This window comes from Astyanax mexicanus, chromosome 10 (genome assembly GCF_023375975.1).
Source record: "Astyanax mexicanus isolate ESR-SI-001 chromosome 10, AstMex3_surface, whole genome shotgun sequence".
In the NCBI taxonomy this organism is placed as follows: Eukaryota; Metazoa; Chordata; class Actinopteri; order Characiformes; family Acestrorhamphidae; genus Astyanax; species Astyanax mexicanus.
In genome coordinates, this window is record NC_064417.1 from 33002132 (window position 1) to 33124027 (window position 121896).

General features: G+C 38.0%; 4 protein-coding genes across 6 annotated transcripts; 1 reads left to right on the top strand and 3 right to left on the bottom strand.

Moving 5' to 3' along the window:
- Positions 1 to 4011: 4011 nt before the first annotated feature.
- elovl6 (ELOVL fatty acid elongase 6) lies at positions 4012 to 31018 on the top strand. Its single transcript, XM_007245513.3, has 4 exons — positions 4012 to 4345; positions 22479 to 22610; positions 23155 to 23306; positions 29361 to 31018. The coding sequence occupies exons 1-4, from the start codon at positions 4263 to 4265 to the stop codon at positions 29795 to 29797; spliced, it is 804 nt and encodes a 267-aa protein (XP_007245575.1). The 5' UTR covers positions 4012 to 4262; the 3' UTR covers positions 29798 to 31018.
- Positions 31019 to 37692: 6674 nt separating this feature from the next.
- Positions 37693 to 73891, bottom strand: egf (epidermal growth factor). 3 transcript variants are annotated; one of them, XM_049484354.1, is made up of 22 exons: positions 73278 to 73891; positions 67689 to 67888; positions 67116 to 67297; positions 63269 to 63496; positions 62583 to 62788; positions 62056 to 62175; positions 61713 to 61835; positions 56596 to 56718; positions 55411 to 55536; positions 55124 to 55260; positions 53321 to 53472; positions 48283 to 48387; positions 47950 to 48173; positions 47206 to 47373; positions 46692 to 46802; positions 46366 to 46482; positions 45948 to 46073; positions 44284 to 44440; positions 43687 to 43851; positions 41340 to 41439; positions 40199 to 40301; positions 37693 to 39365 (listed from the first exon to the last, which is right to left on the bottom strand). In XM_049484354.1, the coding sequence occupies exons 1-22, from the start codon at positions 73414 to 73416 to the stop codon at positions 39193 to 39195; spliced, it is 3285 nt and encodes a 1094-aa protein (XP_049340311.1). In that variant the 5' UTR covers positions 73417 to 73891; the 3' UTR covers positions 37693 to 39192. The 3 variants fall into 3 exon arrangements, with proteins under 3 accessions (XP_049340311.1, XP_049340312.1, XP_049340309.1); XM_049484355.1 differs by having other exon boundaries at positions 44284 to 44443; positions 62056 to 62169; positions 73278 to 73890; XM_049484352.1 differs by having other exon boundaries at positions 44284 to 44443; positions 73278 to 73890.
- Positions 73892 to 76795: 2904 nt separating this feature from the next.
- On the bottom strand, positions 76796 to 93244 carry lrit3a (info leucine-rich repeat, immunoglobulin-like and transmembrane domains 3a). The gene is made up of 4 exons (XM_007245512.4): positions 90225 to 93244; positions 85977 to 86443; positions 80854 to 81159; positions 76796 to 79681 (listed from the first exon to the last, which is right to left on the bottom strand). Exons 1-4 carry the CDS (start codon positions 90341 to 90343, stop codon positions 78615 to 78617), a joined length of 1959 nt encoding a protein of 652 aa, XP_007245574.1. The 5' UTR covers positions 90344 to 93244; the 3' UTR covers positions 76796 to 78614.
- A 72-nt stretch (positions 93245 to 93316) lies between these two features.
- On the bottom strand, positions 93317 to 121623 carry gpm6aa (glycoprotein M6Aa). Its single transcript, XM_007245511.4, has 7 exons — positions 121406 to 121623; positions 103850 to 104042; positions 102015 to 102171; positions 101439 to 101592; positions 100284 to 100360; positions 100136 to 100201; positions 93317 to 96762 (listed from the first exon to the last, which is right to left on the bottom strand). The coding sequence occupies exons 1-7, from the start codon at positions 121440 to 121442 to the stop codon at positions 96610 to 96612; spliced, it is 837 nt and encodes a 278-aa protein (XP_007245573.3). The 5' UTR covers positions 121443 to 121623; the 3' UTR covers positions 93317 to 96609.
- Between the last annotated feature and the right edge of the window lie 273 nt (positions 121624 to 121896).

Consider the following 121896-nt stretch of genomic DNA (forward strand, 5'->3'; position numbering starts at 1 on the left):
TTTCTCAAACAGCCCTATATAACGAAATAGTTGTATTGCTGCAATTTGCTCAAACTGACTCAAACAGTACCACCCGATATGACCTGCTGTGCCACGCTGGCTGATGGATATTATTGGAATAAAGCTTTATCAGTAAATTGCTGCAAGCGTCTCATAACACCTTCCCCAAAAGCAAATGCAGTAAGATATGCAGGACTAAGGTCATATCTCAAACACGCCAGGCACAACGATCCTTTAGACTTTCATCATAATATTTAACAATATTTGGCAATAGAACTCTAAGTTTACTGTAGGACAGAAGTGAAGAGTTTAAAATAAAGCTATTCTGACTTAATTATATGACCGGGTGGCTACATAATTAAAAAAACTTCAGGCTAAATCTTAAAAAAATTTAAGGTTAAACCTAAAATTCAACACTGAACCTCACGTAGAATCCTGAACCTTATCCAAATTTACATTCAATATAAATCTTAAACATAACCATAAAACTACCTCAACCTGACATTAAAAAAACCTAAAACCTAAACCTGACCTTAAAATTAAACTTAAACATCAGATCTTACATCCCAAACCTAATTCCAATATAATGTTATATCTAAATCTTATGCCTAACTCTAAATCCCAACCTTTTATTTAACCTATTTATTAATTTAAACCTAATCCTACTCTTAATCCTCCTAATATTCCTAATCTTCCCAGTAAATCCTATTCTTACATTCAATTTAAATCTCAAACCTAACCCTTAAAACTACCTCTAACCCTAACTTCAAACTAACCCCATGCCTTCATCATAAAATGTAAACCTAATCCCAACTTTATAATAAATTTAAACCTTAATGTATTATTTAATATATTTAATTTCTGAAATATTCTAAATGTTGTAGAAGTTAGTCTTTTTCTCATGAAATATTTCTATCATAAAATTCACATTTATAAAATGGTATATTAAATATTCTGGGTTTAAATTCTGATCTGACTGCAACTACCCTCACAGTAAGATCATTCTGTTTGTGTTATCATAAAAAATAAGATAAGATTAGATCTTACAAAATAATTGTATTGATTTTTTCTGTCTGGCATACGTGTAATGTTTACATATGTTGTCACTCAAGTTTATCATTCTGAAGAATGCTTATCAGTTTAGTTTTTTGTTAAATTACCTGGATGACTGAAGACGTTATACTAATGATATTGATTTTTATTACATTATATTTATTATTATGTTATATCTGATCAAAATGGTTTAGACCAACGTGGCACATTCTGGAAAGCTTTCCATTAACTCAGTATGACATGTCCTTGCCACATTACCTACGCCATGCACACAGGCACTGCAGTTCACTGCATGAATGGACTTAAGACATCAGTGTGATAGCACTGCTGCTGATTGGCTGATAAAGACTAATTTAGCATTACTCACAATGTGATGTGCAGGGATGTTTGAAGGACAGGGAAAAAAGATCAAAAAGAAGGTAAATTCAGAAATGCAATAGAAAAAAATTTAAGGTGAAAGCAAGAAAAAAATGAAACTACAAATTAAAAAATGAAACTATAAATTCAAAAATGCAACAGCACATTCAGAAATGAAACAGCAACTCCAGAAATGAAACTGCAAATTAAAAAAATAAACTGTAAGTTCATTTTGTTTGTTCCAGAATTTGCTTTCTGATTTTTTTTTAAGATGTGCCTTTCAAGTACTTGCATTATTCTATTGGATACTGGATGCCCCTGGCTGGCCAAGCAGGTTACCAATAGGGAATATTAAACATTCAGCCTCTAGATACAATATCAACTATCATGACAATGTATTTTGTGTATCTAAACGCCATATAATCATGTCCACAGATAGAAGTAGGACAGGACTATGTGCAGGACAAATTTAATGAGACACTAACATATAGATGTGATAACAAACTGTATAATTCTATGGTTTTTACTACTTCTGATTTGTGGGGCGGCCATCTTGGATTCTGTACTCGGGGTTGATAAGACTTTAGGACAAAATCTTTAGGACAAAATTTGTAGGAGCATTCCCGTTAAAATGTCCTTTTTGGAACTCAAATATTCTGACAGAGTTTAAATGAAATATTGTATATGGTCCATGTGCTTGTGGCTGTTACAGAGCGTATCGTTGTGCTGCAATGCTTTTCCACAGAGCCTGAATACCTGTGTCAGCAATGGGTTCTTTATATAGACTCATTAGAAGAGCCTTAGATCTTTAAATCAGATGTAATTTGAAATGCTGTCTCATTGAGTCATTACAGTTTATGCAAACTGACAGTATGCTGAAATAACTGCTGATAGCCTTCTTTTTGGACTGACCCAGGAAAAAACATTGCTTACCAAATACATGTCTGTCTATCTTTTTAAAAATGCACTCACAAGGACTGGTCTTTTTCTTTATCGAATATAGCATTATGACCCCCTCAAGGGGTTTCTACACCCATTCATCAATTTGACGAACATGTACGGCTCCAGTGATCATATAAGATTTGGTAATTATATAATTACAGAATTAATCTGTGTATGTTTAGGTCATTAAAAAATATATCAAGAATTTGTTTGTACTGTGGAAAATCAGGCCCTGGATTCACTTTATTCACCCGAACTGACCTTGACCCATTGCCACTTTTTATCAGATAAAAGAGATAGAGAGGCTTTGGAGCCCTGGTGATTTTAATAATTTCCATCAAAATGTAACTCTCAAAGAGTTGATATCACAACTTCAAAGAAGATTGCACAATGGCCTTTAGTTCTCTAGGCCAGCGAATTGACCTTGATCTGTACTTCGTTTCGAAAAAATTATACTTTTAAATTGGTAACAATGTTGGGAAAGTACATCGCTGATAAAATATGTTAATTCTTAATTCTTACACAATTGTAGAAATTGTACCTTGGATTTATCTATTAATGTTCCTGACTTGAAACAGTGTTTATAATGTCAACAATGATCCATTCCATTTTCCTGAAAGTTTATAAAATAGAATAGAGTTCTGTGGGAAAAAAAAGATTGTGGATTTAAATTAGCATATTAAATCAGTTGCTGATTAGGCTATTCTTTAATTAAAAAAATGTTTCTGTAAAATATAAAATATTGTTATTTTCACTCTGAAAAATAATAAAATACTGCATCCAGTGTGTTTACTGACTAAGTGAACACTGCACACAATGATACTCCACTTATAAATAACTGGACAGACAGAGTGAGTATTTATCGTACTATAGGGTGCACCAGATTATAAGGCACTATTAATGAACGACTATTTTCTGGTCAGCTAGCGATAGCGACAGTCTACAGGCCTATAGTACTCACCTCTGAATGGCAAAAAAGCTAGCACTTAGCAGGTTTAGCAGCTACTGCTAATGCTACTTCAGCAGTGCTAGCTGGAGTTAGCAGCAGGCTATAGGCCAATAGTACCTACTTCTGAATGGCGGTTAGCGGCTAATGCTAATACTGCTATGGCTTGACTAACATTGCCCCCTACTAGTTTTGATGTGAATCTTTTCATGGTGAAGTATGGGATCTTTGGGGAAACTGTGGAAAGTTTGACCTTAATAATATTTCTTTCTTTTTGAAGAAGTGTATTTGGGAACGCAGCAGTGAGGCGGCATTGCTAGTAAGTAACGCTACTTCCGTGGCCCACAGCCACGTTTTGGACAGTGACATAGGTAAATAAAGCGTATAACCTAATATATGTAGGCTAGAAGTCATTAAGTTCATATTTTGGCCGTCAATTGTGGCTAAAATATACACATACAAGCATTATTAACACTGAAAAATGCATGCGATTAGCATTATTACTTAAAACTTATTTAATTCGATTTTTGTGATTATTTTTGGAAAAAAAAATAGCTAAGTATTTATCTGGGACACATGAAGTTCCCCCAATTTTAATATCACCCATAAATCTGTGCCAAAGGTCGACTCATACTAGAGGAAGGGAACCGGGCGGCGCTAGGACCCAGCAGCCCGTCTCCCAGCTCCTTCCTCCCCGCCTGAAAGCACGGAGGAGGGCGGACGAGCTGACATTCGAGAACAGCGCGAGCCAGCGAGGGAGATGCACTGTCTGTGCTGCAGCTGAGCTATAGAGATACACTCACTTTCATACACACACATACACTCATATATACAGACATTTACTCACCACGAGCCCTGAAACAAACCCGTCCACGCTGTTGCTGCTCCGCTAGTATTTTTACTCTCATCATTGCTGGTGAAGAAAGGCCTAAACCCCCTGCTGCTGCTGCTGCTGTGGATCATCATGTCTGTTCTGGCTCTGCAGGAGTATGAGTTCGAGAGGCAGTTCAATGAGGACGAGGCCATCCGATGGATGCAGGAGAACTGGTAAGAGGGATAAAGGGTGGATGGAAGAGGCTAGATAGAGGTGGGGGTCGTTCAAAGAAAGGCTAGACTGTAGCGTCCCTTTATAATATTAATTTCAAGCTGTAATTAAAATAATTCAGGTGGGGTTAGTGAGGGCTGGGTGGATGGTGCCCACTGACTGTCCTGGCTTATTTATTAAGATGTAATATTTGCTGTGATGCATGCTGCCTTCGGGCTCTAGGTAGCTACCAGTGATTAAAGATCAGAGATGGCTGCTTTACAGACTATTTTGCTGTATTTGTTGGTTGATGGTTCTTGGAAAGACAAGCTATAGGGTGCCCATATAGCTATTAGATAGCATTCATTTGGGGGTCACTTAGGGTTGCACCAAGCTAGTTGTAGGATGGTTGGATGGTGCCCAATGACATAGCTTTATTAATATAATAATAATAATAATAATAAAGTGGAATACATGTTAACCTAGAACTCTAGCTGCCAGTGGTTAGAGATCAGAGATGGCAACATTCATTATAGGCTGTTTTTGCTGCATTTGTTAGCTAGCTAACATATTTAGGTAATACATTTGAAAGTATGGTAGGCTGTGAAGATATAGAAGCAGTGTCAGGGTGGATGGAGGGGCCTACATAGAGATAAACAAGAGATGGAAGCATCATAGGCTATGTTTGCAGCATTTGTTATCCAGCTATTGAGGTGATGATGCATCTGAAAGTTTGGTTGGATGTGTAGCTGTGAAAGCAATGCCAGAGTGAATGGAAGAGCCTAGATAGAAGAATGTATGCTGCCATAGTTCTGTAGCTGCCAGTTACTAAAGATCAGAGATGGCATCAAGTGTTTTTAGGTATCAGTGGAATGCATCTGAATGTATGGTAGGTAGGTGAAGAAGCAGTGACAGGGTGAATGAAAGAGCCAACAAAAAAGATTATCTATAGCTAGATATAGATCAACTAACCCTAATTTAACAAACAAGTTAAACTCATTCAGGTAAGGGTGCGTTTAAAGTTGGACCTGTGACCAAGAAGGGTTAGATGATGCCAAGTGGATTAGCTATGCTATTTAGTGGCATTCATGTTAGCCTTAGGCTCTAGCTAACTGTGAGTCAGAGATCAGAGATGTCTGTGTGTATCACTTGGATAGGATTTGCAGTGATACACGCAAGTATCTGAAAGTATGTCAGCTAGGTATATGTTGATGCATTGTCAGGGTGGATAGAAGGTCCCAAAGACAAGATATGGGGTACCTACACACCTAGATGCAGATCAAGCAATCTAAATGTAGCTAGGTTAGTTAACCCAATAATTTCAAGCATTTAGGTGGAGTCAGTGAGGGTTGGACCAAAATGAAAGTTGGTTGGATGAATGAAGCCAACAGTGCATGTTGTCGTAAGACCCTAGCTTCCAAAGTTTGTGTATCCTATGTGTATGTGCATCCATAGGGCATCATTTTGGGCATCATATTTTGCTACATTTGTTATTTAGTCATTGATGTCATGCTCTGGATGCATAGGACGTTTTGTCCTCTTTGCTGTCCCACATGTTGTTATTGGAGGCAGCATCTGAAAGTATGGCAGCGTTAACGGTAGCTAGCTAGGTATATGTGAAAGCAGTGCTGGATTCATGACGTACATTTATGTGAAATTAAACGTTTGTAGGTGTCATTTGTAGTAGATTGTTGAGCAGTAGGTCGTTAATTCGTTCAAGCACGAGCCCACTACGTAAAAAGGTGGACTAGTTTGCTTCAAAGGCTCATTCAGAGAGAGAAACTTCAGCTTGGTTCGAAATATCCGTTCCACCTTAAATGGGGCGGCAGTTACATTCAAGCGCCGCCGGTAAAATTCTGGCGCCTGAATGGAACTGATGCTGAATTTAAGGTGGAACGGATAATTCGGAAAATTAAAGAACGAATACGAAAAACAGCCTCAATTTCGTTGATTAATTTAGCTTTAGTCAACAAATTAGGTTAATTTTAATCAATTTAAAAGCTAATCTGGCCTGATATGTAAAAATATATACACTAAAATTACTACAAATTACAGTTTAATCAGCCCAGTCTAGTAGAGCTGTGCCCTTCCAGGCATGCCTGCTTCTTTCTCATGGGTGTGTCACTTATGCGTGTGTACTCACACAAGAGAGAGGTTTATATGGAGGTTATATAGAGGTGTGTGTGTGTCTTTTTTTGGGCCACATTTCACGCTGTTGTAATTTCTGCTAGATTCAGTCAGTGAAGTCGTTGGCTACTGACCAATCAGAGGAGTCATCTGATGTCTGCTGACAGACTTCTGGCCAATCACGACTTAGCGTGGCTGCCGGCAGCTTAAGGGTGAAACCCATCACAGCTGGCCACATTCAGGAGCTTACAGTAGGGAAGCTTTGAGTCATTTACAAACAATAACATGTAGTATACTATCAGATATGGTGGGTTTAACTGGTTGCTGTAACGATTATCAATTAAATGTACTGATAAACATAGAACAATGGGTGTTACATTTGTTGTAAAAAAAAATAATCTATTCCCATTTAGTGTAGCCAATTTGTATTTTCTCATTTTTGATTTTCTATTTTTTTCTGTCTCTCACAATCAGAAAAATATCATCATGTAACAAAAGTGTGTTGGATTCTACTAACATTTTTTGTATCGATACTTATCTGAGTTTACAGTATTTTTTCATTTGATTTATATCTTATAAGATATAGTACATTTTTCAATCTATCTATCTATCTACAAGAAATAAACATTTAAAAATAAAAAAATGATAACAAAAGTGAATAAAGATTTTCTTGTTTTTCTCATTGTGAGGGGCAAAAATATATATGCAGACTAGGGGTGTGAATCACATGGCATTTCATGATATAATCTTATTATGATATCTGGTCCATGATAACAATGACATCACAATACTGTGATACTCGATATATCACAAGACAATTCTCTAAGATACTTCATGGCATCTGTGTTACTAAACAGGATGAAATGCTCATAAATAAGCAAATACCAGGTATTATGGATTTATTCACAGAATTCCACAACCAACATTCTTCACCACAAGTTTACCCTATTCATTGTATTAGTGCCGCCACATGGAGCGATGAAGCAGTAACTTTAGTAACTCAAATTGGGTGGCAGGTCTCACAGATCTTAGTGTGCATATGTCTCAATAAAAATATTTATATTTGACAACACATATCAAAACAATATTATATGTCATAATATCAATATATTGTCCCTCCGCTAGTGCAGACTATCATCTCATTAGATCTGATTTGAGAAACAAATCTGATTAAAATCAGTCTAAACTAACAAATATACAATCAGTTTAAACATAGCCAAAGTGAACATCCATCAGCCAGGAATGGCCAAGTGCAACACGTCTGCAATCACTCAGTACACAAGTGAAACAAGAGATTTATTACACAGTCAGGCCATAAAACCGCAACAGCATGTGTCCAACACAAACACACACACTCAGTGACAGTGATTTCTTAAATAGTGGGGTAAATACAGTTCAGAATGTGGAGCAGAAAGGGTGTGCCTTTGTCAATGAACAATGAATGAACAAACTAATGAATGAGTATCTGTGTTTCCACCTACTGCTTGTATTCAGTGAGTGGAGGCTGAAAATACTGATATGCTCTATAAGGGCTGCACAATATATTATTTTTAATATCATCATTGCAAATCATCAGGTGGGTCTGTGCAATAGTTACATCGCAAGCTGCACAATGTAGTGTAAGGAAAATTAAACACATCAGGTTAAAAGGATAATTAACGCTTCTTACTTCCCTTGACACAGTTACAAGAGACAGATTATATCAGGCAAATATAATTTATTTTACTTCAGTTATGTTTATATGGAGTACACAATTAATATCAAGATGCTTTGGGTAAATGACGTCTGTTAAAATCTGGTGAAAATTCCTGTATTTTTAAATATCACAATATATATCACAGACAAAAAATGTGCATCCCTATACTCTACATAATACTATTCATTTTATATCATAATATTAATATAGTACCTGCAACATGTATTCATGCATTGTTTATTCTGAAATCAAGAGTATAGGAGTAACTGTCTCTTATTTCCAGAGAATACTCTGTACAACATTATGGAACATTGCTGTGAGGATCTTATTGAAATCAGCTACAAGAGCATTACCACCCCACCTCTTCACCAATTCCCCAAATCCTAGACACTGACCACCCGTGCCAACTGTTACAGTATATGTCAGAGTTTACACAAAAAAAAAAACTATTCTTTCTCATAATGGTTTTGGTGATCTATTCTAATATTTCTACCTCATGCTAGAGTCAAGTTATCTTTTTATTGCGGAAAATATGTAATTTATTGTGTTTTCAGTTTAAAATACTCAAAAAAACAAGGTAAATACTTAGTTTCAAGCGTGTATTCTATCTGCTTAGGTGTGGCAAATGTTATTTTATATTAATTTAAGCTTATTAAGTTGGTTTATTTTACATATTTTATATAAAGTTTTTGGCATGGTTTCCCAAACAGAGTTTAAGTTTGGTCCAAGGTTATGTATCTCTTTCAATGGAGAATCTTCATTCATAGTTCTGTATAGTACACTGTTTAATCCCTGTCCATGAAACCAACCCATTAGAACTTTATTAATAATTTGAATCCAAATATACGGTAATAATAATCTATTTCTGATATGTGCATGTTTGGAAATATTGTCATTTAAATTCTAATCAGAATTGTCCAGCCCTATAACAGACTAGACAGTCCTGAAAATGTATATTGATTTAAAAAAAAATATATATATATATATATATTTATGTATATATATATATATATATATTTAAAAATGTTGCGACATAAAACGTAACATTTCTAGAACCTTTCTATGTTTCACCTAAACAAGTCTCTTTCTTGCTCCACACTCTTCAAAAGCTACTCATTGTGTAATAATTGGCAGGAAACAAACCCTACAGGTTTGTTTATTACACCACTGTAAGAGAATGAAAGCTATGCTAGTAATGGCACCGGTGACGGTACACCCAACTACAGCACTGATACTTGGAGTACCTTTAAATTTACTTATTACCTGATACCTGGCTGTATGTTTACACTACAGTACACACCTGCCAGCCCAGTTCTGAGCTGAGACTGTGAATGTTTCTTGACCTGTTATGTTAGCAGCCCTCAGAAAAAGGCTGTAGCAGCAGTAGCCTGGAGCATCCTCCATATCTGGTCTTACCTGTTGGGATTCTGTACATGACGACACACATTTTAAGCAGCCGCTGTTTTCAGAACAGTAAAATTGTTTACATATTTCTTAATATACATTAGTCACGTACACCTCCAGAAGCTGATCATAACATGCATATGTTCAGCCATAACATTAAAACCACTTGCCTTATATTGAGTAGATCCCCCTCGTTCCTTTAAAACAGCCAGAACATGTCAAACTCTGGATTCCAGAATAAATCCACGTTTATGGACGATATATTGTCCCAGAAATTATTGTGATAAACAATATTATTGTCATGTTAAGCCCATTTAAATCCCACTGACATATTGATATTAGTATAGCAAAGCGAAGCATTCATACCCTGTTAAAGGTAACACATTTGTAATTAGTCATAGTTTTGGAAAGATATCCTTTTTTTATCACCTACTGCAGTCTACACTATGTGTACGGAGTGGCAGTTATTGAAGCATTGGTCGTTGCATGACTGGCTAAAGCATTAGTTAGCAAGTTTCATTCAGGCTAACGCAGACTGTAGATGCTGGGTTTAATTCTGATTAACACAGGCTAGCCTTAGTTTCCACATGCTAACATTGATTTACAATTATTTTAAGCTAAGACAGGCTAACTGTTTCCATGTTGCTTAAAATGTCTATTCAGGCTAACCTTACCACAGGATAAGAATAGCTAACAGGTTTAATTCATCCGGGATCTGCACCCGAGTGCGATTACTGTTTTCACACCTGCTCAATCGAACCGCACTAAAGTTACAAACGGACCAGAGTTCGTTTTAACCGAACCAAATAGTGCTGGTGTGGAAACGCCCTTAGGGACCAGCTAGAGGAGGTGGTCTCGGTCCGGTACCAAACGAACTCTGGAGCGGTTCGTTTGTGGTGAGAACGTGATCCGGTCTCGATCGGATCCAGCTATTAAATATAAGCCATTTATTTGAGCTAAACTGCTGATAAAACAAGCACAGTTTAAACTGATATTTTAGCCAGATAATGCTAATTACCACAGCTGTGAACAAACACTGTGTCCATGCGCGCGCATAAACTCTGTTTATTATGTATAAATCTGCGCTGCACGTAGAAACACTGTGTTTGAAAGCAGACTTAATTCAGTAGGCTAGTATTAGTTTAGAAGCTAAATCAGGCTAACCTCAGCTAACAGGTTTAATTTCATGTGGTGCAGAAGAGTACACAGTGTCTGTCTGCAGATATTTGGGCAGAGAAATGGGTATGGGGTGTAAGGTTGGTCTTTACACCAGTAAAACTATATTTAAGAGCTGCATGTACAGTATGTACAGTCCAGAAACATTAGCAATAGAGGTATGGCAGTAATACAGATAGATGGATGCTGTTAAAGGTTGTAAGGATGCTTTGTTAGGGGAAATTAATGCCAAGTCAACAAGCATGACATTCAGTTAAAGTGAAATCTGCAGTTTTTCCCACCCTCGCTGTCTTGCAGGTCTTCCTGCAGGTCCTCCTGGGACACCCCCGTGTGCTGCATCAGGTGGGGGTATTGGTTTCAGGGCAGTTCCCAGACCCAGTTCTGTCAGCAGATTGAGAAGGATGAGGTGGCGGTTGTGTCTTTTCTCTAGAATGCTGTTTCACAACCTTTTGAAGGTTGTTGTACTCGTCTCGGTTTTCCACAGGCCGCCAGTTTGACGAGCAGGATATTAAGACACTCACTGTATCGATCTGCGCCAGTTATCAGATAACAGAGGAGGAGAAGAAGATGGCTTAGTTGGAAAAAGGAGTGATTCATGTTTATATAACCCGAGACTCTGATGATAGCATGGTTTAACATGAGGTCAGACATGTTAGACGTGTGTGTCTGTGTCATACATCAGAATAGCTTATCAGAATTGAGTGATGTCTAGGGAAGTAACAATACTAAATTTTATTTATTTATTTATTTGTTTTTTTTTGTTTTTTTACCTAATTTAGTTAAAATAATTTGGTGAAATAACAAAAAAAAACTTCATAATAATACTGAATTTTTTAAGCATATACCACAATAATTGAGTCATCCTATGGAAATGTCCATGTTTGGTCCAAAGCCTTTACAGGTACATTACATTTGAAAAAAATGTTAGAGGTTAAATTATTTATTTAAAAATAAATTATTTTAAAATTATTTTAACATTTTAACCTTTTACGAGCAGTAGATTTAGTAATATTTTTTTATTTTTTATTGTAAACAACACTGATATACCAAGCATCACAGTGCTAGCATGTAGGGTGACAATAAATTCTGCAACAATATATAATCCAATTTTTTTTTCCAAAGATTTACTTTCATTTCTTTTTAAAATTATGAAAAAACTTTGCGTACCAAAGATTTCATCATCTTTATCTTAGTTTATTTCTGCTGTACTGAACTGTTGAGATCTAATCACAGAGAGCCGTGGCATCCACAGTCACAGGCTGAAAGATATGTTATGTAGATCATGGAGATGAGAATGTTCATTGTTTGTTGGCACCGTTAGTCTAGTATGGCCCATTGTAAACTAAAAAAGCATGCATCAGATACTAGGTGTCTTGTCTTATGGTGCAGTCAACAGTTTCAGGTTAAAGATACAGATCAGTTTTATGCAGGTTTTAACACGGCTGCTGTGCTGAGCAGTATTGGGTTGGACTCTGTGTCTCAGTGTATTCTGCATTACTGAACTGACCGTTATTACCTCCAGGCTGGGTGAGAGAGAGTCTGCTTGCTCCTGTAAATCATTACTTTAGCAAACAGGAAAAAGGTATTTTTAACACCAGTATTTCCGATAAAAACATTTTTAGACCTTACAATCACTTCAGAATTAAATAGCAAGTATAATAATCTGCAGAGGGCTTTTAATTTAAAACAGTGTATATGGGTATCTAAATGATTCCTCAGAGCTCCACAGTGCCCCACTCAGCATTCTGGGTCAGTATAACATTTATCATGTAAATGTTCTGACTGTTTGATGCTAAACTTGGAAATAGAGAATTAGGCATAAAGATTGTATTATTAAATTGGGTTCCTTTTCAGATATATATATAAAAAAAAATCTTTTCATCCATTTTTCCTTTTTTTTTTTTTTTTGTAAAGAATTTCAGGAAAAATGAAAAAAAAATCTATATATATTTTTACGGCTTTCTGATTTTTTTTTTCCAAATCTAATCTCAACTTACTTTTCTAACATGATGCAACAAAAGCAGGATTAACACTTTTTTTTTTTTTTTTTTTTTAATACCCCTGATTTCAAAAGAAGCAATGGTTAAGGAGGTATCCCAATACTTTTGTCCATATCCAGGAGCTAAAAGGCAGAAACTACCTATTAATACTGCCCTCACTTTAAGCCACTTTAAGATGCTGAAACTATATCCTCCTTAACGCGGTAATCCAGACAGCAGGGAAACCCTGGGTATAAATACAGCTCACTGCCCGTTACATCACCACACGGTCATACAGACGCTCAGTGATCTGTGAGTTCTTCACTTTGTCATGACTGATGGTCAGTGCTGGACGCAGTGTGTGCCCGTGTGCCCGGCCAGGCTCCGGGCTGGTAAAAGAGAATTAGTCTCAGATGGGTGGCTGGAGGTCATTCTCTCTAATCTGGGCGTATTTATATCCTGTCCTCAGCCATCAGCACCGGCCCAAAGTTTCTGGAACGGCCAGGTCTTGACGGCACAGTGAAGCAGGCGGATCGCCCGGCCAGATCCGTTCAGACCGGGCGGCTCGGAGACAGAGAGACGTCCAGCAGCAGTTTTCTGCACTGGCAGAGCTGCTTAATAACTGAAGCCATAGCTGTGGACTGAGGCAAACACACACACACACATACACACACACACACACACATACTCTCACTGCCAGAGTTACATAACAGGTCAGCTCCCTATATCTTCTAAGAACTCGCCCTGTGGGCGCGGCGGTGTGGCCACTGGCTCTGACTGAATGGTAAAGGAATGACTGTAATACCTTGCTAATTGCTGCAATTAACTCTTTAACAGCCAACAGTTCATGCCTACCTCAGGAGGATAGTGCAGAAACCAGGGGTGGGTAGGAACCAAAAAAGATCATTTTTGTAATTATAAAAATATATAGTAAAAAAATTAAGATATTTAAAAAACATTTTTACACTATTTATTTCAATGTTTCAGCATGCAGACATAACATCAACAGGGGCTTATTCTTAAAAACCTGCTTTTCATAAACTCTCAGATACTCATGCATAGTACAGTGCTTTTCTTTTATTCAGTTTTTGATGCACATAATCTAGTTACATTATAACTATTTAGTGTTCTTTTAGCATAAATTACAAAAGAAATGTTGTCGGTAATATTGTCACTTTTAATATTACATTGGGGGGGGTGCCATATCGTTTTGTATGCAATAATATCGCCAACTTTTTTAAATATCGATATTATACCCTGAAATATTGTGTGTCATATCACCCACTCCAAAAAAATTCAGACTATTCTCATTTCCCATTATATATATATATATATATATATATATATATATATATATATATATATATACTAGAAATAGATTATATCTGTCCAGTATCATTTATTTACTTTAATCCAGGATACATGGAGATATTTGGAGTGCATTATTAGTATCATAACATTCTGGATCATTGACTTCTGTTTCAAATGTAATATAATTATTGTATGTTTTTTGTATCTCAGTTAGGGGACTCCCATATCATATCGTATGCAATAGTAAAATGAATTTATTTTTGTTCTAGCAGTGTATTCTTCAAATATTTTTTGTATTTTTTTATCAATACGAGATTGATTAACTGATGTGTTATTTTAGCATGATTATGTTTGCAGCTGCTCCCAGATTGCTGTAAGGTTTAACCGAAACCCTGTATGACATCCAAAGGAGCATTCATCTTGTTTCCTTCAGGCTCTCTCCTAGTTCAGAGGCTCAGTTTGATGAGTGTAGAAATAAAGCCGTGTAGAACAGCCGGCACCTCGGGACACGCCATTTACATCTCTCATCATAAACCATCCCATCATCTTTCTCAGCTCCGACCCTGCGTGTGCACTCCATCTCCCAAAACACCAGAATAATATTCCCGTAGATCTCAGCTTTCAGGGCCATGCCTAAGTGTGTGCCATATTGTATCATTTACACTAATTTACACTAATTTCGACATAATTCTTTCGTCTATTTTGTGTATGTTTAGCTTTTTAATGTAAAGCTTTCGTAATGTGGTAGATTTTACATTATTGGTTGTAAAAAATGTTTAGGGTTAGTACAAAATATAGCTATCGTGCTATATCGTATCATTTTAATATAATATCATATGTAATGTATATAAATGTATATATTTTTTTATTAAAACATCCTAAAGGCGCACCCAATTCTCTAAGACCCTCCCCCTGACTTGACAAAAGGCTGGTTAATACTTATACAGCTTTGAAAAAAATTAAGAGACCACTTCAGATTCTGAATCAGTTGCTGAATCAGTTTTGCTAAGTTTAGGTAAAATGAACGTTGTTGTTTTATTCTATGAACTACAAACAACATTTCTCCCAAATTCCAAATAAAAATATTATTTAGAGCATTATTTGCAGAAAATGAGAAATGGCTGAAATAACAAAAAAGATGCAGAGCTTTCAGACCTCAAATAATGCAAAAAAACAAGGCCATATTCATAAGAGTTTAAGAGTTCAGAAATCAATGTTTGGGGGAATAACCCTGGTTTTTAATCACAGTTTTCATGCATCTTGGCATGTTCTCCTCCATCAGTCTTACACACTGCTTTTAGATAACATTATGCCACTCCTGGTGAAAAAATTCAAGCAGTTCAGCTTGGTTTGATGACTTGTGATCATCCATCTTCCTCTTGATTATATTCCAGAGGTTTTCAATTTGGTAAAATCAAAGAAACTTTAAGTGGTCTCTTTTTTTTTCCATGGCTGTATATAAAAAAAAAACATTTGCTGCAGTAGTGTATTCTCAAAACTAATAACATTTATTTTTTTCAGCATTTTGTCCAATCACCAGGAATATTGTTAGTGCAAAAAATGAGATTATTTTAGAGCCATATCAGCCAACTCTAACGCTCCCTGTTAAGTGTTGAAATCCCCAGAAAACAGTGGGGTATCTGAAGGTCGATGATGGCGTGATGATCCATAACGTCATGCTCTGTAAGACAATATAGAGATTTTCAGGCCGTTCGCTTTCAGAGACGGCAAAAACACCGGAGTGCACGTTAGAGCATCCAGCTGCCCAGGTTGCAGGCTGGCAAGAAATCTGTGCTGATTGCTGCTTTTTTACCCCGAGCATTCTGGGCCGTTCTGCAGTTTTCAACGGGTTGTGCTGCGCTCAGTAAAAGCCGACGGCTGTTCGGATCCACCGCAGCAGATTCTGCTAACATTGCCAGTCTCAAACTGCAATTAGGCTGCAGGTTTTTGTTGCCTTTGTTTGTGCTCTTGGTTACTTAGGATGCAGTTGGAGTTTAGAGCGGCTTCATCCAGACGTTCTCCGTCGCAGGTAGACACGTCATTAATCTCCGTCTGCTGCAGGTTTGATAAACAGCCGGTATATAAACAGACACCAGAAGACGTGGATGGAAACTTGATGGGCTCATCATTTACAAGCTGATTATGTGTTCAATTTACTTTATCAGAACTTTACAACTATTCTCATTACTACATCCCAACCTTGGTGATATGAGAAATTCTGGAATGAATCCCAAATCTGTTAATTTTTAACAGTTATTGCTTATATAGTAAGTGTAATCAGCTTTGACACACCAAGACATGAACTCTACATGAACTCCATCTAAACTCCACCTGAACTTCATCTGAACTTCCCTTGACCTCTGAAGATGTCTTTGGTATCAGGATGACCTTCAGACGATCAAGTCATGTCAGTCTTACCCTGCGTACACACTAAGCAATAAAACCAGTTGTAATTGTCCATGTATCAGGCGATAAGCACGCTCACCTGATTTGCATTGTTAATCAAATCAGTATTACTGATTTAATTAAGAGACGATATAGGCCTTTTTATTGATAAACCGAACTTTGGCTGAAACCAAACAAAATGAAGCCTTTAGCCGAATGCCTAATGTTCCAAACACAGTTTTTCTAAGGTTTTCATTTATTCTGACACATTTTCCACCCACTAAATTAAATAAATAGAAATTGTATTTTGTTTCTCCTTTTTAAAAAAATTAAAATATGTATGGAACACTTAACCTTTTTAATAGCCCAGCACACGTACCAGCAAAGCTTGAGCATTGCTATTCCAGTCATGTATTTACTTGAGCAGTGCTATTCCAGTCCTAAATTTACCTCAGTAGTGCTTATAAAGTTGCAAGTAAAATCTACTTAGACAAATGCTGCCAGGCTAAAGCTAAGTTAGCTCAGCTAACATTACTATCATAGCCTTGTAAAGCTTATATCTTTCAGCTGGAAAGCAGCCAGTTTGTGAAAGAGTAGTAGTATACTAAGTAATCTGATACAGAGCGTATTTAATTTATTAGTGCTGGGTGTTAAAATTAAACCTAAATCGCTGTTTGTTTTTTGACATCATTAACGGAAGAGTAAACTTCTTATGCATGTCATTTTCACTGCTTTAACTTCACATCAGCTTCAATTATGACTCTTCACTCGCTGTCTGTTATGTGCATGTGCACGCCCTTTAACAGCAACCATAGGTTTTAATGTTATGGCTGCTCAGTGTAGATAGAAGAGGCTTCCGTCTGTATAAGTCTGTATGGATGCATGCTAGTGTGCTAGCTGTGTATTTAGACCGATGGTATGGGGTATGAAAATGTGATGTAAATGTAATGTAAATATGGTGGGTCAGTGCAGCGTACTGCTGAATCCTCCCACATGCTGAACCTCCTGCTCTTCTTTATGGAGATCCGAGCCGAACAGAACTGATGAGAATTCCCTCTGACTGATACGGAGCCCGCAAGCCCTGAAGGCGGTCAGAGGGCCTCGCTGACCCTCATTCGCCCTCCACAGCATCGTGTGAACTCCACCCACAGGGGCGCTCTCTGGGGAATGGCTGCAGAACAGAGACAACACCTCCGCTTTCACACTTCAGTCAAGGGTACAGAGCTCTGCAGCGCTCACAGTTACAGAAATCGTATTTTGATTTCTCTACACTGAAGTAGTTTTTTTTTTTCTTTTGTATTTGACTAATATGACCCTAAAATAATATCACAATGTTTTAGAGTATTTTTGCAGTTCTTGGCAATCAAAACTTGCTATTACAACCTAAATATTACAGTTTTATGCAGTATAAATATAACAAGTTAAATTAAATAACTTTAAATGATAATAAATAAATTTAATAGAAAACAAATCTATAAACGTTTGTCTAATTCGTTAAACACAAACAGTAACCAAGACCCTGTTTTTTAATAATATAACAATATTTATTTAACAAAATAAAAAATGTAGCAACAAAAGTCGAACACGAAAGTGAAATGCAGATTATGTATTACATGCATATAAACTGGACAATTAATTAACAGTAAATATTGTAAACAACAAAACAAATACAAATATATCTATAATCCTCATGTGGGATTTTTTTTATCATGTAAAACCAAAAGTACACAGACACAACATCCCTGCCTATAGCACAGTTGAGCTTGAGAGGGCTTTGCAGAGGCAGAAATGAAAGTAAAAGCACCCCCCCCCCCAACCCCCAAAGGTTAGGAAATGTTTCTACAAATTTAAGCAGAACTGGTATGTTTCTTTACTTCTAAGGAACACATTTCAGCTATTAATAGAAATAATATGGTTTAATAATATATCACTTCATTTTCCGTTTTACATACTGCTGTCCCATGTCTTTTGGCATTACAATATTTCCTGTTGTATGGATAATAGCAAAAATATTGCCCATGATACGTCAGCTGGTATTAACTTTTTTTTTATACATTGGCTGTGACATCACTGAGATTCAGGCTCTAAACCTGTAGTTCCCAATGGAATCCAGTACTGATCCAGCTCCCCGACCAGAACCAGAATGTTTGTAGGTGGTGCAGCATCTACTCATTAATGTTTCTGCAGACGTCTGCCATTTTAACAAAGCACAATGCTGTGACACGTCAAGGACAAAGGAGGTCATTGGTAGAGAATAGCCTCAGTGTCTGAAAGCAGAGTGAGGTCAGTGTTCTGATCTGAAATGAGTGGGCGCAGATATAGCGCGGTGTCCGGCGTGCCTTCACCATCTGTGCCCCTGAAAACCTCATGATGTCCAACAGGCCATCGGGGTCCAAGGATCAAGACCAACTGCCAGCATAACAGAACCAGGGTCCAAAAAAACTGTACAGTAAACATCCACATCAGCATCTGTTTCACAAGACTGTGTGACAGTTACAATTCTAATGCATGATCAATATTGGATTTATTTCAGAATTTAAAGGATCTAGAATGTGCTTCATATTGTTTATATTATTTATGAAGTAATATTTCCTATTCTAGTATATAGCGGTGTTTATTGAGGTGTTTATGGACTAATATCTCCCAGTCTAGTGTATTGTTGAGTTTAATGAGGATGATTATTGACTATTATGTACGAGTTCAGTGTATTTATGTGTTTATAGAGGGTGTTTCTGGACTAACATCTACTATTCTAGTGTATAGGAGTGTTTATTAAGGGTGTTTGTGGAATAATATCTCCTATTCTATTGTATAGGAGTGTTTATTGAGGATGATTATTGACTATTATCTACTAGTCCAGTGTATTTCCGTGTTTATTGAGGTGTTTATGGACTAATATGTCCTTTTCTAGTGTATATGATTTTTTAATGAAGGTATTTAAGGACTAATATGCCCTAAGAGTGTTTTTTGAAGCTTTATTGACTAATTTTCCCTATTCTACTGTATAGGGGTGTTTATTGGTGTGTTTATAGTCTAAAATGTCCTATTCTAGTGTATGAGTTAAAGTCGTTTATGGAGTAATATTGATTTAAGTGGGTCAAACTTCAAAATTATTGATGGTTTTCATGAGCCATCGTCTCTCTCATCATATAGTTTTCGCTGTAGCCTCAGAACAAAAGATGCCCCAGGGGTTCTTCTTCTCCACCTAACTCGCCGTGGTTCTTGGAAAGAGAACAAAGTGGCAAGTCCAGAACTGAACAGGACATTTGGCAGGGAGGGGTGTCCCACTCTGCTGTCCCATAATTCCTTCTGGATGCAGGCCTGTCAGGACACACGTCTGCTTAGGCTTGGCAGCGAATGAGAGAAACATGCCGATGCCAAGAGTTCGCTGATTACGCCATCGTTCTGCTTAAACTGCTTTGTTCCATCAGATACAGTCTCCCAGTTGTTTTAATGCTTCTCGCTGTCTCTTTCATGCTTAGTGAAATGAAAGTAAAGGTTTTGTTGTAATAAAAATAGCTGCACCCAGAAGGAAGTGTGGGATTATAATGCTTTTCAGAAGAAAAATAAAAGTTACCAGGAACAATAAATGATTATAAATTTAAACTGATATAAGCAATTTTTATTGAACTACACATACATATGTTGTGTGTAGCACCTGTAACTCTGCAACACAGCAACTCAGCATGAAGTTATAGAGGTTCCTAATGGAATACAGATCCAATCATCTCACAGAGTTCCTGCAGATTGTAGCGGTGGAGTGTTGATAGCACGTTCAATAGCATCCCACACATTTTCAATTAGGACTGCACGATATTGAAAATATTTTACATTACAAATGTTCTGTTTTCAACAATATATATATCGCGATGTTAAACAATACAGGGCCCATGACATCACCAGCCCCGCCCTTACCTGTGTCTCGCAGCTGGACAGATTGAGAGCTGTCAGTGCTGAGCACTCAAAACCTGAGGAAAACAGCTAAACAACAGTAATCAGCCCTTTTAATCAGGCATTTAAATGGCTTTTTAAAAGGTAAATAAGAGCGTTTTTTCTGGGATTAAAAGCATGAATTCAGTTGTAACTGGAAATATCTGCGCAAAACTGTGCTGGACTGAGGTGCACAGCTTTCAACACCTGCGTTTACAAGCATGTGCCCAACCATTGGTACGTAGGCTATGTGATTACCTTGTGTTTACTCCTGCCTCCCCCTCTCACTCCCCTTTGTGCTTCTCAGGCAGCAGCAGCCTGTCACTTACACAACACAGAGACAGTGCTGTGTAACTACTTTTTTGTTAAAGAATCAAAGCATTGCAACATGTCGTGTTTGATTTAATTGCTTTCATCACTGAAGATGACCCACTGCCATTCTGGGTCATTTCATTACAGTCTGGTACGGGTACCCTCCAAGTTTCATTCCTGTTCCTTCTGGGTGCAACGATTGTTTTTGATGATGGGTGTATTTATTACATAAACACAGTTTTAGCTTTAAGTTAACTTCAGTACTAGCCTAAATGTTAGTTGAGGTAATCTAGTTTCTAAAAGGTGAGCTTAGTCCGTTGCTTCTGTCCGGTGTTCTTTTTATAGAGGCTGTAAGTAAACATTGACTACGCCAACACTGGCATTTCCTCCTCCTAAAATACTCTAGATAATCCACTGTAACAAGCTGTGTGTTGTACAGGGTATGATTACACAGACTTAATTATGTTTACAAAGCAGAAAAAAAAATATTCAATTAAGGAACATCAGAAAAAGAATCACATTGAAAACAGTTTGTTTATGCACCAATATCTCCTCCTATACACTTACAGTGTATATGAGTGGTTATTGAGGGTGTTTATGGACTAATACTTCCTATTCTAGTGTATATGAGGATTTATTCAGGTGTTTTGGACTAGTATCTCTTATTCTAATCTACTGTGTATGAGGGGTATATAAGAAATCCCCTTTTGTGTAATATAGCAGAATGGGGTAAACATTATATTGCATCAAATTCTATGATGTATTTGAAATTTTCAAGATCAGTAACATTTAGCGTTAGTTGCTGTCATCGTTTGTCCTCCCTTCCTTGCACACCCACACTGTAATGAGTTCTGGACTCAGCACTATAGTGTGAATTATAGTCAGCAGAAAACAGCTCCATATGTCTCCGGGTTGACGGCAAAGACAAATAGGCCGTATTAATAGCAAATAAAAGCCTCTGGCCCAGAAAATAGCGGTAAACTGAGACACAACAAGGTGACACTTTCATAATTTACTTTAAACTAAATAAACGCTTTTAGAATTCCTATTAATTTTGCATTAATATGCAGTAATTTGTGGTTTTGTAGCTTATTCTTATTTTGGGATTTTTGAAACTGTTCTTATTTTGTTTACAGTTCTGTTTTGTTCAGTATAAATATTAGCACAGTGCCATGATATGCTTGCATTTTGTGTCTGTGAATTTAAATTACCTTAAATGACATCATCTGTCAAACATGGTGGTGGCAGTGTTACTGCATGGGTACAGCTGTCAGTGAAACTAGGTTACTGTTGTTTATTGATGATATTCTGCTGGTAAAAGTTGCAGGATGAGTTACGAAATGTATAGAAACATACTTTTTTTCACAGTAGAGACCACAATATAGAGCCAGAGCAGCTAAAGAAGGAGGCAAATAAGACATTTTTTGTTAATGGTATTGTTAATCACCATAACCCAAGTGCTTGATTTGATAGAATTCATATTCCAGTTCCAAAGTCAGAAGTTTGTTAATAATTAACAGTTTATTGTTTTTTTAAAGAGTGTGTTTATATTATAATGTTTATATTATATAATGTTTTATCATTATATCTGGCACTGCCATGATATATAAAACTGGCTAAAATTATAGAAAATTCTTTAAAAAGATGTCAATAATATTGTTTATCATAGTAATATTTGGGACAGTATTTCATACAAACAAATCAAGCTTTTTCTTTTTTTTTTTGAATGCACTTCTTTCTAGAACAATATATCATTGATTGTGACTATTTAAGAACCTCTCTCTCTCTTTCTTTTTCTCTCTCTCGCTTTTTCTCTCTCTCTCTCTGTCTCTGCAGGAAGAAGTCGTTTCTGTTCTCGGCGCTCTACGCTGCCTGTATACTCGGTGGGCGTCATTTGATGAAGCAGAGGGAGAAGTTTGAGCTGAGGAAACCTTTAGTGTTATGGTCATTAACCCTTGCCGTCTTCAGGTAAATATCTGCATCTCCTGCATATGAGGAAGATGAATAAACTTAAAGCTGAATTATGAAGCTTTCCTGCCTAAAATATCAGCTTCAGAATCAGGTTTGTTGTCACTGACTGTGTAATAGAGGGGAGAATAGTGTCTTTATCTGAAGTCTCGTGACACTGATAACTGCACTATGTTACTCTGGTGATACGGTGCTGGACAACACTCTCCAGAACTGTATAACACTGCGTAACCCAGTCATACTAGTGTAAAATCCTGTAATATTACTTAACCACTTAAGTACACATGCTTCTCTCTCTTTTCAGAGATTCTTCTGTATCTCTTAGCTTGTCCAGAAATGCATGTGTAAAGCAGGTCCTTTAGGGGTGGCTTAAGGTGCAAATTATACTATACTATAATTATACTATAGGGGAAACCTAGGGGGATTTTGATTCTGAAGATGATATTGTTGGGTATAATAATTTAGATTTTTTTATTTAGATTTTACACACATTTCACCCCCTCCTATGACTCACCTGTTTCTTCTTTCTGCTGTTTTGCTGCAGTATATTTGGTGCCATGCGAACTGGGAGCTATATGATGTACATCCTGATGACCAAAGGCCTGAAGCAATCAGTATGCGATCAGAGTTTCTACAATGGACCGGTCAGCAAGTTCTGGGCATACGCCTTCGTGCTGAGTAAAGCACCCGAGCTCGGTGAGGCATTCCATGTTCTACACTTTCCTTTTTTCAACCCTTTAATAAGATAATAGCCTTTAGTCTTGTCTTACGTTAAGCTAGGTTAAGTAAACAAAACATTTTCTTTTAAAGTCAAACAAGCATTGGATGTTCTTCTACACAGATGTCTCTCCTGAAAACTGTTTATATGGGTGAATAAAGAGCTTCCGTTTATTTACAGTAAGCTTAGATTTGCAGATTTTCACTAAGGCTAGCTGCGATTAGCGGCTAATGCCACCCGACAGCGCTACACTGAGGAACCCTCAGTGTTCTGGTAAGCCAGGGGGCTATCAGCTAGCGGTTCGTCCCATGTAGCTTGTTTTAACACAGTGAACAAGCAGGCTACAGGCAGATATACTCACCTCTGAATGGCAAAAGAGCTAGCACCTATCATGGTTAGCGGCTACGGCTAATGCTACTCCAACCCCGGTGCTGGAGAACTAAACTAAAACTTCAGTGGAGTGGATTTACTGTTCCTTACAACCTGACTGGTAAAATTCATAAATAAGGCACACCGGATTATAAGACGTTCAGTTAGGAGCTGTGCTGAATTTGTCAAGAATTTAATTTAATTACTTAAATTTCTTTCCCTTTAAAAATGTGTTTGAGAGCATCAGTTGTAAAGTTGTGAAGAGGTAGAGTTGGTATTAAGTGAACAGCCCTATTTGAGTAATGTTCTATTCCATATTATGACAAGAACACTGTGTTTTTTAGTTTTAGTAAAATGTAATTTAATATTTAATGAACTACTCATATGCACTACATAGCAACACGGTAAAATGTATATGATTTTTTAAATATTGTTTTTGTTATTAATATTTTATTAGGTGGACAAACATCTTAAACATCGTATAATGTTCTTGTTTAGTGACTTCATGTTTCCCACCTACGTCACTGATTTAGATTAATTTCTAGTAGCATAGCCCAGTTCCTTATGACATACAGTCACTGTTATAGCACAGCATCCAACTGTAATGACAGCCTGTACCTTTTATATTATACCTTAAGGGCACTGTTGTCATTTGTTTTGGACATTAACTGTGTCTGTACCTTTTACTGTAGTACATTTTATTCTGACTAATTTAAAAGGAATGCTCCACCCTTCACCCAAATCCAGTTTGATTGGAGGTTTGTGAGTGTTGGCCTCCTGCTGCTGCTGCTTTAGTGAATTTTCAAGAGCGTGTCTTTGAATAAACCGGATCTTCAACTCATCAGCATAAACCCAACACCAGTGTACCGCTTTAAACTTCCTTTAAGTAAACACTGAGGTTTACCCTGCACATAGTTGAGTTTAATGTGAGGCTGACATCAGCACTCAAACCTCTCAGGTGTTTAAAGCATCTAGGGTTTGAAAGGTTTCAGGGCGTTTTCACTCTTGGCCCAAATAAATAAGTCTACACCCAGGACCGATTGTGAACTCGCTATCCTTGGTTGTACAAAAAAAAACACAAGTGGGTACACAACAGTGAACATGTCCATGTCCCCCAGACCATTATGCTACTACAATCATGCTTTACAGCTGTCTTGATACTCATCACCAGGGTGCTGCTACACATGCTGGTCACCACCTGAGCCAAACAAAAAAAGTTTATCTTGGTCTCATCAAACCACAGGACATGGTTCCAGTAATCCATGCACTTGGATGGCTTTCTTGTGCATCAGCTTCAGAAGAGGCTTTCTTCTGGGACAATGGCCTTGCAGACCAAGCTGGTGCATTGTGTGTTGTATGTATGGCCTGAGCACTGCAGGCTGACCTCCCACCTCTCCAACCGCCACAGCAATTCTGAGAGTACTCATGCGTCTAGGTATGATGCTGAACACATGGACTGAACATCTTTAGTTAACCATGACGAGGTCTGTTCCGAGCAGAACCAGTTGTGGAAAACTGCTGTATGTGTGTTAGGGCTGCAGCTATCGATTATTTTTGTAATCGGGTACTCTACTGAAAAATCGATTCGATTAATCGAGTAATCGGATAAAACATTTTTTTTTGTTAAAGAGCAATTAAAAAGGCATTTTACTTAGTAATGAATGACCAATTGGTTTCCTTTTTTAGATAAGTTATATTTTTTAATTCACAACATACATTTCCAAATTGCAAATACAAATAAATAAAACACAATAAATAAATAAATACCACAATAAAAAAAATATTAGTAATTACATTACTTTCACATTAGGATTTCTTGTAAGTATCAAATATAGGGTATTAATCAATAAAAAAAGGCATAAACATCGTCTTTGTGTTGTGCATCTTAGCTTCTGAACAGCAGAGACGTTGTCAGTTCTGTTGGATCAGTGTGCTGCATTCTTTTACCACCAAGCCACTTCTCCAAAATATATCAGGACCTGTGGAATAATTGTGAAACAGAAGTATTACAAATGTGGGTTTTTTCTTTATTTATATGTTGGACTACTTGGGTCTAATTACATCACTAAGACTAATAACTCTAATAATAAGTTCATGGCCGTGCATTTATGAACACTAAGATTGAAACCTATCGCACTGGGGCACATTAGACACTAGTGGTAATTAATATTTTATCCAATAAATAAGAGACACACTTCCTTTTATGAACAACAGTGTTCATACAGTTTTTGTCTCACCGGCCAAATGTACTCTTAGATGAAGAAATTATGCATTTAGTTTTCAGCCAAATCGAAGTTACCAAATCGAATCGAAGTTTGTGAATCGAGTTACTCGATTTACTCGAGTAATCGTTTCACCCCTAATGTGTGTTATTTTCAGAGAACAGTAAATATATACTGCTATACAAGCTGTACACTGACTACTCTAATTTATATTCAAGTTTAATTTGTATAGTGTTCCATGCAAAGATACTATATAATATTTACAAAAAATGTAAGAGAGAAATATTATGTACAGGGGACATTCCAGGATTTTGGTACATTTCAGGGGTGGTCACTTCTAAAAATTTGATCTTCAATTTGATCATTTTTAGTCATATATTTATTAAATACAGGTAATAGACTATCAAAAAGTTTGATTCGTCAAGCTCCGGTATCAAAGCAGTTTTTTTAATTAGATTATGCAACATATTTGGTAACTTACAGTAACAGGGTTGCGTGTAACAGAGTTACAAATCTAGGCTAAGTTGTGGTTTACCCCAGGAACAGATGCTAACTGTAAAATTTTGCTATGTATACAAGATCAAGGGCAAACATGGTTATATAAGTATATAAAGAAAAATTTGACTCTACTCATTATTAGTCTTACAATATGAGTAACAGGGTTGCGTTCACTGAGTGACACACACAACTTGGACAAACATATTTGGGAAAAAAAAAAAACTTGAAAATTGTTAGAGCACTTACTCTTGGTCTTGCCACGCGGGCAGAAAATGTCCTTGTGATGTAAAACTTCCTTTGTGCCAGTAGACAAATATTTTTAACTCGTTCTTTGCCAGGTAAAATTCCTTATGGTAACAGGGTTGCGCGCATGTTGTGGGACACTAATTAATAGCATAAAAACTGTAACATGCAATACAATGTAGACCAAAGAAGTTGTTTTCATAAGTAAAGGAGATGCATATCAACAAAATACAAGAGGAAGGAATTTATTTAGAGCTTATTTTAATTGTTAAATTTGCTAAAGGAGTTGGTCACCCAATGTGTGGGACAAGAGAAAACGGCCATTTTTTGAGGTGGTCCAAAGGTATTTGGTCTTTTGAATAATATCTAAGGAGCTTATTTTTCCACCATATTTTACAGTTTACTATTTTTCGCAAAAAATAGTCATTTAGGTATTTTGGATACGTACATTCGAAGTTTAAGTGGTGGGACCGGAAATGTACCAAAATCCTGGAATGTCCCATAGAGAGATACGTTTTGCTTGAATTCAGTTAAATGATGCATTTTGTTTGTGTTCGATAAAGACAGTTAGATCATCATCTAGTTTAAACCTGCTTTTTTTTATGAACATAAAGATGTTTTATAAAGGATTATCAAATAACATGTTTTTTTACTTAAATGAAATCTCACAGTGAATATCAAGCACAGTGGAAGAGTGTCCTAAAACTTTGGACAGACATTGTCTTGGTTAGAGACCTCATAGAGAGTGTGTGTGAGTGTGTGATTGCTGCAGGGAGTATTTTCTGCCTCTCTGGGTCTTTTGTGAGAACTCGTCCCCAGAGAACGGGGACACACTCAAACAAACACTGGATCCTCCACGGCCTGAGTTCTGCCCGGTGAACCATAACACATATTCAGGGCCTATCAGGGATGCAGCAGAAGAACGATTGTTACACACTCTCTCACACACACACACACACACACACACACACTCAAAATCAAAATATTAAAAAAAAAAAAAAAAAACATACATTGCACACCCCTAGTGTTCAGCGCCATATCTCTCAGTACAGCACTCTCTCTCATGTATTATTGCGCAAGTCTGTAATAAAGATTAACCCGATACCGCACTGTACATATTACCAATCGCTCACATGTATAAAATACACCCAGCGACCCAGCAGTGCCCAATCTTATCACCATCCCGGCCAGCGGCTCTCCCAGATGTGTGACGCCCCAGACTGTTCAGCAGGACTGTTTCATTCTGCTGCCTCACAGAGTGGGATGGGTCGGGCTGTTAAAGTGTATCAGGAGTAAACAGTAGCCTGGCAGCGCTTCTGTTTGCTAACCTATAAAAGGTTAAAGTGTGCCAACACTAACATTCCTGCAGATAAGCTTCACAACCGGCCAAGGCGTCGGGGCTGTGCTGGGCTGTGCTGAGCTGAGCTGGGAAACATCTGCTCCGCTCCAAACAAAACCAAAGCAGAGATCCACGTAAAAAAAACGTGCTGTAAAACTAAAATATGAGGTGCTGCCGGGCAGAGTGATGCTAGATTAAAGCTTGTGTGTGTGTGTGTGTGCGTGCGTGCGTGTGTTACAGTAATGCTTTGGGACACCCCATGTAATCCTTTGTCTTTTTTTTTCTCCATATACATATTGAACAAAACACTATATGTCCAAATGTTTGTGAATTGCCAATATATTAGAACTTTTTGAGGCTGATAACCTAGCATGAAGCTATTGGCTCCATGCCTCATGCCAGGTGTGGGTTAAAGGGGTATTGGTATCGCTGCAATCAGCCAATATTACTCAGAATTAGGCGATCTTGTTTAGACTGTTTTTAGTGCTGGATAAGCAACAATTTTCTGTTTCCATATAAGCTTTACAATGCAGTTCTAAACAGGTAATCACAGTCTATCTCAGCTGGAGATGAGCCGGATTGTTAGGTTATTGTTATTATAAAATAACATTATATTTAAATAACAATATATTTAACAGTAAATAAAGGATATTTTATTCAGTAAGATGACTCCGGAAAACAGTGAGGAAAACCGGAAAACCGTTCCTACAATATAGACAATATAGTCAAAATAGACAAAAACATATTATATAAAATTATTATACATATGTATCTCATGAAATCTGTTTATTTTAGTAAGTAAAGTGCTTCTGTGTTTTTAGTCACATTAAATTTACAGTGTTTGTTTAGAGGTGGCCGTAATTAGGGGAACCTGTACCAGCTTTGGCTGGCATTACTGGGGTATCATTATTGATCAGCCGATCGAGCTGAAAGATGTTAGGCAATCCAAATCGCCCCCAAAATCACAGATTGCACTTTCTCTTCTATGAAACCCCCAGTATTGAGCAGTGTAGCAGTGGAACTGTCTTCTCTGGAATGATGAATCTTCTTCCAATTATTTTGAGTTGGATAAGTTGGGAATTGTCCAAAACCTTGTCTTTGCTGGTCATTGTTAGGCAGTAGAGACAGTTACTTCAACAAAAACAGGACAAGCTCTTTTAATATCCTTGATTTGAGAAGAAATTTTAAACATGCTTTTAAAAAAAAAATCAAGTACAAATCTACAATTTAATGATATTATTTTCAGACAAATCATCATTTTGGTTCCCAAATATTCTGTCCATTGCTTTGAGTTTTGTTTACTAACATCTATCTCTCTCTCTCCCCCTCTCTCTCTCTCTCTCTCTCTCTCTCTCTCTCAGGAGATACCCTGTTCATCGTGCTTCGTAAGCAGAAGCTGATCTTCCTGCACTGGTATCATCACATCACCGTGCTGCTGTACTCCTGGTACTCCTATAAAGACATGGTGGCCGGCGGCGGCTGGTTTATGACCATGAACTACCTGGTGCACGCCGTCATGTACTCCTACTACGCCCTGAGAGCGGCAGGGTTCAGAGTGTCCCGCAAGTTCGCCATGTTCATCACCCTCACCCAGATCACGCAGATGGTGATGGGCTGCGTGGTCAACTACCTGGTCTACTCCTGGATGCAGCAGGGCCAGGAGTGCCCGTCGCACGTCCAGAACATTGTGTGGTCGTCCCTCATGTACCTCAGCTACTTCGTGCTCTTCTGCCAGTTCTTCTTCGAGGCCTACGTCAACAAGACCAAAGGAGCCAGGGAAATGAAGAAGAGCCAGTAAAATGCACCAAAAGATAGTGAGTGAGAGAGAGTGTGAGGGAGGGCGAGCGAGAGAGAAGGTAAAATTGCACCAATGCGAGGATAATTTAACGAGAAGTCTTAATGTAGGAGTGTTTACAGGATCGGAGGGGAACAATAAATGGGAAAAAAACTGTCTGGAGGTTTCGCGGTTTAAGCTTGTGCATACTGTACTACTAATGCATAAAGATAAACCTCCCCTCCACCGGGGGGCTCTACTGAGCTGCACTGATGAATTATTACTATGATAACTGATGAAGAAGAAAAAAAATAACAACGTGTCTTTACGTGATGTTTATGTGCCCAATGCTATTCTCTATATTTAAAACAATAAATAATGTATAAATACAAAGAAGGGATACATTTTAATAAATATTCTAGCCTAGATTAAGGGAGTGTGAACGTTGTAGAAAAAACATAAATTAAACAAAGGGAATGAATGATATGATATGATTGAGCGAATAGATTGAGCGATTGATGATGGAAATTTCGTTTTTGTGGTTACGTCTACGATGTTTGTCTTTTGAATCTTTAAATCTGAAGTCAGCATTAATGTTGTCGTTACTGTTCCGTTTTAATTTTTTTATCGATTTAGAAGTTAGCGCCAGAGGTAATTTTGTACGAAAGCCATGTCGACGGACGACCGGTGAAACATTTGCTCTAAAAAAGCAACAGCGAAGATACAAAAAGCAGAAAAAGCCACTGGGTGTTTTGTATTCAGCAGCATTGCAGCGCCAAATTCTCTCAGGTTTGATGAGTTTTCCCATTTGATGTGCATATCATTTAGGAAAGAAATGATTATAAAATCTCAGTAGATGTTAAAGATAGTGAGTAGCAAGTAGCTAGTAGACTTGAAACTTCTACGCCATCGAACATTCGCTAAAAATACGACAAAAAAAAAAAAATAACCCAGCGCTGAGAGGACTATATGGGCCTGGCTGATCATCCAACCATCACGGCTCTTTACCCGAACATGATTCACTCAGCCTCTATGAGCCGATGAGTCACTGGCCGCGCTGCCCTCTATGGGGTGTGGCCTAATTCCTGAGGCTAGAGGTCGGCGTCCGTCATCATCTATTCCAAAGACCAATGCCGACAAGGGTCTAAAGCGGACCCTTTTTGAAGGAACTTTGAGTTTGAGCGTATTTAAACATGCAACATGTCTACATACACTGTAATAAAGCTGTTATTGATTGGAATTTAATGTGGTGTTTGTTTCCTTTATTTAAGTATTTTCTGAAGACCAGTGGGGTTTTACCTGATGGTCATGGCGCCCCAAGTGGAAAGTCGTAGTACTGCTAAGGCCTACTCTAGGCCTAAAATAATAGTGTGGTAGCCCTGTGATGTCCTGAGCATGGTAAAACTGAGTGAAAGGAGGATAATAATAATAATGATAATAAAATATACAGAGGTACAGGACTATATGCTCAGTGGAGCTTAAAAAACATGGATAATGAGTGTAGAAACAAGGAGGTGGTCATAATGTTATGGTTGATCAGTGTTTATATTTCTGATCTCTCTGATCTTAATGAAAGTATTACTATGAGTTAAGCAGCAGATGATTGACTGTGAGTGAACACCGCCTCTCACACATCAAATCACAATGAGTATTAATAATCCGAGCCTCAGATTAGATTGTGACGCTCCGCCGCGCTGGGTTTAATGAGGATGTGATGCGAGCTGTCTTCCTGTTTACAGTGGAGGAAATGCAGTTTGTCAGACAGACATTAATTCACAGCGCTATTTTAGCCACCGATTAGCATATTAGGTGTGTGCTAGCTGGCTGGCTAACACACACACACACACACACGTACTTACATCTGTGCAGTCTGGTTTGGACGATTTATTCATTTAAACATACGCATGTTAGAGTACAAAACATCTATCTATCTATCTATCTATCTATCTATCTATCTATCAGTCTTTGTCCATTTGTTCATTTGTATGTCTGTCTGTCTGGACTTCTCTCTTTCTGTCCGTCTATCCTTCTGTCTGTCTGTCTTTCTGCTTGTCCGTTTGTCTGTCCTATCTATGTCTGTCCATTTGTTTATCTCTGTTCTATCTATGTTTCTCCATCCCTACATCTCTCTTTCTGTATGAATGTCCATCTATTTGTCCATCCATCTCTTCATCTGTCCTTCAGATTAGCCATCCATCTATTCGTCCTTCTGTATTTCTCTCCTTCTGTCTGTCCGTCTATGCATGCGTCTGTCCATCCATTCATCTCCCGGTCCGGTCGTCTCTCCTATCTGTCTGTCCATTTGTTTATCTCTCGGTCTGTCTGTCTGTCTGTCTGTCTAATCATTTGTCCATCCATCCTTTTATCTGTCCTTCTCTTTTTTCTGCCCTTCTGTCTATGCATCTGTCTGTCCTATCTATACGTTTCTCCATCCGTTCATCTCTCTGTCTGTCTTTCTGTCTGTCTATGCATTTGTCTGTCCATCCATTCATCTCTCTTTCTGTCTGACCATCCATCCGTCTGTCCTATCTATGTTTCTCCGTTCAGCTCTCTGTTGTCTGTCTTTCTGTCTATCCATTTGTCCATCCATCTGTCCTTTTGATTGTCCATCCATCGGTCTGCTTGTCCAATTATCCTTCCATTTATCTGTCCTCTGTTGTTCTATCCTTCTGTATGTCCATCTATGCATCTCTCTCTCTGTCTGTCTGTCCTTCTTACCCATCTGTCCATCCATCTCTCTGTCTATATATCCATTTCTTCATCTGTATGTCTCTCTGTCCTTTTCTCTGTGTAGATCTGAAGCCTGTCTATACTGCTCAGGTACCGGTTAACTGTCAGGGTGACCTTCATCTCTGAGCCTCCTCTCTAAGATCCTCACTCAGAACACAGACCCAGACATGTGCTTCAGCTGCCCACTGCTGCCCCCTGCTGCACAGACCATAGCTCACACTTTAACAAGCAGAGATAGAACAGGTTACACACTGACTGCACTGAACAGATCGTTAAAGAACACACACACACACACACACACATATATACTAATATATGTAAGTACATTTAAGACAATCATATAATGTCCACAGCAGACTGGCAGGAGGAGGTCTGATCTTTAAAGTCTTCTCTAATCGTGTAAAATAATCCCCCACTTCATTCTATACCATTAATCTATAATGCGGGTCATTATCTGGAATTAGAGCACGGATTTGCTCGTATGGAACGGACAATAAGAATAAAGGCCACGGTGCATCTGCTCTGTCTTTAGGCCAGCGCTGACCTTTCTACTAAGATGCATGTCTGAACTGCACGCTTCATCTGTAGATCAGCAGATCAGCGTGATGTCAGAACATGCTGCATACTGCCAGTCTGCATTTTGGTCCCAGTTCTGAATACCAGTGGTGTTGGGGGGTAGAGTGCAGGGATTTTCCTGGGATTTATGGTGCAGGGTGGCCCATTTTTTGTATTGGGACCCAGAAAAAAAAGGTTTAAGTATTAAGGTATTTAAAAATATATATATATATAAAATTCTATGGTTAAAGAAAAACTTTAATATTCTTTGTTTACTCTTTATCATATATCCCTTGCAGCGAACACAGAGTATTGCTTGATCTGAAATGTAGATTAATCTTTACAGAAAACAAGAACAAAAGCAGATTTTTGGATATACAGATGAGCAGGAAAGTGTGTGAGAGCTCTATAAATCTAGACAGTAGAGACAGTTACTCCAACAAACTTTTTTTATGCTCCTGATTTTAGAAGAAACAATGAATCACAGATAGCAGATAAAGATGAGTAGGTCAGTGTGCCCTTCGCTGCTGCCTGTGTTTATACTTCTCTGTTCATGTGTCACACACTGGTCTAATCATCTCCAACCAAGATTATTTTTTGTTTGTTTTAGAAGCTCTGCCTACTTCTTTTTTTTTTTTTGTTCCTGTCAAATATCCCAGGGTCCATTTAGGACCTAGACTTTCTCGGAAACAGAATCTTAGGCTATGTTCACGTTACAAGCCACATTGCTCAAATCCGATTTTTTGCTCAGATCGGATTTGGTTATCTTCTTTACGGTTCACATTTACAAGTGAGCTGTATCTGTGTGAATGTGAACGAATTTGTTCCTGAAACGCCTCACATGCGCACATTGATACCTGTATAAACGTCGCTGTCTTCACCAACAGCAAAAAAAACGTCATATTTGAGAGACAACTCATAGCTTTATAAAGGGAAATGGATGTGTTAGCAGCTCATATGTGGAGCATCTTTTGCTTGAGTGGAGAGCAAACAGCTTGTCTGAAGAGGTGGAAAAAGGCCAGGCGGTTTGCTTTTGCTGTTTTTGCAGCTATAGCTGCACAGCTGCATGAAGAGATGTGTTGGTACGAGAAAGAAACACGTAGTGCATGCATAAAAGCAAAAACATGCATGAATTCCAATTTTACTGTTCACATTCATGTCGCGTGTCCATGGATTGTAAATGTATCCGATTTAGGACCACATATGAAAGTGACTTAAATCTATTTTTGAAAAAAAAAAGAAACAAACAGATTTGGCATGTTCACACAGGAATAAAAAAATCTGATCTGAGCCACATTGAGCAAAAAATCTGGTTTGAGTCACTTTAGCCTGGTGATGTGAACATAGATTTAGCTGCATTAAAACAAACAAAAAAAAAGTTTAAAACAGTTGAACTTTGTATGACCCCGCATGTCTGCTGTGACAGACAAATTTCAAGGATTTTAAGATAAAGCAACAGTTTATTTACTGATGCACAATGATATTAAGGTTCAGTCTCCCAGACAGGGATTAAGACTAGTCTTGGACTAAACAATATTTTAAATGAAAATTTGAACTAAAATGAAAATACAGTCTACATCTATTCTTAATTCCTGTCCCAGAATCTGACCTTCAGTGTACATTAATTAGCTTTGTTTGAGCTCCAGTGCTAAAACTAGTGAAGCAATCCTCAGAAACAAACATAAGCATGTCTCAGTTGATGGACTGCATTTGGTGAAAGAAGCATTTTGGGACTGGTGTTTTTGGTGCATCTGTCCGCTGGTGAACCTCAGGCTAAGAAACGGCCTCGCTCGTCCCGCAGCGCTAAAACGCGGCGTTGTTAGCAAACTCGTCGATAGCACTGAGCCTTCAGTGCCCAAATTCGTGCATTATCCCTCCCGCTAAGTGAAGGAAAAGCCAGCAGAGCCGCAGGGTCAGCGGCCGCAGGCCACGCACTGACCCCGAGGATCAGACCCAAAGCCTTTGAGTGGTGCGCTAATACCTGAATTAGCCGCCTCATCTGTGCGCCTTTTGGGCAGAGCCACCAAACACCATCTGATCAGACACCAGAGGAAGAAAGTGCTGTCTCTCTCCCTCTCTCTCTCTCTCTCTCTCTCTCTCTCTCAGGTGGATTACTTCCTTCATCCTTTGATCGCTCTGTTTTAATTCCCTACAGCTGAGAGAAGAAGTGCAACCAAATTGTGTCTCAGTGCTCAAAGCGGCGCAACGATCATGGTGTAAGCCGAGGAGATGTAATGTTTCATCTTCCTGTTTTCTTTTTTGTTATAATTTATAAATGATGTGACTTCTTTTTTGCCTTGGCTTAATAGTTTAGATCCTATTGGGCTTATACACCCTGCAAATATGTACTTTTTATGTAAACATATCTTTAAAAAAACACCCAGAGCATGAGGTAACAAAATGAGGTAAATGTTATGTCAACAGGTGATGCAGAAAAGTACATTGAGATGTTAGAGTAAAAAATGCTGCCCTCAAGATCACAATATGCATTTTTCAACAAGACAAGACAAAACCACATGCTGCACACATTATAAAGGCTGCGGAAGAACAGGGTTAAGGTACCAAATGTTCCAGTTTATTTTATTTTATGTTTCAACCATTTCTATATATATTTATAAGTATGTTTTTATTCACTACTGGACAAAAGTTTTAGAACATTTGGTTTATTTTTGCCATTTAAGCTCTACGGGTTCAGCGAATATACTGAAATGGTGCAAAACTTAACAGCTAACTGCCATGGCCTTTAAGGAAAAACTGAAATAAAACCTAAAAAAAAAGCTGAACATTTTGTATATTGTAAATAAAAAGGCGGAGGCACTTTTTAGGAAATAGGTCATTGGTTAATATTGTACAGCTGATAAGCAGCAATGGAAATATAATCACAGATTATGATAGGCTTTAAAAATTCTTAATTTCTCACATTTCTATGTCTGTAGTAAAGCAGTAGTGGAACACACTGGTTACTGGATGTTCCACTGCAGCATTTACACACTTACACACAGCACATTCACACTTTCATCATAATAACACGAAAAAGACTCAGAAAAACAGATAATGTGTTAAAAGTATAAGTCTTTTTTTAGAGAAATTACAGATAAAGCCAAAGAGCAGTAAGTATGATTTCTTACACATTCAAAAGACTCTTGGAAACTGGAGAAAACTGGTACAGGAAGAGTCAGGTCTGGCTGACCCACATGGCAATGGCTTTAGCTCAGCTTAATGAAGTCATTGCTAAGATGATTTAATAAAAAAACAGCTTCTCTGGTCTATATCATATATATATATATTTGTATATCTATATTTTAATACTGACACATTTTTGGCCTTTGACTCCCGTTGGTTTGTTGCACATGACCGGTGAGAAATTGCGAGGTCGGGGGCAAAATCTAAAAGCTTTAGAGGTTAAAGAAACTCGCCTCACTCCATTAGGCCTAAAGTGGAGTTTTATCACAGAAATTGACACACGGTTTGATTTGGGCTTTATTATCCGCCCCGTCCCCCCACCCTGCAGCCCGACCCAGACTGCACTGCTGTAATAGAGGGCAATATAGAGGTAAGTGGAGTCTCTGAGAAAATCAATAGACATATGGACCAGTGATGGCACCTGTGTGTGTGTGGGGGGGGACAGTGGAGGGGCACTGGGGTTTATGAAACAGCTTTGCTTTTTATCTCTTTTGGTGTTACACAGAAGAGACACTTTATGGACAAAAGTATTGGAACACATCTTTTAATCATGCAATCCAAGTGCTTTATAGGTTTAGAATGGGATGATATAAAAGTCATTCCTAATTGAAGGAATTCCAACATGTACTGTGACATTTTGTAGCAGAACACGATTCCCTGCCTTCGGAAACTGGAATGCACGGCAATATTCCAACATGATAAAGACCACAAACACAAGTCCAGGAAGCTGAGGGTAAAGGTAAGCACCTGTGGGGCATCCTCAAACTGAAGGTTTAGAAGAACAAGGATGTCTAACATCCACCAGCTCTGTGGTATAAAATATTGACACTTTGGGCACAATTTGGACTGTGAGGTCTACTTACTTGTGTTGCCAGATATTTAGACATTAATCGCTTCTATAGTGTTGTCCCAAGAGAAGATACAATAAAATATTTGCAGAAATGTTCAGGGAGATGTGTGTAATATATGTAATTTGTGTATTACACTATATCACATATATTACACTGCTGTGCTAAAAGTCATGAAACAGCATTATGTTGATTTATAATGAAGTGCTACATCAGGGGACTGCTTGGGAACATCCACACCTGTACAAGTTATGAGGTGTTATCTTGTAAGTGAGGTTGATTAAACAGTGGGTAGCATACTCATGAAAAGGCTAGGTGTATTATGGGGTTGGGGTGAGATCTGATAGAGGATGCTGATAGATAGATAAGACATTGCATTTCTGAAGTTAAACGGTGTGTATTTAATATTCCCCTGACCACAGTGTCACATGTGTACAGAGAATACATCAGAAAAAGCTAATATTACCCTCACAGTGGACGGTGACCACAATGTCTGTTTAGATTTGTCACGTCAAAAGTAATGGTATACAGTCCGAGTTCCTTTTCTATCACGTCAGTGTGTATATATGTAAAAAAATATATATATATCACAGTAAAGACTGCTTGGCAATGATGAAAGCCTTTATTAATCTTTTTTTCATTTACAGCACTGTCTTTATTCCTAAAGTCCACAGATAATAAAGATAATCTCTGTGTTAAACTAAGATTTAAAAGCTTTTATGATTATTTCTATTTCTGTCTTTATTCATTTATATTTATTTACTTTTGGTACTGATGTAATGACACCTTCAAACACTATACACTTATATTCAGTACAGTATATAACATCCTATATGTATAATCCTACAAGACACTCTATGCAATTCCAGCCAAAAATACTATTTACAATGTTTGTAAGCAGAGAAATCAGCCAACCAAGCACAAGAGAGCGTAATCTATCCATTAAGCACCCATCACAAATGTCTGACTTTGTTACTGTTGGTAATTCCAACAAGCTTTGGACAACCTAGCAAACCAATAATATTTTTTTTTATAAGAATTTTTTTGTCCAGCATTCTGTACAGCTCATCCAACGGTAACTGTTAAAGAACAATCATTTACGTTATAAAAACAAATCTGCTACACTTTGGAAAGCTGTTTTTGTTTTTTTATATGAAAACTGAAAACTATATTGAAATAAGTTAGCGTAAAGTACCTTATACTTTGGTTGTAATCAATGACTGTATATAAGCATATAACATCTCTCAAAAGTAAAGCCCTCTACCCATCTCCATTTGTTTTAATGACTTGTCTTTCCATCTCAGTGTCTAACAAATCCAACTGCTTTAGTTGGAGTAAGCTACACACTTTGTAGTTGAGCTGTCAGGTAACTTATTTAATTCTTCTTTTTTTATGATGTGGTGTTATTGTTATTAACACTATTAACACTCTTTGCAGGGTTTTTTTTTTTGTAAGTCTGCTATTGTGTAAAATGTCAATGTGAACTTTAATTAGTTGTCATAAGACTTGTATTAGCACTAAGTCTCAGTCTGCACTTGGTGGTCACATTTATGTACTATATGTTCTGGTTTGAACTGACAAACACAAACAATGTTTAAAACGTTATTTATGTTCTTTTAATGGTCTCTGACAACAGCTCAGGGCTAAAACTGGACTGTAGTCAGGTTTGTCTCAGCAGTGAACACAGCTGATCTCTGGTAATGTAGTTTAATTTGGACAATTTTAATGAAGGCAGTCTGAGACATTGGACATTTGAAATTTAACAACATGGTGGATATTTTTGTCTTAATATTTATAGAACTGAAAGGAATGGAAGCATGGCGTCACGTTTACATACAGCCATTGGTTGAAATCATCTCCAACACCCACACCGTTTCATGAGATTTCTTTTCTCTAAAAGTACTAAAAGTAAAACTACTGACTGAATCTTTTTTGGCACAATGATGGTTTAAACATCTAAAAAGCTCTGAGTGCTGACATCACAACACTACAAAACAGTAAACTGAATAAAAAAAGATATAAAAAAAACAAGTTAAAGCAGTGTGTTCTCAAACTTTTGACTGGAAGTGTACCCTGTGTTAAGGACAGAACCAGCAGGCGGGTTCAGAGCAGCTGAGGGGGTCTGTGGTCGGGGTCATCCAGAGAGATGAGATTATCACAGGGTTCTGAAAGAGGTTCAGGTCTGGTGAGATTGGGTGAACGTGAGCATTTCTCCAAATCCAATGCTTTATCACCTCGCTTCAGAGTTCCCGCCTCCTCTGAAACAAAACTCTCACCTACACACACACACACACACACAAATATAAACTTGTAAACCCTTTAGAAATTTAGAATTTGTATTAAAAGTCCTAAAAGTAGATAAAAAAAAACACAATAAACCAACGAGACAAAATAATTAAACTTGCTATTTTTTTATTGAGGAAAACAAAAAAATATTAAAAATCCAATATTACAAAACTGACAGTGTTAAAAGTATTTGAATCTTTAATTATAAGCAGATCATTTGTAGGTTAAATTAAAGTCTAAAGTGTAAAATGATCAATCAGGTGTGATCAGGGCTTATTTAAGTGAATCTGTTTTATTTAAAGAAAATAAATCTATCAAAACCTAATCTTCAGATCTCTGATCAAACATGTTTCTGAAAATCTAGACTCTAGACACAAGGAAATGAGATTTGATGCTTATCAGGCTGAAAAGGGTTACAAAACAGTCTCGAAAGTGTTTGGAATCCACCAATCCACAGTCAGAAAGATTATGTACAAATGGAGGAAATTTAGTATCATTATAACCCTCCCTAGGAGTGTAACAGAGACCAGTAACAAAGATCATCACTAGAGCATGGTGTGTAATAGTCTGCTAGATCACAAAGAACCCAAGGGAACGTCTAGGCAACTAAAAGCCTCATAAGAAAGTCCTGAAGAAAAATTATATATTTTTTCTACTTTTAGGACTTTAGATTAAGTTTTAGGTAAAATAAATGCAAATGTACTGTACATGGTATTAAAAGAACATACCAAAAGCCCATACATAGCTCTTTACACATTTATATTACATTTAATCAGATATAATCAGAAAATGAATGTGCATATACAGTAATGAGGTGTGTTACCTGTTTCTGAGGAGCAGGATGGACACACAGTTCTCCTCTGACAGCTCACCACATGAAGCACTTTTCCATCATTACAGCCTCCATGTTCCAGCACTACAAAGAACTACACACACACACACACACATATCCAAAAGTCATTAAAGAAGTATAGAATGATACAGAATAAAATAGCAATGGATGGAGTTACATAGTATGTGTAACTTCTTGGAATGACACAGAATAGCATATAACTACATGGTACACTATGGTATGGTACAGTATGGTAAGCTATGCTATGGTATGACAGTTTATGAGATATAAAGGTATAGCATAGCAGAGATCTAGAAGATCTAGTTCGATCTAATTCAAATCCTGTTCATGCAGCTTGCCATCAGCTGCCGGAGCCCTGAGAGAGCACAATTGGCCTTGCTCTCTCTCGGGGGGTAGATGGTGCTCTCTCTACCCACATCACTCCAAAGGGTGATGTCAATCAAGGCGCCAAAGCGCTGGCTACTTGGCAAAGCAGCGGTTAGAAAACACAAGGTGGCTAAGTTCACATGTATCGGAGGAGGCATGTACTAGTCTTTAATTTCCTGGTGTTGAAGCATCCCTAGTGATAGGGGGAGTACTAGTGAGTGGGTTGGTTAATTGGCCATGTAAATTTTGGAGAAAATAGGATAAAGAAAAAAAAAAAGAATTTTAGGGATCGGCATGCTGTGCTATGGTATAGTATAGTATAGTATATTATGACACTGGAGAGTATGGTAAAGAACAAAATGGTATAATAGGGAATTGGATGGTATATAACAGCTGCATGGTATGGTATGGAATAAAATTGTATAGTAGAGTGTATATACAGTGGCTTGCAAAAGTATTCATACCCCTTAAACCTTACAACCACAAACTTAAATGTATATTATGAGATTTTAAGTGATAGACCAAAACAAAAAAGCAGATAATTGTAAATTAACAAAAATGATTTTTTTTACATAATCAATTACAAATCTGAAAAGTGTAACATGCAAAAGTATTCAGCCCACTTTACTCTAAAACCAGAGTCCAGCTGTGTATAATTTAGTCTCAGTATAAATACCTGTTCTGCAAAGACCTTAGTGATATTAATCCCTTTAGCAAGCCACTGAATAGTATAGTATGGGTATACCTGTGGAGTGTTGGACGACGCTTCTGCCATGCTATCTTCACTGATACTCGCTTCACTCATACTGTCCACTGGGGGGCGCACTCCTATTAACCTCCTGCACCTGCAGGGCAGAACGATAGCAATGTGAGCACACATATATAATCTGAAATTTGTAAATGTTTAACTGGAACGTTGTACACTCAAGTGTGACGTCATTCTGAGTTCCTTCAGTTAGCATCATGCTAATCGTTGCTTCAGTTTTAAGGTATGCTAAAACTAGGAAATCCCAGACAATCTAGTTTAAGCAGTGACCTCTGAATGATCTTTTCGGTTTGTTCTATTTTTCATACCTTTAGGCGGAATTGAAATGTCGGCAGTGACAAAAACAAATGCATGTGAAGATCACACACACGTGCACACACACACACACACACATCCTCACATATATCCACACATATTCTCATATGTATGGAAATGCTGCTCGTGAGCATCCTCGATTTTCTCCGGGGCTTTCCACGGACCAGCAGCTAGCGCTAAGTGACATCAGTGACAAAGCCAATCTGAAGATGCTGCTGTTTTGTGCTTGAACACACACACACTAAAACATACAGACACACACACATGAAGTAAGTGGCTTTATTACTTTTTCATGTATGTTACGATAAGTGTGACCCATCCGTCCACCTGGGGCCTATAACAGGCTTTAGTATAAAGCAGCCCTTCATGCAGAACATGAATGTGTGTGTGTGTGTGTGTGTGTGTGTGAGCAGCATGTGGTGGGATAGTGGTATAGATAGAACTAGGCAAGTCTAGATTTGCCGGACTGCCATCAGCTAGAATTAGAATTGTCAATGGCATTTCAGCAATAAAGATGCTCTTTATTTTGAATAAAGTGCTGCGATTTAAAATATGATTTGTATTATATTTATATCATATTATAGTGACTCTGCATGGTAAAGGACTTAAACTGTGCAGTCAATGATGTGGTAGAGATGCTAATGTGGTTGCAATGATAACAGTGTTAGTGATGCTAACAGTGTGGTGGCCATGCTAATGGTGTGGTAGCATTACTAGCAATGTGCTAGTGCTAATGCTAATGCTGTGGTAGTGATGTTAACAATGTGGTAGCAATGTTAACAGTGTGTTAGCTATGCTAACAGTGAGGTGGTGATGCAAACGGTGTAGTAGAGACGCTGGGAAAAGTCAGTGGCCCATTGCAAATGCCACAGTAGTGGTAGCTTGTTCTGCTGTAGCTTGTTCCGGCCGACGGCAAGGTTAAAGCGATGCTGGACAAGGCTGGAGTCCAGTGGCAATTGTGGTAGCAATGTTAGTAGTGCGGTAGTGGTGCTATTGGCGAAGTAGTATTGCTTATTGGCACAATGTTGATGCTAATAGCACAGAGTATTGCTAATGGCACAACAGCATTGGTAATAAAAGCAATGCTAACAATGCAGTAGCAAAGCTGGGCCAGGCTAGGAGCCAAAGCAAACTACAGCACCATAACTGAAGGACTATTTAAGGTGGAATGACTTTAATTCCGTTAGCAAGAAAGAAGCAAGTCCTTGCTTTTTTTTTCTTTTTCTTTTTTAGAACCAAGACAAACACATTCATATCACTGTAACAATTCTTACAAATCTTCACACTGCTTTCCTTTACTACTATATTACTATAACAAACACATAAACAAACTAACATTAATACTAATAATGCTAACTCTCGTCACTGAAGCTTGGTGGAAAAAGCCAGTCCATGCACATACTCTCTTCCAAAAAGTTTGTCACTCACTCAGTCAGCGAGTCATGCCACTAGGCAACCCAGCAAAAAATGAGAAAAAATGAAAGAAATAGAGGGAGGAAAAAAAAAAGATACAAGCAGCCAAGTGCGAAAGGCAATTTGAGACAGAGAAATTGTCGGGCGTGTAGCGTTTAAATAAGGCCATAGCTCAGTGGGTCCATTCCAAGGCCTATTTTGACCCATTCTGATACGTAATTGCTGTAGTACAAGCTAAACCAAGCATGTAATTGAAAGCGTGCCGCGTTTACGCCGGGGTTAGGGGGACGCTAAACAAGCACGCTCGCTTTGAGAGTCTAAAAAGGCCACATAAACACCCGCAAAGAGAATCAGACACTTAACCTGAGCTAGACGGCAGCGCAAGTGTGTGTGTGTGTGTGTGTGTGTGTGTGTGTTTTCACTGCACTGACACTTGCTAAGGCCAAGGGAAACATCTTTAATCTTTCAGCTCTCCTAATAAACAATTTAACGCCATTGGTGTAGTCTGCATTCATTCACACACACACACCATACGAAATCTATATGCCTCCGTGCCCAACCATCTATCTATCTCTCTCTTTCTCTATCTCTCTCCCACCTGTAGCAGTAGGTGATACTAGCGGCGATGGACAGCAGGAGGATAAGTAGTGCCACACAGACAGCGATGGCTGTGTTCCTCCTCTTCTCCTGCTCGGCCTGCTGCAGCTCCCACCACTCCAAATCACTGAACTGGCAGCGCTCCCCAATGTAGCCTGGCAAACAGCTATAACACACACACACACATACACACACATACAAAAATAAATATAATACACAAACATAAAACATAGTAACCAATTATTTAATATTAATTGATATCATTTATTTTAAGTATTACTTAGTATTATTAGCTTCTCTGAGCATATACACACACACATATATATATATAAAGATTACAGTTATGTCAAAAAGTAAAAAAGTAAAATACAAACCAAATAGACATGCAAGATTTTCTTCATTGTATATGAATACTGAATACACAAAAAAACATAAACGAACACAAAATACATGACATGCAGTACAAAATATAAAAAAAAAAGTCTGAGTGCTGAACAAAGAGCTGTAACCTCTTTTATTAAGCAACACTGCCACCTACTGTGTGTGTATGTATGTGTGTGTGTGTGTGTGTGTGCGTGCGTGTGTGTGAAACACTTGCTTGCAGCCGTAAGACTCCATCTCAGGGAAGTAGAGACACACTCCATTATACAGACAGAAGGAGTCATGTGTGGATGGGCAGCTCTCCATACCACCACGCCATGGAGGTGTGACGTCCATCGGACTGCCTGTGGTCGGCCTAGACGTGACTTTAGATTCTGCTACTCACATAACACACACACACACACACACAGAAAAAACTGCATCAGCTTTCCTTACATAAGGAGGTATGATATTTTCTATAGTAACTGATAAAATAATGGGGATGTGGAATCAGGTATTAACCCTGTATGGCATGAATTATATTTTTGACGAGAAAACATTGACAAAAATATAATATAATCAGCTTAATAACAAGCTGATTATTTAAATAAGGTGTGTTTGAGCAGGAAAGCCTTTAAAACATGAGGGTAGGGCTCTCCAGATCCAGGGTTCAGTGACACTGTTTTATCATAATAGCCCAAACAAAATAATCTAACTGAATAATGTTGCCCTCAGGCAACCATGAAATACCACCATTTTATTAAATAAATGAAAAAACAAGTCACTATACTTCTTTAAATATTCTTGCACATATACATAAAAAGTTTGGGCACCCCTATTAATCTTAATCATTTTTAGTTCTAAATATTGGGGTGTTTGCAACAGCCATTTCAGTTTGATATATCTAATAACTGATGGACACAGTAATATTTCCGGATTGAAATGAGGTTTATTGTACTAACAGAAAATGTGCAATATGTATTAAACTAAATTTTAGGTTTAGAGTGACGTTCCTATAATGATGCTTCTGCGATGTAGCACTTTGGGATTTGTTTTAAATGAAAAGTGCGCTACAAATAAAATGTATCATTATTATTATTATTATTATTATTATTATTATTATTATTATTATTATTATTATTATTATAATACAAAATTTGACCGGTGCAAAAGTATGGCAACCCTTATCATTTTATTGATTTGAATACTCTACTTTTTACTGACTTACTGAAGCATAAAATTTGTTTGGTAACCTCATTGAGCTTTGAACTTCATAGCCAGGTGTATCCAATCATGAGAAAAGGTATTTAAGGTGGCCAATTGCAAGTTGTTCTCCTATTTGAATCTCCTCTGAAGAGTGGCATCATGGGCTCTTCAAAACAACTCTCTCTGCACCGGCATTCATACTGTCCCAGTGTGTTCAGACATTCAGCATTTGCAACACAGGTATGGAGTTTCAGACGACATTCATCTATGTCTGTAAACGTACACAAATTGTTTTTGTTCTTTTAACTGGCATAGATTATGATACAACACTCATACCATCACTACAGTGGAGTTTTTGTTTTATCAATTGAGTTAGCTTGTGATACACTACTTATACCATCACTATAGTGCATTTTTTGTCCTTTTAATTGAGTTAGATTGTGATACAACACTTATACCAACACTATAGTGCAGTTTTTGTTTTTCATTTTATTTGCTTTTAATAGAGTTAGATTCTGATAAAACACCTATACTGTCACTACAGTGCTGTTTTTGTTCCTTTAATTGAGTTCAATTGTAATGCTATACCCATATTTTCACTATAGTGCAGTTTTAATTCTTTTAATTGAGTTAAATTGTGATACAATATCCATAGTTTTAATTGAGTTGGACTGCATGTGTATGTTTTTCTCTCACCTTTGCACTGATGTCCATCTTCACTGAATCCAGATCTGCACCCACAGAAATATCCACCATCTGTGTTCACACACTCAGAACCAACACTCAAACACTCTGCCAGGCCCTCTGAGCATTCATCAATATCTACAAACACACACACATACACACACACACACAATCATCAATATATCAATACACCGTATGTACAATGTAGACATGTGCACATAATGAATCAACGTTTTTAGTATTTTCTCTCACAAAGTACAACATTTCCCTTAGAATTAAACTGGTATACAGTATGTAAATGAGATCTGTTTTGATTGGCAGCAGTCCAGACTGAAACTTCAGAGTTTTTTCTGTGATGTTATTATTATTTTTTTTTAATAGACAGTATAGACAGTGAAGTAAATGCTACAGTGTACATTTATATACTTACCCACACAAATCTGTCCATTTTTGGTGAATCCATTCAGACACTGACAAATAGCTCCTCCAACCCCCAGCACACACTGAGCATTCCCATCACAGCTTAACGAGAAACATTCATCCTGATCTGGAGATAAAATATAGCTTTTGTTATTTAATCAAAACTTTAATTATAATATAGCTGATTCACCAGCACATGTACCTTCTGTAATTTTACATTGAAGCCATTTTAAATTAATAAGCTTAAAATATGTATATTTAATTATAATAAAATATAACTTTTTTTTTTACATTTTTATTACACATATACACACACACACACACGTATACACATACCTGACACCATTTTCTCTGTGAAGGCCACAGTGTCTCCTGAGTCCGAAGGCAGACTTTCATCATTTGGAGTTTTGTTCTTTAAATGATCACTCCATTCCCTGTCACCTGACCCTGTCATCCAATCAGAATCACTTTATTGACCAAGTTCACCATCATATAAATCACTGTACAAAAAAACCTCTCAATTTTTCTATATTATATCAGCATTTCATAATAAATGGAACAATATAATTGCTCTACAATAACACAAAATAAAATCTTTTTACATTGAATTCCAGTATAGCACCAATATTGTGGAAAGATTTGCTGTAATGGACAGGAGCAATGAGCCAATCCCAGTCTAAGAACAGCCCCCTTTTCCATAGAGACATAAATAAGCTTCTATGACATAAACAATGTGTCCTTTGATCTCTCTTTCTCTCATTCTTTTTGCTCTCTCTCTTTTCTCTCTCTCTCTCTCTGGTAAGTGTTTGTGTGTAAGTGTGCGAGTTTGTATGTGTGTGCGGGTCCATACCGGGCTTAGTTAGGGGGTGAATGATGGTGATTGCGGCTGGTTGTACAGTCTCCATTAGGAGGCGCTGTGGATTGAGTCCAGTCTTCTTGTCCAGCCGGTAGATCTGTTTATCACCCCAATTACTGACCCACAGACTGTCCTCAAACACTGCCACTGCAAACGGACGCCCTGCAGACAGGGACACACACACACACACACACACACACACACACACACACATTTGTATCTATACAGTCCTAAAGATAAGATGCTTAAGACACATATAATGTAGGGAATACAAAAATGAAATATACATTTTAGATTTTACACTGTGGTGTAATTTCTGAGTAATTTTTTGTTAGTATGGGCAATTTTCGGCCAGAAGCCGCTGGTCACCATCATTATCACCCACTGCACTGTCTGCTGTGGGTGGTAATATTAGCCTTCTAGGGTGTATTTCCATTGGTAAGCACATGACACTGTGGAGAGAAAAATGTTAAATACCAGCACTTTAACTATCAGACCTCACACCAACTCCCATAATTCACCTGGCTTTACTGTGAGCACACTGACCAGTGTTTAATTAACCTCACTCACAAGATGAGCATTCCCAAGTTATCTAGTAATGTAACACTTTATTATTATTTTTTAATTGATGAAATCAATTCAATACATTTTAGCTGCCCTATGACTTTTGACATGTCAGTGTAACCTATCTTTTGTATCTGTGTGTGTTTAGAAGTGTGTACGGCAAAGATGCCTCACCTACTTGGTTCTGTGTGAGTGTGTGTCGATCAGATCCGTCCAGTCTAGCGGACTCTATCTGTCCGGTCGTCAGGTCAGTCCAGTAGAGCCGCTGAGAGCTTAGATCCAGGGCCAGTCCACTGGGAGTGACCAGTCCAGCACTGACCAGAACCTCACGGCCCAGACCGCCCAAACCGGACCTCTCCACCGCTGGCCGACTGCCCACATCTGTCCAGAACAACTTCCTCCACACACAGAGCAAACAGAGTCAGGCTAAAGTGGGCCAAAGTGCTACAACCCAAAACAATTTGTCCATGTCTAATACATGGCTACAATAGATAGATAGAGTCTTACTGAGCTTGTGGATGGACCAAGATCGCTTGAGGCTTCAGGAGCTTCTCAGAAATCAGAACTTCTGTGTCCTGCCCGTTCATATTGCTACAGCAAATCGAGGACGAACTGAGAAACAAAACAATATTTGATAAGACACAATTCAAACTAACACTGTAAATGCGCAGACTACAGTCCGATATACTCGCCTCTGAACAGAGAAATAGTTAGCGCTTAGCGCGGTTTGCATTGCACCTAACCGACCCCAACCCTGACAAGTCCACATTCTGTATCCATAGACCACTGAAGTCCTTTCATCATTTTGTAGTCGGCTTCATGTTGTTTATGCCCATATATGGGGTTCTGTGTCTAAGAGTTTTTTTTTTTTCATGTCTAAGAGGTCACTAACCCAGCAGCACAGAATTACCCCAGAACCAGCTTTAAACGCTATAACACGTTTTACCATTTACTGTCTTAATTATACAGTGAAATAAATTAGAGATGTTTGGTGCTTCTGGCTTGTTTTAGTACATTAGGCCACGTTAAGATTTGTCCTTATAATAGGTTTCAGTGGGGGAAAACCCCACATTAAACATTTTTACATTAAGTATTTTAGACTATGGTTTTTAAGTTAACTGTAGTAGCTAAATTACGTTAGCTCTGTGGTTCTGGAGTAAACTAACTCCATATTAATTTGAGGAATTTCAGGAATGTGTCGTTCACAGCTTAGTTGGTAGTTGGATTTATTATTTTTTAACAAGCAGATTATGCGTTTGTTTTGGACTTCCATGGACAATGGGCTATTTTGGACGTGTTTGTGGTAACTTTATTTAATAGAGCAATTGTGGTAAAGGTAATTTAAATGCTTATTAAAAACAGGAGAAAGTCGGGCTTGTGTTTTATTTATTTTTTGGTTCGCGGGCAAAGATCCAATTTTTTATGTGCACGTATTATGTAACAATACTACTGTCTCCCTCATAGGCACCTGCTTTCAGTAGAGGCCACAGCGAGCTCCTGTGGCACATGCCATTAGATCCATAGGCACCTGCCTTTCAGTAGAGGCTACAGCAAGCTCTCGTGGCACATGCCATTAGATCCATAGGCACCTGCCTTTCAGTAGAGGCTACAGCGAGCTCTCGTGGCACATGCCATTAGATCCATAGGCACCTGCCTTTCAGTAGAGGCTATAGCGAGCTCCCGTGACACATGCCATTAGATTCTTAGGCACCTGCCTTTCAGTAGAGGCCACAGCGAGCTCCCGTGACACATGCCATTAGATCCATAGGCACCTGCCTTTCAGTAGAGGCTATAGCGAGCTCCCGTGACACATGCCATTAGATCCTTAGGCACCTGCCTTTCAGTAGAGGCTATAGCGAGCACCCGTGGCACATGCCATTAGATCTATAGGCACCTGCCTTTCAGTAGAGGCTATAGCGAGCTCCCGTGGCACATGCCATTAGATCTATAGGCACCTGCCTTTCAGTAGAGGCCACAGCGATACGCATCATATCAGTAAATATTATAGTACTAAAGCACTTTACTATCTGACCACGGTCACGTAATCTGCACTTAAAAAAAGCTTGGTCGTGCTATCTACATCGATAAATGGTATGCACGTCTAATGCGTGTTTTACAGTAGCCGCGTGCACAGCGCTCTCTAAAGGGCGGAGGCTCGCGCTTCTCGTGCAGAGACTGAAAATGGAATCTAAATTAACATAGTTTAACCAGGTCTAATCAACAAATATACACAAGAAAGACTGCTGCCTGTCTGTACAACAGTGTAACGCTTTAGAAATGTTTGGAGTGCTATTAACAAAGCAAATCAAATGATTATTATATTACTGCACTTAATTCAGATCTCATTCTCATGTATGCCAGATATGTGTTTGAAGTGATGATACTACTGTATGATTTTGGAGCAATTGGATACCAAAATGTGGAATTTTGGAGTGCTATAAAACCAAAAAATATAATTGTTATCAAATCAGACAATGTAATTCTTGAAGAAGAAATTCCATACTATTATTGTCATGCATATCAAGTAATATTTTTGGAGTAATTGGACACCAAACCTAAAAAATATTAAAAAAAAGATTTCGTAGTGTTATAAAACCAAACAACCTAATTGTTATCAATCAGACCATGAAAACCTTGAAGAACCGTCCCATACTATTACACATACTAGTACATAAATGATTTATGCTAAGTGCTTGAACGTACCTAAATATTTATAAATATGATGCATAATACAAATTGCCTTACTGAAATGCAGGTGCCTAAGAATCTAATGGCATGTGTCACGGGAGCTCGCTATAGCCTCTACTGAAAGGCAGGTGCCTATGGATCTAATGGCATGTGCCACGGGAGCTCGCTATAGCCTCTACTGAAAGGCAGGTGCCTATGGATCTAATGGCATGTGCCACGGGAGCTTGCTGTGGCCTGTACTGAAAGGCAGGTGCCTATGGATCTAATGGCATGTGCCACAGGAGCTCGCTGTGGCCTCTACTGAAAGCAGGTGCCTATGAGGGAGACAGTAGTATTGTTACATAATACGTGCACATAAAAAATTGGATCTTTGCCCGCGAACCAAAAAATAAATAAAACATGGACACAAGCCCGACTTTCTCCTGTTTTTAATAAGCATTTAAATTACCTTTACCACAATTGCTCTATTAAATCAAGTTACCACAAACACGTCCAAAATAGCCCATTAGCTGTCCATGGAAGTCCAAAACAAACGTGTAATCTGCTCGTTAAAAATAATAAATCCAACTACCAACTAAGCTGTGAACGACACATTCCTGAAAATTAATATGCCCGATCGCGTATGGCTGTGTGCAAAGCCACAGGAGCTGTGGCAAGTGTCTTTGCTAAGCGGCATGTATCCGTTTCTGAATGGCAGATGCCGCTAGCGAGCGCCGCTGGCCAGTAGCGTTCGTATGGAGCTAAATTAGTGCCAAAACTACGCAAATAAAGAAAACGTATTCTGTAAATATGATACTACTTGCAAACAAACACAACGCGTTTTACAAATACAAAACTCGACTCTCTAACACACACTGTGTGTTTTACAAACACAAAACCTGATGGTTGTAAATATATATGTAAACTTCAAATAAATACACAGCTGTTTTCTAATACATTGCTCTTTACAAACAAATATAACACGTTTTACAAATGCAAAAAGTAATAAATAAAACAAGTAAAACATTATTTTCAAACATTACCGTGTCATGACTCACGAACACTCACAGCCCATTTGTAAATCACGTGACTTTTGGCACAGTTTTAGCAGAGTCGCAAACTCGTGTTGAGATTTTCTCACAAATACACCCCAACTCTACAAATGCATCGCCCCAGAACAGCAGGTGGCGCTGTGGGACACTTTACGAGAGGTGGCTGCACAGCAAAGCAAGCTCTCCTATCCAGCGCTCCACAGAGCATTAATTTACACTTATTAAGGTGTTTAATACACCTTTAATAATCACAACTCTACCATTTTATACCCGATTTACACACGGTTTGGTTTGTTACAAACAGCAGAGATGTAATTATGATATAGGACGCTGTTACACATCACAAATATGAGCTTTCATGCTGAAATACTTTGTATTATGCTCTTTAAAAAAGAAAGAAAAAAATATTAATTGATGTTTAAATTGTAATATAGATAGATAGATAGATAGATAGATAGATAGATAGATAGATAGATAGATAGATAGATAGATAGATAGATAGATAGATATGGACAAAAGGAAAGACCACCTAAAAATGGTAAAAAAAAAAAATAAAATAAAAAAAAAATTGATTTTACCAAATTGAAAACCTCTGGAAACTAATCTACAATTCTTTGCATTATTTGAGGTCTAATAGCTTTGCATCTTTTTTGTTATTTCAGCCATTTCTCATTTTCTGCAAATAAATGCTGCAAATTTACTGACAATATGCTGAAATACTTTGTATTATGCTCGCTCTATCTATCTATCTATCTATCTATCTATCTATCAATCTAGATGATTCAGTGATATTTAGGAGGTAAATGTACACAGAATAAAACATACAGGGTTCTGAACATATTTATTTACCACAGAATGTGATAGAAGCCAGTTGCATCTGCCCTCGCTGAGGCGAGCTGTGTGATACATCAGGAAAACTAGCAGGACACTGTTACTCCAGAACCACAGATTTAAATAATTGAAAAAAAAAACAGTAAGAGTCTAAATTACTTAATGTAAAAAAGCTTAATGTGTGTTTCTTCCCCACTGTAAAACCTATTAGAAGGATAAATGTGGCTTAATGTCCTAAAACAACAAGCCAGAAACACCAAACTCCTCTCATTTATTTCACTGCATAATAAACTTAATCAGAATCTTAATAAGATTAAAAAAAACCTGAACTGTAACCCAGATTACTGTCCCACTGTCAAATCCAGAGAGGCTGGGGAGTGAACAGGCTGTATGAGGAGCTCCAGTAACAGTTTAGAATGTATTTTGAGTTTGCTGGTGTAAGTTAGCTGGTCTGTCAGTATAATGAGGGTGGTTTTGGACCAGTATAATTAGAGCTCATACCGATAGAGTAGCGTGTAGAACAGCCGAACACACCACTATCACTCGTCTCAGCTACAGTGTTTAAATCTGGTTCTGGAGTAACGCTGTGCTGCATGTTTCATTAATTATCCTGCTGTGACACTCCCAGCTCTCCTTAGTGAGGTGAGGGCAGTTGGTTCATTAGTTGGATCAGCTGGCTGTAATAGACTGTAAACATGTCGCTGGAGTTCACAGGTGTTGCGCCGAAAAGAGTCCCCTGTCAGTTCACTGCGCTGTAGCATTAGCGTAAAACTAGCATTTTTCTCATTACTACCCTTCCAAACTGAACTGGCGCTGTGCCATGTGGGCGGTTACTGTCTTGTCTCTCGGGGAGAGGGTACGCTGTCAGAGGGTGGGGTTAACATGCACACACAGCCAGAGCTCTTTATATAGAAATTAGTAATTTACTGTGAAATCATTTTGTTAAATGTCATTTATAACACCTTCAAAACTGTGTGAGTGTGTTTGTATGTTACCCTCCATCAGTCCAGTAGAGTTTCCGGTTGACCCAGTCCACAGCCAGTCCCTCAGGTAAAGAGTCTGGTCCGGTGGACAGCAGCAGCTCTCTGGATCCTCCATCAACAGAAATCCTCTCAATCTGTTTCTGTCCACCACTGACAAAATAAACCTTTAAAAAAACAGACCAATCAGCTGTCAGTTACTCTACATGTCCAAGAGTATACAGGCACCCCTCCTAATAAGAGAATTCCCTATTTTAATGTGACAATGACATTATGAACTATGGAATTTTCCAGCATCAGTTCCTAAACTTACTGATGTTCAATCAAATCCTCCTCACAACAGTGTTCCACCTAGTGCAGGGGTGTCCAAACTGCGGCCCGTTTCCTTTTTTAAAGTTGGCCCGCAGGTTTTTATAACGTGAGATTCAAAGTTTAAAGGATATGTGTCAGAAAACGGGCCAATGAGTCTAAAAGCGGCGAGAATGCGCAGTTGTAGCGCGGGGAACGGACCAAAGAGTCTATATGCGGCGAGAATGCGCAGTTGTGGCGCAGAAAACAGAGAGACCAAAGAGTTTAAAAGCAGCAAGAATGCGTAGTTGTGGTGCGGAAAACGGGCCAAAGCGTCTAAAAAGCGGCGATAATGCGTATTTGTGGCGTGGAAAACGGGCCAAATAGTCTAAAAGCGGCGAGAATGCGTAGTTGTGGCGCGAAAAACGGGCCAAAGAGTCTAAAAACGGCGAGAATGCGTATTTCTGGTGCGGAAAACGGGCCAAAGAGTCTAAAAGCGGCGAGAATGCGCAGTTGTGGCGCGGGAAACGGGCCAAAGAGTCTAAAAGCGGCGAGAATGCGCAGTTGTGGCGCGGAAAACGGGCCAAAGAGTCTAAAAACGGCGAGAATGCGTATTTATTTAGTGTAAAGACTTCCCAGAACCATAGAGACTGTTACTGCAGGAAAAGAATGCACAGCATAATCATCTTAATTTCAGGAGAAATTTAGAAATGTACTTTTCGACAAACGCGCGGTGTCATAATAAAAGTCCAAATCTATAATGATTGTAAATAAAAAAAAACATGCAACTTATTCTAAAACATACATATAAAATATAAATAAATACTTTATAAGTATTTGTATCATAATAATGAGGATAAATATATAAATAATACGAATGAATAAGAGTAAAATGTCAGAATGTGTCAGAATAAAAAATCATATACTACTACTACTACTACAACTACTACTACTACTACTAATAATAATAATTATAATAATAATAATAATAATACAACAATATATAATTATATAATGTGACAATAAAAATGTATTATGCATTTATGTATGTACTGTATGTATTATTGTGCCCAGATTGATAATAAATATAAATATAAAAACGATAACAAATAATAGATAGGTGTATGTATATCTTATTTATTTTTAATTATAAATACAAATATTTTAATTCATATATATCTAATAACATATACATGAATTAGAATACATTTTTTTTATTCAGTTTGAATAAAATAGTGTTTAAATATACCAATATACATTTCTTTATTTATATTTTTCATATAATTCTGAAGGTGAATACTGTATTATATGATTTATCAGTTTAAAAAACATTCCAATATTTTATTTTAGTATTTGTTTTTATTACAAAATGGACAGATTAATTTATTATATTTATTAATGTTGCGATTACAGCCGGTGGCCACCAGATGGAGACAAGTACACAGAGATCAGCATGGCATTCACGTTTACATCATGGATGAACCTTAAAGTCAATAGTGTGTGTGTGTGTGTGTGTGTGTGTGTCATTACCATGTTCTGTACTGGATCATAGTCCAGAGCTCGGAGGGAACCTTCAGGATCCTGCAGCAGAGTCCAGCTCCCTGACCCGTCCATGCTGACCCTCCTGATGTCCACCCCGTTAGCAAACAGCAAGAATGCTGGAGGACCTGATTGAGAACAGGCAAAGACCTCTGAACAGGGTGTGTATTCAGGCTGATTCAGTAGAACAGTAATTATCTGCAATTAATTACCATAATAATGAACAATTTACAATTAATACATTGTGTGTTTCTGTGTGTTGTTGTGTTTGGCCTTGCCTGTGGCTTTGCACTGTTTGCCATCTGGCTGCAGTTGGTATCCAGGTTGGCACTCACACTCCCACCTGCCAGGTGACAGCGTCACACACACCTGACTACAGCCACCGCCATCCGCAGACAGACAGCCTGAGATGAGCAGAGACATCCGTCAACCAGTACACACATATACACAAAAATATGACCTGTTTAATTAGTGCTTTATTATAAACCCTTGAGCACTAATCACAGTTCTGATATATTATTTATTAAGCCACATATTCTGTCTAATCCTAATAAATAAAAAAATGTACTTCTATATTCTACTCTGCTTTAGAATGTGATATTTCAGTGATACCAATAAGGCAAACCCTGAAGTCAATGCTTAAAGGGCAAAGATCCTCCAGATTCATGTATCCTATATTTCCTCCCAAATCAGCTTAAGTTTAATGTTTATGTGAGTTATTTAATTGACAATAATATTCGTTTATTTTATATTACCATATTTCAATCTCTCCTTATGGTTTACAATTAAACAGACTGTTTCTTTTAATGTAGCTCATCCCTCACCAATGACTCCACTCATCCCTCACACGAACTGTTCTCCCTCCTGCCTTCGGCAAGAAGGTACCGCAGCATCCGGTCCAGCACGACCAGATTCTGCAACAGCTCCTCCCCCCAACCCATCAGACTCCTCAACTGCAGAGACTGAACTGATGGTTTTTCTGTACATGCACACACACTCTTACCCCACTTACCCCAGAAAATGGAAAGCACTAAAAACCCTACTGGACTCTATTGCACACTGTGTAATAGAGGTAATTACTACCTCACTGGTCTTTTTTGCACACTTTTTGCACACTGCATAATTTGCACACTGTCTTGTTATTTATTATTCTTTGTCTGTATTGTGTTGTATTGTCTGTCTGCACTTTTGTACTGTTGCACTATTGTTCTGTCTACACTGTGTTTATGTGCACCATGGTCCCTGGAGGAACGTTGTTTCGTTTCACTGTGTACTCTGTATATAGCTGAAATGACAATAAAAACCACTTTGACTTTGACTTTGAGCTTTAAGACTGATATACAGTGGCATGCAAAATTAAACTACAGTAAAGGTTTACAGTACAGAGATCTGTGGGTGCATTGAGTGCAAAGTACACACACACACACACACACACACACACACACACACACACACACACACACCTGTGCAGGAACGCCCATCGGGTTTTAGGGTGGATCCAACTGGACACACACAGACGTCTCCCTCCTGAGTGTGTGTGCAGGCATGATCACAGAGTGTACCATTCTCCACACAGGGCTCAATCTCTACACACACACACACACACACACACACACACACACACACAAAGACACACACAGAATACAGTTTGATTTCTAAGTTGTTGAAAGTGAGTGTTACACACCCTGCTATACAATACTATTCAATTACTATAAAACAAATTGTAATATATGACAATATGCAATGCTAACAGATATTACACAATACAATAAGGTAATACTCTATATGACACTTTACAATCCAATACTATACCTTAGTTAATATTTTATGATACTATGTGATACTGCGTGATAATATATGGTAATATAAAATACTATCAGATACTACACAATACTATAAGATTATATGTTATTATACTATACAACGCAATTCTATACTCCACGATATGATAATATATAATGACAAATACAACAATTATATCAAGCCTGGAAGCAAAGGGGTGTACAGGGATCATTGAGTTGTAATATTGGCCAAAGTTAATTTGTTATTCACCAGTATTAATTGATGTATGGTAAATAATCTAAATCATTTTAAGCTATATAAGCAATAATTATAGGCCTGTCACAATAATTGTTATCAAATTATCGGCTCAAAATATTACCTCAATAATTTTAGCTGACCTCAGTATTTCCCATTATGTGTTTCTCAGCAAGGCAAGCCCATTCACATGAATGAGCTAGTATTCTGACTTTCTTTAAAAGCTATTTTATTCAAGTTTAATTTGTTTTAGGATACACAAATATTTAAATTGCATTGTCTGAATATTTTCAATACATTAACATTAATTACTTTTTAAAAGTCTGTAATTGCATAATTAAGTCGTTATTATCCAAATCATTATATTAATGGAATACAATTATCAATAAAATAACAATATTATGGATTATCACAATTATTACTTGGACAATATACGTTATCCAAGCAAAATATCTACCTTCACAGCCCTAAACAATATAAATAACAAAGAAAACTGTCGATCTGAATGAACCTGAGCTACACGCCGAGAATAGAAGCAGCATTATGGAAAATGGAGGCTATTTATAGCCTCAAAACAGACTCAGGCCTGACCTCGGCTTCACAAAGAACAAACAAGCTTCTTAGCGTGAGGCTCCCTCCAATCCCGTTATGATGTCAGCTGCATAATCCCGCCCATAATCCCGCCCGAAAAGGTGAAAGTGCGCCAGAGGGCTGCCGAGAGCGAGTGTCAGCCGGATAGGAAGGACGAGCAGAGCTCACCATCTGTCCAATATCTCCATCCGTACAGCTCATCTCCGCATCTACTGTATCTCCACATCTATCTGCTACAGAGTCAGAGGATGTGTCCCAAACCATGACCTACTAAATAGTGCTTGAATCCCTGTACAGTATTCACAATTTTAGTATAGAACTATACTTATGCCCTATTTATTTTACAGTACAGAGGCAATATTTAGGACTTTCCTATAAAAGTGTACTATATAGTGCTTTATTATAGGGGATAGTGATTAAAGGGGGGCATTCTGTTCCATATGCTTATAATAGAGTTCTATATAGTGCGCATATGTATGAAGTAGTGACTAGGGGACATTTAGTGTCCAGTGTAGGGAATAGGGGGAATTTCCACTCCCTATACTTAACATAGTGTGGTGTATATACAGGGGTTGGACAATGAAACTGAAACACCTGGTTTTAGACCACAATAATTTATTGTCCCAACGGATAGTTCTGGTGGAAACAGGAGAGTTGAGGTGCACATTGAATTCTGCCGTGATTTGGGCAGCCGCGGTTTTATGTTTTTTGGACACAATCCGGGTTAGCACCTGAACATCCCTTTCAGACAGCTTCCTCTTGCGTCCACAGTTAGATGTGGTTGGTCCTTCTTGGTGGTATGCTGACATTACCCTGGATACCGTGGCTCTTGATACATCACAAAGACTTGCTGTCTTGGTCACAGATGCGCCGGCAAGACGTGCGCCAACAATTTGTCCTCTTTTGAACTCTGGTATGTCACCCATAATGTTGTGTGCATTGCAATATTTTGAGCAACACTGTGCTCTTACCCTGCTAATTGAACCTTTACACCCTGCTCTTACTGGTGCAATGTGCAATTAATGAAGATTGTATAAACTTTTCTGTTTCTAAATGAATGCATATAGCACTGGCTGCTGTGTCTTTGTCTGTATAATGCAGGTTCAGATTAGTTATAACGATACACATATTATAGCAAACAGCATGAATTATCCTTAATTACCCTAGCATGGTGTCATCTGCCAGAAAGTGATCCAGCTTGGGGAAAAAAACTGCATTACGGCTAACCTGCTCTAAGATTGTCAAGGCCAGCTATTAGCATTGAGGTTAGCCTGCTATTCTAGGCTTTATAATTCAGGTTGGGAATAATCAACAGACAAAGTGCACATATCACAGCAAACAGCAATAATTACTTTAACCTTTTAACTCTGAAAGAAACAAAGAGGTCAGAAAAGCATATTTGGATGTAAGTAAAGTGTTAACTACAGTAGACATTGTTTCCGAGAGTACTGGATAACACCATGTTCACTGATTTTTGTTCTTTGTTTTTAGACAGTACTGGAAATTGATGTTCATGCAATCCCACATGAGTTCATCTTTATAGATGAGGCAGGATTCAACTTAGCAAAGACCAAAAGAAGATAAAAAAGGTAACTGGCCACAAAGCAGTAACACATGTTCCTGGCCAACATAGTGGGAACATCACATGGTGATGAATGATGCAGACTAGGTAGGTTGTAGTGTGGAACAATGTGAGCGCTCATTGCGCAGCCCCAGTCCAAAACTGGTTTGCTGACCACCTCCATTTATTGTGCAATACCTCCCACCATGCTCACCATTTCTGAACTCCATAGAAGAGTTCTTTTCTGCATGGCGGTGGAAGCTATACGACCGGAAGCTATACGAACGAAAAAGGCATGTGATGAAATTGATGTGGGTGTGATTCAGGGATGGATAAGGCACTCAAGGTGCTTCTTCCCTCAATGTCTGGCAGGGAAAGATATTGCCTGCGATGTGGACGTGGCATTGTGGCCAGACCCAGCTGTGAGGCAAGATGCCGCCTTATTATATTTCTTGCCTCGTTTTTTGCAGTTTTCTTCTGTAATTAGTTTTTTTTTTAAGATTGCTGTTTTTATAAGTATATTTTTGTTCATTCCAATGTAAAGACTTGTTTGGTGAACAATAAAAAATAATGCAACATGTGTGTATATCTTCATATACAGCTAAAAAACAAGAGACCACTTAAATGATGAGTTTCTAAGTAAAAATCTCTTGAATATAATCAAGAATAAGATGGATGATCACAAGGCATCAAACCAAGCTGAACTGCTTGAATGTTTGCATCATGAGTGACATAAAGTTATCCAAAAGCAATGTGTAAAACTGGTGGAGTAGAACATGCCAAGATGCATGAAAACTGTGATTAAAACCCAGGGTTATTCCACCAAATATTGATTTCTGAACTTAAGACTTATGAATATATGCTAGTTCTCTTTGCATTATTTGAGGTCTGAAAGCTTTACATCTTTTTAGTTATTTCAGCCATTTCTCATTTTCTGCAAATAAATGCTTTAAATGACAATATTTTTATTTGGAATTTGGGAGAAATGTTGTCTGTAGCTTATAGAATAAAACAACAATGTTCATTTTATTTAAACATATACCTATAAATAGCAAAATTATAAATTTTGCAGTATAAATTAGGTATTTTGCTTTTATTTTGTTTATAACCGGCCTAGTTTACAAAATTGTCTTCTATCCTTTAGAAAAAAATATTAGCCTGTGATCCATCGTATTTATTTATTTTACTCCATTATTATTCTATTATTTCTTTGAGGTAATTGGGAAACACTCTCATACTGTGATACTGTGATCCCATGATCAATTATAATACCATAGAAATCTCATACCAATATAGGCAATAGTGATTAGGGAGTATTTATCTCAGATATTCAGTTCTATCCTATCAGTGCACCTGATCTATGAATCAATCAAATACAGTGTGTATATATGTGTGTGTGTGTGTGTATGCTGGACGTTAATCTGTTGGCCCTAGGTGTTGCTGTGCTCCTAACCTGCTTAGTGCTGTAAAGCTGCTGACTAAATATGTTCCCTATTACTGATGTCACCTCCCTCATCATCTAATCACTCTCACACACACACACACACACAACATACAGCTATACAGCCAAGGCCTGTCCATCTGAACGTCTACCTGGCACACTGTCTGACCCTCTGACTGACCGGTTGTCTGTCTCTGTCCCAGTCTCGTTTTTGGTCAGAGTCTGATCCCATCACTTTACTGGCTGTATGTAGTTACAGGGTTTACAATAAAGTGGCCAGTGAGTGGAAGCACTGAGACAGATGTTCCTAATGAAGTGGCCAGTAAGTGGAAGCACAATGTAGAGAAGGTGTGTCTAATAAAGTTGCCAGTTAGTGGAAGCACAGGGTAAAGTAGGTGTTTCTAATAAAGTGGCCAGCGTGTGAAAGTACAAGGTAGAGTAGGTGTTTCTAATAAAGTGGCCAGCGTGTGAAAGCACAAGGTAGAGTAGGTGTTTCTAATAAAGTGGTTAATCAATGGAAGCATAAGTTAGAGTATGTGTTTCTAATAAAGGGGCCAGTTAATGGAAACATAAGGTACTGTAGGTGTTTCTAGTAAAGTGGCCAGTGAATGGAAGCACTGAGGCAGATGTTCTTAATAAAGTGGCCAGTGAGTTAAAGCACAAGCCAGAAGCTGTTTTGAATAGTGTGGCCAGTAACTGGAAGTAGAAGCACAAGGTAGTAGGTGTTTCTAATAATGTGCCCTACAGTTGGGAAGTTTAATCCACTCATTTGGGACACGCTTTACACATGCATTTCTGGGCAAGCTAAGAGATTCAGAAGTGTCATTGAAAGTGAAAGAAACATGTGGACTGAGGAGGTAGAGTAAAATTACAGGAATCTTTAGCATTTAAAATTATGGAGCAGTCCAAAATTAAACACTGTAAAGGTAAGCTAGTCGCAAACAGCTTACCTCTGCATGTTTTTGTGTCAGGCAGCAGCAGGTAGCCCTCAGGGCAGGTGCAGAAATAAGAACCAGGAATGTTCTCACAGCCTAAAGAGCAGCCATGGTTCCACAGAGCGCATTCATTTATATCTGAACACACAGGGAGAGAGAGATATTAAACCAATATTGCCAAAGCAGAACAGGTAGGTGTTTCTAATAAAGTGACCAGGGAGAGGAAGCATAGAGGTAGGTATGTGTTTCTAATAAAGTGGCCAGTAAGTGGAAGAGCAGGGGATTAGATATTTTTAATAAAGTGGCCAGTGAGTGTAAGGACAGGAAAGTAGGTGTTTATGTTATGCAGATTTTTTACCTTCGCAGTAGCCGCCCTTTTTGCTGAGGGTGAATCCGATTCTGCAGTTACACTGATCGGATCCGTCTGGGTTGGAACATACACTCACACACTGTTCAGTCTGAGGGTTGCAACCTGCTCCTTACAACAAAACACATAAAAATGATATAAATCATCATGATAAATTAAAATAAATAAAATGTGAGCCTATTTTAGCTGTGAGCTTAACTGATAGTCACATGTTCTTTATATGATCTCTGGGAAACTGACATTAAAACCAAGATCATTTAAAATTTTGACATCTTTTGACATCACGGCTCAATACTCTGGAGGCTTTATACCCCTCCAGCCCATGCCATGGCATTAGACATGGCATGGTGACAATAGGTTATTTTTTTATTTATGTGTATCTGCTCCTGAGAGACCTATTCTACTGGCACTAAATCTTCCTTACTGGGACTATAAATGTCCAAAAATATTTGTACATATATTATATGACATGTAAAATATTGCAATTTTAAAAAGCAGAGATTTATCCTATAACTAACCAGATGTTAGGGGGGCACTGACTTCTGCTACAGGCTGGTTGATGGGATGGATCACTCGGACAGCTGTAGGAGAACCCAGCAGCTTTGTGGTGTTGATCTTTTCTGGACGGCCTCCCATATATTTATTAATTCGTGCAATGCTATTAGAGGCGGAGTCTGTCAGGTACAGGTGATCCAGGAACAGAGACATCTTCAGAGACTTCCACCTGAATAAATACAATCAGTTAGAATCAGTCAGAGGACGGGAACTAATGACCAGAGGGCTACACTAATTTTGGCTGCGTGGGAGGGGCTACATTTCTGCTGGATGAGTGGTAGGGGCTAGATTTCTTTAGGCTGAGTGGGAGGAGTTAAATATCTGTAGGCTGAATGGGAGGAGTTACAATTTTGTGGACTGAGAGGGAGGAGCTACATTTCTGTAGGTTAAATGGGAGGGGCTACATTGCTGTAGGCTGAGGAAAAAGAAGCAAAATTTCTGTAGGCTGAGAGGGAGGAGCTACATTTCTGTAGACTGAGTGAGTGGGTGTGCTAAATGTAAAGGGGTGGAGCTAAACCACTATATGCTGAATATGCAGGCATTCTATTCTATTTGATTCTATTCAATTCTATTCTATTAACTTAATCTACTATATAACTTCATCAAAATCTTGAAACAAAAAAAACCCATTTAAGTTCTGCTGCATTACCTTCCAGGTTGATTGATAACATTGATCAGGTTGCCGTTGTAATCACATGACCCCAAGGCACTGGCTTTACCCGAACCTTGCTGGACCCAGAACAGCCTCCGGTCCACAGGGTCTAAGGCCAGAGCCAGCAGCCTGTCCGGCACCTTCAGCACTGTGGTCCTCTGTCCCCCCACCGGGTCAGAGCGCTGGATGCTGGGGGTTTCTCCAGCAGACATCCAGAACAGATATCTGCATACAAGGAAACAGTGGCGTGCAGTGAATATAGTGGGTACCCCTTCTCCAAACTAGATAGAAAAGGCACTGGGTCACTAGTGTTTATTGAAGATGTGAGAGAAGACAGAAGCAGAAGGATGAATTCTGAAGTGTACAGGGTTTTACTTTCTGCTCAGATTCAATCAAATGCAAAAAGGTTGAATGAATGGCATTTCAAAGTACAACTGGACCAAAAAACATATTGCAAATGCAACCTGGGATTTTTTTAAGGCACAGAAATGGACATTTCTGCACTGGTAGAGTCAATCAGCAGATCTGAACCTGATCAAGCAGCATTTCACTGGCTTAAGACAAAACTAAAGGCAGGAAGGATCAACTGATGACAGCTGCAATAAAGGTTTGGCAAAGCATTAAAAGAAAGAGAGAGAGATATGGATAGGGAATGAGGTAAATAGGCAGATAGTAGATAGGCAGATAGTTGTAATAGATAGGGAGATGGTAGGTAGGTAACTAAGAGATAGGTTCACCAAGGTACACCAAAAACAACATGAACTCATTCTGAGACTGAAACCAAAATGGCCGCCTGGGTCAGGTAGTGTCAGGACAGTTCTTTGATGGGAATATGAGGGCAGAGGAAGGCTCGACCTGTGCCAGGTTTGGCTGAGACTACAGAGATTACACTTTTGTGCCAGCCATGTCTGGAAGAATGTGACCGCCTTAGGACTTCTGGCACTCCCAGCCATCATTATGCTGAAAAAAGAAAAAATCCAAGAGAGTGGAGTGACCAAAACAAAAGTAGGGGATGATCACAGAATAATTTCTGTAATGAAGAAAAAACCTTTTATAACATCCACCCAAGTGAAGAACACTCTCCAAGAAGGTGAAACTAAGATATGTCTGTACTGCAATAATGGGAAGGAGAAAGTATGGAGAAGGCTTGGAATGGCTTGACACAAAGCACACCACATCCTCTGTAAAACATGGTGGTGGTGGTGGTGGTGATATGGGTCTGCATGGCCTCCAAAGGCACTGGGTCAATGAGATTTACTTTTTGGGCAAGTTCAACCAAATGCAGAAAGGTTGATTGGATAGCATTTTAAAGTGGGATTTTTTTAAGGCACAGAAATAAAATATATTACAGTGGTTGAGTCAATCATCAGATCTGAACCGGAACAAGCAGCATTTTTAAGAGAAAAGTAAAGGCAGAAAATCAACAGAAACTGAAGACAGCTGCACTACAGGTCTGGGAAAGCATTAGGATAGATAGATAGATAGATAGATAGATAGATAGATAGATAGATAGATAGATAGATAGATAGATAGATAGATAGATAGATAGATAGATAGATAGATAGATAGATAGATAGATAGATAGATAGATAGATAGATAGATAGATAGATAGATAGATAGATAGATAGATAGGGAACAGAGAGATAGGTTAACAAAAGTACCGGAACAAGCAGCATTTTTAAGAGAAAAGTAAAGGCAGAAAATCAACAGAAACTGAAGACAGCTGCACTACAGGTCTGGGAAAGCATTAGGATAGATAGATAGATAGATAGATAGATAGATAGATAGATAGATAGATAGATAGATAGATAGATAGATAGATAGATAGATAGATAGATAGATAGATAGATAGATAGATAGATAGATAGATAGATAGATAGATAGATAGATAGATAGATAGATAGGGAACAGAGAGATAGGTTAACAAAAGTACACTGACAACAACATGAACTCATTTTGAGGCTAAAACCAAAATGCCTATCCGGGTCAGGCAGTGTCAGGGCAGTTCTTTGATGGGTATATGAGGGCAGAGGAAGGCTCGCCCTGTGCCAGGTCTGGCTGAGACGGTCAGATTACACGTATGTGCCAGCCATGTCTGGAAGAATGTGACCGCCTGAGGACTCCCGGCACTCCCAGCCAGCGTGCTAACACCGTGCTGAGCCGGTCAGTCATCAGGAGATGTGACGAGTGTTAGTCATCCTCCCGCTGTGGGTTCAGGACTCTGCTACATAACTGACCACATTTAAACAAACAGTGGATGTGTTGTTGTGGGAGCTCAGGCTAACCTTTTGCCCCTCACAGTTTGACTAGCTGGCTATGCTAACCCCTATGTGGTTTTCAGTGTGGTTGTCCACAGACTGGCAGAAGCAACAGGTCCAGCAGATTCAGTACTGTACACACTACTGAATCACTAATACAGTAGTACTGCTGGTAGTGGTGCGATATTAGTGTAGTAGTACAGTAGTAGTTGTGCCAGTTACTCTACATAATATTTTGCTGAATTCATTCTTGTATTATTATCTCATATGTCTCATTATGAGCTTGATTTGAACGTGTTAAAAGCTAGACCTGAGATTTTTTTCACCAGTTTCTGGGAATAATCTTTTTTGTTGTTGTTGTTTTTACATTATTTATTTTTAGGGCTGTCAATGTTAAAGCATTAATGCACGCAATTCATTTGGAATCAGTGAAGTATTATTAATTATTTTTAACACAAATTAATAACGGCACCAAGTTTGACCCCAACTTCCTCTATAATCTGCCCTGCCTCTGCGCTGCTGGTCAACCTGATGCTCGTGAAAATTCAGAAATCCTTACAACCAAGCTGGGGTGTTCCCCTCAAACATACAAGTATATACTAGCATTTTAATTAACAACACTAATATAAATATAATTGCATTTCACATTTCTTAGATTCATTATTTTATTTACATTTAAATAGTTACTATTAAAACTTCTTAAAAAGAACAAGTGCGATTAACAAATGAGATCATGATTAATCGGATTAAAATTTAAAATCGATTGACAACACTATTTATTTAACATTAGGAACGCCTAACTTCAAACATTCATATAATCAAAAATATGAACTACATTTGGGATGATTTCAATAGCTAATATATTTTTTGTTATGCTGTGACCTATGGAGGCCAGAAGGTCAGAATTATGTAGAAGGTGTGGCAATGAGCTAACAAATTAAATTTACAAATTAATATATTAAGAGATCATCATTACCTACAGATCAATATATACATTTGTGGCCCCAATATATTATATTTTAGATTATTTTTAAAGGTTATTCTCAATGCTATTTACATAAAGACTCATGCAAAAGCATTTACCAGTATAAATAAAAAGGCACACTATTTATGAACAGCTCATTCCATACATTGCAAGATAATTTGCATAATGGCACATAATTTAAGACTTACATTATGTTGTCTTTGCCTTACTAACCATCACTTTGTAATCTTTCCCCCATGCTACTATCAATGTAGATACTGGAAATCTACAACTTGCTCTGCTTCTGAGATTGGTATTTATGTAGGATAAATGCTGTGAAGACAGATCACTCATGGACTAAATTAGAATGATTCATCACTTGTGAAGGTGAATCTCCTTTTTTCTCTTTTTTTTAATCTCCTGGTTCTCTGTCCTGGATTTGACTTGATGTTGTTGTGATGGTTGTGCTTTCTCTTGCTCTAAAGCTGCAGGGTTGGTTTTATTTTTACACAAAATGATGAGATCGAAACAGAACAGAGCCAAGCCTAACACACTGCGGCTCCTCTTCTGAGAGATGCTGGACATTCTACGAAGCTTAACTGCAGGTCCAGTTATTTTTACCTCTGGTTTGGGTCGATAACCAGGCTGCTGGGCTGAGAGAGATCTTGAAGAACAGTGCTCTTGTTTTTCCCATCGCTGTCGGCCCGCTGGATCATTCCTCTTTTCCTGCTGCTCCAGTATATTGAGTTTTCTATCCAGTCAACAGCTAATCCTGAGACTCCTTTCCCCAGTGATAGGAGCTTCTGGAAAGATGAAGCAAACTTAATAAAACAGGAAGTTTCTAGCAATGATGATGAGTAGATTCTTAGAGATTTTATTATATGTGAGTGTTTTACTTTTGAAGTAAAATATATTTTGGCTTTCCATTTCATTGTTTCTTAAATGTATAATAATTAAATGTATAAATGAATAATTAGGAAATAGCAAAAAAGGAGTATAGTTACACTTAAGAGACAATATGCAGGACTAACAGTGCCCAACTAATACGGGATACAATAGCTGTGCCATTGCAATAACGTGTGGGAGAACAAACACACCAGACAGTTCTGGGAGCAGTGTAGAGACATTTTTATAATGTTTATATTTATAATCTTTACTGGTACAAAAAAAGATAAGTTACAGCCCCAGCCGTACCTTTCTGTGAGACCCGTCCAAGTCTGCCCGGCTCAGGACCCCGGTGTGTATGTTTACCCAGTACAGTCTCCCAGCTCTGTAGTGAAAGTCCAGCAGGATGGATTTTCCCACTCCAGACACAACTAGTTCCTGATCACCCCTGTCCAGATCTATACGCAGAATAGTGTTCCTGTGGCCAACCAGCAGGTAAGGCTCTGGATCTGTAAAAGAGGAATACAAATAAACTAAAGTTAAACTTTATTCTCTTATATTTGAATAAATGAACATTTAAATTGCAATTCCATGTGGGTCCTATTCAAGACTTAAGATGAAGCAAACAAACAAGCAAACCAAAAACAAGTATTGGACTGCAATACTATTCAGAAAAAGGATACAAATAACAAGGAACAATTAATGATTCTAAATTTAGACTGATATGGGTAATGTTTAGTGGGCTACACATTCAGAAGGATGTGTAACACATGTGCAATATATGTGTAAAGCTGCAACATGCCAGACATCTCAGCATTGTGTTGTAGAGGTTCCTAATGGAGTCCTGTTATAATATGTCCCATGCTACAATTTTCTCACACAGTTCCTGCAGATTTTGTGGTAGGGGTTGAGTGTCGATAGTGTTGTCGTCTTCACCAAGACAAAAGCAAGACTCGTCACTGAAAATGATCCACTGGCATTATGACTGACTTTATGATTTCCCACCAAGTTTCTTTTGTGTCAGTTGATTCCTTTTGAGTATTTTTGTCCTTTTAAGATTTTTAACATTTTAAGATTTGTCTTTTAAATAATTTTGTTAAGATAAACATGCATAGATGAACAAAAAGGACATAAAGACTTTTATTGATCACTGATCACGTTGTTTCACTTTCTTTAATATAGGGGTCACTATAAAATAGTAATGCCTTTTTTCTGTGGTTAAACACATTTTTTACCCATAAGATAACACAAAGGTTATTGACTTAAATGTATATGACATTAAGGAGTCAACTGTTAGGTTGTAGCAGGGAGAGGACGCAGAAAGCAGATGCAAATACAAGTTTATACATTTAATAAATATATAACAAGGCAAATAAACAGACGTGACTATGAGAACTACAGAATACACTCAGACTGAAAACAAAGAAAAACCTACAACCTAACAGATGTAAAATGTACAAGAACTGACAAACTAACACTGAAAACACACATGGAGGGAGCAGGAAACAGAAAACCCTTGCGGACAGGTAATGAGGGGATGGAGCTCAAATGAACACAGGTGGGAGCACTGAATTCATGGACGGAGACAAGGAGAACACAGAGAGGGCCATGTGCTTAGGAAAGTTAAATACACAAACAGGATGGCAGAAAAAACACAGAGACAGACAGGAGAGACACAGAACAGGACGAGAACAAGATACTAACTTTGTCCTCATTTTACCTTGAAACCTTCACATCACAGGTGTTGCATAATTATGCATGGAAATACTGTTCTTCACAAAAGTATTTATCTGTCTTAAAAGTCTATGCCAGTCATCTTACTGCCAACAAAATAGGACTCTCTGGAGCAGATGAACATGCCTAATACCAGGCATGGGCTAGAGGGGTATAAAGCTCCCAGTATTGAGCGCTGGGGCAGTGGAACTGTGTTCTCTGAAACGATGGAGCTTTGTCCAATACTTTTGGATGGGATGAGTGGAATGAGAAGTTGGAAATGAGAAGGGTCATCCTGACCACACTCACACCCAGCACTTATCATGGAATGCAGTCAATCAAATCCTCGCAGCAATGGTTCTGCTGTAAAATCTAGTATAAAGTCTTTCTTCTGGAATGTAGAGACAGTTACTCCAACAAAAGAAGGGGAAAAGTTTAGAATAATACGCTTAAGATCAGAAGTCTCAATACTGTTGTCCATGTAGTGTATGTTCTACTTGGTGTTTACCCCATGTTGCTTTACCCTAGGAGCCCTGTTAACCCCGCTTAGCTGTTAGCTTAGCACAGTACATGCAGTAATCCTGGCTTTCCTACCAGCAATATATAAACTCAAACAAAAGATCAAACATAGTTTGTGTCCAATGGCTTACGGACAGTCTGTGCTTTCTGGTTTGTACCAAAGACTCTCGGTGAGGATCAGATCTGATGACTAATGTTTGTTTAGCAGTAGATGTTTACTGCCGTGACCTCGTGCTCAGACGTCATTCAGCAGGTGAATTAGCGCTGCCCTCAGACTGGCCCTTTCACGCTTTAATGCGGTGAACTTCGAGGCTGGCGCGGATGCCAGTGGAAGAAAAGCCATTTCCCGGCAACCGTAGCGATAATGGAAGCTTTTCACGTTGAACTGAGGTTACTGAGCAGATTACACAAAGACGCTGCAGCGTTGCTAGGACAGAGGGACAGAGCTCAGAAAACGCATTACAACGTGATGCGACGTTCAATAGCCTGCACCTTCACCAGCTACTGACCCATTGTCTGATTAAACAATGCTGCTTTATTCTGCTCCTGCATGCTTTTCTTATCATTCAGCACATTCTAACAGCTCAGGTTCACTACATACCCAAAATAACTGATTTTATTCCAATACTCCATTAATATACAGACTGGAACATTTTGGAATATTTCAAAACTTTGTCTACTGGATTATAGATTATGTAGAGTACATAACATCAATATCTAGAATGAAATTACAATTGCAGTACATCCAGTATCATCCAGAATGAAGTTCATATAATAATAATAATTATTGCTATAGTAATTATCATAATTTTAGGGACTTTAAAGTAATTAGACAAATAAAAAAACTAACGGTAGAAAGACCCATAAACCAGAAACAACTTAAGGTTTGACAAAGCATCATAAAGGAGGAAACTCAATGTTTGGTGAAGTCCAAAGAATTCAAGACTTCAGGCAGCCATTGCCTAAATAGAATTCTTAACAAAGTATTAAAAAAATGAACATTTTATTTATGACAAGTTCATTTGTCCAATTACTTCTGAGCCCTAGAAATGAGGAGGCTTTCTAAAAAAAATGGCTGCAGTTCCTAAACACTTAAAATGATATTTTTGTTAAATAAAACCTGAAAGTCTACCTACCCCAATAAAAAAATTCTTAAATGTAATGAAGAGGAAGATGGATGCCACGCTGAACTGCATAGAATTTTTGCACCAGGAGTGGCATAAGGTCAACCAAAAGCAGTTGGAAAGACTGGTGGAGAGACATGCTAAGATGAATGAAAGCTATGAATAAAAACTGGGTTGTAATATATTAATTTCTATATATTGATATTAAAATATTGATTTCTGAACTCTTAAAATCTTAAAACATAAGTGTTGTGGTTTGTAAATGAATATGAACTTTGATTGCATTATCTGACATCTTAAAGCACTGCATCTTATTCATTATTTTGACCATTTCTCATTTTATGTAAATAAATGCTCTAAATGACAATTTTAGCTATAATGTTACTCAAAAAATATGTACCCATAAATAGTAAAATGAGAGAAACTGATCATTTTGAAGTGGTCTCTTAATTTTTTCCGGAGCTGTATATCGGAAAACTCCTGTAAAGTATACGCCCATGTGCCGTGACTGAAGTGTAATTAAGGCGGTGGTTAACCTGCTAACAAGAGGCTGAGGGATTGTGTTGGATAATGACTAATCAGAAGGTGCGGGGAGGTCATGTGCTTCTGCTGGTTCGCTGTACTGAGAGATTACAGCACACGGGAGAACTGTTATAATGTATATACGCTATCTTCACTATAATTCACTATAAAGTTTACCTTATCTGCCCAAAAGTATCTCAACACCTGCTGCTCCGGCGTTTCTCCTGAAATCTGCTTTACTGGAAAGGATTTAATAATATAATATAATATTATATTATAATATAATATAATAACATAATAACAGTGTGTAGGAAATTTGCCAGGGGGAAATGGGTTAAAACTTTGCCTATAGTGTGGCTTACAATAAATGAAGTGAAACATCATTTTTGTTTATAACCAATTATAATTGGTAATTTCAGGTATTTTTTGTTTATCTAGATAAAATTACTTTAAAACACAAACAGTGCCAGATAAAAAGTTATATAGTCTTATTTTTACAATAATCAATATTGACCAATGACCAACATTAGAAAATTATGATTAAATTATATTAGATTGATTGATTTGAAGAAGGGGACACATCAGACATCAGCATATTGTCAGGTAAGTGAGTTGTCTTTCCAGGTGTTGTGCTGAATTCTGCTCCCTGCCAGAATTCGACTCCCTTTTAGTGCACAAATTCCTTTTATTTCTGTTTATGATAAAAAAGGTAAGTCTACAGTCATGGTGGATACAGAATCACCTGTTCATCTGTTGTGTCTATATGCAACACGATGCACTGCATGCCAAGTGGAGTCAAATTTTTCTTCTTTTTTTTTGTGATGGTAGCCTGACTCAATTTCCCTTGATTGGTCTGAAAATCACTAATTGTGGAAGAACCATCTAGAACAGTGTTTTCATACTGCAAACAAACCAGATCATGGTTTAGTTAATCCAGACTAAGACTACACCTTTTGGAAGGACCAAATTTTACACCGTTACCTTTTATCCCAGTCACTTTGGTTGAGAGCAAAACAATACATGTATATATGGGTGGGGTCTCCTGCATTGAATGTTAAATGTGATTTTTGCCTCTCTTTAGGACACATGGACAATTTTAGCCAGACACCACCGAACACCATCAATACACCCACTGCACTGTCCACTGTGGGTGGTAACATTAGCCTTTTATGGCGTATTCCCGGTGCACAGGTGTCACTTCAGAAATGGAACGTTCAACCAATTTCACTCACAAGATAGCACCTCATAAATTATACATGTGTGTGCAGGTGTTCCCAAGAAATTCCCTAAGGTTCTTGATCAATTTACATACTGACATCAGTAATATTAGCATTAGTTTGTCCTCATTTACTGCAATAACAGCCTGTAAACCTCTGGCAAGACATTACACTGGACGTTGGAACATTGTTGTGAGGATGGTTTGATTGCATTTAGCCCCATGAGAGTGAGAGCATCAGTGAGAGCGCATATTCACAAAATTCATATTCCTAAAGTTCATATTTATGAAGTTCAGAAATTAATATTTGGTGGAATAACCCTGTTTTTTAATCACAGTTTTCATCCACCTTGGCATGTTCTCCTCCTTGTTCTGATGGCTTGTGATCACCTATCTTCCTCCTGATTATATTCCATAGGTTTTTGTTTTGTTTGTTCCATAGGTTTTTTCACACACAGTAATTTGAAAATGCACACACACTGCTGCTGGATAGCTATCTGGATAGTAGAGACAATTACTCCAACAAGAACCATTTCTAATACACAGTATGTAAGCACTGTCACTCATAACTGTATTAATCTCTCATAACTATATAAACCTCTCATAACTATAAATCTTCTCATAATTAACTGTAGTTTTATAGAACCCAAAACAGAACAAATGTATGATCGCTAAATCATAATCCTATGGTTTAGCAATTAAAGGGCCCTTAAAACAAAAAACAGGCCAAGTGTCCAAATACATTTGGTTTTGGCACAAATCAAATCTGTACATAGTCAAATGCATGGACCAAAACCTACTCACCCACACAGCTCAAGTTTCCTAAAGACCATGCTCGTCCACCCCAGCATGCTGGTGCTTCCGCTGGACTGCAGCAGGTCCTGCCCATCAACAGCCACAGGTGCAGCGCCACCGCCACGGCCGCTAACGTCCCCCAGAACATACCCGATTCAACCTGATTCAATCAACCTCAGCACCAACGGACTCCCACGTTCAGTCCTTCCCTCGGCCACAGCGCCACGGCAACCGCCCGTGACCTCCGTGCATCCTCCACGTGGGCCTCAACATAGGTCAGTAGGGTGATGGCGGACAACAGAGGGCACAATACCCACCGGGGCATTTACATAACTGAGCCAGAGCAGGGCTGAGATGATTCTCCACACCGGGCCAGGCAGAACTGAAGCCCACTGAAGTTTTAGAGAGAGTCTAGAATTTGTCTATAGCCTGCAACACACACACACACATACATACACACTTCCACGCACACACACACTTATACACACTGCAGTCCAGTCCGGCTGTTTTGGAAGCAAAGTATGAAATTCCTGACCGTCCCGTGGTGAATCTGAGCTCGCTCTGTTTTTCCCTCCCACTGTTAAAGTCTCAGCCTGCACTCAGAACACACTAAATACCATCAGTCAGACTAACACACCGCTGCTATAGTGGGGGGAGGGGGGGGGGGGGGTGAAGCCACCATAGCCCACCCTCCTCAGTGTGCGTGTGTGTGTATTTTGTTTTGTTCCAGTTTTTAATAGAAAAATGTCCTGAAAACAAAATAATACTGATTTTATTTTTATGGTCATGGTTTGGGATAAATTTCTAAAGGAAAACATATTAAAACATGTATATTAGAAAGGTATATGCACATTTGCTACATGTTACAGTATAAATGTATAAAATTAATGAAATATCAACTCAAGCTTTTTTACTCAGTAAGTAAAAGTGTAAAGGTAATGGTTTTAAAACTACTAAAAGTATAAAAGAAAGTGATAAAGTATCAACTCAATTCACAGAAAATAAAAAGTGGTGGAATCTTTGGTAAAATGGGAGCTCAGTCTGTTAAAATGATTAATATGGTCAAGTAAAAGTACTGGTTTAAAACTAGCTAAAGTACCGGTATAAAAGTAAAAGTAATGAAGTATCAACTCAAGCATTTTTACTCAAGCAAAAGTGTAAAAATACTGTTTTCAAAACTTCTTAAAGTATAAAGGTAAAGGATTATAAAAGAAAAAATGCTATCAAGGACAAAAGCTTATGCCATGCCATAGGGTCCTATAGAGCATTAACCCACCATAAAATGGTACATGTTTATACTTCTCATCCAACCACAGTCAAATTCCAAATTTTTCCGGGAAGGTTTTTTTGAACAATGAGAAGCTAGAATGAAAACAAGTGGAAATTAATGTATTAAAGTGAAAAGTATAGATAAGCAAAATTTGTACTTAAGTAAAGTAACAAAGTATTTGTACTTCATTACTTGGCACCTCTGTCACCTTCCATACGACTACCAAGAACCTGTATGAAGATTCAGCTGAGTCGAGTCGGTGGTGCACTGTTCTATTGTGCATCTTAACCCTAACCCTAATCTAACCCTTAGTGATTAGTGTTAGGTCCAGGGGTAGACTCTAAAAAAACTCAAACTAAATGTTACTCATCTCCAAACTTCTAGATGTTCAGTGTCTGTCTGGCCTGTGATTGGATAATGTGGTGAGCAGCAGTTTAGCAGTGGAATGGCTGTGTTATTGGGTGAATGACTGGTATAGTGAGATATGCAGCACGTCCCGTTCTCTGGGGAAAAGAACGCCGGCACCAAAACAGAACAACAGCGTCCCTGTCATCCCAATAACTCCGCACAGGAAACGCATCACAATGAATTTACTCACACGCAGCCTCAGCATGCCGAGAGTCTCAGTCTGTTTCACTCATGTGACCTATTTCTGGAAGAAGACGTATGATCAGGGCATGTAGAGTGACCTAAAGTCATCCCAGTATTATTGAACTGAATCTGAAATTCATTTATCAGCATATCAGCATAGGAACTGAATGTAAACTCAATGGACCAAAGTATTTGGACACCTGCTCATTTGTTGTTTACCTTCAGAAATCAAGGGTATTAAAAAAGAGTTTATCCTGCTTTTGATGGAGTCACTGTCTCTAATTTCCAATGAATATGTTTTACTAGATTTTGAATCACTGCAGTACAGATTTTTGATGTTATATAAAATGCTAAATTGCTATAAAATGCCTTAAGCAATCATCTACATACAAGAGTTTCCACCAATATGAAGAGCTTTTAATCAGAATCAAAATTCTCATGGTTCTGTATTTTTATGATTATAGACTATATAAACTATGCATTTTTTGCACTATAAGATGCACTTAAAATAATTTAATTGTCAGGTTTTAAAGAGCAATCTGCTGCCACTCTGGTTTCAGTTTAGTTCTCAAGCACAATTTCTGAAGCAGTATTAGCATTAGCCGCTAATCGCGCTAAGTGCTAGCTCTTTCGCCATTCAGAGGTGAGTATTATCAGCCTGTGGCCTGCTGCTAACCCCAGCTAACACTGCTGAAGCCGCGTTAGCATTAGCCTCTAACCACGCTAAGTGCTAACTGTCCACTGTCCAAACACATACAGCTGGACACAAATATGTATGAGTAAGTGGTGTTATTGTCTTCTTGAGAATGGCCTTAAAACACCCTATTCCCATAAAATTACATGCACAAGAGTGTGAAGCCTCAATTTTCTGCTGCAGACATGCTATCTCTGGGCATGTGGATGTGCCTGGACACACAAACACACACACACACGTTCCTTCCCAATACACTGAAATAAATTATTTGTTGACTTCATTTAAGTCTAATGTAACTAAGTCTTCATTTTTCTTTGACTTAGTTACATTAAGTTTATTAAACTTTAGTTTAGTTTTGTTCACACAACATTTTTTTTATTTTGATTTGCTCAACTGGTTATTTAAAATAGTTTTCTGTTGAGATATTTTGTTTTAGAAACTGGTAAACTGTAGCATCAGTAGCACCAGTGAACAATCACCTTTGACATAGAGAAGGTAACTTGCTCTTACAGCCTATAACAATGAGAGCTGGTAGTAGGGGTGGGCAATATTATATCGTATACAATATATCGTATAGATAGTCTATTATCTACTGTGAAGCTTTAGGTGTATTTATTGTGTAATTTTTTTAGTTCGCAGTTTATATGCATGCACTAAATATTCTGCAATATTATTTGCTCCATTATATTATTTTATGCTATATTATTTATTTTCCCACATTATGATTATACTGTTATACTATTATACTATATTCCTGAAATGAATGAATTATTTTAGTTTTCCTATATCGCCAAGTATATCGTTTTTGCAAAAATACCCTGACATATCGTGATATTATTTTAGAGCCATATCACCCACCCCTAGCTGGTAGCTACTAATTATATATAAAATTCAAATACACACCCAATAAAAGGTACATTCATAGTAAAGACAACACACTAACAGTATAGGTAAGAATAAGGATACACTCTATATGCAAATATACCAGTGGCTGGAGCCAATTGGATTTTTTATTGTGAACCATTGTGAAACATTTTAAATTTTCAGGTTAAAGATCTTTGAAATCATGTTATTGTGTGTTTTATAAAATGTGTTTTTTATCTCATGAAACTATCTCCTGTCCAACTGTTAAATATGGGGGTGGATGGATGATGCTGTTGGCTTGTGTTGCTGCCAGTGGCAACCAGTGTAACAAAGTTAAAAAGGGGAGTAGCTTTTAAAACAGAATAATGATTCTAAACAGACTAAACACTGCCTCAAGAGGAGCAAGCTAAAGGTTAAACTAAGATTATTTTTAAATCTGTGTAAATACCTCAAAATTACTATATAATCTCATAAATCTTGAACCAACAGGATAACATCACCCAAACAAGTCCTTAAATATCTTTAGCTACAACGAACAAAGTTTGCAAATGTTAATACTGCCTAAACAGAACATAAAAACACAGAATTATCAATGTAGGGAATTTAGACTTAATCAGAGAAAGAAAGAAAACAGCTAAATCCATTTTTTAAAGTTTATCTGGTTGAAAAAGATGGCAGATTGATCACAAAAGACATGGCAAAACTGGACATAATACATGTATATGTGTGGTTGGCAAGGCTTTGCAATATTGTTTATACAGATTATACTGTTGATACAGTTACACTATATATGTAGTCTGTTCACCCCCACAAAGTCATATATACTTCAAATAAGAGATTCTTTGAATTAAACTTAGACTTTAAAGCATAAAGATATTGAAGACATTTTAGCCCAAACCATTTAATGTAAAGGTTAAATTATATTTTATGTTGAGATACTATAATGTATAAATAGGGAAGAATATGCAGTATTTACATCTCCACATGAATATTTTATATCATAAAAAATCTTTAATGTTTAATCTTAAAATGTACAATAAATAAAACCGTCCATTAAAAAAAAGGAAGAAATAAACAGGAATTAAAACAGACTCGTATAAGGCAATACATTGACAGTGTTAGCACATCAACAAACTCAAGAGTAGCCTATAGTAGATGTTTCCCACATTCTGCATCCAATTACTTATGTCTCATCACAGTATTAGTACAGATCAATGACTTTATATAAGCATGGTTTCTCAGAAGCAAAGCCACCAGGTCTAGTGCCTCTGCTGGGTGGTTGCAGTATGACGTTTAGCTCCGCCCATCTCCATACTGTTTAATGTCAAAACATTCCTGCCCATATTTTCTTTTTAATTTGCTATAACTTGACCTCAAAATCTAAGTTTGCTAAGAAAAACAACATGAACTGCACTTGTAGTGTTGGGAAGTTTCACTTACTGAAATAACTATGAATACTGAAGTCCTGCTTCTGGTCCTTCAGGCTGCACTGTAAAGTCAATGAAGGCAAGTCTGGCTCCGCCTCTGCTCTTTACTGCACAGACTTCAACATGGCCGATTAGTTTTGGCTTTATTTCTATGGAACTGAAGGCTTCCAAGCTTACATAAAGTCATTGGTATACAAGATATTCTCATATTTAAACAGAAAGCTACCTCATGTCCATCACCCAGAGAGAGATTGCAACTGATTACAAACTTCCTGTAAAAAAAACACATCCTGTAAATAAATGTATAACCATTTCCTGTGCTAGCAGGTTGGTTGTAGAAGGACAAGTGTGATCTAGGACATCTTAAGCACTAATACATCCAATATGCTCATTTCATTTATTGTCAATCATTGTCTTTATTCGGCAACCAGTGGAGTTGGAGCACAGGCAACACTGTTTCAGAAAAATATGGTAATTCCTAGTAGCTAACTCACGCAGAGCTAGCATAGGTACTCCGACCGTGAACTGTCGCTCTTGTAGGTCATTTGGGAGTCTATACTTGATCGTGAACACAGTAGCATCCTTTCCGATTCTTGCGTCTGCCGTCGAGCCCAGAGGTCATTCCCTGGTCCGTTCAATGTCCTCTGTTTCATTGTGAGGGTCTCAAACTTTACATATGTCTCTTTCGAGAGGTCTTCATCCGTTCCACCACTTCTACCGCTTCTACCTTTGCAGTAGAGCGATACAATCTTATAAAGGAGAAGAATAATAAGTGGGAGTGCAACAGCGCAAGCAATCCCACTCGCTATCATTAGCCACTTGTTCTGGCCATCGTCCGCAACGGCGTCCAGAGTACTAAAATTCACACACTGACCCTTTCCAGACATGTAACCTTTGGCAACCAAGCAGACCGTGTAGGCCTGGTTGGGAAACAGGTTCTCCAAAAGAAGTTTACCCAACCCAACCTCAGTTTCCAACGTTTCCTTGCTGTCTTCCGCATCGTACGGGAAGTACGCCACAGACAAGGGTGTGTCGCTAGGCAAATCCTCACTTGTCCATAACACAACCACCGTATCTCCAGTCTCTTCCACCACTTCAATATCCTTGATGTAGGGACTCCCCTTTTTCCTCGTTTTGTTGCTCCCACTCAGACTTTTGACGTCCTTTCCTTGCTGAACCTTAGCCGGTGTATCTCCAGCAGGTGGGGACCTCTGAATGCCTCCACCCGGGCCAAGGTTCATCCGGCTTGACATAGGTGATACTGTGGTCATGGGTGGTTTGGAGGTCGTTGGGATGAAAGTAGTAGTAGGTGTCAGAACCACAGTGCCAGTGACTGGAGGTGGAGACTGGGTAACCAGTCCCGGATTCTCGTCAGGCTTCTTGGTGATGCTCGGTGGCGGGGACACGGTTGTAGAGTCCATCCCAGCCAGGGAGAGGGTGATGAAGGCCTCCGCATTTCCTGCGACGTTCTTGGCCTTGCAGCGGTACACGCCAGCATCCTTTACCACGATCCCGTGCAAGCTGAGGATGGACCACCGGACACCTTCACCAGGAGATTCTTGCACAACTGCATGGAAATGGAACAGTCATAAATGTTATAACAATTCTACTGATATAAAATACAATAATTTATTTTCTTGATTACATGGAGACATTAACCGCATTGACATGTTTGACACCTTTGATGTACAGTATCTTGTCATTGGGTTGGTACCCCCAATGGTATACTGAAGATGTCTTCTCCATTAGACTCTATAACCACATTCATAACATATTATAATGCATTCATAAGGCATTATAAACATGGCTATACATATTTATAAAAATGCATAACCCATTATAGCCATGTTTATTAAGCATTATGACTTGTGATCATAATACCTTATAAGCTGTGTTTATAATATATATGTTAAAATAGTATATATCTATTGTTAATAATATAGTCTCACAATGAAAGTCTGGCACTTTAATTAAAGCGCACAAAGACCTGTTATACATTACAATTGACTATAACTAATATCATATTCAAGACAAGAATACTTAATGAGTATATAAAATATATTTACAGGATTATTTAGGGTATGTTTATAGGTTGGAAGCTTTTTTAGTGATAATACAGTCTGTAAGCTGTATCTAAGCTGAGTTTCTTGGAATTGACATGTAACATGTTATAAACACAGCTATTAATGATTTATAATCACAGTTCATGATGCATAATAAACATGGCTATGATGAATTATACATTTTTATAAATATGTATAGCCATGTTTAAAATGCCTTATAAATGCATTATAATTTGTTATGAGTATGTTTATAGAGTCTTAGAGATGACATTCATAGAAAGTGTTACCATATGTTTTTCTTAAGTATGTTTTATTGTTGCATTAAATTCAAAACAAAATGGTAACTCACAAATTATATAAAAGATATATGACAAGAATGTACAGTTTGGGTAATGGATGAAGAGAGAGACTCCATGAATGTCTTTAATATTAGAGAATGTCCAATATTTGAAGAGTAGAGTGTCTTCATGTCTTGTCTGCTTGATTTACCTTAATATCTATCCCTAACCTTAATCTTGACCCTGCCTTAAACAACAAGTACCTTAATTTAAGAAACATGTTTTCCCCTATTTTTAAGGGACACAGGTAAACCTGAAGGATCATGTTGCAGGATTTTGGAGTGTATAGAACCCCAGGCAACTTGTTTAATCTGCACCCATTTGAATCGTTCCCATACCTGTGTTATTAAAAGCAGACCTATCCCTTTTACTCCACATGAGGGTGGGGGTAGGATATCCCGTGGCGTCACAGCGGAGGAGAACGTTACTGCCGAGCGATGACGTGATTTTAGTGGCTGAGGTCATCACTGACGGTTTGACGCACTGGTCCAGTTCCGCTCGTTGGAACAGAACCCCAGCCAGGTTCTCTGGGCCACTGCAGGACAAATACTGGTCCATCAGAACCACGGGGATGTCGGTCATCTTGGACAACTCGATGAGTTTGGAGATCCTGCAATCGCAGAACCACGCGTTGTCCTGGAGACCTGGAAACATCAGACACAAAACATTGTAAACCAGATTTTAGGAAACTTCGAGGAACATAAAAATGCCATACACTGTCTTAAACAGATGGTTCTTTACAAATTAAAGATATTGCCTAATATCATTTCTCCAAACTTTGGTGAAACTTCACAATAACAGTACCTACGGCAGTAGTACACATTGTTAAATGGCTAAGAAATGTCTTAACTAATTATTAATTAATTGATTGACACTAGTTAAGACATACTAAAATATTAATTTTAATGCTTGAGCATGTTGTAAGTTTTGGTAATTAATCTTCCCTTATTATAAAGCGTATTAGTATCAAGCATCCCTTTCCCTTCTGGACTTTTACTCTATGAATATCCCCTTCATATCTTAGCATAGCCTGGATTCAACCCTCCAAGATAATCCTCTACAGTTCTGTGAGAAGCTATAAATTTAGCTGTCAGTTCCATAGCATTTACAACATCATAATACAGGAAGTTGTGTCAGTAAAACATCAGGTGCTCCAGATTTCCAGCAGAGTTCACTCATAATTCTGTCTATAGTAGGATGGGATGACCTGCTGACTGTCAACACAGAACTGGGCCTGAACCGCTGATGAGTGTGAACAGCTGGGTGGAGATAGCAACCAAACCAAAGCTCTGCTGATACTGGGGCCATATTCTAATAATACAGCAACTTTACATTCAACCAAATTAACCTAAATTATATGATTAGCAAGAATGATGAAAGTTTTTTGTAGGATTTCAAGGATAAACACAGTTCTAGATGTTCAGAATTCGTCTGTGGTGCTGTTTTTATTTTTCAACCACTATAAAGAACAAATATGTCCAAATATTTGTGGACAACCGTTTCAAATAATGCATTCAGCTACTTTATAAAACACTTAGACCTTGTATATAAGCTATATAAGAGTAATATAAATAACATTAGTTTTATAGACCCCAAAATAGAACCCTGAGGGACTCAAAAAATACACCAAACAAAGAGGAAACAAAAGTGGGCAGGAAAAGTACAGGAAGTATCTATCCAACATCCTATCCAACATACAGGAAGTATCTATCTAACATTATGACCTCATTAACTCTTGTCAGCTCTTGTAACTAAATACAATCAAATCCTCACAGCAATTTGACTCCAAAATCTAATAGAAGGTCTTCACTGGACAGTAGAGACAGTTACTCTTTTAAATACCTTTGATTAAAGAAAAAACAATAAACATACTGGTGTCCCAATACTTTTTATTTGTCCATATTGTGTGCAAATCAAATTTTGCACATCTTCCTGAACAGAGATGGACATGTTAGGTACCATGAAGAACTGAATAAAGACTTCTAGGATTATCTCAGCATTGTAAATCTTCAGAGAAACTGAAGGCTGACAGATACTCACAGCAGGAAACTCTATTAGCAGATTAGCCTGTACTTAAGTGAGGAGAACCGTGCAGACACTGCAGCCTGGGATATCTATAGAGATTACACCGGGTACACCCATCCCGAGAAACACACCGCACTGTCGGAAGTCAGATCGCTAATAAAAGCGCTCTGCTTCATGAGCTTTCTAGCATTAGCGGTTTTGCTAACAGCAGTTTAGCAGGGCAGCCAATTAGCTTTGAAACTGGACTTTTTAAATCCTTCTCTTCTCTGCTGAAACTGAGACTTATTCCAGTGTTAAACTGAGTTAAGGCGTTTCCATGTCCTGACTCTTCCTGTACCTGTATCAGTTTTCTCCAATTTCCAGTTTCTAGTTGTTAGCAGAAAGTGTGAATAAGCTGTGTGTTGTATAAATGCTGCAGTTCTGCTTTAATACAGACAAAAGCTTTTTTGTAAAAATAAAATTGTAAAATTGTAAGTCCACTGTGGGTGGTAACATTTGCCTTCTATGGTGTTTTCCTTTGCATTTGGGGGCATGAAGTTTATACAAGTGAGGGCATTACCAAGCTGTCCCATGAGGCAACACTTCATGATAAATGTATTTAATGCTTTGCAGGGCAGTCTACTATAGCCCCATCTGGACGGGATTAGTTTCTTAGGGGGACTTCTATTCAGTGATAAAACCTAAAAAAATTCCACTCGCTGTTGTGCAGAAAAAAATAGCTATTTTATGAAACGCGATGTGACGAGAGATGAGAGATTCCGGACAGGATTAAAATTACTGGAGGACCACGAAGTTCAGTGAAAAACTGTAGGTAATTCTGCCTGTAATTTTTTCAGAGGACGTCTTAGAAAAACACATACATGGTCATTTTGGACGGAAATAAAATCCCAGAGGACCCCCATAAAAGGCAAAATTGTTCTGATGTTTTCGATTTTTCTGGCCCACCACCCTTACCCCATACAGCATCCCCAGCAGTCCTGTTTATTAATTAGGTCTGTGGTTATTTACTCTTCATCTACATCTTTCTCTTCCTCACTCTGCCACGCTGTAATCCCGCTCACATACAACAGGCCTTATTTCCACTGGGCATTAACCAAATTAGCAAACGTGCCCTCAACCATCCTATTAACATCAGCTGACCTTCTCACACTCCTCTCAGAGCGCGGTATCTAGGCCACCGATAGAGAGAACTCATCCCCACCATCACTATCTCCTCTCATATTTACACTACAGCACATATATTTACCTTATCAGACTGTATCAACACCCATTTTATTTATATTTTGTTTTATATACAGTGGCGTGAAAAAGTATTTGCCCCCTTACAGATGTTTTTACATTTTTATCATACTTACATTTTTAGTGTATCGAACAAACTTTAATATCAGACAAATATAACCTGAGTAAACATAAAAATCATTTTTAAAATTATGACTTTATTTATTAAGATAAAAAATATATAAAAAACAATCTAGCCCTTTTTTAAAAAAAAAGTGTTAGCCCCCCATTAATCAAGCAGATAAAATATCTCAAAAAGCAACACCAGAAATTCAAAAGCAGATGAGAAATAAAGCCAATGATATGACAGTAAGATCTATTCTTCACAAATGGAGAAAATGTGGAACTCTGGTAAACCTTCCCAGGAGTGGCCGGCCAACTGAAATTATTCTGAAAGGGCATGGACAACTCATCCAGGAGGTCACAAAAGAACCCAGAACAATATTAAAAAACTGCAGGTCTCACTTGCCTTAGTTAAGGTCAGTGTTAATAATTTAATAGTTATAATAATTAATATCTATGCATTATACCAATAGATTCATACTCTATCTCGTGTTTTTCCCCAGAGAGTCATCTTCTATTGGCAATACTTCTCTTCTGCTTCTCTACAGGGACTAGAGAAGCTGCATGTCTAGTCTTGCACATCTGTGTCAGTAATGGACATTATTAAAATAGCTGAATTCATCGTTCATTAGAGGGGGTGAAGTTCTTTTTTCACAATGCTGTGTAGTCCAAGACGAGGCTTAATCCCTGTCTTGGAAACTGTCCCTATATAATATATAGTCTTTTTCTCTTTAATATTAAAGAAGCAAGAGCTGTAATAATAGCCAAATGTCCAGAAGCCACGTGAGATGGATATGAAGTTTAAATAAGAACAGTGGGGGAGGGGGAGTGTAATGAGATTAACTCTACTGGGATGAGGAAAAGCTGAAGCACAGCTGCACACAAGGCATCTACCTTACACACCTGAGCAGTTACTTAATAATAGAAAAAGTTTATACTGTGCTCCACATTTAATCTTAACCTCAACATAAGATTCAAACTGAAAAACAAACTAAAAGTCAAACTCAACCTCAGATTCAAACTCAAACCCATACTTAAACTCAACCTCAGATTCAAACTGAAAACCAAAGTAAAAGTCAAACTCAACCTTAGATTCAAACTGAAAACCAAAGTCAAAGTCAAACTCAACCCCAGATTTAACCCCAAATTCAAACCCAAACCCAAAGTCAAACTCAACCTCAAACACAACCTCAGATTTAAACTCAAAAACCAGGTTAAACCCAAATTCAAACCCAAACTCAATATCAAATTCAACCCCAAATACCTAAAACTACACCTAAACCTCAATATATACATATATACAATAAATCTCATTTTCAACATCAACCTCAACCTCAGATTCAACCCCAAATTCAAACCCAAACTCAACTTCAAATTGAACCTTAAATACCTTAACCTAAATCTCAATACTAAATTTAATCCGCAACATCAACTTCAAATTTAACCACTTATTTAACCTCAGCCTTACCATCACACTTATACTCAACATTAACCCCAAATTCAACCTTACCCTTAATCTCAATACTAAACTTCAACCTAAACCTCACGCTCAAAATTATCCTTTACATCAACCCCAAATTTAACCTTGACCTCAATTTCAATACTCAACTTAAACCTAAAACTCATCCTAAAAATCATCCTCAACCCCAAATTTAACCTTATCCTCAATCTCAATACTAAACTTCAGCCTTAACCTCATCAATACTCAACCTCAATACCTAACCTCAAATGGATGGAATAGATCAACTTTTTGACATTGGGAATTTTAATTCTTTTTATTTAAACTTTGTGTCATCTTTCACAATGATTTGCATTGTTTTTTTTTTCTACAGTTTATCTGTATAACCCTTTTCTATTGGAAAGGACGTTATCTCAAATTGGCTAAACCTTACAATAAAAGCATGAATCATTGTTCTATTATAAACATTGCAGTTGACTATTATATAACTATTATAATTGTTTAATTAAATTAAATTAAAATATATTCTCTTTTGTGTGTCACTGTTATTGAATTTTGGTCTAGGCCTTTTTTAAATGTTGTTTCTTTTCTGTTTTTTGTTCTATTATTTTCATGCTTAGTGTAATCATCACCTACCCAGCACGATCTTCTGGGAAGCGTTGAAGGTGGGCGGCATTCCTGAGAACGGGGGCCAGATGTCCACCAGGTCAGAGGGCAGGGTGGTGAGCTTGTTGCTGGAGATGTCCAGGTAGGTGATGTTGACCAGGTAAGGCGCCGCCTCCACGGGGATGCTGGTGAGGCGGTTGTTGTGCAGGTCGAGGGTCCGCAGGCTAGGCATCTCCCTTAGAGACTCCCAGGGGAAGGTGGCGATCTGGTTGCCGTCCAGCCGCAGCTCGTGCAGGACCTTCAGGTTGTAGAAGCTGCCCTGGTCCACGGAGGTGATGGAGTTGTAAGTGATCCACAGGTACTGCAGCTCCGTCAGGTAGTAAAAGGCCTCGGTGGGGATCCGACGCACGGCCGTTTTCTCTACCCGCAGCTTCACTGTGTCCACCGGGACGTTCACCGGGATGTCGGACATGTCCGGGTCATTGCAAAGGACGGTCCTGAAGGGGTGAGGGGGTCAAAATGTGAGACAGTGTTGATCATTTACCAGGAAATAAAGAAAAAATAAGATTTAGATTAATATACAGCTCCGGAAAAAATTAAGAGACCACTTCAGTTTTTAAATCAGTTTCTCGGATTTTGCTATCTAAAGGTATATGTTTGAGTAAAATGAACAATTTTGTTTTATTCTATAAACTCCAAATACAAATATTGTAATTTAGAGCATTTATTTGCAGAAAAAGGCTGAAATAACAAAAAAGATGCAGAGCTTTCAGACCTCAAAGAAAACAAGTTCAAATTCATAAAGTTTTAAGAGTTCAGAAATCAATATTTGGTGGAATAACCCTGTTTTTTAATCACAGTTTTCATGCATCTTTGCATGTTCTCCTCCACCAGTCTTGCACACTGCTTTTGGATAACTTAATGCCACTCCTGGTGCAAAAATCAAGCAGTTCAGCTTGGTTTGAAGGCTTGTGATCATCCATCTTCTTCTTGATTATATTCCAGATGTTTCTAATTTAATAAAATCAAAGAAACCATTTTAAAGTGGTCTCTTATTTTTTTTCAGAGCTGTATATTTGTACACTATAATCCAATTCTGTTGCAAACTTTTGAGATGGCAGCAGTATGTAAATGAGCATTGTCCTACTTGAAAGCACACATCTACTTAAAGAGGGTATTCCTTGAATTTTGAAAAGTGCTGTAGATTAATGAAAATAATTGAACATTTATAGGGCCCTATCATACAGCCTGTGCAAGACGCGTCGCAATGCTCTTTGCTATCTTACACTCCATCAACAGTCTATTTTTACGCCTTGCACCTGCACCGTCTAAATAGCATTGGAGTTTAGTAATAAATCTACACTGATGAGTGTGGTGGTTTGGAAGTGAATTGGGTTCAGGTAAACTTCTGGCGTGTAGCAATTTTGGTGGTGGAAAACACAGGTGCGCCACTGACTGATACAAACCTAGACAACAGTCAGAGTCCAGTCCTACAGGTGTGCCCAGCGCTGCAGAGTAAAAACTCTACTTTTACCTTAACAATAAACAGAGTAAAGAATAAAATAACATTGCTGTTCCCTTAAATGATCTGCTGGTGTACCTTTACAGCGTGAACACTCAGGTCAGTATTCTCTGCTGAGACGCACAAAGTGCTGCACTGTTAAAATACAAACACGCCAATGTCAGAGCGTACCTGCCTTTGTAAGAAAATGGCAACTGACACACTTGTTGGTTTATTTCACGTTACGGCCAAAACACACCCCTGATTGATTAAGACAATTAGTACATGTCTTTTGTGCGTTTGGAGATCCACAGGGTGTATTTTTATGCCCTCACAAACCAAAGACACAGGACACGCCCTAAATCAAGCTGCGCATAACACAACTGACCAGTAAGCTATAGATCACTATAATACGGACCATAAATTCTAATTTAGCTCAATTGCTCCACATGAACCCATTGTTTTGGACCCTCTGGTGGTCAAATAAAACCAGAAGAGAATATAAAGTAAGTATTCTTTTCTCTAGTAGAGATTATCTGATAGGGCCAGTGGTTGAGGACCTTATTAACATCATGTTGAGCTGCAAATTGCCTGTAAGAAAGGCTAAGCGAGATCTGGCATCATACCGAATTGGGCTTGTTGGTTTGTTGTCATGCCTCACACATCAACAAGAAGAAGTGTCATAGTGGGGGGTGCTATTTGATGCGTTGCCAGATCACCTTTGGTCTTCATTACAGACACTTTCTGCCAACACTGCTGGCAGACAATTATCATTTTTTCATATTATTAAATGTATTTTTTCTAACAGTGTACATTAAATTGCATAAGAATTTAACAGAACCTTTTTGATTCTGTCTCTGATTAGACAAGAATGTCTAAAAAAAAGGACTAGACTAGACATTTCTGGCAGTAAAGGTCAGTAAACCACTTTTTACAGACATTGTCTGGCACCCCCCTGTTGAAAATATCCAATTTTTTTACATTTATTTTGTTGCATATTTTTATATAGGTACTAATCATGTGTGACAGTGATTTATCAGCTTAACAAAAAGTAATTTTGTGTAAAATTACGTGAATTGCTGTTTTTACAATTCATCTAAAAGCTGGATTAAAATCGATAATGTATGTATTGCATTTATACTATAGTTTTCACATAATCATGACACATTAAAAAAAACAGCTTATTTTTGGCATTTTAATAGGATTATGCAGAGAAAAATGTCAGATTTTTACAGTGTGTTTATTATATACATGACATTATTTTTTAAATTGTTTTTGGCACACAGGTCAAAACCTGCGTCAATGTAGCCTCAGATTGGAGAGCTGAATCATGCAGGAATGTATGAATAATGTGTGAGTGATAGTTAATCTGTTTATGTTGCTGAGAGGAACAGAGTGATTATCAGGGTCGTTAACGTGCTAATCAGCACAGGGACACGGCTATTCAGAGCACGCCGGAGCGACTGTCTAAATGTATATCGTTAAAATAAACATTTATCTCTTTAAAAGTGATGCTCAATTATGAACTGAACTTCATAGAATGAGAGCTGAGCTTTACTAAGAATTACTGTTTAGTTTTTTATGGTCATTTTCTCAGGATATCTCTCTGCAGATCCAGCTCTTCACACAAGATACTCTACTTAGTTACTTTAGTGCTGAATCACATTTTCTCAGTATAGAACAGAGATTATTAAAGATTCTTTGGTGAAGAAAGAAAAGTAACCAATAGTATTTTTGTAAATTTTATTGTTACTTATCTATATTGTCAATGGCTCATAAAAACTCCAATCTTGATTAATTAATTTGTTTAAATACCTCAACAGTACTAGATGTTTCTAAATAAACCGTTCTAAAAACTCTCTTCTACTACTACTACCCATATATAAAACAGTAACTTTTAAATGTACTGTTTTTTATTCTCATTTTTTTAGCAAGGGTTATAGCAAAACTTTGTATCTACAAAATTGTAACTTTTAACTTTAATGTAGTTTTTTTTATTTTAGTTAGAGATTAAACAAAAAAGAGTATCTACAAAATTGTAACTTTTACCTTAGGGTATTTTTTTTAGTTTTTTTAGTTTTTAGGGATATGACAAATCTTTATTTCTACAGAATATTTACTTTTAACTTTAATGTGATTTTTGTTTTAGACTTCAATGTCATCTTTTTTAGCTAATGATATAACAAACCATTATTTCTAGAAAATAGTAACTTTTATCTTGAATGTATTTTTTTTAGACATGGTTATAGCTAAAGTTTTTTATCTACAAAATAGTAACTTTAGCTAAAGATATAACAAAACTTAGTATCTACAAAATAAAAAACAACGTTTAACTTCAATGTAATATTTTTTAGCTAAGGATATAACAAACCTTTATTTCTAGAAAATAGTAACTTTTATCTTTAATGTATTTTTTTAGATATGGTTATAGAAAAAACTTTTTATCTACAAAACAGTAACTTTAGCTAAAGATATAACAATATTAAGTATGTACAAAACTTTTAACTTTAATGTAATTTTTTTAACTAAGGATATAACAAACCTTTATTTCTAGAAAATTGTAAGTTTTATCTTGATTTATATATATATGTTGGTTTGGTTTATAAAAAATATGTACTGCAATATATTTAATTAAAGTTAATTTTAGACCAGTTCTGTTTGGTCAGTTACACATGTTGTAGACCATTCTTTACCAAAAATTAAACACTTTGAAAAGCAGTGTTTAAGATCAGCTTCAGCCTCAGGTGTGTGTCTGTGTGTGTGTGATGCTGGTTTACCTGGTCCCGGTTCCGTCACTGCGGGAGTGGAACACACAGGTACACTGCGACGGGCAGAACGGCTGGACCAAACGGCAACAGCACAGCAGCAGCACCTGAACCACCAGGAGACGCTGCATCCTTCACTGAGCGGCACAAACACTCACACACACACATCAGCGCCCACCCGCCGTGCCAGCGCTCACCCACCGACGCTCAGGGATCTGCCGGGCCTGTGGGGGAGCGAGGGGAAGCAGGAGCTGGGCATTCCCGGGGCTCGGTTCTCCGGTCGGCTCTCGTCTTCAGGTGACCGGCTCGTCTCCGGGCTCGGGCTCGGGCTGGACAGGTGGAGGGGACGGGATTGTATGGGATTGGGCGGGGTGAGTGCAGGAGAGCACGGATTACCCAGAGGATTTCTCCAGGCTGAGTAGGTCACGGAAGTCATGTGAGGGACAGGGCCATAGAAAGGGTGGGTGTGAAGGCGGGGCTAAAGTTGGTGTGGTTACATTGAGAGGCCAGATTGGCCAATTAGGTGTCCAAATAACTTCATATATCCAAAAATTTGGACAGGACAGGGTAAAAGGTAGGGGAAGGTAGGGTTTGAGTGGGTGTGGTTAGAGGAGCAATGTTGTTTAACGTTAGAATGATTAGCCTAACCAATCAAGTGTCCGAATATCTTTACGCCTTCAAAACTGTTTGAACTGCTCCTAATATTAGCAGTTACGTGTTCATTCACCTGCATTAAAGTGCGCCCCCTGCTGGCACAGGTGTTTAAATGCACATACAGCTTGTATAATGTCCACAGAGAAGAATCATTGACCAATAGAATCAGACTTTCTACAACAGCCATGACCACATGACCCAAAGTTCATCTTTTTCAATGCCTGGTTTGGGTTGGAGGGGTATAAAAGGCTTGCTAGAGTGTTGACGGAGCTCCATCCAGTAGCGTTGGAGTGTCTGAGTGTTCAGCACCAGAACCCGATCTTAATGAAGCTCCAATGTGGCTGAATGCAATCAAATCCTTCAAATACTTGAAGTGGAAAAAGTGAGAGTTGTTGTGGGGGAGATAAGCTGTGAAGATGCTAATCAGCTAACAGGCTAATCCTGAAAAGGTTTCCCCCATCATGTGACCACCACCAGTCTCCGCCCAACACATAGCCCCTCCATCTCTTTATTTAACAACCACCCCCGCCTCTTCCTATCTTCTCTTTTCTACCCCGCTCTGTCTTTCTCTGTCTTCTTTTCTCTTCATATCACCTCTCTGTCTCTCTCTCTATTTTCTCTAACTCTTTTTGTCATTTTTTTTCTCTCACTTCTTTTCTCTTTAAACCTCTCTCTTTTTACCTTTTTCTCATTATTTTTCTTCTCTCTTCATTTCTCTGTTATTCTCTTCATCTCTCTCCTTCTTTTCTTTTCTCTACATCTCTGTCTTTCTTCCTCTTTTCCTACCTCTGTGTCTGTTAATCTTCCTATTTCCCTCTCCTTTTTTCTCCCTCTTTCTCTAACTCTCTTTCTGTCATTCTCCCTCTTTCTCTCCCACTCTCTCTTCTTTTTTTCTCTTCAGACCTCTCCCTTTCGTTCTTCCTCTTTCTCAGTCTTTCCTTTTCTCATCTCTCCCTTGCTTTCTCACTCTTTATATATCTCTTTCCCTGTCTGTCATTCTCCTTCTTTCTGTCTCTATTTTTTCTCTTTCCTTCTTCTTTTCTATACCCTTCTCTCTTTCATTCCCCCTTTTTTCTCTTCATCTCTCTCTCTTCTTTTATCTACCTGTTTGTCATTCTTCCTCTTTCTCTCTTTTTTATTTTTTTCTCTACATATTTCACTCTCTCTTTCTCTCTCTCTCTCTGTAGCGTGTGAGACAAAGTGACACCTGAGTGTGAGGTGTCGTCTGGTTTATGATTTATTACACATCTGAGAGAGGGAGAGAGAGGTTTTATGTAACACTTGCGTCATTTCTACTTAAACATTTGATTAATATGAATAATAATAATAATGAATAATTATAAATACATTAAACAAAAAGTCTATCAGAGGTAACTTTGCGTAGTGTACCTCTTGGTGAGAGAACGCTGACTGCTAGACACATCTCTACAATGCACTCAAAGACATCGATGAACAACCTTTTGAAGTATTCGGATTATGCTGGAGTGTTACATTCTTTTGGAATTCCAGACGCTCGTTCCTGAGATGTTTCTTCAGGTGGTGAAGAATAAGAGAGCAGCACCTGAGCGCGACTCACACCTACCTGTTATAGACCACCACAAACTGCCCAAAACAACACAAATACTACCAACATAAGTATTACAACACTAACAATACAAATACTGTCACACCAAAATGAATACAGCTAATACAACACAAACACTTCATTATAAACACTACAACAATATTAACACCAAACACACTGATACTAAAAATATTTTAACCACAGAAGCACTTTAACCACACAAATTAACCACTACTTCACTAAAACTACACAAGGACTAACAATACAAATACTATGACACCATAAACGCTACAGTAAAGTTAATACAACACAAACACCACATCAATACTAACAATAAACACTTTACTACTACAAATACCATAACCGCACATTTTAACCACACAAAAAACACTACAATTAAACAATACAATTTCACAAATACTTGCAATACATACCCTAAGCTACAAACACTATTATACAAATAATACAATACAAACAATACAATACCACAAATACATTACAGATACTACACTACAGTGCCAAAACACTTCATTATAAGCACTACAAATACTGTAACCACACAAATAAAATACTAAAACACTAAACTAAACACTAAAACTACAAAAGAAAAAATAAAACACTACAACAACACAAAAACAACACTAAAATACCACATCACAAACACTACAATACAACCACCAGAAACACAAACACGACACCGTAAACACAACAACATTCTAAACATATATTTAAAACATTTATTTTAAACCGTATGTGTAATGTTTAGAACTGAAAAACAAATGTTTAAACCAGTAAAAAAAAGTAAAAATATGAATAAAATCTGTTATTAAAAGACATTCAGATCAAACATCTGAACACTAAGCATGAAAAGAAGGACAGGAGAGTGTTTATTAACAAGAACACCAGTGTATTTATTTATGCAAGCAGTTTGTCCCTACAGATCAGAAAAGCCACTGTCAAGCGGTTGGCACATTTATGTACAAAACAGAATCATGGTACAGCCTGCGACTAAGCATTCTTTAGTGAGTGTACAAAAGACTAATACAGGGCGAGAGAGAGAGAGAGAGAGGTGGGGAATGAGGGATAGAGGAGCAGGGCTGAGATTGGTCGGACTGAGGGCAGTAGTTATAGATTCACCACAAACTAAACAGATACAAATCAAACACTACCATCAAACAGCGGGAGATTCAGAGCAATGCAGTCAGCATAGAGGTCCAATTACTGCACACGGGGAGAGTCGGGATGACCCAGCAAGACAGTCGCGGGAAACAAACTCAGAAAAATGTGAAATGAAATTGATTTCTTTTTTTTTTTCTTTTTTTTTCAAATTATTTTTATTATTCGTCTTTTTTTATTTTTTATTTTTCTTGTATCCAGTAAAAACGACTACCATTAAATGCATGACCATGCCACAAATAACACCTAGAATTCACAGTCTTTACCTAACGTTACGGGGGATCCAACTGGCCAGCTGAAATCCCAATGCACTTACACTGAGAGAGAGAGAGCTCACACAATGGTCAAATATAAGTGCACGAAACTAGCTCTTAGAAACACTGACAGAACATGACTTGCCAGGCAGTAAAAAGAATGATAAGACACCTCCATAGTCCATAGTCTCAATAGCATAATGACTCGTAAGCAAGACAACATGTGACATCTTCACCGTCATCAAGGTAAATAGCGTTATAACCTCTGTAAATAGTTGATTCTGTTGTGATTTTCCCCTTTTATAGAAACGAAATCCAAAAACAAACACTCACCAAAACAAAAAAGGCTATGTTCAGACTGCCTGCACAAATCCGGGCAAGATGTTTGATGTCTCTGCACTGTATCCAGATTTTGATATTTAATAGTGTGGACAGACATAAACCGCATTAGATTTGCAATAAATGACTTGAGGTGGAGACTTAAAAAGATGCATCTTAGTTGGTACGGTCTAGGCACAAAGATTTCAATTTCGGATCTCAATGTGTCGTTTGCATCATTCACATTGTGAGAGTGCTAATTTTTTGGAATTCGACTGAAATTTCAATGTGCCTTTAGGTCAGATGCGTCAGGTGGATTTCAACAAGTCTTTCCAGTCAAACCGAACAAATCAGATTTCAAATTTTTCATTTCTGTCATTCACAATATGACTAATCAGATTTCAATATGTCTTTTGGGTTATTCACACTGCGACATTGGATTTAAAAAAATTCATGCTTGTGTCCGGACATCACTTATCAGAACGTAAATAACAGTGTGGACACTCATCTAAGCAGATCTGATTTCAGAAAACAATCCGATTGGCCGGCAGTCTGAACATAGCCATAGAGACCACAAACACTACATCGCCTGAATTGTTTCATCTTATTTTTTTTTCTGTTAAACAACGCCACCCCCTCTTCCTCATCATCCTCCACCCCCCTCCCCCCTTTCAGTAACGTGGAATGTCAGTTTTGATTATTCTCGTATACGAATTCACCTGAAATCGAAGTGCTTACATACAATACATGTATACATTTACAGAATGACTATTTACAAACGCAGAAATAAAAACCCTGAAAATAAAAGCAGAACGATCTACTTACCTTCTCTATCGTCTGTAGGAAAATAAAAGCAGGGGGTTATAACACTGTAGCTTTGTGCATGTGTGGCAGTCGGCCAGTACAGCTTATTGTTGCATTATTACTCAAGAAGGAGGTTTTAACGGAACACTCCGCTGTTTCACTGTGTTTTTGTGCTCTCTATATAACGTGTCTGTAGCGTGTGGCTAATTACAACAAACTGTACTTTTAAAATGAGCCCCTGTATTTAGAAAAAAACAGAAAACATGACAACCTGAATCTCATTTGCACTAATGGAAGTCAATAGATGCATTGGTGGAAGCAGATTTCCATTGGTTTTACTTATAGGCTTACTACAGAGTCTTCCTACTGACTTCTATAATAACGTTGGATGTTGAAGCACTCAACCAGTGACTTCTATTACAATCATGATGACTTCCATTATAAGGTTCCAAAGGATCAGCCTATTGATTTCATTTAAGAGCATGCTGAAACATCAACCCATTGACTTCCATAACAAGTGTGTTAAACCATACTCCTATTGGCTTCCATTATAAGCATACTGAAGCACTGGCTCATTGACTTCCATTACAAGTGTATTAAAGCATCTCTTCATTGACTTCCATTATAAGGTTGCCCTTGCATCTCTCCACCAACTTCCTTTACAAGGTTGATAAAGCATCATTAACTCCCAACACATTTTCTGTTCTTTTTTAACTGCAGGAAAGCTACAGTTGTTTGTAAATCACCTCATGCTATAGACACGTCCCATAGAGACATGATTAAAACACAGGTCTCTTTTAATAGGTTTTTAATAGGAGATGGTAAGACTCCGCCCACAAAGAGCAACACACAGTTTACTCTCCCTCTGAAGACGATAACAATGCCCCAAAACTGGCGGGCTGTGCAAGCGAGCACAGCAAACAACCTGTAACATTTTACTGTCTCTTATTCGTAATGATATCTGTAGAAAAATAATAAATAAACACTTTATGGTACATTTGCCGTTTCTTATTCTTTCATTTTTGTTTTTCTGTTTTTTTTCTGTTTCCAAAATAATGCAGAATCGGCGTGCGATCTGCTGCTTTCGGGCCAAAAAATCTTTCACTGATTTAAAAAAGTAAATAAATAAAAATTTAAAAAGTATTCTTTTTTTTTCAAATTTTCATTTCATGTGTGAAGTGCTTGAGAAAATGAGATCACCGGAGACGAACACACATGAAGAAATGTGCTTTATACCCCACAACCGACCCGCGAAATAAGGAGGGTGTGAATACTGATGTTTAAGAAAATTAAATTAAATCAAATCAAATAAAATTGCATAAAGTCATACCGTGATTGACGTCCAAAAATAAAAGAACTTGCACAATCTCTTGAGAAAATTAAAAAACATACAATACTGTAAAAAACTACGACACTACAGCTACTTCTACTGAAGATTAGTAAAGAAGATAATAATAATAATAATAATAATAATAATAATAATAATAATAATAATAATGCTTGTGCCAGAGGTAAGGGGTTGGCCATGGGGTTGGTCATGTGACACTCCTGTTGGACAGCACCAGTGCCAAAACTCCCCCTATACAGGAAGTGAGAGCACTGCGGGTCCGCTGGCGCTGCGCGGGTCTTATGTGTAGGCGTTGAGGCGCTCTTTGGAGCGGGTGGAGTGGATGTCGTGCAGCTCCTGCTCCTCCTTGGACTTGCAGTCCTCATACTTCTGCATCTTACACGCGTCCTTCACGTAGGCCCAGTTCGCTGAGAGCACCATCAGGTAATGGATCTGAAACAGACACAACAGCCACGGTTATGAGCAAAGGTGACATTCATTACTCAGGTAGAAATATAGATAGTAGGAAGTTGTAGAAGTTAAACATTTTAACTCAATCTTTTTGCAAGTAACAGTAACTTTTAAAGTAACAGTAATGTAAGGAAAAGGATAAAAGCTTAGGCCGTGCCACAGGAGCCTATAGTGCACTGGAGTGTGGCATGACGTGTGCAGGTGTGATGGATCATGTATAAACCAGTAGGGGGTCAGAAAGGGACATGATTGTACTTCTCAACCAATCACAATCAAATTCTCTCTATCTGGATGGAGAGATTTATCTGGATACAGCTTTTTTATGATGAGAAGTCGGAATATAAAAAAAAACAAGCTAAAAGGAAACAGGAGTAACAAGGCTATTTCTAAAATGTAAGGAGTAGAGAGTACAGATAATTGTGTGAAATGAGTAGAAGTAAAATTGTCTGAAAAATAATTACTTCAAAAAGGTTTTGATTACCAAAATTCTACTTAAGTAAGGTAACTAAGTATTTATGCTTCGTTACTTGCCACCTCTGGCTATTAGAGTCTAATACTTTTGGCCTCTATTTGCAACTTTATTGGAAATACCTCTCTTTTATGTCAATTTTTTAAACCCTAGACCTTCCTCAACTGGCCACTTTATTAGAAAGACCTTCCATACCTCGTGTTTGCACACACTGGCCACTTGCTGTACATACCTTTATGCCTTCTTTTAAAAGCCCCCAATATTTATTATGTCTTAAGAGAATAAATACATAAAACAAAATCTTGTAAGAAAGCATCTCTTCATGTTTCCTGTGCCACGCCCAGTGTCTTCATCTTTACCACCTGTTTCTAAGCTCTGCCAGGTTTGCTCAGACTGGGTGACGTCAGTGGGCAGCACTAAAATTAGCACCAGTTCCAGCAGGGGGCAGTGTTGTAAAGCAGTGGGAGGTTTCAGCTTCTTCCACACCTTTCATACCAACACAGTGCCTACAGAGGCATTGCCCACAGCCCAGCATGCTCATTCCTCCAAAGGAAAACCAAGCCTTTTCCTCATATTGTCAGCAGATAAATGAAAGATTTATTACCCCAGAATATACTCCTCAGTCTGTATTATACAGTGATCTGTCTATACCTGCCATACTGTTATATTATCTGGGCTAGCATTTTAAAAAGTATTCTTACAGGCCTAACCCAGAAATCATAATTATAATCAGAATTAGTCCGAGCTTGGTTCATGTATTGCACATCAGCTAAAATGGGCTGACTGTGGTTTATACTCTGCAACCGGGGCGTTGGGCTGCCAAAGTATATCTTTAACAACTTCCATTCTAAGGTTGTCAAAGCATCCTGTGATTAGCATCAGCCTATCAATATAATGCGTCAATCGGACCGATTGTCACACTATACTGGGCAACTGGGGTGTTGGCCCATGCAGGTCTGTACATGTGTTGTTTTACTATGTTTAATGTATTGTACTGTGACATATAAACAAAGGTACTCAAACTTATGGAATAATACATGTAATAATATGTTATGAACATGTTTACTTGCAAAATATTAGTATTTTTGACATATTACACATAATCACATGTGCATATATTTGCTTATCTATCTGTAATAAAGAAAAATATGATTAATTTTTATTAGAAATACAATTAGACCAGCAGACTGATACTGGCTGATGTTGTCTAGGATTTAGCTTTATAAACAGCTGTTCTTTGAAATACAAAATCCATTACATAATATAAACAACCCAGTAAAATACATAAATAAGCCCCCAAAAATATCAATACTATGCAAATATATTCACGATTATTCAACTTAATAAACTGAACAAAGCCACGCCCCTCTTGCCCTCCTTGCTTTAGGCACTTATTCTCCCTCTCTCTTTCCCTCACTATCTCTCTCTCCTCTTTCTTTCTCACTCTCTCTCTCTTAGAAAATGGTTCCTCACAAATTACTGAGTGATGTTCGCAACACGCTCCAGGCCTTTCTTCCTCCTGTTTCCATAGCAACTACATCCCATACCCAGCGTCCCTCTCTGACAGAGAGAGGGAGAGAGCAAAAAGCTGATGAAGAGATGATGATAATGAAGAGGAAGAGTAAGAAGGGGGAACAGGTGTCAGTGAACATCAAGAGCGAGCGACATCTCCCGAGCACCAAAGATCCACCCAGCCTGCCAATCAGCACAGCAGAATTGTGGGAAGGCAGTGCTGCTTATTTAACCTGATAAACAACAACTCCATTTCCCAGAATGCCCAGTGAAGGCTGTGACGGTGAGTCATAGCTCCAGCCTGGCATTCAAATGCAAAGAGAAGAGTTCAGCCATTTTGTTGTAGTCATTGTTTTGATGAATCCAAGCCTTTCCTACACTCAAATGAAATAAACACTCTTATACACTAGAATGGAAGATATTAGTCCCAACAACACCCCCAATACACTAGACTATGAGTCCATAAACACCCTCAATAAACACAACTACACACTAGAATAGGATATTAGTCCCTATAAACACATCAATAACGTTCCTATACACTTGACTAGGAGATATTAGTCCCAACAGTACCCTCAATAAACATTCCTGTACACTAGAATAGGAGATATTAGTCTATTAACACCCTCAATAAACACTCCTCTACACTAGAATAAAATATTAGCCTATAAACACCCTTAATAAAACACTTCTATACACTAGAATAAGAGATATTAGTCTAAAAACTACCAACCAACACTCCTAAACAGTGGAAAAGGATATATTAGTCTATGAACACCTTAACTAACATTCCTATACTCTATAGTAAGAGCTATTAGTCCATGAACATCCTCAATAAACACCCCTATACACTAGAATAGGAGATATTAGTCCATAAATATTCTTAATAAACATTCCTATACACTAGAATAGGAGATATTAGTCTATAAACCCCCTTAATAAACACTGTTTTACACTAAAATAAGTAAAATTAGTCTATAAACACAAGAGATGTGTTGTGATCTTGTGGAATCACAGACACAGGCAGAGGCCATGCAATGAGATTCAGTCATGGGTTGCCAGGTCTGTATAGAACTCTCAAGAGGGATTGCCAGATGAATACAGAACCCTCACTGGGGGAATTCTGGCAATAGTCCTAAGGTCTGAAGAGACTCATGTGGAGAGAAGTTGTTGGGTTTATGGCAAAATCAGCTGCAGTACATGCAGACTGTTCTGTCTTTTACCGCATAATAAAAATTATACATAAATAAGTCATGGTCAGAGTAAAAACAGATTGACATCCATTACAAGATTACTTACTAAACAAAACATATATATTGTATACATTCATAATATTTTACATGCAGTTAGGAATAAATATATGAATTTTCTCACCATAGCGATTACTGCAGCTCCAGCGCCGGCCAGCGCACACACAAACAGGTGGAAGGTCATGTCCAGCTATAGTTATAGAAAGACATTTTTTAACTTGAAATAATGAAACATTTATTTAATGTAGGCATGGTTGATATATCACACTTACCTCTTTTGATTCACACATTTTAAAGAATTTCTCTGATCCTGTACACACTGTCTTCTCCTCACCAATGGTCACAATGCCTGAAATATACAGTAGCGATTGTCACTTAATTATGTATGCAATGAGCTTCGTATTAGTTCCATTATTGAATTACATAATTTATTTATGTATTAATTATGATCTTTTGATATCGGACTCACTTTATCCAACAAGTCCAACTATACAAATATTGTGTATATCATTCCCAGTGTTGGGCATGTTACTTTGAAAAAGTAATTAGTTATAGCTACTAATTACTTTTGCAAAAAGTAACTGAGTTACTCCACTATAAAAGTAACTAGATACCAGTAAAAATAACTATTGCGTTACTTTTTTCTTACTCGCCCCAAAATGTATAATTTTTGGTTTCTGTATGAAAAAGACTGGTTTTAAAGCAATAATGGAAGAAGGGATGTTGGGAAGATGTGGGACTTCGGACAACTTGCCCATGCCTGTGTCTCTTTTATGTATTTATTTAATAATAAATACACTTAGGATATGTTTACACAGCAGATAATACTGTTTATTTTTGGCTGTTTACACAGTCTTTTTAAATGTGACTCAGTTCACACTGTGTGAGTGACATGCCAAAGAGCAAATGAGCAATGCTTCACGTGAAGTTTCGGTTTCATCCTTTCATCAGAATCTTAAGAGCCACATATAATTTCAGCAGCATTTGGGTTATTATTGAGAATTCACTCGAGCCTTCCTCTAAAAAGAACACTGTCTTTTTTCACTCATCCGACAAAGTTGCATGTGCTGTTTAAACAGCCACACAAATAACCCATTTGTATTACATCCGACGGACAATATTTAGCTGCTGTGTGAACGTAGCCTTTATCTACAAATGTTTGTAGATATAAGCACTATTTATGCACAGTGTACAGACCCTGATGTAGCTGAAGTCTTTTAAAAGGGTGTGGCTGCTGTTTAGTGTGTGTATTCTCCAATAATAACATGTAATCAGCGTGTGAATGCTGTGTGTCCACAATGACAGGAAATACCCTGATAGTATGATGTCATTCTCATAGCTGAAACGCAGTTTGTGTGAGTATTGTTGTTGTGGAAAGCCCCGACATTATCAGGAGCTCACGTTTCATATTTTTAGATGCTGCTCACCAAACTGGCGCGGGTCCAGGCACAGGCTGGCTCCCTCCAGCACCGTGGTGTTCTGGCAGATGGTCCAGATGTTGAAGTACATGAAGACGGGCAAAGCGGTGAAGGCCGTCACTCCGAGCCAGGCCAGCATGAAGATGTACGTCAGCATGATGAACTGAGGGACAGAGTGATTAGCGTAAGCGTTGTCATCGTAGCTGACTAGGTAGATCTGTCCGTCTGTCTATCTGTCTGCCTGTTTGTCTGTCTATATACAAATGAAAAATGCTAATAAAATAATTTTATTTAATTGCAGACAGTATGAACTTTTTTTTGTTTTATCTGCTTAACATCATTTTATTTATTGATATAGTACATCTATTTCTGCATTTCCCATATGCTAGACAATTCTAATAAAGTTGTGAGAGGGATAATATCAAGGTAAATGTGAAATTAAAAAATAATGTGATTACAAATAGGCGATGTCAACAGGTGATTCTGATAATGATCTTGTAAAAAGCACTGGAAACACAGCGGATTGTGCTCAAATGAGTCAGTATTATAGTTTTTTTATGTTGTGATGGTACGAGTGTTCCGTACCCATGCGCTAACGCAGCGTCCACACGTGGTGATTTTGAAGTCTCCGTACAGGTCCTTAATGGCTCCACTGGTGAAGAAACCCTCCACCATCAGCAGGATCCCGTATACGAAGAAAGCTGAGGCGATGCCGTAAATCACGTACTTAATAATGTCAATCCTGCAGAAACAGCACAGAACACACAGGTGTACAGTGTTTCTATTTACGATACAGAGAGAAAGTGGGCATTCCAGAAGGGGCGTGGCTAAAACTGAAAACTTAAATGGATGTAATTGATGCAAGTTTAACAGTAGGAAAGATATTTTAACTTTGTGCATCACTAAAAACAATTTACTTTGTCTTGTACTATTAAATACAGTCTCTCCCATTGTGAGGGCACCTATAGGGAACTTACATTTAATGACATTTAATCCACAGGCACCTAACCGAACATTAACTCTATACAGCACTGCATCCCTCTACATTTACTCTACTGGAGAAAGGGCACCTTTTGGATACAGTCTAGTAAAGTTTGACATAGATGCCACTTCATTAGGGCACCCTTTACTACTGTAAGGACAGAAGGGCACCCATATATGCACACTCATTAAGACACATTATTAACATCTATATAATTAATTGAATTATTATTTAATTCAAGAACAGGAACAAGAAGGGCAGCAGGTGGGGCATAATGTCTCTTTTTTCCACACTAGTAAGGACACTTTAGCCACACTTTAAACACACCCACTTAGACCGTCTCTCAGAAATCCTCAAGATCTTTGTTAGTTTGGTAAGTGGGTGTGGTCAGAGACCTTATTAATAAAGAGTAAGGCCACTGTCTGATGTATGAATGGGGTTTCTCAAAACACTTTTATGGATTAACCTGATTTATGGATAGTCTTGCTCTTCAAGAAAAATAATCAATCAGCTTGTGTCAGCAAAAAAAACACATTTTGAGTCACCAATTGTTCGTAAAGTTTATCAGATTCTTTTTATTACCATTTCTTTCTAATGTTTGCTATTTTTCCCCAATTCAGCTAGGCCAACTGTCCCACCCATTCAGCTGTATATCCCCTATCACAAGTGATGCCACAGCGTAAAGAGGGTGAAGAATAGCACACGCCTCCTCTGACACTGAGTAGCATCACAGCATGCTCGGAGGAAAGTGCAGCGACTTGGTTCAGATACATCAGCTCACAAACGGCTTGTGCTGATCGACACCCTGACGACAGGAAAGAGCACCATCTACCCACACAGGGAGAGCAAGGTCAATTGTGCTCACTCAGGGCGCCGGCAGCGGTTGGCAAGCTACATGACCAGGATTTGAACCAGCGATCTCCTAATCATAGTGGCAGTACTAAAGACCTCTGAACCACTCACTGCCCTTGGATTATTTTGGTCTCTTTCCATTTAAACAGATAGGAGACTGGTCTTGCATAAGGGAATATAAACACCCGGCCATGTTGCTAAGGTGGCAGGCGAGTGAGCTGACTTGTCTATAAAGACTTGGTTTGGTTTGGTAAGTGGGTGTGGTTTAGGACACAGTGGGACTGCATTTAGTCTGTGAACTCAAACATACTCGAACAAACTTCTCAACAGAGCGGAATGCTGGGGTGGCCAATTTAAGCAAACATTTTAATTTTAAGTTAAATTATAAAATCTAAAAATGTTTTTAAAAAACATATTTAAGTAGGTTTTTAAGAAAAAAAAAATCAAATTGTTCTAAATGTACCGCAAAACAATACCTATGCCCAACCCTGCCCACAGAGACAGACTGGATACACCAAAAGTTAAGCTTAACAGGTAGGTAGATAGACTGTGGGTGGTGCTGATTTAGACAGAAGGGGGCGCTCACATGGTAAAGACATCCAGGGAGTCTCCAGGCGCTCTGATCACATCGAAGTAGTTCTGCAGGATGGTGACCGTGCCGGTAAGAGCTTCATGACCACAACCACAGAACAGTGCCACGCCTGCGTACAGCAGGATAGTGGCAATCAGGGATGGGTATGGGATTCCCCGCAAACACTTCAGACAACACTCTGTACATCCTAAAGAGAGAAAGAAAGATAGAGAGAGAGACACTTCAGTAAACATGAACAATAACATCTTCATTCACAATGGAAATAAACAGATGCACAATAGTATCTATATTAGCTATTACATGTATATGTATATTAATGTGTAATTAATAATGTAATTTAATGAACAGCAGTACACGAGTGTGGTGAGAGTGAGCAGATTGTAGATCCAGACTGTGGGCATATTCTGGTCCCGCAGTGCCGCCCACTGCAGTTCCTATGACAACAGGTTGATTCGTGTCCAGCATCTCTCAGCAGTCAGTTAAGAAGCTTTATAGCATCATTATTAGCCTTTACACTGCTGCGCAGTCCACCATAAATCACACTCCCAGCCCCATTAACACCAGTAACACCAGGAGCAGCAGCGGCCTCCTCACAGCCCTTAGTTCTGGAGATCTACGGTTTCCCCTGGCACAGCTTTATTAATTGCTTCATTTTTTTTAACCTCATCGGGTCAATAAATTAATAGACTCTAGCCATATGAATAAGTCAAGAACAATGACCAAGTCTAAGACCAGGACACATTAAGTGCATGTCAAGACTAAGACCAGGACACATCAGGTGAAATTTAAGATCAAGTCCAGGACATATCAGGTGAAATTCAAGATCAAGACCAGGACACATCAGGTGAAATTCAAGATCAAGACCAGGACACATCAGGTGAAATTCAAGATCAAGATCAAGACCAGGACACATCAGGTGAAATTCAAGATCAAGATCAAGACCAGGACACATCAGTTGAAATTCAAGATCAAGATCAAGACCAGGACACATCAGGTGAAATTTAAGATCAAGGTCAAGACCAGGACACATCAGGTGGAATTCAAGACCAAGACCAGGACACATCAGGTTAAATTTAAGATCAAGGCCAGGACAAATTGAGTCCTTGTCAGGACCAATAATTTTAATAGCCGTGTCCAAGACCATGAAACATCAGGTCTGAGGCAAGATTTTTTTTGCCAGTCCAGGTCAAGACAAAGGCTTTTAGTAGCCAAGACCAAGTCAAGACCATAAAACACCAGGTCTGAGTCAAACATTTCAGTTGTCAAATTCGGGTCTAATCCAGACCTGGATTTAGTAGCTGACCAATAACAAGACTGGGACACATCAGTTTCGAGTCAAGACCAAGATTTTAGGTTGAGTCCGAGTTGAGACCAAAATCTGAAGTGACCAGGTCCAAGTTGAGACCAAGACATTTAGTAGCCAAGACCTAGATTGATGCACATTAGGTCAGAGACTGTCAAGACCAAGACGGGAACATATTGGACCAGGCCCAGGACACATTGAGTCTGAGTTAAAACCAAGACTGGGTACAGTATCAGGTGAGAGACAAGTCTAAGACTGGGACATACAGTAACAGGTCAAAGTCAAAACTAAGACTTTTAATAGTCAAGTAGAGAAAAAGAGAGAGAGAGAGAGCATAGCATTCATTCTGAGCTACGAATTAGACTGATTCAGGCATTGGAAGGGAGACAGAGACAACTCCTCCAAACACACACACACACACACACACACACACACACACACACTGCTCATCCCTGTCTGAGCGGCTCTGTTGCTGTGGAGATATGTTGTTATTCCAGTCAGGCAGAGGCTGAAGTGGAGCTGACTGGACACTGCTCAGAGAATCCAACAACACACACAAAACCACACACATTCATCCACAGATCTACACTGCATGGACAAAAATATTGGGACACCTGCTCATTCACTGTTTATCTTTTTGCTATAGAGTTTGGAACATTGCTATGAGGATTTAATTGTATTCAGCCATCATTGTACGGAGATCCATCATTCCAGAGAACCGAGTTCTTCCACTGCTCCACAGCTCAATACTGGGGGCTTTATACCTGTTTAGCCCACATCTGGCATTTGGCATGATGCCAATAGGTTGTTTGTTTATCTGCTCCAGAGAGTCCTATTCTATTGGCAGCACTTCTTTTTTTAAAACAGTTGTGTATTTACAGTTGCACAGTTTACAGTTGTAGGTAGCTGAATGCAGAGGTGTGCAGGGGTGTTCACAAACATCTGGACATAAATAAAGCCTACAGTATATTATAGAAGATTAGCGTTAAAATAGTTTTACTCTCTGTGCTGTGACAGTACACAGTGTACTGTATGTGTGTGTGTGAGTGTGTGTGTGTGTTGCAGCTGCTTATTGAAGATGCTGTGAGCTGTAAATTGAGTAAAAAGCAGTCTGATGTTTCATTCATTATTCAGCAGCAGGCTGGCACACACACCCCGGTGTCCATACATTATTAACGCGTGGTACGTTTGTGTTCAGTGGACGATGATGGGACAGATGCTTTACACTGCTATATTTAGGCAGGAAGGCCGCTGCCCTTTCCATTCAGAGCAGAATTTGGGCCAGCTGGAGGACGGGATTTCCACGCTTACGTTCATTACATCGTAAAGACCCTTCTGGAACGAGGTCAATCAAACGAATCACGGCAGTGCCTAATTAACGTTGATTAAATCTGCTTGAACATCAGCCTGACAGCTCACTTTAGTACGTTTGTGTTTGCCATTAAAAGTGCATGTCTATAGCAGGGTTATCTTATAATTTTCATTTGCAATACATTAGTAATACATAGTTTCAAATATGTATAGTTTTATTGAAACATAGGTGCTCTTAACTCTCTACGAAGTCAAAATGACCATTTAAGGCACCTCTAGCCTAGATACAAGATGAGATACAGTTGGGCATGAAGGTGTACAGGTTCCGTATGGCATCTTGCAGCACATGTACCCACAGATGTTGCAGTTGCACCTGTAGACCCTGCTCTAAACTCCTACACTGCTGAAGTCGATTGGGGATAAATCTGGAGTGTTGCAATCTGTTGGAGACATTCCTGGGAAACCTTTGCTATGTGTGGGTGAGCATTAATTATCCTGCTAAAAAAAATGCTTGTTGGAAGCCCTGCCATGAGAGGCAGCAAAACATGTAGCTATAGGATCTCCTACATTTATTGCTGAGCTGTTAGTGTCCCTTGTATCGCTACTAGGGGTAACTGAACATCGAATGGCTTCTCCTTCATGACACCATTGCAAATGAAAGGGATAGTGAATGAATGCTAGACTGGCTTAATGTCAGGCTATTAGTTAAAAGAGGTACACTACCCAAAAAAACTCCTGAGAGCCTTTTTATAGGGCACTGAGAGAAGCACTTTTACGTGTTACATGTCTCTTGTGTTAAGTCCCAGTGTCTAGTTAGACCACAACTATAATTATTTATATATCTGCCCAAGACAGAACTGCATGCTGAGTTTTGTCACAAATTGAGTTGTATTCTTTGTAACCTTTTTTTTTATTAGTCAATATGAAATAATCTTAATAACAATACCGAAATGACGATTCTTGAATATTTGTACAGTAGTATTTGTGTTATAGTGTTGACTATAGTGATTCTACTACACGTACAGTAGATTTATCTAGATATATTTCTGTATGTAAGTTCCCGCCACTGATCTTCCAACTTTTCAGACCCAGTGCACACAGTCCAGGATTTAAAAAATGAGTCCCGTTTCTACTCTATAGTCAGTCTGCAAGATTCCTCAGAGCTAAATAGACATCTTTATGACTCTTTTATGGCTTAAGCTCTTCAGGAGATCGTAAAGTACCTTTGGCAAAGCAGCAAAAACACTACTACATAACACTCCTGTTTATACCTATCTGTAAATCTAATGGTAATTTTAATGGCCGAGTCTAAGAGAGATACTCAGAGTAGTCCTATCAAGGTCCTGTGGAAGCTTTTCATACACTTGAGAATTCATCTTCCCCTTAATATTTGTAAGCAAGCCCTGATGCAGCAAAGAAGGCCTAAATCATAATGTACCCTCCACCATACTTTACGGTTGGGCTGATGTTTTCATGGTGATGTGCAGTGCCTTTTTTATGCCATTTATGTAGTTCACTTCAATCTTACTGTCTTCTGTCCAGAAAACATTTCGCAAACTTCAGGCATGCAGCAATGTTCTTTTAGTAAGCTTCCTATGTTCTTGGGTTAATGTTTTTGAGTCTTCCTTCGTGGTGTCCTGCCGCAGACACCCTGCCTGCTGAAGGTTTACGGAATGTAGACTCATGAATACAGATGTTAGCCTGTGCCAATGATGCCTGTCACTCAGAGTTGACCTCATTGATGAGTCTTCTTTGTGCTCTTGGGGTAATTTTGTCTGGGTGCCCACTTCTTGGCAGAGTAGGCACAGTCCCATATAGTCTCCATTTGTACATAGTTTGCCTTGATTGTTTGACTGTAGACTGGTGAATTTCTAAAGTCTTTAAAATCACTCTGTAACCCTTTTCAGCTTTATGTAAATTAACATTTTTCGTAGATTGTAGATCCTCTAAAAGCTCTTTTTTGAAATGGTATAGCTTAAATATGTGTGTCTTTCTCAAGCAGAGCAAACTCAAAATAGTTTGAGTAATGTTAATCAGTCAATCAATACATTAGCTATAGTCCACACATCCAAACTAGCTATACTCCAGCTAAGCTAACATTTGATTCTAATTAGATTTTAAGGTCATTAGTACAAGCTTTAAATACTTTTTATAATAGCACTGAGTTTTTTTTAAGGTTATTCTCAATAAAGACATGAATGATCTTTTTTCTTTTCTTTTTTTGCTTTATGAAACTAAAATGTAGTTTTTGCTGATTCTGTTCCCAAATCACTGTTCAGACTCTCCTGCTCCACCAAACTAAAGAAAAGCAAATGCAAATCAAGCCCTGTCTCAAACAATATAAACAATAGCTGCATCAAGGAGACGCCCCAAACCCACTGACCCCACCCCCACACACCCCTCCATCTGTCCGTCTGACAGCTTTCACCTCCCCATCCCCCAATTAATCCGCCCCCGGTGCCCCGCTGCCTATACACCACTCTCTTTACATTCTGTCCAATTACTTCTGCATTGCAGCTTCCGAGAAACAAAAGGAGAAACTGTGAGAAAATACAGAGTCTACACTTTCCCTGCATCACACAGCAGTGTGTATACACATAAGAAGAGTGGTTTTACTATGATTTAATATTTTTAATAATGATGATTTCATAGAAACTATCTGTTTTGCATGATATAAAAGATTTTTTTTAATCTTATTAATTATTATTTTTTTTTTTTTTACATCAAACCAAGTAAGGAAAGATTGAAAAATATAGACATCCAAAGTAAATGTATAATATATAACACAATCTCAATGTATATCCAAAGGTTTAGGCAACCCTGCTTCACCTATAGTTCATACAGAGTGTGGCTGTAAATAGGTCACATACTCTACAGAGACACACTTCTGCACATTTCAATGCACAACCATCTTTTATTTTTATTTATTACATTTAAATAAAAAAGATTGTCGGCAATAAATGTTATGTAAAAGTTATGCAAAAGTTATGGCACGTTTAAAAAATTTTTTTTACTGTTTGTACATCACAATAAACTCTCCAGTGTTGATAATGAAATAAACCTATGAAATATATCACTACAAAATGCAAACAAAATGTGGACACCGTTTATTGTATCTCAGCTTCTTATGCAGTTAAGCAACAAAAGATATATGTTTTAAATAATAAAATGAATAACACTAGTCTAAGCTAGGTTTACTATAAATCTATAAAATCAGAGTATTTGATTATACTTACTTTATGATATCTACAAATATAAACTGAATGCAGCATGACTGTTGCAACTCTACATTTACAGGGTTAATCCCTGAACCACAGGGTCACTCTGACCCACTGCCCTCAGACAGCTTTCTCACAACTCACCCCGAGAGCATCCGAAACAAAAGAGCTCAGAACCATCAACTAATCCTACCTCACCCAGAGAGAGAGAGAGAGAAAGAGAGAGAAAGAAAGACAGACTGCGAGAGAGAGAGAGAGAGAGAGAGAGAGAGAGAGAGATGGACAGTAAAAGGAGAGAAAGAGGAAATTTTAGAATAGAGAGAGGCCAGTTTCCTCCTGATTTACCCTAAAACACAGTTGGTCATCCACGTCATGTCTGGTGCACGTATAAGTTTTAACTGGAGCTACAAGGCTAATGTAGCTAACTCATATTAGGCCTACATCATCATACACATTAATGCAGCTAGATAAATAGCCCTAAAGCCTGATACTGATAAATTATCTTATGAGTGGCAAATTAAAATAGCTTTGGCCTATGTGTGTGTGTGTTTGCGGAGAGTGAAGGGAGGAGGGCCAGTGGGGCAAAGTGTCTTGCTATCCTATCATGCACTGCTCTCTTTAGCCCAAAATGCAGTTTATTACTGTAAATGCTGATCCGACTCCAATGAGAGTGTGTTGTTGTTGACTGGTATGCCATGTGTGTCAATAATGCAGGTTCAGGTAGTGTGCACTGTGGACTGTATTAGGTATATGGTTACCCTATATCATGTATGCTTTACTATTATCTAGAATATACTACTTAGGTATATCAATTAGAATTTTACTGCTCTGAATTTACAGGCTGACTGAAATCAGATCTGACGTCCAGCTCTGAAAAGACCAAGTGAAGCCCTAAAAAGGAAAATAAAACTCACGCTAATGAGAAAGAAGCTGCTGAGCTGATGAGGGATGAGGGTCTGTAGCCTTTTCTATGTCCAAGCCTGTCCAGTCTCATAATCCTGCCCTGATTTTTGACCCTCCCCATCTCTACTCATCTCAACACTACTGACTCTATAAGCTAAGGACCTGGTACTAAGATCAAGTGGAATTTCTTGCTTCTAGGCTTCCCCTACAGTTAGGAAGTGTAATTTGTGCTTTGAACAACCACATCTTTGTAAGAGTAAGATTTTAGTAACAACCTTAATTTAAGTAACAACCTTAATCAGTCTCACTTAGAATTTTCACATTATTTTAAATGATCAGAACTCAAAATAATAATTCAGATTTTTGTTTTAAAATTAAAGATATTAAATCAGGGGCTTTTAGTTGAAGTCTTACATTGCTGTTTGCTTTTCCTACCCTATTGACGTTTGTTTTGCTTAATATGAGCATATACAGTTGCCAGCAAAAGTATGTAAACTTTCTGGGAATACTTGGATTTCTGCATAAATTGGTCACTAAATGTGTTCTGATCTTCAGCTAAGTCCAATACAGTACAATAGTCAAACACAGTCTGTGTTCAATAACATCATGCAAAGACATAATTGTTTTTGTATGGTATTAGTTTAAGCAGACTGTGTTTGTCTATTTTTTTTATTTAGATGAAGATCAGAACACATTTAATGACCAGTTTGTGCAGAAATCCAAGTAATCCCAAAGGGTTCACATACTTTTGTATATATATATTTTTTTATATATTTTTCCTAGTTTTTGCCTATAGATTTTTTGCAGTATAGATTAATATTACAGGATTTTAAATTAATATACCTCAGGTTGCACAGTTCTGGCAATTCTCTTTTACACAGTGCACTCTACTTTCTGTGCGGAAGGATACTGCCACCTCTTCTGTTGTTTTTAATTACAGCTTGTTCCAAACTAAACTGACTTAATTTTTTGTCCACATAGAGATAAAACCCTTATATAAGCATGGTAGCATTAGCAATTGTATAAAGCTCTATTGTCCCTGCCCACAGGAACACAGTTAAAACAGAGCTTTTACTGATCTACAGCTTTTTAATGATCATTTTGTGAATGGGTGCCCATTGCGCAGACAAAAATCTTTGGTTTTGCAATGTATATAAGGATGGGGCCTGTGGCGGTAGCGTAATATTCCAGCATTTAACACTAGCATGATTCAGGTTATGCAGTTTTCTCTGTTTCTATGTTACCTTCTGGCTCTCTCCCTTTAGTTAGGCTGTTTTATTCAGATCTGCCGGTGTCATTAAGCCACGCTCTGATAATGTTTTATATTCTTGCTTCTCTGCTTTACAAAAAATCCAGTCAAAACTAATTCCATCTCTCTGCCTTTCTATGTTCTCTATCTATCTCTTTTACATGTATCGAGATTCCCTGTTCCTGATTTTTTTCTTTGGTCTGGTGAGATCTGTTTTCCTGCATTGCTACACCAGAGTTACATAGTGCAGTTAGCAGCTTCTGGTTACAGACAGAACCGCATCTACATGATTCTGAGGTAAAAACATTATACATTTCTAGTTCGCTCATTCACTACTCAGTAGACAGAGCACACGGAAACACCGCAAAATGGCCGACACACTCACACTCACACACACTCCCTCTGTGTTTCTATAGGGGGAGAATAGTGAGCATTTCTACGAACCAGTGCTTCCCTTTTAACGCTTAAATTACTGGTGTGTGTCTACCGTGGACCCCCATTGCACCGCTAGCCTGGGGCCACAGGATGCTCCGACTCGCCCCCGCATCTCCTCGCATCCTCGCCTAATAGACCCTCTTGCGGTTGCCATGGCGATGGAGGCGCGGGCCTGGCGCATCTGAGCGCGCTCAGTGACCCACTTACAGCGCCGTGTGTCAACAAATTCAGCGCAAACGTGCTGAATGTGTGTGTGTGGGGGGTGGGGGGGGTTAGCTTTTACAGGGATTAGAGCTCAGGGGCGAAACGCGGCTCGGCTCAGCACGGCCCGGAAAACTCTAGAAACACGCCCACCCACACTCACATACACACACACACACTCCTTCAAACACCCTGTGAGACACCCCCCAACATCCAGAGCACCGTCGTCCCCGTCCATACTGTTCTGACCCACCCACACCGCAGGGGATGTACAGCTCTGGAAAAAAATAAGACACCACTTAAAAATTCTGCATGATTTAAAACATTTTTTACAAATAAAATACTGAAAAGTGCAGCTGTAATTGCAGCTAAAGGTGGTTCCACAAAGTATTGGCTCAGGGGGATAAATACTTTTGCACACCACACTTTTCTGTTTTTTATTTGTAAAAAACAATGCATAAATCATACATATATACACACACACACACACACACACACTTGTAAATATATATATCAATTATTTTCAATGTCCAAATAAGTAATAAAAATGATATAAATTAAAATATATATATTTTAATCCATATTTACAGAGTACAGTGTCCAAGGGCTGAGGAGCATAGGGCAGAAACTCTCTGCTGATCAATACCTGCAAAGCTCCACACCTCGAACTGCAAAGGGTGTCTATGGGTGTTGAATGGGAAGTCATAAAATGCGCCTACAAACTCCATATTATTGCCTATGGATTTATAATGGAATAGGACAAAAGCTCCTGTAGGTGTAATATTGAGGTGTCCCAATACTATTTTCCATATGGTCTAGATACACTGTGGGGCCAGCGACACATAAGCGCCTATGGGTTTAGAATGGGAAAGCATAAAAAGGCCAGTTGATGTAATGTACAGTCTAGCTCCACACTAATGCTTACTGGTTTAGAAAGGAATGCCACGTGGAGGTGTCCTAATACTTTTGACTATAAGGTGTTGCAGTAAAGAGGGACTAACTCCATATAAAAGCCTATATGAGTTCAGAATGGGGTGATATGTTGTAAAAGCTCCTGCTGTTTTTGTTGAAAAACAAAAGGAAGGAAAGCATTAAAAAGTCTAAAGGGCTTATCCTCATGTGCAAGTGTGACATCCTTTCGAGCATGTGAGCACAGATCAGACCGGGGAAACCCGGACCTGAAACTTTCCTGACCACAGATGTTATATACACTACAGAACCTTGGTCTAGGTTTTATTATATTTTAATTTTTTCACTTTTAGCAATTAAACAACCAGTCAATTTCTGTTGCCATGCCTTTAAAATGCCTTTATGCATTACACAGCTCTGGAAAAAAAAGAGACCACTTCAGTTTCTGAATCCGTTTCTCTGATTTTGCTATTTATAGGTATATGTCTGAGTAAATTGAACATTGTTGTTTTATTTTATAAACTACGAACAACATTTCTCCCAAATTCCAAATAAAAATATTGTCATTTAGAGCATTTATTGGCAGAAAATGAGAAATGGCTGAAATAATAAAAAAGAAGCAGAGCTTTCAGACCTCAAATAATGCAAAGAAAGCAAGTTCATATTCATAAAGTTTTAGTAGATTCAGAAAACAATATTTGGTGGAATAACCCAGGTTTTTAATCACAGTTTTCATGCATCTTGGCATGTTCTCCTCCACCAGTCTTACACATTGCTTTTGGATAACTTTATGCCTTTACTCCTAGTGCAAAAATGTAAGCAGTTCAGCTTGGTTTGATGACTTGTGATCATCTATCTTCCTCTTGATTATATCCCATAGGTTTTCAATTTGGTAAAATTAAAGAAACTCGTCATTTTTAAGTCTCTTAATTTTTTTCCAGAGCTGTACTTTTTTTTCATTCCAGAACAGAATCTGAATCAGAATAATAGTTTATTCACTATATATTTTAATGCATACTATTAATTCAATTGTTTCAAATGTACACACTAAACAAATTTTATTTACACTATACATAGACATGTATGTATTCTGCGATATTCAGTATATCGATACTTCACAGCATCTGTGTTACTGAAGAGGTTTACCCTTTTTATTTGATAAGTGCCACTACATGAAGTGGTAACTATTACTAAACTAAAGTAAGACATATTGGGTGGGGTCTTAGGTAGTTTAAAGCTCCAATGTTAAAATAACATTTCCATATCCATATTTAAGGCCACATATCACTAATGTAATGCAAAAAAAGCTATACAAATATCAATATTTTTCCTCTCTCCTGCTGGCAATGCTCAAATAGAATCAGCATCTGAAAAAGAATCAGTTCTATCTGCCATGATGCATTAATACATGTATCAGAATCTACTGAATCAGACTCATGTCTCTATTCTTTTAGCAGCACCTGTTTGTGAACCAGGCCACTGGGTACATTTATCCAGTCAATCTGGGCGTGCGGAGGTCCAGCTGGCAGACATAAGCTGTGTGTAACCTCGAGCCGGTCGATAGCTCCTCTCCTCCAGCGCAGATTAGAGGAATTTACAGAGCAGCTCATAAATAAGAGAGAGAGAGAGGTGCAGCGGTCAAGCTCCAACGGTCTAATGCTCTCTAACACAATAACCACAAGCGCTAATGAAATGACCGCTATCCCATGAGGCCTTTCTCCTCCCCTCCACACCCTCCTCCACACTCCTCGCCCTCGGTCCGCTCTGCCCGCGGCACTCAGAGCTGTCCACGAGGGTTAAGCACCGCCGCTAATTCGCACTGTACATCACTTAGCAGCAGCCATCACAGTTTTATGGGTCGGGTCAGTAGAACCGACTGCAGCACCTGTTCTGGGTTTCACAGGTGCTTCACTCTGACTGCAGGAGGGGTATATAAAACACAGCCGGGTCATGGAACCAGTCGTAGATCCATTATAACATGTTTAATCTGAATGAATGATCTACAGTACAGTACTTAATATATATTATAACAATACATACATCTATATACTATATACTACAGCTGGAGAATGATGTGGTAAAAAATATTATTTAAAACATATTCACAATACCCAAAAAGCATTAGAATCTTAAGAAGTGATATCAAATATTGTTGCATGCAAAGTATAATGATTTTTATTTAGTTTTTGCTGCATGTCATCCAATTTATCTAATGTATAGTTCTTTAGCAAAGATTATATAATCAAAAGATGCTTAAAAAAAGTGTATAGTATCACAATACAATCAAATATCACCATTACTGGAGAAAGAGAAAACATTCTCCAAAAACAATAAGACTAACAAAACTTAACATTTTTGATTTAACTTAGAAGTTTAGAAGTTATTTTAGAAAATTTCTAATAATCCATTCTTTATGAAATTGTCATGAATACTAAACAAAAAGTTCCTTGTTTCTTTCATAATCAAGAGTATTAAAAAGAGTGTATCCTGATTGTGTAGGAGTAACTGTCTCTACTGTCCAGAAAAAGGTTTTCTACTACATTTTGGAGCATTGCTGTGAGGATTTGATTGATTCCATATCAATGATGGCAGCTCATTGTGACATCATCTTGTTTGAGTAGTTCTGAATAGATTATGATAGGCATTGATTTAAAGTACTCTAATTCTCATAAACTCTCTATGATATAGGTTTTTGTTTATTACACAATTCATGTATTTATTTTATTAGCATTTTTAGATATAATGTCACACACATGTATATTTACAATAAAAATAGGGGTAGAAATGGGTTTGACAGTTCATCTGGAGTGGAGCAGTTCTTTTAGGAACCAAAGCCATATTGCAATTATTAAGATAAATGTCACGTTTTACATTTTTGTAACTGAAATAACATCATATGTAAAATTTGCATTAATATGTAAAGACGTATATTTGGCCATTTAAAGGTATTTTACTTTATTTTATTTATTATGGTTTTTTTTTGTCATTGTGCACTTGTTGTGTCAAGGCAACATTATGCATTTTTGAAAACTTAACCCGTTCAGATCTTGCGTTAATTAGAGTGGACATCATGTAGTCACTTTTTTTCAAATGTTCTGTTGCATAGAACACTAACTGAGACCTGTTGTCCATCAGAAAAGATCATAAACCAGTGAATGAAACAGTAGCTTAGCCCCGCCCACTGCAATGGATAAGAAAAAATCAGCAACTTATTAGGGCATATCAGCACTACAGAACAAATGAGGCAAAGTAAAATAAGCTTATTTTTATTCATTCTTTGTGAATTCTTTAGAAGACTTTTCATAATGTTTAGGAATACAAAAATGTATTTAATTGGATTAATTTTAATATAGATTTTTAAATATAGATTTCATTACAGAAAAGAGCATTCTTATATTTTTCCATAACTGGAACATAATTCATAATTAAAAAAGCAATTATGCTGCAATTAAGCAGTGGTTCTTAAATAAATAAAAATCTCAAAAAATATTAAATTCATGGCATAAACATGTTAAATTTAATATAATATATATTTTTGTAACCATCTCCAATTTCAGTTTTAAAATAATATGGTCTGATTTACTCTTATTATTTTTATTTGAATTATTTACAGCACATAAAGTTAATTATGCACTCAAGGGTTTTCCTGTATATATTTTTCTTTTGATATTGTACTAAACACTGCTTTAATTGTCTTCAGGAATAAGAATGGTGATGTCATGTTTTGGCCTTGGTTGTATGAGGCTGTTTAATAAAGGCAGCTGAGTGCTCCGAGCTTCATGTGTTCAGTAATGTTATAAATGAGTGATAAAGAGAAAGCAGAGCCCCTGCTGTGTTGATGCAGTTCTCACAGTGTTGGGTTCCTTTAGAGATGAGCTGGAGAGCTGTTCACCCTCAGGCTCAACAGCTGGCCTTCTACTGTCACTCTGCAGAGTGAAGCATTTATTCAGATTTACGACTCACTGCAGAGCAAAATACTGCATTTAATACTGCATTTATTACTGAATTTACACTCAGAACCTGGATCTTTTCTACTGTATCTGTGCCATTAAGGTTTCAGTATTGGGTCGGTCACGATGCAGCATTGAGACATAACAGAAATAGTATCAGAATTAGAATCAGTGTTATTTGTCTTATATAGTGCTGTGTGCAAGCAAGGTTGTGTTCACTATAAATTATGTGTATTATAAACCTGTTCAAATCAGAATGCATGTTGATTCACCATATACATTAATATATATTAGGAATAGAATCAGATTCAGAATCAATTTTGTTTTCCACATAAATTGATATGTACTATAAATCTGTTCAGACCCAAAAAGAAACAGAATTAGAATAATAATTAGAATCAGAACGCATGTTGATCCACCAAATACATTGATATTTATCAATAAGAATATCTTAAGAATTAAAATAATGTCAGAATCAGAATGAGAACACATGTTGATCTGACCTAAAGATATGTATAGATTTTGGATCAGCCAAAATAGAATCAGATTCACAATCAGATTCAAAGCTCATCAACAGTATTTTACAGAAAGGCTTTACATTTGCTATAAAAGTGCCATTAAAGATGAAGTAGTGTACTCATTTCTAAATCATGTGTAAAGTGCACTACCACACTTCACTTGTGCAGAAAAAAACAGTGCCCAGCAATGCAGTGTAGATTTTGCACAGTAACAGCAAAGCATGCATTCAAGAGCCAATTTGACCAATTCTCACAAGCAGTAAAGGCCAAGAACAAGAAACCATTATATCGAATGAACACCAACACCAACCTTCAGCATTCTGCCAATACTAAACCCAGAGCACACCACAAACAACACTTATAATACACTGTAAGAACCAATCAGTGCAAAGTGATTAAGATAAACAGATCAGTGGCATCAGTCTCTTATCTAAATCCTCTATTTTACCTTTTACCTAGAAAACAATTGGGGTTTCAGATGATAAGAGTATAAAATGAACGTAAGCCTGTTCAGATCTAGTTCAGATCAGATAAGTATGTATTTTGCTTCATGATTAGTATCTGGATATTATTTGATCAGATTCTGTTTACACTTGTTTATACTGATTTTTTTACTCCAGTGTAAAAAATAACACATACACCATTTCTTTATGTTTTTTGTTTCCCATCAAAACTGGGGATTCTACAACACTGTAGAACAATAGATGCAGTATGTCTTATCACAAAAAGTGTGGATTGGACTTGTCTCTGACCAAATCCAAATGTGGTTTGAGTGATCTAATCATTATCTGATCACAGTGCATTCTAACTGTGTTCACAACTGACTTTTTATGCGGCCAAGTGAAATCTGAATTTCATCCAATCGCACTGCAACATGGGCGTTTGGTGACTTTAACCACTGCAATCATTCAAAATGAGCTTCCTTTCACTTTGCACTTTGCAAAATTGTAAACCTGCACTTCATAATGTATCGGTTACTGTTTGCTCTGGCTCTTGTAGCTCCTTTTATATACAGGCTCAGTAGGATTCTAGGATTCTAGGACTGGAATTGTGAAACTGTGGGTTCATCAGTGTTAACCACGTTTAATTGCATTTGAGGTCCTTTTTTGCTAGTTTGGACTATGCCATCAGAAAATGAAGATTTGGGCAGAGACAGAAAAAAAAATGAGAAGAGAAATTTTGGGCTGGAGTTCAGGTGGTTCTGCTTAGGAAGCCACTCCCTCCTCTCTGAAAACTAGAGCCAAAAGGGAGAGTTAACCAAGTTAAAGGGAGCTGACAGGGTGTGAGAAGGTTGGTAAATAAGGCAGAGGTGGATTTATAGGTTGGATTGAGAGAAGGGGATGTTATTCCTACCAAAAGTTAGTAACTAAGACAAAGGAAAACAGCAGGAAAAAAATAAACACCAAAGCTAAAATAAAAAAACATCTTACCATTAAATTATTACATCCTTATGGTAAAAGTCCACTGAAAATGAAAGTCTGGACCATTCTAACGTTAAATTGGGTGGTGCACAACATTTGCTGCCACTGGAGATAAAAAATGAAGAAAAAAAATGCTCCAAAGTGACTCCATATCAAATTATATAACAGATTTCCATTACAAGTTAAGAAGTACCATTACAAGGTATTTCCTTCTCTTGTAATCCTGCAAACTTCTTGTATTGGAGATAAGAAGCTATTTCCTTCCTAGGGTCAAATCACAGTTAGGGCTGCACAATATATCATTTCAGCATCAGTATTGGAATGTGTGCATGTGCATTAGTCATTTTAAATCATTTGCAATGTCACACGCTGTAAAGCAAGTTCATTTTATATGTTATGCTTCAACTTGCTTCATACAAAAGGAAGATTCTACCAGTGAAAAAAAATGCTCCTGTATCATTTATCATTTATTTTATGCCTGTCTTGAGTCGCATTAAATGTTAGATCACTGCCTTCTGGAGAAATCTGGTGAAATCATGAATACATTGAATATTGCAATATATATTGCAGAACAAAATAGCTTCATTTTCATCTCATTTTTTTTTCAACATTGTGCAGTCCTTTTTGAATGCATACATAATTATTTATTTATTTATTGGTTGGTGTTACACATACACTATTTCATAATAACCTATGTAACACAGTAACAGGAACATTCTGTTATTTCTGTAACAGTAGGGAATTAATCTTTTTCTTCTCTTTCATTTTTCTCTTTTCTATACAGTCTCCTTCCATCCTTCTCTATCTCTTTCTTTCTTTATCGTATCCCAGTGAAAAATAAAAACAAACAGTAGCTTTCAATGCATTTTTACAACCAAACCATTCAGAATCAATACTGAATACACCCAGAACCCCTACACAGTATGTGTGTCTGTGTGTGTGTCTGTGTTTGTGTGTGTAGGAGTCTATGGGCATATAGAGAGGACCCGACATGGCCACTGTCATGGCAACTGGCTGTACTGGGGATGAAAAAAACAGCACATACGTGAAGAGCAGCCATGAAAAGAGAGAGAGAGAGAGAGAGAGAGAGAGAGAGAGAGAGAGAGAGAGAGAGAGAGAGAGAGAAAAAAGAAAATGAGCGAGAGAGGTGCACAAAGAATTCTATAAGAAAGGGGTATGCAATACAATGGATGCTGCTACCCATCCATCTTCTATGTTTTTTTTTCTTTGTTACTTTGATCTTTTAACATGAAAAATTTGATAAAATTGTAAATGAACCTAATCAGCCTCAGACTACACCTCGATCGACTGATTTACAAAGAAAAAACAGAGCAGGAGGGACGAAAAAACGAAAAACAGCAGAACTGGGTCTCCAAGCCTCTTCAGACGGTTGGAAATGCGCAGCAAACAAAGACAACCCTCAGACTGTGTGTGTGTGTATGAATGTGCACGCACACACACACACACACACACACACACACACACACACATACTGACACACACACAGCATTCACTGCCTGCACACACCCCTCACCACCGAACCGCCAAAACAATAGGATCTCCTGTGACAAATATTGATTTTTATCTAGTCTGGAGCATCAGTGCATTCTGCAGGCTCAGTTTGGTGCAGGAAAAAAAAAATATATATATATATATATATTTTTTTTTTTTTTTTTTTTTGCAAGAAAAGAAAAAAATGCACGCCATCAATCAACCAATCATCGCAATACAAAAGAAAAAAAAAACATTCCCATCAATTATGACTGATGCACTGAAATCAAGAGTTAAAAAAAATAGATCATAATTTAGTTTAAAAAAAAAATCACAGGATCAATCAAGCAATCACAACAAAAAAGAAACACTCCCATCAATCACAGCTGATGCACTAAAATAAAGAGACGATAAAATGAGGCAAAAACCCGATTGATAAAGGCTTTGGGCCGAAAAAGATTCTGTTCGAACCCAAACCGGACTCAGTAAACCTCAGTCTGAAACACAATAGAGGCAGTCGAGACGAGGCAGAGCGAGGCGAGGCAGATCAGAGGTAAACAAGCGCATCTGCAAAGAGATGGAGGATGAGAAACTAACAGAGCGAGAAAGAAAAAGAGAAAGAGAGAAAGATAGATCTTTACCTTTCTGGGTCTGTCCCTCATCCATGTCTTCCTCCATGTCCTGGCCGGTTCTGGTGGACTCTGTTGCGGTGACCAGCGTTGCGTCCGGGCCGAGAAATAGCCTTTTTTATCTGAATCCCCCGCCTGCAGATCACAATAGAGGCTGAGGCTGGGTCTCTCTTTCGCTCTCGCTCTCTCTCACTCTCACACACTCTCCCTCTCTCTCCCCCTCCTCTCTCTATTTCTCTCTCTCTTTCTCTCCACGCACACTCCCTCTCCCAGACTCGCCCCCCTCTCCTCTCTCCTGCTCTTACTCTCTGTTTTCCTTCATTAGGCTATCTCTCTCACTCTCTCTCTCTCTTTCTTCCACATTCTCTATTTTTCTCTCTAAACACACCCTCTTTCCCTATTCTCTGTCTTTTTTCTGTCTATCCCTCTCTCCCTCTTTTTTACTGTTGGTCTGTTTTGCTATCTCTTTCCAGTCTTTTCCCCTCTCTCTTGCCCCCACCTCA

What these genes read in the sequence shown, in the direction of transcription:
- elovl6 (XM_007245513.3), top strand. Translation starts at nt 4,263, where the DNA reads ATGTCTGTTCTGGCTCTGCAGGAGTATGAGTTCGAGAGGCAGTTCAAT. An exon ending in CGATGGATGCAGGAGAACTG is followed by an intron (nt 4,346 to 22,478) that starts GTAAGAGGGATA and finishes CTGTCTCTGCAG; the next exon opens with GAAGAAGTCGTTTCTGTTCT. An exon ending in TTAACCCTTGCCGTCTTCAG is followed by an intron (nt 22,611 to 23,154) that starts GTAAATATCTGC and finishes GTTTTGCTGCAG; the next exon opens with TATATTTGGTGCCATGCGAA.
- egf (XM_049484352.1), bottom strand. Translation starts at nt 73,416, where the DNA reads ATGTTCTGGGGGACGTTAGCGGCCGTGGCGGTGGCGCTGCACCTGTGG. An exon ending in ACTCACACAGAACCAAGTAG is followed by an intron (nt 47,374 to 47,949) that starts GTGAGGCATCTT and finishes CCCTGTCTGCAG; the next exon opens with GGCGTCCGTTTGCAGTGGCA. An exon ending in ATCCTGCTCCTCAGAAACAG is followed by an intron (nt 39,366 to 40,198) that starts GTAACACACCTC and finishes GTGTGTGTGTAG; the next exon opens with GTGAGAGTTTTGTTTCAGAG.
- lrit3a (XM_007245512.4), bottom strand. Translation starts at nt 90,343, where the DNA reads ATGCAGCGTCTCCTGGTGGTTCAGGTGCTGCTGCTGTGCTGTTGCCGT. An exon ending in AGTGACGGAACCGGGACCAG is followed by an intron (nt 86,444 to 90,224) that starts GTAAACCAGCAT and finishes TCACCCCTTCAG; the next exon opens with GACCGTCCTTTGCAATGACC. An exon ending in GTCTGCTTTTAATAACACAG is followed by an intron (nt 79,682 to 80,853) that starts GTATGGGAACGA and finishes ATTTCCATGCAG; the next exon opens with TTGTGCAAGAATCTCCTGGT.
- gpm6aa (XM_007245511.4), bottom strand. Translation starts at nt 121,442, where the DNA reads ATGGAGGAAGACATGGATGAGGGACAGACCCAGAAAG. An exon ending in TGAGGGACAGACCCAGAAAG is followed by an intron (nt 104,043 to 121,405) that starts GTAAAGATCTAT and finishes TTCTCTCTTTAG; the next exon opens with GATGTACAGAGTGTTGTCTG. An exon ending in CCTGGACCCGCGCCAGTTTG is followed by an intron (nt 100,361 to 101,438) that starts GTGAGCAGCATC and finishes TGTATATTTCAG; the next exon opens with GCATTGTGACCATTGGTGAG.